Source organism: Protopterus annectens, chromosome 6.part0 (assembly GCF_019279795.1).
Source record: "Protopterus annectens isolate FY-2018-M chromosome 6.part0, PAN1.0, whole genome shotgun sequence".
NCBI classification, from domain to species: Eukaryota; Metazoa; Chordata; order Ceratodontiformes; family Protopteridae; genus Protopterus; species Protopterus annectens.
In genome coordinates this window covers 1,948,137,544-1,948,281,722 of record NC_056737.1, presented here as the reverse complement: position 1 = coordinate 1,948,281,722, position 144,179 = coordinate 1,948,137,544, and positions in this window count along the sequence as shown.

Sequence of the window (144,179 nt, the reverse complement as noted above, 5' to 3'; positions counted from 1 at the left end):
ACTGCTTGAGGTTGCTTCCCCTATTTTGATTAGGTGGATTCTATCACTGAGCCAGTTTGCTACCCATCTAGTTACATATGGATTGATGCCTAGTTGAGAGAGTTTATCTCTTATGCCCGAGTGGGGAATAGTATCAAAGGCTTTGGCCAGGTCAAGGTAGGTGGTGTGCACCATCTTCCCCTCGTCCATGACTTTGGTGACTGTCTCAAAGAAGTCAACAAGATTTAACAGACATGTCCTCCCCTTGATAAGATCAAACTGTGTGAGGTTGAGTATTTGGAGGCTGCCAATGTCCATGTTAATGAGGTCCACGATAATCCATTCCATGGCCTTGCATATCAGGCTAGTTAGGCTGATGGGTCTATAATTACCCAGATCGATGGACGCTCCACCTTTGTGTAAAGGGATGACAGTGGCTGTCCTCCACTCAGCTGAGACAAAGCCAGTACTCAGGCTTTGGTTGAATATGGTGCCTAATGGTGCTGCAAGTTTATGCCTGAGTTCATGTAGGATGCAGCCTGGGATGTTATTGGGTCCCATGGAGGCTGTATTTTTTGCCTTTGAGAGGGCAATGACGACCTGTTCCCTAGAGATAATGGGTGGGGGCAGGTACTGAGGATGTCCTGATTTACTAATGGGACAGAGGGGTGAAGTTTTCACTGAATCTGTTAGCCGGTAGATTGGCTATATCTACAGTATTTGTGTATGTGGTGTCCTTGACCACCATTTCTGAACAGATCTGGGTGCTTCCTTTGAGATTGAGGACATATGTGAAGAAGACCTTATGATTGTCTCTAGTAAATGTGGCCAATTTGTACCCGAAGTTGGCTTTAGAGGATTGTGCTCTTATTTGCTTGATCAGGCTAAGGAGAGATTGCTTCCAATTGGTTCCAATTGGGCAATTTCTTTCTGCTGTTATAAAATTTACTTATACAGTTATTCCACTACAGGGACTTGTTTTAAATTTCTCATTATATTTGGTGTGGATAGAGATTATCTTATCAATACAGCTATTTAAATACAGGTAGAAGTCGGAGGCAGAGGCAGCAGCTTTAGCAGTGGAACCCATCAGAGGAGGATTATAGCAGAATTTATTTAGGTCAGCAAGTAGTTAAAGAAGGTTTATTTTTGAGAAGCCCCTAAACACAGAAGTACCACCAGTTTTAAAGGAAAAAATCACTAATTTATGGTCTGATTTAACAAGGCATGGTGGTACATATGGAATTGTGCAAGAAGTGGCCATATTTTTGAGGACTAGATAAAGGATATCTGGACCCCTGGTATGATGGTTAACTATTTGTAAAAGAGAGTTAGCATTTATAATGTCAAGAGAGCTTTGGGTATGCTGACCACTGGCAGTGAAGGTCAGCCAGTTTATTGATGAAGAGCTGAAGTCCCCCAGTTGAAAGGTGTTGGGTTTAACAGTGGCTTCAACTAATGTGTTCAGATAGCTATCATGCTCAGAAGGAGACACAGACAGTGTACTATAACTAGTTATGAAGTGATAATTAGTTTTGTTTATGGTGAATTGGACATCTAGGAGTTCAAATGTGACCTTCAAAGGCATTTGTTGTGAGGAGATGAAAATATTTGACAAATATTGACACTACCCCTGAGTTGCCAGTGGGTCTGAAGATATGGTAGGTACTATACCCAGGGGGAGAGAGATAAAGTGCTTTTATTGCTCTGAAATCATATATCTGTAACCTCATATATATGAATATGTTCAACTTGCAGAAAAGCAGGTAAAGTTGGATCGTGCTGTACTGAAGTTTGATAATATGCTATTATTATTTGCGCTTGAGTCTAATGTAATGTCAGGTCCAGACAGAGAGAGAGAGAAAGTGTGAAGGAAAGTACTAAAGAAAAAAAGAGAGATGAAAATGTTTTTCTAATTCATCCAATACGCATATACTTTTTATTTCTTCAGCTTACAGTCATTTCCGTGACACATAAACTTTTTAAAAGCATGCTGTCCATCAGAATTTTGGTTCTTGCTTTCACATATTTCTGTATTCACATATTCAGGCTGCTTGCCTTCACCTGTTCTTCCAATGGTTGTCTGCTGCTCAGCAGACCGAGCAGGTTATTCCAGTGTTTAACTGTAATTAGACTTACTCTGCATTCTTGCAGCTGGACATCATAACTTTTCAGCTTTTTATTCACTTTGTACAACATTTAAACCACCAAAAGTTATGAAGTTACAAGCTTACCTCTATAAGCTGCTGGTGCTGTCAGTTTGCTTTTATGAGATTGTTATCAGAAAGTAGGCAATCACAGTGCATTTACCAGACCATTATATCTGAAAGTTGTCTGGATCCAGATATTCACTGCGACTGTGACTAAAGAGCAGGTGGTTAAGCTATTACTGAATGACTACTGTTCACCTTCTGACTCACCTTGTAGGTGGCAATGTTTTATTCAACTCACCTTCATTTACTGCTTTACATAATATATATATATATATATATATATATATATATATATTGGGAGAAGGAGACAATAAGTCAAATATTCTTTGCCCTTGAAGTACATTCAGCATTCTGTTGCCTCTCCTGTCCTACCTCCCCACCTCTTTCTTTTCTGTCCTCTGGCTTCTTTTTTGCCTTCTGTAGCTCATCTCCACTACCTTTTCTGGTAGTTTATTCTATGGGCCTATGACACTCACCATGACGAGCTGCTTGTGCATGTTTAAGGAGTAATTGACAAGCAACTGCCTGTTCCATCCTATGTACTTCCTGTTCAGGTTAACCCCTTCACATCTCCCTGACATAACCTTGTGCATCCATATCATGACACCCATCTCGAGTGTTCTTGAGTCAGAAGAACTTTAGTTCATATAGGTCTGATCCTATCTTTCCTCTCCATCGCATGCATTCTTCTGGTGGCTTTCCTCTGGACTTGGCTCAAAAGCCTGATAGCTCTGTGCTTATATGGCCTCCAGAACTGCACACATTACTGAATTTGTGGCCTGACAGGGCCCAGGATAGTGAAAGCATTATTTCTTTGCTTTTGCAATCTCATACTAAGGATACATCACAGCATTCTGTAGGTTACTGCCACTGTCATCTCAGTCTGCTCTTGATGTTCTGGTCCAGGAATGTTCAACATTCCCAGATCCTTTTCCTGCTCCCCTAACATCAGTTGCTTTTACCCCCAGCTGTTACCTCATAGAAAGGTTGTTGAGGCATAGATGCAGTATTTCACATTTGTCTGTATTAAACCTTACCTGCCACTTTCCAACCCACCAGCCATTCCTTTCTTAAACCCCCACTTCCTTGACTGTCACCCTTAACTTTGTGTCATCAGAGAAGAGGCTGATCTTGTTCTCTGTTCCCTTAGCTATGTCACAAATGAACACACCGATGATTAATGGACCCAGGATGCACTCCTGTGGTACTCCACTAGCCATTTTTCTTATTCATGATATCATCACTGTCACAACCCTTTGTGCCCTACTATTTAAACACACAGCAGTCCAGTTATTTAGTCCTGATCATACCCCGAAACTTTCAATGTTTCCTAGTAGCCTTTGTGTTACCAATTCCAGGTCTTACTGAAGTCCACATTGACCATAAGTGCCAGTTCACCTTGCCAAGTTCTCTTGTAACCCAGTCATAAAACTGGATCAGGCTTGTGTGGTATATCATTTTGGTCTGAACCCATGTCAATTTTTGTTCCTGAGATTGTTGTTCTCCAGGAAAACTACATACCTTTCCCTCAGGACTCTTTCCATCACTTTCTCTGCAATTGTTAGACCATGATCTCCGCTAGGCTTTTGCTCCACTCCCACATACAAAGACATTCCCCTGATATCATTTGCTGACTTGTAAGAGTTGCTGTCTCCCAGTTGCTGGCCAGAGATTTGTTGAAACCCTCAGGAAGGGGATCTACTAGCACATTAGATATATTCACAAAGACCCATAAATCCAGACCATCTTGTCCCTCTGCATTATTTGCCTTTGGGGAAGCCACTTCCATCTAAATCTCCTCCATCTCTGTTTTGGTGTCTGTCCACTGTTCTCCTAATCTGCCCCACCTTCCCTCTGCATGGCACCTCCCCTTTCTTTCTTTGCAAGGAGGAAGCAGAGGCATAGCTTGGGTGGGATGAAGGGAGAGGCTGCCCTGGCACAAGGTGCGGAGAGGGGGGGGGGTGCTATGTGCAGATGGGGAGCTGCACAGGCCTGGCATTAGATAACCTAAATACAGTTCTGGAAATAAGTGAATTGTTTATTCAGTACCTCAGCTTTTTCAAATCTTGCATTATTTGTTTCCCATCTCTGGTCATTCTTGCCTTGTCAGTCCCTCTCTTTCTTCTTGTTGCTTTGCACATAAAGAAATATTTGTTCTCACTCTCAATTCCTTCTGCCAGCTCCCTTTCAGCTTTTACCTTTGCTGCCCTTGTTTCACTGTGATGATGTGCTTCTGGTATATGAAAGGTTATAGCAAGGTCCCTCTTAGCATATGGTTTTAACCCTGTCTGTTAACTGCTAGTTGAGTGAACAGTTTGGCTTTATTATTGGCTAAATAAAATAGTGATGATCAGAGGGGATCTTGAAACATAGCAAGATTTGCTTCTGCTGTCATTTTTAAAACCACTGTAACTCAAAAACATAGAGTCTGAGAGAGAGAGACAGACAGACAGAAAGACAAGAATTGCTTTTAACAGCTAAAATAACCACTAACAAAAAGATAAGATTTCAAAGCTTGCACATGCTGAATATCTGGTTTTAGCCCTCCCTACAGTGTACTTTCCACAGAAGGTAGTCCCGGCAGTCAGCTGCAGTAGTTAAGTATTTTTTCATTATCTATTGTTGCTTAGCAGTTAACAGGGGCTGCAGGAGTACAGTATTTCATTCATTATCCGTTGTTGCTTTGAGAATCTCTCCAGCTTCTCAATTCTCTGGATGGTTTCTGGCTGCTTTTTCATTGAATATTAATCCATTCTCAAAGTCTTCCAGAAGGCCTTTTGGGATCTGGTCATATTTCATAATATAGTTCACATTACTGTGCATATTATATTTGCATTTATACTACAACAGTTTATCAGGGTAAAATTGCTTCCTTCTTTTTCATACTCAGTAAAGTATGCCCTCTTTTGTCTTGATATTTTCAAAAGACATTCCCCTGGTATCACTTGCCGGCTTGTAAGTTTTATTAACTATAACTTTCAGATGTGACAGAAGTACTTTGTTTAATCCTGTTTCTTACCATTTTATGCAATGCGTGTGAGAAGCTAATGCCACAAAATATATTACTTTCATGTGTGTAGCTGCATTTTAGCTAGCTAATGTATTTTTTTCCTCAGTTTTATAATATTAATTATGTGCTAGGGGCCCTCCATATATTTGCCTACACCCCACTGTATTTTTTTAAGTTACTGTAACCTTTTTCCTTGCCCTTTTTTAGACTAGAAGGTAATATTTCTAAGTGGAAATTACAAATAGACCAAGTAAGGAGGGTAGATAGTTTTTTTATTTAACCTTTTGTGCAAAGGAATGTGAAATCTATTGGAGTTATGCTAGATTTTTCCCTTCCGAGTGCAAGGAATCTTAGGCAATGGGCATCACTACTTTGACACCTGACCATATAGACTACCATCACCCTGATTTTATATTTGGGGACACAGACATTGTTCTATCAGCTAGGGCTGTGCTTTGTAATGCCAAGACAATAACAACAGGACTGCAGTGAAAAGGAGTATGGCCTTTTTTGTTATGTTGAGCAAGAGGTCCTTAGAGTGTTACCATGGAATACTTGCTTGCCTGAAATGTGGTCATTATGGTAGATGGCCCAGTATGAACAGAAGTAGAAGAGGTTATTGTCATTAGTCTGATTAAAATTATCAACACCACAATTCCTCCACAGGTTATGCATGTAAAAATGCAAGATGAGCACTCTACATGCTGTCCTGAGGGGCATCAGTCAGGACAGGAGAAAACTAAAAAAAGATCTCACTATAGTTTGCCTTCTGATTTTATCCAGGAATGTACACATGGAACTGTAAACCACTGTGTCACATACATTAGGCTGTTCTAAGAAAAAAAGGCTTCTATGTCTTGCCTCTTATCCATCCTGAATAGTGGGTGGTGCAGTGGTTAGTGTTGCCGCCTCACAGCAAAAGGTTCTCCGGTTCGATTCTCGGCTGGGGTGCCTTCTGTGCAGAGTCTACATGTCCTCCCTGTGGTCGCGTGGGTTTCCTCCAGGTGCTCCGGTTTCCTCCCACATCCCAAAGACATGCTGTAGGTGGATTGGACACTCTAAATTGGCCCTTGGTGTGAGTGTGTGCGTGTGTGTGCCTTCTGTGGAAGGTTGGGCGCCGGGCAGACAACTCGACACAGTAAAACTCCACTGCCAATCATGAGCGGACAGGTGATCTGCTGTGGTGACCCCTAACCGGGAAAAAGCCAGAAGAAGAAGAAGATTAAACTTTGCTATGTTAATGTCTTCTCTGTGACCTGCCTAGAATCCACGCATATAGTCAGACAACAGGTCTTGGAAGTTCTGTGTGGATGTGGACGTCTACCAAACTGACATTTACATAGGACAGGAAAGATATGTTCCAGTAGTTTATAATCAGAGATTTTAATTACACGTTACGTGTCACAAACATGATACATTTCTTGCAGCAAGGGAGAGCTATTAGCCATTCAACAGAATGTGAGTGTAACTGAGCAAGTAAAGAATTTGGGGATTCTTTGAGAAAACCTGTATAATAAGACAAAACTTCTTTGTTTAATTTTCAGTAATAGTTTGAGAACTCTGCCTTCAAGACAGGTCTAGTGAAGAAAGGGGTAAGTCCAAAAGCAGGGACACAACAGCCCAGCTAATTAGATGGAAGGCAGCACATTCAGATAATTAGAGAGACAGATAATGCATATCATTAATGCTACTGACCTTGTATAATTAAGAGAATGACATTGACATATCTGCAAAGCATGAAAAAGCTACACGGCTGTCTTGCTGTAGGGCATCTCATGAGATTTTCTCTAACCTTTTGAACTGTGCTGTCACAAAGTATCACTTACTGCTAAATAACCAAAACTGTGGATTGAGAAAACACAGTTTTACTGAAGCGTTAGTACCAGATTTCAGTCTTACTGCAATAACAACACAATAAGTGCCCAGTATATTTAGACAGATCAAGACAATAATATATGCATGCTTTTGCGAACACTCCTCTCAACTAAAAGCTGCTTCTAAATGTGAAAAGAGAAAAGGCATATCTGCTACTGATAGCACCATACTGACCAATCCTACAGTGGTTCACCCTCCTAACATACAACAGTTTTACTGAAACATTAGTCTAAATATACTGGGCACTTATTGTGTTGTTATTGCAGTAAGACTGAAATCTGGTACTAATGTTTCAGTAAAAAAAAAAAACTCCAACTATTCTCTGTCTTATATCACCTACTTAGTGACGATCTCTGCTTGACTTACAAAATCATGTCTGACCTATCTCTGTTAGAAATGCTACATCTAAAGAATTCCCAATCCCTCCACACCACACACTCCAGAGACCTCAACCTCATTACCACAATCAACAGAACACACTGGAGGAACAGGTTCATAACAGAGACTGCCCATGTTATGGAATAGACTTCTCATACATTTCAAGCAGAGCACCTCAAGAGAAATCTTGATGAGTGGACAGGAAATAGAAAATTCACCCCGGGGATAACTTCAGTGGCTCTACTCGACAGATGCACTGGGAACTAAGGTCACGTGGCGTGATGCCAGGGTAATTCTATGGCTAGTTTTGGAAAGGCCCCTGGGCCATTAGTCTAGTACACACCTATGAACCTATGAACATAAATGTTAGTGGCACAGCCCTTCCTCAGTAGTAACCCTTGAAATAAGTATAAAGCCTGATATCCTAGCAAACTACAGAACCTTCAAGAACTTTTGCAAGGCTAACTGCCTGTGATTAAGAGATTGCATAGCTAAATTCTAAGCCCTGTAAACTCAGAGAACATTGTGACCTATGCAGAAGTGCTTATGGAAGCCCTCTACAAGCATGTAAATAACTGCATAGAAACTGCAGTGCCAAACCAAATAAACTTAGGACAAAATCCAAAAACAATCTCTTTTGGTTGATCCCCTGTACAAGCACGTTGTACAACACACAAAAGAAAATATTGTCCAAAAAATAGGAAGGGTTATGCCCTATGCCCAAAAGACAAAAAAATCCTAATCAGTCTCAACAAGCAACTCATGGACTAATCAAATCCACAAAAGCCAACTTTGAGGCAAAAATAGCCTCTCAGGCCGAGGATAACTATAAGACATTTTTCAGTTTTGTGCACAACCTGAAAGAAACATCCAGCAGTGTGCTGAACTAATAGTAAATGGAGCTCTGTATACTATACAGGATGATATAGAAAATCTGCCAGTCAATAAATTTAGCTCTAATTTCATCCACCTATTGCCCCTAGTTACCCCACAAGAAATGTCCTCTACCATTTCTCCCCAACTGTCACTAAAGAATTGTTCCTCACTGCACTCTTCAGCACTAAAACACTATATTGATGGGTCCTGATAATATCCTAGGATGCCTCCTAAATAGTTTGAAACATGACCTGTCAGGGCCACTAGAATCTATGTTCAACCACAACTAACAGACAGGTTTCATGCCTAGGGAATGGGGGGCTGCAGTGGTCATCCCTCTACACAAAAGGGTGCCATTAACAGACCCAGGGAAGTACAGACCCATAATTTTGGATAGTCTTATATGGAAGGTCATAGAAACAATTATTGTGGACCTGATAAACACAGACATAAGATATCTTCAAACTCTGTACCAAATTCCACTTCAGTTTTTTCAAGGGCGGGTCATGACTACTAATCCTGGTGGACTTCTTTGAGAAGGTCACTTGAGCCATTGATGAAGACAAAATGGTATATACTGCCTTCCTCAGCCTGGCAAAGTATTTAATACAGTACCTCACTCACATATTGCAGACAATCATACAAATTTAGTCATAAATCTCTGTATCACCCAATGTATAGCCCAATGGCTCACAGATAGGATACATAAAGTAAGTGTGGGAAAATCCACCTCCGCCAAGATGCCTGTTACTAGTGGTGTCCTACAGGCTCAGTACTGAGACTTCTCCTATTCGGAATATACTTTTCTGATGTCAAGGCAAATGTAGACCAAATTTGCTGATAAGTGCAGGTTGGGTGCAATCACTGAATACCCAAAGATGTAGATATCTTGCATGGGGGGGGGGGTCTGACCCAGACAAATAACTGGTGCCAAAGCCATGGCCTAATACTCAATGCAAAAAATGCATAATTGTACCATTTGGGAACACCACCACCTCTGAAAATTGCAACATTGATAACGCTCCTCTAAGAGAAGACCCAGTGGTAAGGGATTTGGAAAATCTGGATGACAGTTACCTGAACTTTGCTCACCATGTATCCATGGTGGTGACAAAATACTTGTACATGGCAACATTTATAAGTAAGGCCATGGCATCCAGATCTAAGGAGATTATAGTCCCACTATTCACAGCTCTCATTAAACAAATAATTGAATGCAATAAATCCTTCAACATGTACCTGACCAAGCATTTGAAGCAGTTGGAGTGGCCACAGAGGTTGCTCACTAAAATAATGTAGGGTGTAAATAACATGCCCTATGTGGACTGCCTCAAAGTCCTGTCCCTGCATTCACTCTCCTACATTCCACTGAGGGGTGATCTATACCTAACATACAAGGCATTCTTGGTTAAGCCCCGATGGATCTGCAACACATTTGCAAAACAAACTCCCCTAGAATTACCCAATCTAAGTCTCTAACCCTTGTCTGTGACATAAACAAAATATGTTGGAGGGACAGGTATGTGACTCAGAGAATACCCCTTCTATGGGACAGACTCCCCATTCATGTGAAGTAGAGCTCTTTCCTAAGCCTGTTCAAATGCAGTTTGGAGCAATGGATGGGGAAATTCACAAATTCACCGGTTTCCCTTATGAGCAGGGGCAGTTTGTAGATTCTCTATGACACAGGCATATACCAAAGTCATTCTAGATCTTGGGCATTGATAACTGGATAAATTGGTGGCTGAATGGATAGGCTTAAAAAGATTCTAGGGCCATTAGCCTTGTAACCCACTAAGAGTCTATGATCCTATGAATCTTGATGCTACCTCGCCACAGCAAACAGTTAACACATGAGGGAGGGACAATTCTACATCCAAATCTCAAATCTCTCAGCCTGGTAGCTTGGAGGAAGTCTGGTTGATCAATTTTACTAAGTCACCTACATTTTGGTAGAATGCAAAGATTCACAGTTTCTTAGCTTTGTGATCCAATGTTGAGGCCATTTGGCCATCAAGGAGCACTGTCTCTTACAGAATAAGCTACTTTGCTCCAGAGACATGAAATAATTTAATAATACAGCAATTACCTGTATGTGTTTTATTCATGTTCATTATGACAGCAATGTTACTAGACCTGTGTTTTAGAATTAGCATACATTTGAAGGTCAAAACCAGTCATCAATGCCTTATCATTATAAATCTTTTATGCTAATGTAAACTTTCCTCAAATATATCTGTATTGCATAGCTAATAGATTAAGCTTTTTGAATCTCTTATGGTATTTTAGATGTTTAGTGCTGGGAAAAGTTTAGTAATTCACCTCTGATTTATCTCCAATTACTAATTTAAGCATGAGAGTTATGGTGCAGCGGTTAGCGTTATCACCTCACTGAAAGAGGTTCTCTGGTTCAAATTTTGGCTGTGGTGCCTTCTGTGTGGAGTCTGCATATCCTTCCTTTGGTCACGTGGGTTAACTCCAGGTGCTCCAGTTTCTTCCCACATTCCAGAGACATGCAGTAAGTGGTTTGCACATTCTAAACTGGCTGTAGGCATGAGTGTGTGTGCGAGCGAGTGGTACGGATGAACTACCATGGCAGGGCTAGCCACCCAGTGGTGTAAACCTTGGCTCGAGATGATTGTCACTGTTGAAGTGACACCCTAATCCCATGTGTAAAAATGGGAAATGGGGTTGAGGATGGATGGATGGTGTTATGTACAGAAATCAGAACTGTATTTGAGAATCAATCTAATAACCTAATATGAATCTTGCATAATTCTTCCAACATTATGTGTGGCAGTCATTTTAAATAACAGGCCTCTTTACCTCATTGTTTTACTTTTAAGTTCTATAATATGATCACTAAATGAAAATGTGGAAGTGACTGAAGTTCCTACAATAGCTCCCTATTGAAATGTCAGCATTTGAAATACCAAGTACCAAACACCCAAAAAAAAGACCAAAATCTCAGAGAAGAGTGAATCTCGAAAATCGCTCTATAAGCCAACTCAGAGATTGCCATACCTCAGAGAAAAGGGAATATTCCCAGAAATATTATATATATGTAAGTCTGACTTTCAGCCAATCAGCCTCCATGTTTTGGGACTCACTCTACAGAGTTCAACATTTCAAATGGTTACCTTCTAAAATTTTATATTGTGTAAATTAATCTAAGAACATTATTCAGCATACCCTGTCTTGAAAATAACTGTCTACCAAAAAAAAAAAATAGTTGCCATTTACTTGCACTGAAATTCAAAGTTAATTTAGTTGCCCAAGAAGGAACATCATGTAAATAGTTCAAAGTAGTGAAATCTGCATGTAACCTTAGGACAATGCCTATTTTGTTATAATCTGTGTACTTACTAACCCAGCATGTACCATGTTGTGCAAATAATGCAAAAAGTACAGTTGTGTAAATAAACGTGCCATAAAAGTAGATGTTCAAATGACCACTGCTACAGTAACCTTTGTTATACAGGTTACAACCTGCCAAGGAGGTAAGAGCCGACCAGCTTCCAAAGCTTTAGGGTACCTTCTACATGCTCAAACTGTCAGGCAGCTCAGATATAATGAAAAGCAATGTTTGGACGCCAAGCACTTCAGAGTTTTCCTGCCAACAGACAAAGGAAGGCTGAACCCTGAAAAAAACAATGCTAGGAAGAATAAAAAATAAACAACCATACCCTGGCATAAACAACACACCAGAAATTAAGGGGGGTGGAGGAGGGAGTAGCTACTGCAGCAGTGACCATTTGAATATCTACTGTTATGATAAGTTTACTTTCACAACTGTGTTATGCTCATCATATTGATCACTGCTGGAGCAGCCTTAGCTAAATGGGCAGATTATCCTAGCTTACTACATTTGCAATGGGTCTCTGATCAGCCATTGAATGGGCTACCCATCAATTGGCTGAACATCTAAAAATAAGCATTGAAAGTTCATTCACCAAACTTTCATTTCATCGACAGGGTAAGTAACTACTTGTTCAACACTTCCCCGTCTAACACACAGAAGTGTTTCAAGCCCCCCCACCCCCCTTACTATATATATATATATATATATATATATATATATATATATATATATATATATATATATATATACCAACTCGAGACCACACTACAGTAGAGAGAAGGGGTTTGAAGCACTTCCATGTGTGAGACGGGGAAATGTTGGACAAGTACTTACTTACCCTGTCGATGAAATGAAAGTTTTCTGAGTGAACTTTTGATGCTTATTGTTTGATGTTAAGCCATTCTATGGTTAGCCCATTCGATGGCCAACATAAACCCATTTGGGATATGGAAGGAGAAGAGTCCAGGAGTCTCTGGAGAATGGTCCTTGCATTGCAAGAATTAGACCTAGAGAAGGACTCAAGCTTATATTGCTTTGTAAGTGTGTGCAGAGGACCAAGTTGTAGATTCTAGAATTCTTCTAGAATCCAACCACTTCCAAAAAGCCATAAATGAAGCTAAGGCCCTAGTACAGTGGACCTTGAACTTGCCTGGAAAAAAATAGTTGTGATGTATATAAAACAAGGTAATATAACCTTAGACAGCCATGAAGAAACAGTCTGTATTGACACAGATTGTCCCTTCTTACCTTCACAAGAAAAAAACAGCAGAACAGCAGATCCAAAGATCTGAAAGATTTAATTCTGTCAAGATAGTACCTAAGTTGCCACTGTACATCTTAGGTATGGAGTGGCCTGTCTCTACCATTTTTAAGATCAGTAAAGAAAATAAGTGAATGGATAGTTTGGCTTAAAGTAAATTGGATACTACTTTAAGCATAAAAGACAGATTAGTTCTCAAAGATACTCTGTCTTTGTGGAAAATGAGATAGCGTTGCCTCACTGTAAGAGCTTGCAACTCAGAAACCCTTCTTTCGGAGGTATGAGCAATAAGCAAAACTCTTTTCCATGTTAAAAACCTCAGGTCAGTCTAATTAGATGGTTTAAATGGAGCAAATATTAGCTAACACAAAATTAAGATCCCAGGTAGAGCCCACTGGTTTTCTTGGCGGCCTTTTAAGTAAAATCTATTTCAAAACATTTAGGCATGGGACTGTATTGAAAGAGGAGGTTCCATGGGCAGACTTGCTAAAATGGCCAATAAATGAACCTTGACAGAGGAGAAAGAAAGGCCATAGGAATGTAACTTACACAAATATTGCAAAACCAGAGAACAATCAGCCCTGAATGGGTGCTGGAATGTTGTTGTTGGCACCAACTAGAAAATCTTTTCCATTTGCTAATATATGATTTTCTAGTAGCAGGCTTTTTTGCCTCCATTACTACCTGCTGCACATTCTCAGTAAACAAGTTCCTAAAAGAAAATAAGACCTTATCATCCAGGCAATCAGTGGAAGTTGATTGGGGTTGGGGTGTATCAAACACCCCTAATCATGTGTGAGCAGATCCATTCTGTGAGCTGGCCATTTCATGAAGAAGGAAGAGCCACCCTTGCCTGGGCCAGAAAGAGAGTCACCACAATGATCTTGTGATATTCCTTCTGAATCTTCAGAAGATCACTATGTGACAATCCACCACTGGACCAGTAATCAAGGAACCTCAATCCTCACCACTAGCACCAGTGGGAAACATACACTGGGAGGATAACAGATACACACAGTATTTCCAGATGCAGCTCTCTGCAAAAAGTGCAATTTCCCTTAAGAGCACACAGAGACCACAGTCAGTCCAGGGCTGGTTTCTCCCTCTTTCTCCAGATCCCCAATAAGACTCCCTACTGGCACAGCTATAAAGTTGAATTCTCAGCTGAGTGACCAAGCCAAGACCTACCAGCACCCTCTCTGTCCAACCAGTGCTTTGTGTCCCTGCCCAAGTAGCTGACACACACATTCTTTTTGGTTTGATTTACACACAAACACACACACACACACACACACACACACACACACACACACACACACACACACACACACACACACACACACACACACACACACAAACACACACCTGGGAGAGGATGACATAGTTTTACTAGCTATGTCTCCTTCTGCCCAGACTACAAGGTAGCTACCACTGCCACCATTCAGCTCCTTATCAACTACTTTAAGACCTTTAACAAAGGGTGGACAATCTTACTGTGTAATACTAATATTAATACAAATGGTTGTGGACTATTAGGAGTGGCCCACACAGTGTCACCAAATAAATAGGTAAGTACTCTCAAAACCTAAATAGCTATACACAAATCAGCCACGATGAAAGGTTTAAATGTATTTAATAATAAATAATAAAAGAACAAGAAAATAGTATATATTCACAGTGACATCAGAGTTCAAAACCACAGGGGATATTTAAAATAGCTTTGCAGGACAGTCTTGAATAGATAAAGAAAAATATCTAAATTAAGCTTCACTATATTCCTGACTGTATCTAAGAGAGTTACTATACACTAGAAACTTTCTTATACAGCAAGGCAGATGTCATGGTGAATGGATCTTCTAACTGTTGTCAGGTCCAAGACAGAATACCAAATGTATTACTGCTGGGATAGCTTGCAGAATGACATCATGTCTTGTCATCTGACTCTAGTTCTCAGATGACACCCCCACTGCTAGAAGTTAGCAGTCTTTAGCATCTACCTGTAAAAATACATAGACCTCACATCTTTGGCAGATGCTGGAAGTCATAAAACAATTTCATTCCTCCACATTTCAAGACTAGTAATTATTTCACCCTAAAGACAATACAGAGAGCTCCGTAGTACAGACATTGTGTCTCCTGTTCCATTAAAACTGAAAGATACCATAGTTTATGGCCTAGCCATAAAGTAATATAATTTCAGCTGTTTTTCTGAAGTTAACTTCCTATATTCCAGTTTCTACTGTTAAAATATATACATTTAAACAGTTATAATTGTGCATGTACATTTCTGTTCTCTTCCAGTAGGGTCCACTGTGGTTACATTTTAAGCAAAAGCACTTTATAAAATACCTTTTTAACACATAGGTCTGTACAAAGCAGTTTGACATAAACATGACATACAGTTGTAACACAAGCATCTTCTATAAATCATGTTGATATTCACAAGTGACATAATTATTTACAAAATTCCAGATAACTGTGCCAGCAGTATCTTCCTTTGTCGCACATTGGATATCAGTGGAAACATGACTGTGGTATTGTCTGAAACAAATTGAAGAGTTCCTGAGAAACAAAGATGATTCAGACAGTTGAGTGCCTTGATCAGGGCAAGCATCTGTTAAATATTTATGTGCTTGCATATGTACTAGGTGTCACACAGAGTTTCCACTATTATCTCTCTTGAAACTGCTCCCCAAGCAAAGTCTGAGAAGTATCTGATGACTGACAGATTTGGAAGAGGGAAGGATAAGGGAAGACTAAATTTAAGGATATATTCTATCTCCACAAATTAATTTTTCTATTGAAAAACCACAGCTCTGGGATTTGAAAAGACAAGATATGTTGATGCTGGGAACAAAGAGAATTTAGATACCATTGTATGTTTCGCATGTGGAGCCTTGACAAAGTTATCATGAGAATCATAAATACCAGGAGACCCCAAATCCTGAGGCATTCCCTCACAGTGATTGAAGTCTGAATGAAAAATCTTGGAACTAGATCTAGATATAGATCTATTTTTCCTAGGAAGAAAAGCTCTTTGAAATGAGGGATCCAGCTGACACCTCAGGAACACAATCCTGTGTGAAGGAGTCAAAAAGGACTTTTGAATGTTCTCTTGGATTCTCTGATTGTGTAAGAAATCTCTCCCCCAAGACATAGATTCCTGACACTTTGAAAAAACTCTGCAAATATTATCAAGTCATCTAAATATGGATAAAAAGAAAATAGATACCCTGTAGCCTGCAACAAGCTATATCTGGAGCTAGCCAGTTAGTGAACACTGTTGGTGCAGCGGATAATCAAAAGGGTAAAGCAGAGAACTAGTAAAGTGATCCAGACATGCAAACCTTAACAAAGGCCTGAAGTCTGGATGAAAAGGAATGACTCAATAAGCATCTTTTAAATGTAGAGTAACCAGGAAACTTGAATGAGAAAGAAGAGTTAAAAGATCGTGAAGTGATATCATTTTGAAGTTCGGCATTATCACAAACAGGCCTAAGAAGAAAGAACCAGAACTGGTCTCCACACATCTTCTTTCTTTGGCACAAAAAACATCCATCAGCAAAAACCTTTCTCAACTTGGGAAAGAGGAACTGGTTCTATCACTCACAAAAACAGCATGTAATGAAGGACAGGTGGAAATAAAAGAGTTTGGTCTGTTGGATGACAAATAACATCCTGGCAATGAGGGATAGCCTCTCACTGCCAGCTATAACCTTGACGAATGAATTTCAAAACATATTTGTCTGAAACTATCTGTTGCCAAGAGAAAGATGGAGATTCTGACTTTCTGGAATGGAAAAGGGACTTCTGAGGGGGGACACAAACTCCCTTAAATAGTCAAACTGACCAGTTGGACTGTCCTAGCCTTTGGGGATTCCTGATTTTTTTTTTTTTTTTTTTTTGGAAAACCCTTGGTATTATGCCAAAATTGGATGAAGGGTTATAAAATCCCTTAGAAAAGCAGGTCAGAAAATCTTAGTGGTTCGCTGATTTTACTTGCCACTTTTCTCACACTTTTTGATCACCTCTGCAGCAAAAGAAGCACAAAAAAGTGAATCTATATCCAAAAGAAAAAAAATAAAATCTCATTATTCGTAACCTCTTGGGAGGTTCTGACAATGCAGCCAGGCAAACCTTTTCAAAACAGTACCAGAGGCTGTAGCCCTGGGTGAATTATCAACTAAGTCATACACTCACACTCTATAAACAAAGAGCAGTGAATAGTAAAATAGGAGAAACTAAATAATTTAAAGCAAATGTTTCCTCACATGAAGGAACTGTAGACCAAACATTCATCATACTTCATAATTACTCAAAATAAACATTAACATGTGAGACTAACAATTCAAAATTCTGAAAATCAAATTTACAGGAGTATACACTATTTTCCCTTACCCATCAATAATCTTCCCATCCCTATCAGAAAGAGTAGGATAGGAATTAACTAACTGCTTAGCAGAAGTAGAAATAACTAAAGCCATAGCTGTTTGGGAAGAGTGTATAAAAACTTAAAAAGGTTGAAGAACTTTATATGTTCATTCTGCCTTTTAGGGGCAGCAGGCTGGCTATCAGGAAAAATACAGACAGAGACACACACACACTGTCCAAAGCTAACAGAACTGAAGGATATTGTCAAAGTTCAGGAAATTCTTTCTGTAACAGCTCATAATTTTTTTTTCGGGACTATGAAACCTCAGTGAATTTCCACTGAAAATACTTGCGCGTTCTGGAAATAGTCTCAAAGAGAGGAAACCCAAACAGAGGATCAGAAACTGAGGTCTCCTCTGACTCTGAAACAGACAACAGAGGGAAAATAATGTATCTGTCCCTTCATCTTCCTGACCAGATTCATAATGTTGAATCTCTTTGGGAAAGCAGGTATCCTTTCTTTTACCAGAAAGCAATAAAGAAGAAGGATCAAAAGCCTGAATAAAACCCTGAGCCATACCTAATAAACTACTATTGCCTAATGAAATTTGAGAAGGAATAAATATATGTTTAGTTTTCTGTTTCTTTCTGACAGAAGAAAATGGGGCCAACAGTGTTATAAATGACAGCAGTAGTTTTCCCAGGGATGGACACAACATTCTGACAAAAAAGGGAAGCCTTCCCTCTTCTCCCTCCCAGGACCAACAGGAGTGGCTCTCCATTGCCCACTGAGGAGACCTCAACAGATGAGTTGGTCTGAGGTACAACAAATGGCCAGAGCAGATTCACTCACTTATGGCTGAGGCAAATTGCTAGCCTGCTGTGGTGACATAGGCTGTTTGTGTAACTTTTTCTTTTAGTGGCTGGAAGAAGGACCATCCTCCTTGGAACCAACTGTTTGCTACATTGTCAAGCTGAAAATGGTGTATCTTTCCCAGAGAAAAGAAGCAGCAAAAGCCAGTAAATATGTAAAGCCTAAAAGTCACTTTTTCACATGAAAGTAAAAAGCCCTTTAAAATAATTGATGGCCTGAAAAAGTAAAATAAACACAATTTTTCCACAGAAATATGTTTTTAAATATTTTAAACAACTTTTAAACTGAAAGGAAGAAAGAGCACTTTCATTTAAAAGTACAACATATTCTTGTGACGGTCTGTTAAAACACAAACTCCTAGCTTTAAAATAACTTTCCTAAAGAGGAAAGTATTAATAATCAACACAGATAATTGACTGGAAGTTTTTTCCCCAAAGTGTGCTTATCTCCCCAGCAAAGGAACAGCACAAGCCGACTGTTGATCTTTAAAAGCCTCAGAGGAGTATACTATTCAGTGGCAGTAAAGCTCTGAAGGCCTTTGCACTCAAACTTGTCTTTTAGTCAGCTAAGCTCAAGCTGCCTGACAGTTTGGGGGCATGGAAGGTGCCCTGAAGCTTTGAAAGTTGGGCAGCTGTAATATCTTGGCAGGATATAACCCATATAGCAGTGGTTACTGCAGCAGTGATGAACATATCAAAGGCTAACTCATCTATGGAATAAATTACCCATCTTCATAAAACAAAGCATGCCCCTCATTATCTTCAAAAAAATTTGGATAGATGGATGGGGAACCATAATTTCACTTACAAAGTAGTGCCTATGTCCCTTATGCACAGAGGCAGTCTGTAAAATGACACAGGGCTCCAACACGCAAAGACCCACTATCCTGACACTACCCCATCCCATATATATGGGGTATTAAGATATAATATTGTCATATCCTGGGTATTACTAACTAGGCTTGTAAAGGCTCTTGTGCTATTAGCCTAGTAGTCACCTATGAACTTATAAATTAAGCAATACTGGTTCCAGAATAGAATCCTGCATACTCCAGCATAAACAGGTTTTTCTTTTTCTATCTAGTTATTAACGCACCTTATAAGAAATGGTTTTACATTATTATATTGAAGACTTGATAAATGTTAATGGAGGTAAGAGTATCAAATACCTTTGCCAGATCAAGACACATTACCCCAAAGTCAAACCCATATCATTAGCAGCCATAACTGGGTCATAAAAGTCAATTAAATGGTTAATGTTTGATGAGATTGAAAGCTGTCAGTCACAGCTGGATAAGCTGTATTGTGTCAATTGCAGCTTCTCATTAAAAATCATTGCTGATATTGGTCCTATTGCTACACTGTCACCAGTTCAGATTTTTTTTGTATTTGTCACTTTTTTCATGGTTTTGTGACCATGAAATTAACATATAGAAGTAGGGGGTGATGAATTCCCCTTCATGGAGGGAGCTGGGGGGCTTTCCCCTGTAAAACTATTTTTAAGTATATTTTAAGGCCAGACAACGCTATGACCAGTTGAACTCATTTAGTTGTCTCATTGTCTGAATGTAACCTCACTATCCGTAGTGGAATCCCTCATAGTCTTCTCTACTCTGCTGAGGTCTCTCTGTTTTGAAAGAACTAAAAATCCTAAGACCGGGCAGTCATAACTCTACAAATGGACTGGACTTTCTCATTGCTATAATAAAAAAGTTGCTGGTCCAGCTACCAGCTCATTAGCTTAGAAGTCACGATAATTTACAACATTCTTTAATGACATCTAATCTGCTCTTCTGTTAAGGAGCAGCTCACAGCCATTTCTGCTTGCTTGTCTTCTAACCCTTGTGTAGCATCTCATAAAGCTAGTCTTTAAAAAGGGATTTTGCATTTGAAGGGTCCTAGACATCCTGTGCCTCTTGCATGGAACTTACATTTTAATACTGAAACATTGAATTAGCTTAATTTTGAGCTCAGCAGACCTCAAGTTTCTTTTATTGTGGAAACCATTTTTCACACGGTGACAGTCACCTCAGATTGAAGTATGTCTGAACTGTAAGCCTTACTATGTATACAATGCAGTGGCCTTGAGAAACAAAATCCCACCACTGTACACAAACTGGTCTCTGAACTTGCTTTAAAGCAATCAGTACAATCTCCAGCACTGTTTTCTGTCCAGCAGAACAAGAACAAACACATTTTGCATATATAGCTCATATATATTGAAAGTACTAAGTTATTAAGACATTCAGAGCAGTTTTCTGTGCTACTTATGAAGGGTAAACGGGATTGTCCAGTCCAGTGAATATACTTTTTCCAAATGATTCACTAACTGCATTTCCCTCAGTTAAGTATAATAAAACTGACTGAGGGGCATATTTTCTGCAAAAGTCATCTTCACATTGCACTTACACACACACACTCACACACACACACACACACACACACACACACACACACACACACACACACACACACACACACACACACGCACGCATACATGCACATTATCAAACAATGAAGCCCAAAATTCTGCTTCAAACTGCTGGCTAGCACTGCCTACTTGAAGTCCCCCATCATAGCCAGTTATCTAACTGTTATGGCTCACTATCACTTATTCAAAGGCAGTAACATTGACTCCATCAATGCTTAAGTCACTAGACTGAAACTCAAAATCCTGTATACCTGCGATTCTCAGCTAGAGCGTCTTCTGCGTGGAGACATGCATGAATGGGCGTACCCTCATTGAAGGTTGTGCATCAGGGCTGGTAACTCGGCACGTAAAAATCAACTACCAATCATTAGCGGACCGGAGTTGCGCTGTGGCGACCCCTAACCAGGAAAAAGCCGAAAGAAACAACAACCAAATTCTGCAATTCCCTACAACTGCAGACCCTGGAACAAGCACTAACATGGGTCCTGCTATGGGGGGAGGGGTGGGTAGGTACATGTCTGGGATTTCAATATTGTGAATCATGATTTTGTTCAATATTCAGTCTAATGAGATTGCTAGATTCAATTCTGTGGTCCTCAACTAAGTGATTGTCAGCTGACTGTCACTGTGGATGAGGATTTGTGAACAACACTGAACACATATGTTTATTCATGCAAAACACTTTCCCCTGTTGTTGGACTGTCATTTACATATGAAACAACAGAAAGGGCAGTAAAAGTTCTAATTCGCCTGATATTGTAAAAGGAAGCAGAAAAAGGAAGGAGTTTTCCTGCCTCCACACAAACGTCATGCTGAGCTATAGCAAAAAGAATTACCTGGAAAGGCATAGACACATTCACAGTCTTCAAATGGAAGGCAAGTAAAATAGTTTTTGGGTTGTATTAAAAAACATAAAGAAATTCCAAAACATGTTTACTCAAGTCTAAAAATGAAGAGGAATGAAATACCTTTCAAAAACATGTGCACATATGAAGCAGAACATTTATATTTCAGGATGTATATAATTATCCTTAGGCAGCCATGCATTTGACTTTTTGGAAGTGAAAACAAGAGGAGGGTTTCAGCTATGAATGGCAGAAAGAAGTACGGCGGAATGATGTAGACATGGAAAGTTATAAGAAAGTACAGCACTCCTAAAATGAAAACATAGGCAGTAAAAACCTAGCAGGTCATTTGGCCTTGTTTGCTATTAGATGATGGATTTCTGTGAAACTATTATAATCTTTGCATATGAGTACATATCATTTCAACCCACACCCCCTCCCCTAAAATGTCCCTTTTGTCTCTTTCCAGATGAGAGCTTTAGGAAGGGTTAGAGTTGTTTCAACTCTGCAGGACTAGGGTGCATGACCTCTCCCCCCCAGTTCCTTAACTACAGACAAACATATAGTTGTCCGCAGCTCAGGCTGTCTATCAATTCCATGCATGCATGCTTGCACATTGTTTAAGAAGCTTGTTGTTTCCATGTCTGCTAGACCCTAGAGCAGTGCCAGCAGTTTCCACAGGGGCTGAATTTCACTGACATCTGTGAAGTCTTCTGTCTCCCACCACCATACTGAAGGAGGTAAGAAAGCTAAAATATTTTTTTCATCCCCTCCCTGAATAGTCATTCTGAATGCAGGTTCCTGTGACAGTGGAATTGCACAAATTCTGGATTAGCATTCACTTTGGTATCCATTGCTGTCTGAATGAGAGAATAGCTTAATCAAAAATAATGCAGAGACAATCTATAATAACTGGAAGAAGAAATTGTCTTGGCCATTTGTTTTTGTTTTGCCAGTGAATTCCTAGATGTCAGATATATTAAATGTCAATGCCAACTAATAATATGTGGTTGCTAAGATTTCAGGCTTTTGTTTAGATGATACAAATCGCAGGTCATGCAGCTGCAAAGCATCAGCAAGTCCATGTCTTCTTATATCATTCATTTTTTTTTAATTATTTCTTTCTCTCAGACTTCTTCTACCTTAAGCTGCTTTTCCATGACCAAACAGATTTATTTGGCCTTTTGTACTGTTAAAAAAGAAATATTAATGCTCAGGTCTGATTCCATACATAGGAAAAGGATGTCTGTAGAAGTCTAACAGCTGTTTAAAACATTTGTTCAGCTTGTTAGTCATCATCACATTAGGGTTACATTTAAATAAATAAGCCATGTTCATAAACAACCAAACATATAACTGAGATACCACAATGAATCTTAAATGACAGTTTAGGGCATATTGTACTTATCAAAAGTATGTGGAGTTGAAGCCAGCTAATGCAGACTCTGAAACTTAGGAAAGCTGTACACACTTTTGGTTAACAAATATACTGAAAAAGCTTCCATTGCAGGTTTAACAAACATAAGTGGTAAAGAAAGAGTTCCAGAAATCATCGTTTTCACAACAAATGTATAACTCAGTCCATCAGATAAACACATTAACGAATAAACAATACATTATCAAATGGACTTGCAGTAAGCTAGTGTATCAGAGAATTCTTGGACTAGAGTTTTATATACACTTGAAAGAGCAATAACAGCATATAAACACATAATTCTGTCAGGCGATAATGACTGTTGGCTCTACCTAATTTCCTCATATCATAGCTAGGAGATAAGCCACAGCTCCCTGTTAATCAATACCCTTCTTGCTCCTTTACCGTGACAATTGCTACTTGTCTTTCCCATGCACTATTACTTTGCTATTACAATCAGAAGATGAAAAAAATAAACATTTTTCTCTTTATCTTAATGGTCTACAGTGTTTACTACTATTTTTTAATTTTTATTTCCTTTAATCCAAATGGTTAGAGGGGTTAGGACATAATGACATGATTTTCTTGGCTCAGTTTTCCTTTTCCCACAATGCATTGTGTTTTTGTAAAATAGCACTCAAGTTTATGTTTAAGTGCCTACCACCAATTGATGTATGCAAAATGAAGCATTAACTCGATATGCATACATGTTAGCATAAATTAGTCCAGGTGTGGTATAATCACATGGCAAAAATGGTAAGAATAAGTTAAAATAATAACCATAGTAAGAATGACATAGAAACTGAAAAGTTGTTCAAACAGAAAGGTCTTTATGGGCTTTTTGAAACCATAAAGTGTGAAGACATTTTGAAAACTTTAGCAGTAGTGTTGTTGCCTCACAGCAAGAGGTTCTCCCGTTCGATTCTCAGCTGGAGTGCAGGGAGTGCCTTCTGTTTGGAGTCTGCCAATCATTAGCGGACAGGAGTTCTGCTGTGGCGACCCCTAACCGGTAAAAGCTGAAAGACAACAATAACAACTAGTCTGCGAAATCCTTAAGCCATCCGGGTAATAGTTTCCAAAGATACTGAGCTAGGTACACAAAATAAACCCTTAAAAATTCAACCCATGCCATTGGAACTACAAGTGAATACAAGCTGACACAGCAATGAGTGTAGACTAGGTTTATAGCAGCAGTTGATGTTTCTGATGGATGAGCATGAGATAAGGCTAAATAAACCAGGACTGGAATATTACACATAATACAAAATCAGATGGGCTCCAAAATACTGATATAATAATAATAATAATAAGGTGCCATATGATGACATGATTCAGAGATTCACAGATATTCAAAGACTGCTGAGTCTTATGACCATTAATACCTTGCCAGTACCCTCCTTCAGGCAGAACTTCTTTTCTCCAGAAGGACCACAACAGTCAATCATGGAGTAAGTTAGTGAAAACTCATCAATCATCTAGGTTACATTTAAAGAAGCATAGCAAGTCACACTGCTTAACTGTGTAAGGCCCTTAGCAGAACTCTCTCTATGGTTTGCCTAGCCACTACAAAGAAACACTAATCTCGTGGACATCCTCCCTTTATTTGGCCATCGACCCTGCTGCTATCCTTAAGCTCCAAAAGGATCACTTAACCCTTAGCAGAACCCTCTCTATGGTTCACCTAGGCCCCTACAAAGGAACACTAATCTTGTGGACATCCTCCCTTTATTTGGTCATCAACCCTGCTGCTATCCTTAAGCTCCAAAAGGACCACTTAAGTATGTGTTCCAGCGAATGACTTATTGCAAAGGAAACCATAACTATTTGTAAAGTCCATTACTTTGCCTAATTGTAACTGTACTAGCTAGAAACCTGATGTGAATAAACTGCATTACCTATTTGTTCCTGACAACAAGACACTAGCAGCTCCAACCTCCCTATATTCTCTCTTGTTTTCTTTTTCCTCACTCCTCACCCTTTTACTCCTTGTTCTTGATCCCCCCCCTTGCCTTGCACATTCCTCTGACTTTCTCTCATTTCCAAACTAGACTCCCTCATATAGCCTTTGCCTTCCTGCGATTCTACCCTCTGCATTACCTGTGCCTCCCTCTAAAGCCTCACTGTTTGGGCTCTTACACTCCATTGCTAGAGACTTTCTCTCTTTGCACTTTTTCACTACCTGTTAACCACAGACCTTTGGGCTCTCTCCTGTTTCCCTAAAGCCTCCTGCCTTTATCTCTCTCTCTGCTAACTCTAAGCTTTGCTTTCCAGTATCCCTTCCATCCTCCTCTTCCCAGCCAGTAGCAATATCTCTCTTACTGATTGTTTTCTTGGTCTTTCTGGTCTCAGTGTTAGCCCCGCTCCATTCACCCTCTCTACACTCAGGCTCTCTTCACTCCTCTACCCTACCCCCATTCCCACACACCCCATTACAATTTCCTTTATACCATCCTGTCCCTCCCTTTCCCCCTAACCATCCAATAGCTGTTAACTTCCTGTCTTACCTCTAACAACTGTGTACCCACTCTACCTGCCTTTCCCCTGTAACCTGATACAACCTTTTCAATACATCACTCCTTACTCTAAACTATTTCTGTAATTAAGAACTCTATCATATTATTCCTTCCCAATATAAAAATGAATCATCTTATTATTTCTATCCCATTCCTATTTCTCCTCTCAACTCAAACCTCTTATGACTTCCATCACCAATATTTAATACTACAGTCCACAACCACCTACAACTCTGCAAACCTCACAACATCCTCCCTCTGCTTCATTTCTCCTGCCTTATTTAACCTCCCTGTCACATGTACACACAAACTACCCCAATTGCACACAATTCTGCCTAACACTAAATCTTAAACCAAACTCTACAAACTGCATTAACACTTCCCTCTACTCTCACTACCCACTACTAGCACACTGTTATCAGGAGATATATACCCTAACCCTGGCCCAAACTCCCCCCCCCTCCCAGCCACCCACATTGCTCATCCTCAAACCTCCCTCCTTTACCAAACAATTTTCAACCTTCCCTGCCCACTACAACTGGATCATCCCCCTCCAAACACCTTGCCATATACTCTCTAAATATTCAAAGCCTAGTCAATAAAATCACTGACTTCCATGCCTGGATAACCCATACAACCCCTCACATCCTCACACTATCTGAAACCTGGCTTAAACCACATATCTCTGAAAATGAAATTCTCCCACCAGGCTATAACATATATCGCTCAGACAGATATCCAAAAAAAGGTGGTGGAGTCGCCATCCTCCATTCTAACAACCTCAGTCTATCACCACTTCCCATAACAGTCCCCAACTTCCACCCAGCAGAACTTATAATACTCAACTGCCACCTCAACCCTCACAAGAAAATAGCTATTGCTTCCATCTATATCCCTCCTGGAAACAATCTAAACACTCTTGAAAACATACTGTCCTGGTTTTCCCATAACATAGCTTATGAAACCCTCATCTTGGGAGATGTCAACTTAGACTGGTCCAAACTGAAAACTGACTCTCCCCAAAATAGTATTAACTCACACGGCTTCCATCAACTCATATCATCCCCCACCCAACTCCATAGAAATACATCTTCTAGCTCCATAATAGACTGGATACTTACCAACTGCCCCCACCATTACCACAACCCTATTACTCTACCAGGCCAACTTAGTGATCACCTCCCCACCTCTGTCCTCAGATTCAACACCCAACCCCCCCAAACCTCATCTATATTGGGACTGCCATACACTCACCAATTTTAATCTAACACAATTCAACAAAAATCTATCTTCCATTGACTGGTCCTTCCTAAAAAATATCCCACTAGATGATGCAGTCAACAGCTTTAATAACATCTTCCTGAATACCCTTAACTCCCTTGCTCCTTCTAGAAAAATTCGAATAAAATCCAATCACGCCCCATGGCTCTCCAAACAAATTAAGTCCCTCATGCTCAACAGAGATAAAGCCTGGAAAGCCTGGACCAAAACCAAGGAATTATCCCACCTTCACCACTATAAGCACCTCAGAAACCTTACTAAGAAACAAGCCAATGCAGATAAAAAGTCCTTCTACAACTCTGGCCAACTTACTTACAAATCAAACCCTCAGAAATTCTGGACTACAATAAACAGAATCCTGGCCCCAGGCCATCCATCAACACCCAGCCCCTTCCCCAACACAAACCCTGTAGAGACAGCTACCCTTCTTAACAATCACTTTATCAATACTATTCAGTCACTCATCCCATCAAACTGTAAGACTACTCCCCTGCCTACCCCACCCAGCCTACCTGACAATCCTCCATTCTCACTACATCCTGTCTCCACCTCCTATATAAGATCTCTTCTTTATAAACTCAAACCCTGTTCTTCCTCCACAGATAATCTACCACCAACCTTCTTCAAACTAGCTGCAGACACCATAGCCTACCCAGTGTCCATATTAATTAACAGATCTATACAAGAATCCACTGTCCCCACTCTCTGGAAATCCTTTTTCACCATTCCTCTGCACAAAGGTGGCAATTCTACTGACCCTTCTAATTACCAACCCATAGCCATCCTATCCCCCCTCTCTAAGATTTTTGAAAAATGTGTCCACTCCCAACTATTCAACTACCTGCTCCAACATAATCTCCTCACCCCCACCCAACATGGTTTTCGTCCTCACCACAGCACAACTACTGCCCTACTATCCTTTACCCATACCATTGCTGATGCCCTGGACAAAAATAAACTTCTATTCTGTCTCTTCCTTGACCTCTCAAAAGCCTTTGATACAGTCTCACATCCCCTACTGCTATCCAAACTTGATAATCTTAACCTATCTACCTCCACCCTTACCTGGTTCTCTAGCTACTTAACTCACAGGAAACAATCAGTAAGATGGCTCGCTTCCACTTCTCCTTCTATACCTGTTCCAACAGGAGTTCCCCAGGGCTCCATCTTGGGACCTCTCCTCTTTAACATCTTTACTAATGACCTCCACACATCTTGTAAACAATCTTCCGTCATCCAATATGCTGACGATTCTACCCTCATCTGTATCTCTGACAGCATATCCGAACTTCATACTCTTACCCAACAGACCTTCCTCACTACTGAACAGTGGCTAACCAATAACCTACTGATCCTCAACCCCAAAAAGACCAAACTGTTACTTTTTCTTCCCCACTCTCTCTCTTACCACAAATCCACCTTTACTATCACTTCTTCAAATAACACTACTATCAAACCTGAAACCCAAACTAAACTTCTAGGAGTCATTATCGATGATGAACTGAAGTTTAATTCACACTTACTACACAGTATAAAGAAGACTCACCAGAAACTAGGTCTTCTATATCGTAACAAAAGATACCTAACATCCAATGCTAGACTATCCCTTGCTCAAGCTTTTCTCCTTCCCTCCCTTCTTTATACTGCCTCTATATTCACCCATATCCAAACTACTACCTTAAACAAACTTCACCAAACATACCATAAGATAGTTAGATTTGTTACAAACTCACCATATAATGCACACCGCTGCCTATCCCTTAACTCCCTACACTGGCTCGAATTTCCCCACTTATTGCAGCTATCTTAACTTCAAATGATACACTCCCTTCTCTATAAACCTTCATTCTGCCCTACCCTCTCTTCTCTCATCTCAATCTCTTCTCCTCCCCATACTCTTCGTACCTCTAACCAACTACTACTACAAACCTACCAACCCAAAAAAACTATTGGCAAATACCTCTACAAATCCTCCATTGCCCAAACCTGGAACAAACTTCCCAGTGACATCTGTTCCATCATTCACTCATCCCATTTTAAAGAAAAACTCAAGGCTCACCTACTAAAATCTAAAATCTGTCCATGCCAAGCTCCAACTTGATAACTTTCCCCATAACCTATGTCATTCCCCCCCTTTTTTTCTTAAACTGTTTTTGACCAAATCAAGCCTGTTTTTTTCTCCCCAAATCTCTGATACCTGCACTAACAAAACAAGCCAGTAATGTAAATATGTAAATATGAAACTACACTGCTACCCTGTAATATAATACAGGTATAATGCCTTTAATTTTCTTCTTTGATTTGTCTAACATATATACTGTGAAACCAATTTGTTTATATTCAACACTGTATAACTTTTTTCTCTTTTTTTAAGTATTATCATCTATTTGTGTAAACTGTGCTTGTAAAAAACCTACTTAGTGTTTGTATAACCTCTATTGTAAACTGCTGCATTTCTTGGAGCTTTTCTCCTCGGGTCTCCACTGAAAATGGGTCCCAAGCCCAGTTGGACTAACCCGGTTAACAAATGTCAATAAATAAATAAATAAATGCATTTCTATGCAAGGGAAGTTTATTCCAAATTTTTGGAAGGTGCTGTGTTATAAACTGGTCCCTCTACCATGTTTTATCTGTTGGCAAAGATTTAGGTCCCCAATTCTAGTATGGGGGAAATACTGAATTTGCAGAGATACAGGAGGTCAAGAACAATCTGGCCTTTAATGGTGCAGTAAACAAGGCAGACATAGTCCATTAAATGTCCATAAGACACTAAATTAAAGAATAGTGCTTCCAGCTTCTTTTGGTAGCTCAGGTCTGTGATCTTTTTGGTTAGGGACCTTTGAGTTATTTCTAATTGTTTGGTATGTTTTGTGAGTTACATCCCAAAGACAGTATTGCATTCAATAACTGTCCTGATCATTTCTAAGAATAAGGAAGTGATTACCGCTTTAACCCTTAATTATATTTCTTTGTCTAATAGTTGGGCTGAATAAAAGGATACTGATGAAGTCTTTCTTAAAACAAAACTAAAACTATTATCCTGTTTGAGATTTTATTAAAGTGATTTAAATGTATACAGTGGTATGATTCTTGTAAAGGCATATCAGTGTTTGTGCAAGATTATTGATTTTATTCACACTGGCAGACAATTGTGGTTATAAATAAATAATTTCCCAGTAATCATTGTCACGTGATGATCAAAAGAGAGAGCGCTATCAATCCAAGATCCTAGGACTTTGACTACATTTTCATTTTGGAGTGCTATGTTGTCTATACAGGATGATGAGTTATCTACCAAAAGTGATGATACTATACTTTTTAGCATTTAGTTTGAGCCTGTTTTAGTACACCAAGAGTTTACTAGGGAGAGTTTGTTCTCAAGGGCTTAAGTGTCATAAGGTGACTGAACAATAACCCTCATTTTGTAGTCATCTGCAAACCTTGTTAACCAAAGGTCTTAGCTCTCTGCTTGGAGATCTGAGAAGTAAATACCAAAAAGAAGAGGTCCTACCACCAAACTGTGAGGGATACTACTGATCACTTTGATACTCTTTGATGTGGTACCTTCAATTCAAACTTTGTGGTTATTTCTTTCAACCAGTTTTCTATCCACCTTACCACATATGGGTTTATTTTTTAAAGCATTTAGCTTTTGTATGATGCCAACATGGGGAACGGAATTGTATTCCAGTTTCCACTGTTAAATCATATATATTTAAACAGTTACAGTCGTGCATGTACATTTCTGTTCTCTTCCAGTAGGGTCCACTGTGGTTACATTTTAAGCACAAGCACTTTATAAAATACCTTTTTAACACATAGGTCTGTACAAAGCAGTTTGATATACGCATGACATACAGTTCTAATACAGTTGTAACACAAACATCTTCTATAAATCATGTTGATATTCACAAGTGACATATAATTATTTACAATATTCCAGATAACTGTGTCAGCAGCATCTCCCTTTGTCACACATTGGATATCAGTGGAAACATGACTGTGGTATTGTTTGAGACAAACTGAAGAGCTCTTGAGATACAAAGATGATTCAGACAGTTAAGTGCCTTGATCAGGGCAAGCATCTGTTGAATATTTATGTGCTTGCATATGTACTGGGTGTCACACACACCTTCCACTATTATCTCTCTTGAAATTGCTCCCCAAGCAAAGTCCGAGAAGTATCTGATGACTGACTGATTTGGAAGAGGGAAGGATAAGGGAAGACCCAAATTTAGGGACATTTTCTGTCTCCACCAAGTAATTTTTCTATTGAAAAACCATAGTTCTGGGATTTGAAAAGACAAGGGATGTTGATGCTGGGAACAACGAGAATTTAGATACCACTGTATCTTTCTCATGTGGAGTCTTGTCAACGTTATCATGAGAATTATAAATACCAGGAGACCCCAAATCCTGAGGCATTCCCTCACAGTGATTGAAGTCTGAATGAAAAATCTTAGAACTAGATCTAGATATAGATCTATTTTTCCTAGGAAGAAAAGCTCTTTGAAATGAGGGATCCAGCTGACACCTCAGGAGCACAATCCTGTGTCAAGGAGTCAAAAAGGACTTTTGAATGTTCTCTTGGATTCCCAGATTGTGTAAGAGATCTCTCACCCAAGACATAGATTCCTGACACTTTGAAAAAACTCTGCAAATATTATCAAGTCATCTAAATATGGATAAAAAGAAAATAGATACCCTGTAGCCTGCAACAAGCTATATCTGGAGCTAGCCAGTTAGTGAACACTGTTGGTGCAGTGGATAATCAAAAGGGTAAATAAGAGAACTAGTAAAGTGATCCAGACATGCAAACCTTAAGAAAGGCCTGAAGTCTAGATAAAAAGGAATGACTCAATAAGCATCTTTTAAATGTAGAGTAACCAGGAAACTTGAATGAGAAAGAAGAGTTAAAAGATCGTGAAGTGATATCATTTTGAAGTTCGGCATTATCACAAACAGGCCTAAGAAGAAAGAATCAGAACTGGTCTCCACACATCTTATTTCTTTGGCACTAAAAACATCCGTGAGCAAAAACCTTTCTTAACTTGGGAAAGAGGAACTGGTTCTATCCCTCACAAAAACAGCATGCAATGAAGGACAGGTGGAAATAAAAGAGTTTGGTCTGTTGGATGACAAATAACATCCTGGCAATGAGGGATAGCCTCTCACTGCCAGCTATAACCTTGACGAATGAATTTCAAAACATATTTGTCTGAAATTATCTGTTGCCAAGAGAAAGATGGAGATTCTGACTTTCTGGAATGGAAAAGGGACTTCGGGGGGGGGGGGGGCAAATTCCCTTAAATAATCAAACTGACCAGTTGAACTGTCCTAGCCTTTGGGGATTCCTGATTATTTTTTTTTTGGAAAACCCTTGATATTATGCCAAAATTGGATGAAGGGCTATAAAATCCCTTAGAAAAGCAGGTCAGAAAATCTTAGTGGTTCGCTGATTGAACTTGCCACTTTTGTCACACTTTTTGATCACCTCTGCAGCAAAAGAAGCAAAAAAAGTGAATCTATATCCAAAAGAAAAAATAAAATCTCATTATTCGTAACCTCTTGGTTCTGACAATGCAGCCAGACAAACCTTTTCAAAACAGTACCAGAGGCTGTAGCCCTGGGTGAATTATAAACTAAGTCATACACTCACACTCTATAAACAGTGAGCAGTGAATAGCAAAATAGGAGAAACTAAATAATTTAAAGCAAATGTTTCCTCACATGAAGAAACTGTAGACCAAACATTCCTCATACTTCATAATTACTCAAAATTAACATTAACATGTGAGACTAACAATTCAAAATTCTGAAAATCAAAGTTACGAGAGTATACACTATTTTCCCTTACCAATCAATAATCTTCCCATCCCTATCAGAAAGAGTAGGATAAGAATTAACTAACTGATTAGCAGAAGTAGAAATAACTAAAGCCATAGCTGTTTGGGAAGAGTGTATAAAAACTTAAAAAGATTGAAGAACTTTATACGTTCATTCTGCCTTTTAGGGGCAGCAGGCTGGCCATCAGGAAAAATACAGACAGAGACACACACATTGTCCAAAGTTGACAGACCTGGAGGATATTGTCAAAGTTCAGGAAATTCTTTCTGCAACAGCTCATAAAATTTTTTTCAGGACTATGAAATCTCAGTGAATTTCCACTGAAAATACTAGCACATTTTAGAAATAGTCTCAAAGAGAGGAAACCCAAACAGAGGATCAGAAACTGAGGTCTCCAATGACTCTGAAACAGACAACAGAGGGAAAAGAATGTATCTGTTCCTTCATCTTCCTGACCAGATTCATAATGTTGAATCTCTTTAGGAAAGCAGGTATCCTTTCTTTTACCAGAAAGCAATAAATAAGAAGGATCAAAAGCCTGAATAAAACCCTGAGCCATACCCAATAGACTATTACTGCCTAATGAAATTTGAGGAGGAATAAATATATGTTTCGTTTTTGTTTCTTTCTGACAGAAGAAAAGGGGTCCAACAGTGTTATAAATGACAGCAGTAGTTTTCCCAGGGATGGACACAACATTCTGACAAAAAAGGGAAGCCTTTCCTCTTCTCTCTCCCAGGACCAACAGGAGTGGCTCTCCATTGCCCGCTGAGGGGACCTCAACAGATGAGTTGGTCTGAGGTACAACAAATGGCCACAGCAGATTCACTCACTTATGGCTGAGGCAAATTGTTATGTAAACATTGCAGTGGCCTTGAGAAACAAAATCCCACCACTGTGCACAAAGTGGACTCTGAACTTGCTTTAAAGCAATCAGTACAGTCTCCAGCATTGTTTTCTGTCCAGCAGAACAAGAACAAACACATTTTACATATATAGCTCAGATATATTGAAAGTACTAAGTTATTAAGACATTCTGAGCAGTTTTCTGTGCTACTTATGAAGGGTAAACAAGATTGTCCAGTCCAGTGAATATACTTTTTCCAAATGATTCACTAACTGCATTTCCCTCAGTTAAGTATAATAAAACTGACTGATGGACGTTTTTCTGCAAAAGTCATCTCCACATTGCACTTACACACACACACACACACACACACACACACACACACACACACACACACACACACATGCACACTATCAACCAATGAAGCCCATGATTCTGCTTCAGACTGTTGGCTAGCACTGCCTACTTCCCCCACCATAGCCAGTTATCTAACTGTTATGGCTTACTATCCCTTATTCAAAGACAGTAACATTGACTCCATCAATGTTTGTCACTAGACTGAAACTCAAAATCCTGTATACCTACAAATATGAAAAATACCAAATTCTGCAATTCCCTACAACTGCAGACCCTGGAACAAGCACTAACATGGGTCCTGCTATGGGGGGAGGGTGGGTAGGTACATGTCTGAGATTTCAATAATGTGAATCTTGGTTTTGTTCAATATTCAGTCTAATGAGATTGCTAGATTCAATCCTGTGGTCCTCAACTAAGTGATTGTCAGCTGACTGTCACTCTGTGGATGAGGATTTGTGAACAACACTGAACACATATGTTTATTCATGCAAAACACCTTCCCCTGTTGTTGGACTAGTCACTTACATATCAAATAACAGAAAGGACAGTAAAAGTTCTAATTCCCCTGTTATTGTAAAAGGAAGCAGAAAAAAGGAAGGAGTTTTCCTGCCTCCACACAAACGTCATGCTGAGCTATAGCAAAAATAATTACCTGGAAAGGCATAGACATATTCACAGTCTTCAAATGGAAGGCAAGTAAAATAGTTTTTGGGTTGGATTAAAAAAACGTAAAGAAATTCCAAAACATGTGTTTACTCAAGTCTAAAAATGAAGAGGAATGAAATACCTTTCAAAAACATGTGCACATATGAAGCAGAACATTTATATTTCAGGATGTATATAATTATCCTTAGGCAGCCATGCATTTGACTTTTTGGAAGTGAAAAAAAGAGGAGGGTTTCAGCTATGAATGGCAGAAAGAAGTACAGCAGAATGATATAGACATGGAAAGTTATAAGAAAGTACAGCACTCCTAGAATGAAAACATAGACAGTAAAAACCTAGCAGGTCATCTGGCCTTGTTTGCTATTAGATGATGGATTTCTGTGAAACTATTATAATCTTTGCATATGAGTACATATCATTTCAACCCACACCCCCTCTCCTAAAATGTCCCTTTTGTCTCTTTCCAGATGAGAGCTTTAGGAAGAGTTGGAGTTGTTTCAACTCTGCAGGACTGGGGTGCATGACCTCTCCCCCCAGTTCCTTAACTACAGGCAAACATATAGTTGTCCGCAGCTCAGGCTGTCTATAAATTCCATGCATACATGCTTGCACATTGTTTAAAAAGCTTGTTCTTTCCATGTCTGCTAGACCCTAGAGCAGTGGCAACAGTTTCCACAGGGGCTGCATTTCATTGACATCTGGGAAGTCTTCTGTCTCCCACCACCATACTGAAGGAGGTAAGAAAGCTAAAATATTTTTTTTCATCCCCTCCCTGAATAGTCATCCTGAATGCAGGTTCCTGCAACAATGGAATTGCACAAATTCTGGATTAGCATTCACTTTGGTATCCATTGCTGTCTGAATGAGAGAATAGCTTAATCAAAAATAATGCTGAGACAATCTATAATAACTGGAAGAAGAAATTGTCTTGGCCATTTGTTTTTGCTTTGCAAGTGAATTCCTAGATGTCAGATATATTAAATGTCAATGCCAACTAATAATATGTGGTTGCTAAGATTTCAGGCTTTTGTTTAGATGATACAAATCGGAGGTCATGCAGCTGCGAAGCATCAACAAATCATTGTCCTAGGAAGACTGTGTCCATGTCTTATATCATTATTTTTTTTATTATTTCTTTCTCTCAGACTTCTTCTACCTTAAGCTGCTTTTCCATGACCAAACAGATTTATTTGGCCTATTGTACTGTTAAAAAAACAAATATTAATGCTCAGGTCTGATTCCATACATAGGAAAAGGATGTCTGTAGAAGTCTAACAGCTGTTTAAAACATTTGTTCAGCTTGTTAGTCATCATCACATTAGGGTTACATTTAAATAAATAAGCCATGTTCATAAACAACCAAACATATAACTGAGATACCACAATGAATCTTAAATGACAGTTTAGGGCATATTGTACTTATCAAAAGTATGTGGATTTGAAGCCAGCTAATGCAGACTCTGAAACTTAGAAAAGCTGTACACACTTTTGGTTAACAAATATACTGAAAAAGCTTCCATTGCAGGTTTAACAAGCATAAGTGGTAAAGAAAGAGTTCCAGAAATCATCGTTTTCACAACAAATGTATACCTCAGTCCATCAGATAAACACATTAACGAATAAACAATACATTATCAAATGGACTTGCAGTAAGCTAGTGTATCAGAGAATTCTTGGACTAGAGTTTTATATACACTTGAAAGAGCAATAACAGCATATAAACACATAATTCTGTCAGGTGATAATGACTGTTGGCTCTACCTAATTTCCTCATATCATAGCTAGGAGATAAGCCACAGCTCCCTGTTAATCAATACCCTTCTTGCTCCTTTACCGTGACAATTGCTACTTGTATTTCCCATGCACTATTACTTTGCTATTATAATCAGAAGATGAAAAAAGAAACATTTTTCCCTTTATCTTAATGGTCTACAGTGTTTACTACTAATTTTTAATTTTTATTTCCTTTAATCCAAATGGTTAGAGGGATTAGGACATAATGACATGATTTTCTTGGCTCAGTTTTCCTTTTCCCACAATGCATTGTGCTTTTGTAAAATAGCACTCAAGTTTATGCTTAAGTGCTTACCACCAATTGTTGTATGCAAAATGAAGCATTAATTAGATATGCATACATGTTAGCATAAATTAGTCCAGGTGTGGTATAATCACATGGCAAAAATACTAAAAATAAGTTAAAATAATAACCATAGTAAGAATGACATAGAAACTGAAAAGTTGTTCATATAGAAAGGTCTTTATGGGCTTTTTGAAACCATAAAGTGTGAAGACATTTTGAAAACTTTACTAGTCTGGGAAATCCTTAAGCCATCCAGGTAGTAGTTTCCAAAGATAGTGAGCCAGGTACACAAAATAACAAACCCTTAAAAATGCAATCCATGCCATTGGAACTACAAGTGAATACAAGCTGACACAGCAATGAGTGTAGACTAGGTTTATAGCAGCAGTTGATGTTTCTGATGAATGAGCATGAGATAAGGCTAAATAAACCAGGACTGGAATATTACAGATAATACAAAATCAGATGGGCTCCAAAATACTGATATAATAATAATAATAATAATAATAATAATAATAATAATAATAATAAGGTGCCATATGATGACATGATTCAAAAATTCACAGATATTTCAAGACTGCTGAGTCTTATGACCATTAAAACCTTGCCAGCTCCCTCCTTCAGGCAGAACTTCTTTTCTCCAGAAAGACCATAACAGTCAATCATGGAGTAAGTTAGTGAAAACCCATCAATCATCTAGGTTACATTTAAAGAAGCATAGCAAGTCACACTGCTTTATATGCAAGGGAAGTTTATTCCAAATTTTTGGAAGGTGCTGGGTTATAAACTGGTCCCTCTACCATGTTTTATGTATCTGTTGGCAAAGATTTAGGTCCCCGATTCTAGTATGGGGGAAATACTGGATTTGCAGAGATTCAGGAGGTCAAGAACAATCTGGCCTTTAATGGTGCAGTAAACAAGGCAGACATAGTCCATTAAATGTCCATATGACACTGAATTAAAGAATAGTTCTTCCAGCTTCTTTTGGTAGCTCAGGTCTGTGATCATTTTGGTTAGGGACTTTGAGTTCTTTCTAATTGTTTGGTACTTTTAGTGAGATACATCCCAAAGACAGTATTGCATTCAATAACTGTCCTGATCATTTCTAAGAATAAAGAAGTGATTACCGCCTTAACCCTTAATGATATTTCTTTGTCTAATAGTTGGGCTGAATAAAAGGATACTGATAAAGTCTTTCTTAAAACAAAACTAAAACAATTATCCTGTTTGAGATTTTATTAAAGTGGTTTAAATGATTACAGTGGTGTGATTCTTGTAAAGGCATACCAGTGTTTGTGCAAGATTATTGATTTTATTCACACTAGCAGACAATTGTGGTTATAAATAATAAATCTCCCAGTAATCATTGTCAAGTGATGATCAAAAGAGAGAGCGCTATCAATCTAAGATCCTAGGACTTTGACTACATTTTCATTTTGGAGTGCTGTGTTATCTATACAGGATGATGAGTTGTCTACCAAAAGTGATGATACTATACGTTTTAGCATTTAGTTTGAGTCCGTTTTAGTACCCCAAGAGTTTACTAGGGAGAGTTTGTTCTCAAGGGCTTGAGTGTCATAAGGTGACTGTACAATAACCTCCATTTTGTAGACATCTGCAAACTTTGTTAGCCAAAGGTCTTAACTCTCTGCTTGGAGATCTGACAAGTAAATACCAAAAAGAAGAGGTCCTACCACCAAACCCTGAGGTTTACTACTGGTCACTGTTATACTCTTTGATGTGGTACCTTCAATTCACACTTTGTGGTACTTTCTTTCAGCCAGTTTGCTATCCACCTTAAAACATATGGGTTTATTTTTTAAGCATTTAGATTTTGTATGATGCCAACATGGGGAACGGTATCGAAGAACTTGGCCAGGTGAAGATATGCCACATGCACTGCATGGTCACCATATACAGCTTCTGTAACCTTTTTAAACAAGTTACCAAACAGACAGTATCTATCCATCAGAAATCCAAATTGTTAGGGGTCAAGTCTAAGATTCATGATATTACAGTTTATAGGGTCAGCTACAATCCATTCCACAGCTTTGCAGATGAGGCGTGTAAGGCTGATAGGTCGTTCATTACCCATGTCAGTTGTAAGGGTGCCCTAATGGAGAAGCATCACTACTTCAGGTGTGCCACTCATCAGGGGCAAAACCAGTAGTTAAACGTAGTTAAAAATTTTTAAGGAGTGTGTCTACAGGGGCATATTTAACACTATTAATTAAACAACCAGGTATATTGTCAGGTGCCTTTGAAGATTTTTTTTATCCTGGTTAGCTCTTTCAGTAAATGATATTTAGGGATAACTATCAGGGTAAGTGAGTTAAATATGTTGAGCTTTGAATAGAAGTCTTGGTGATGAAGCTGGCACTAAATTTGTTTGCAAGGATATTAGCAATCCCAATTGTGTCAGAATAGGAGTGGTCACTATGAATAACTTCAGAACAATGTAGGGTGTTGTTTCTTTCTTTACTAGCATAGCTACAGAAGGATTTTTAGTAGGCTGGCTTGTGATGCCAAAGGTTAAGTTCATGGGCTTCTTTATTGGAAAAGTTAGTGTTCTTCATTTTTTATGCTTTTGATATCCTTGAGAAGAGGGGTCTTGTATCTATTAAACTAATTTAAGGATTTTTTGTTTGTATAGTTTATTTATAGTGGGCTTGTTTTTGAATTTCCCATGATACTTGGTTCTGATAGGAATGAGGTACACTATTTAGTAGCGGGGCAGCCGATTTCTGCACTAGCTGCAAGCAATCCATTTTTGTGTCCAGAAGTCTCAGATACAGGGATTTCAACAATCTAGGATAAGACAAATATTTGAAACCTAGAGCTAAAATCCCAATGGTGTTAATTGTAACTTTGTCCGTCTCGATGATCTATTAAGTCTGGTATATAAAATTAAACAAAAATATAAATTGGAGATAACATGGATAAATCCAAAAATCATCCAGGCTTAAAACATCCAGGCTTAAAATGAATGAATAGAGGATGTGAAAGTAGTAAGGCAGATGAGCGCTTTATTGAGAATAATAAAGAGAAAGACAATTACATTTTTATATATAACATTGTTTTCTTTCAAACTGTAAACTGGAATAAACTGGTGCATGACTTGTTTATGTGACATCATAGCTTTCGTCTGTAAGTTGCAAATCATTGGTGCAGGAAACATCTTTTTATATATATATATATATATATATATATTACACTTTTATATATAATTTGGTAGTTGGTCCGCGATGAGGTTATTACCAACGTGTTCATTTTAATAACAATACCTTGAATATTACCCTGTAGAAAGTCCTTAGCATGTGAAACCATTTGATCGTTCAAACAAATTTTTTATGGTAAAGATATTACAAGTAAAATAAAATATAATAAAATAGGATATTATGCTTTTAAGTAAAGACCCAAGGTAAGGATCGAACTTGTGGGGACGAGCAGGGATGGTGGGGTGAGGGAAGGAACCTGATTGGTGGGGTGTAACCATAGAACATATCTGGTTTGTTGAGAGGGTCAGGACCTGTGAGATGAATGGTGAGTGCTTGTGTGTGAAGATGGGCCAATGGTAGGACTTCCGTGATGTGAACATAGAGTTATGGTTGGATAGCAGTGGAAAAGTGTATCTACCAATCTGTAAAACTATATACTAAAAGTGGTCCAGTAGGAAAGTTGCCAAACAGTTGGGGTTACCTGATAAGTTAACCATGGTCGCAATGAGATTGGCAGAGGAATTCCCACCGTATTACTGGGGGGCCAGTGAGAGTAGTAGGCCATCTAGGAAAAAACACCGCCTCTATCTCAAGGGAGATACGTGCGCATCTTTGATAGCCCAAAAAGAGAGGCTCTGGGATAGGTGGACAGACATCCCACCATATCCAGATTGGAGCCAATAGCACTACTGTGACATACATGTCTTACTAGGGCATCGCCTCCTTTGGTGTGGTACCTGGGGTTGGCCTAATTGGTGGAAGAAGTGCCCGCCGGCAGGAAAATGGGCCAATCGGAGGGGCTGATGATGCGGAACACACCCTTACTGATCATGAGCTTAAAGGCAATATGAAATCATTAGTGATAGGCTGCTGAAAGTAATGATGAAGGTGGGGGGTGGCGGGACGGGGGTGAGCCAGGGGTACGGGCATGCAGTTTGTTGATAATGGTAGCCCATGAGTCACCGGGCCATGAAACTATATGCATACTACATCCTTTTTGTGCCCTGTTTTCCACTACAATTTTAGACTACAATTTTAGAAAAAACGACATTGAGGACTTGTAACTCATGTAAAACATACCCAAGAGAATTAAAAGTAAAGAGGAAATAGTTTTTTTCTGTAAAAAAAACTATTTCTAACCTTAATAGTAATAGCCGTGGCTGTGGGATTATTCTTACCGTCTCAAGTTGGAGCTACGGACACAGTGGCCCATGTGTTATTAAAATAGAAATTATATCCAATAGAAAATATATAATACAATAAATTAAACAGACCACCATGAATCATTAATTATGGACAGAGAAGTCCAGAAGTTGTATAACTAAACACATACGAACCAGTAAATACCTCGGTCATTGCAAGACCATGTACCATTAAGAACAAATCTAAAAGATAGTGACAAAGTATCTCATTGTGGTTGCAATTCACATTTAGGGCTCATATATATGATGAATAAGTAAAATGCATTGGAGTAAAGTAAATTTGTGATAAAGTAAGATACATTAGATTAAAGTATAGCACAGTGCCTTCTTAGGACTGCAATGCGTAAATGAAAAGCAGAGACTAATCAGCCCAGTCAGACATTCACAATTCACTTAGATCTTAAAATATCAGGAATTAACACTAATGTAGTGCACTTGTTGTCTGAGCCTACCGCATAATTCCATTAAGCATGCATTGATTAAAAGATGTGAAAACAAATCTGTGATAAGCCATGGTGATATTATATCATCGTGTTAAAACATCATTGTGGTACAATACATTGTGATATTGAGGATGATCATGGAAAACTAAATCTGTTTTATAGATGCAGACCTTTGCATTAACCTCTTGTAGTTGTAGCCATTTTTTAGAAGCATACCCTTGTCCATTTCGGCATTGAAAGTCACCATGTTAAGGGTCGCCACGTGGCTTGGAATAGAGACTGGTTTACTGAACCTTTAGATAAATTTAAAATTAAAACTAAAAAATATAAAAATAAAGAGAATAAAAGTAATAAATATAATAAAACTAATACAAATGAAACTAATCAACATAATCAAAATAAAAAATAACAGTGATATTGTAAGTTCAGTGCAGGTATTGCTCAAACAGTTTACAATCTGTACCAAAATGGATGTTTAACCAGCTATATCTCAAATATCGTCAATACAGTAGGTAGTGGAATAGAGTGGGGAAACAACCAACTATTGTCACATAAATGTTATACACCAACTATTATATCAACATGTTAAAACACCATTGTAATACAAAACATTGTGATATTCAAGTTGATCATGGAAAATCAGATCTGTTTAATAGATGCAGTCCTTCGCATTGACCTCCTGTAGTTGTAGCTATTAAGCATACCCTACATCAACTTTATTACAAGCTGAAATAAGTACAAACTTGCAGTGTTATAAGATAGTACTGAACTTTATTTTTTCTGTTTATTGTTTCATTGAATATCATGTTAAAAATAGTACTGCATTTATCTGCTTGTTTACTGAAAATTGTGAGCTCTCTCTCTGTTCTCTTCCTGTCTGCAGTTAGTTTATTCTTCTCACTTCATTGTTATTTGGTGTAGAAGTCTTAGCCTAGAGGGATTCTCTGTGCCTTAAAGTCTTAGTCCCTTATCTCTGAAATTATTTCTGCTGAATAGTTGTATACTGGAGCTGTTTGGTTAGCTTTTGCATACCTTACATCAACTTTATTATAAGCTGAGATAAGTAAAAACTTGCAGTGTTATAAGATAGTACTGAATTTTGTTTATTGTTTCATTTAATATTGCGTTAAAAATAGTACTGCATTTATCTGCTTATTTATTTGTTTACTGAAAATTGTGAGCTCTCTCTCTGTTCTCTCCCTGTCTGCATTTAGTTTAATCTTGGTGGCTTTGGAATGGACCGCCCCTCCTGTAAATTTGTGTTTGAACACTCCTCCTGGGCCCATCTCATTTGCTCACTCAGCCAAGTACAGTGAGATCATATTTTGATTTCAGACACTCCTACCATTCCCATCTGTTCAGCCCTATCCCAGCTCTATCCTAGTCTAGTCTCATTATCTCATCCTGCCTTATACAGAGAGAACAATTGAGTAGGCATACCCACTTAGGCCCTGAACTTGTCTGATTAAAGACTGCTGGAACAGGGCTCAGTTCTAAGTTTTTTTTACCAGTTAATTGGGTAAATCAGTTTGCTTATTTTTTATTGTTATATAAAAAAAAAAAAAAAAAACTATTTTCACTTTATCTGTTTTTACTGTATTTGTGTTTCTTCCTACTTTATTACCTTATTTTGCTTTTTCCTCTTCTTAAAAGTACTCAATTGTGTTTATTCTGCTGCATTTATTACTGCTTGATAGTAGCCTGATTAAATTGTAAGTGTTATTCTAAGTCTTTTGGTTATTGCACTTGGGCTTCAGACGAGTTGTTTTACATTAAGGTTTGTGGTCTGCATTGTTGTGGCATCACAGGTAGCTTACATTCTTCTAAGTTGGGAAGTGCTGATTGAAGGCTCAGTGTCTATCCACCTATCCCAGAGCCTCCCTTTTTGGCCTATCAAAGATGCCCATGTATCTCCCTTGAGATAGAGGCAGTGTTTTTTCCTAGATGGCCTACTACTCTCATTGCCCCCCCCCCGACAATACGGCGGGAATTCCTCTACCAATCTCATTGTGGCCATGGTTAACTTATCAGGTAGTCTCAACTATTCGGCAACTTTCCTACTGGACCACTTTTATTATATAGTTTTGTGGATTGGTAGATACACTTTTCCACTGCTATCCAACCATAACTCTATGTTCACATCACGGAAGTCCTACCATTGGCCCATCTTTGCACACAAGCACTCACCATTCATCTCACGGGTCCTGACCCTCTCAACAAACCAGATACGTTCTATGGTTACACCCCACCAATCAGGTTCCTTCTCTCACCCAACCAACCCTGCTCGTCCCCACAAGTTCAATCCTTACCTTGGATCTTAACTTAAACGCATAATATCCTATTTTATTTTATTTTATTTTACTTGTATTATCTTTACCATAAAAAATTTGCTTGAATGATCAAATGGTTTCACATGCTAAGGACTTTCTACAAGGTAATATTCAAGGTGTTGTTATTAAAATGAACACGTTGGTAATAACCGCATTGCGGACCATCTTCCGAATTATATATAAAAGTGTATATATATAAAAAGATGCTTCCCGCACCAATGTTTTGTAACTTACAGGTGAAAGCTATGATGTCACATAAACAAGTCATGCACCAGTTCATTCCAGTTTACAGTTTGCAAGAAAACAATGATATATATAAAAATGTAATTGTCTTTCTCTTTATTCTTCTCAATAAAGCGCTCATCTGCCTTAATACTTTCACATCCTCTATTCATTCATTTTAAGCATGGATGATTTTCTTATTTATCCATGTTATCTCCAGTTTATATTTTCTGTTTAATTTTAACTAATTTTTGATATATCAGACTTAATAGATCATCGAGACGGACAAAGTTACAATTAACACCATTGGGATTTTAGCTCTAGGTTTCAAACATTTGTCTAAGTTCCGACGTGTACCCTAAGGGACACGGATTACCAAGGGTGCTCTACAGGGTACTAATCCGAGTGCATTATCGGCAGTGTACAATCCAGGATAAGAGGAAATTAGAGTGTAAACAACAACTAGGTCCACAAATGGAATAAGATGTTTTATTAGAAAAAAATTCCTTGTATATAAGTAAGAAGACTTAACAGCTGACACCTTATCCATAAATATAACTCTCTAAACAATGATTTCCTTGAGGATGATCACATTTAAAAATAAAAATTAGCCTATCATCCACATAGATAAGATAAAGGACTGAGGCAAGAAGATGTGAGTTCCCCATTTGTGACGTGTACAGTCATGGCAGCTTCCTTAGTTTTGTTGAGTTTAAGCTTGTTAATAATGTGACACTGATGGCTACATTCCAGATCATCCACCTAGGAATTCACAACTGATACAGTACCATGAGTGAGGGGAAGTTAGAGATGGGCAGCATCATCATGTGGCTGGTATGAAAAGCCTTTTCTTCAAGTAAATTCTTCTGGAGGTAGCATATGCACACTAAAAGGTGGACTTGCTTGGTTTGCTGGTCGCTCCTTTGTTGACACTTAAATCACCCTTGTCATGTGATCTCAGTTCCATTTTTGTTGAATCCACTGCAATAGCTTCTCTGCAGTCATCTGACTTGGAAAAAGGAAGATTTTTTTTAAGTTTCACGTTTCTTTGAGGTTGTCTTAACTTAGAGATAGTGCATTTAGTGATGGGGGGGGTTGAGGGCAGAACCCTCATGTTAGAGATGCCAGTGGATGCCTCTCTGCAAACTGATGTTTTTGCATCGAGTGTTATGTTATTTGTTGTGAATTGCTATAATCATGTTATTGAAGGAGTTAGATGTTTTCTTTCCAATGTTTTTATTGAGCAAGCTGTCCTGTCATTGATTAATCATTGTGTGTCCAAGAAAAATATGGAGTATAATGTGGACCCCTGCAGAGCTCCTCATTCCAGAGGGTAAGAAGAAGAGCTAGTTCTTAATTCTACACTATGTGAACATCCAGAGGTAAGAGGCAAATTGCTCCAATACAACTCCTGTGATATCACAGTACATTGTTAATTCTTCAAATAATATTACATGAGCAATTGTCTCAAAGCTCAGATAGTGATCAAGAAGGATCTTAAAATAATTTACTCAGTACTATGCTGGGCCTGGAATCACAGAATAAACCTTATATGTTATATTTCTTAAAGGAAAACTCAATCCCATGCAGTTAGCCTTATCCCAAAGTTATTTTTCTCCATATAATTTCATGTAGCTGTTCCTTAGTGCTCAGTACCCCTTAAGTAGATTTCATTTTTTTCATTTTCATTTGTTTTCCTGCCAAAGATCAAGAAAGTTCTAAATTTTTTTCCTATTCACATTTAATTTTGTTTAACTAAGGAATTTGTCAACCTGTATGGTGCAGGATAGATGGCAGATGTTCTATAGTTTTCTCTGTTGCCACCACATACAATTTAACAGCATGAGACTGTCCCCAGGATTTAATAAAATCCATGCAAGCTCCATGTAGAGCCTACATGGAATGTACCCATGTACACATCCACGGTTCCCCTTCGGCAGCACGCCATGCATATTAATCATGATGCCCCGCCGAAGGAGAGCATAGTAGCAGGGATATTGAATCCATGTAGGCAAAAGTACAGAGGCTGGTCAGATGTTATATACATGGTGAGGCTCCATGTAATGTTCCATGGTACTGTTGAAATGTGCTGTGTATTAATAGTTTGCGTTTTAAATTTATAAATTATGTTTATTATTTTTTTTTAATGTCTTTGTGGCACAGCATGGAACTGACACCTGCCAGACATCTAGAAATAGAAACCTGATGTAATTAATTATCATATCTGGGGTATTTTATGTTTTTTTTTTTAAAGTCCATTTGCACAGCATGGCGTGGAATGCAGCAATGCCAAAGCTGCACTTACACATAGACAGTTGACACCTGCCAGACATCTAAATATAGAAACCGGATGTAATTAATTATGTATGTCTGCTTATGTTTAAGCCCATTTAAGCCCATTTGCGCACTGTGTCATGGTTGCTTAGTAGTGTATGTGAAGGTATACTACGTTATTTACTATCCAAGTGGTTAAATGAGTAGAGTGACAGTCTAAAGCTGTGTAGGTCCTGGGTTTGAGTCCCTTGCACTCATATCAATTGTTGAATACAATGTCAAATGTCTTTTAAATTAAAATAAATATTTTTACATGTGGAAGAGCCATGTGGTGCTAAGCACTGCATAAATGTGGGTAACTGCTAATAACTGTTTGCTCATTGCTAAGCTTCCCTAAAACCACGGTTGTGCAAGTTTTCACAATACTCAGCTTGGCTTAGCTGTTTTGCACGATTCTAAGCACTGCTGTACTTTTTTAAATGTTGCTAAATGATGCGTAAGGGTGGGAAAAACAGCCTATATTAAGGCCAATAGACAGGAATTATGCACCATTTGTTGGAGTCTGCTTATCTGCTGATATGCCAGGTGGTGTTGGAGAGTGTGCACATTTTTGGGTGCAGAGACAGGGTGTGCAGGAGTCAAGGGTTTTTGTTGGGCTCCCTATATGCAATTATGAACCTAGGATGTTGCAGGGCAGTTACCAGGGCTCAGAATGTAAGGCTGAGGCCTGGGATCAGTTGGCCAGGGAGCTTACCAGTGCTACTGGTATCCCCTGCACTGGTGAGTAGTGTCATCACCACTATGATGACTTGAAGTGGAGAAAGAAGGGAACATTGGACACATGGGTCCAAGAGGCTAGGGTTGGGCAAGCCCCACAAATATGTAAATATTTTTTTCCACTGTTTTACCAAACTGCAAGCTGAATGTGTGCAAAACTGGTATGCATAATGGTGTGCTTCTCTCCCAACAGCTACACCTGAGATAACTTGCAATATTCAGTCCCATGCCAGGCGCCTGGTCAGGTTGCACTGTGAGTGTGCTAAGTATGGCTACATCATGCTGACTGTAGTGCAATAAACAATAAAGAATAAAAAATGTACTGCAATAAAGAATAAACAATTAAAACTATAGTGCAATAAGTGGGCAATTAGAACTGTAGTGCAATAAATGAGCAAAAAGAACTGTAGTGCAATAAATGAACAATAACAACTATATTGCAACAAACAGTAAACAATACCAATAACAGTAAGCAAAAAGGTGTAAAGCAGGATTGTGGTGTCATAACATAATTGCACTCGAGCTGTATGCATTGCATGTGTATGGTAAGGTTGTTGCAGTCAAGTGCACAACTGTAATAGCTATAGAATGCAAAACTAATGGCTTGAAAATGTATTGATCAATTCATAGTATTGTTCAAGGCTGTCTCCAGGCCAGTTTCAGTCATATAATGCTTTCATTTTCTTCCAGTCCAGGAACAAATTGTATATGGGTGAGGTAGCCCACTTTGGGAGGAGATTGTGTGTGTAGATTTCACAGAGTTATCAGCAATGCCAATAAAGTGTTAAGCAGCATTGTGGATTCCTAAATAAATCTGTCTTAGTATCTTCAGTGCTGCTATATTCATTGCATGTGTGTTCTACTGTCACTGCAGTCAAGTGTAAAACTGTAATAGCGCTATAATTCAAAAGGAATGTCCTGTGAAATGTATTGCTCAACTCATAGTATAGTTCAAGGTTGTCTCCAGGCCAGTTTCAGTCACATAATGCTCTTATTTTCTTCCACTTCAGGAACAAAAGGCATATGGCTGAGGTAGCCCACTTTATGAGCAGATACTGTATGCAGATTTCACAAGAGAATTATCAGCAATACCAATAAAGTGTTAAGCAGCATTGTGGTTTCCTAAATAAATCTGTCTTAATATTTGAATAGGGCTGTAGTAATTACATGTCTCTTCTAAGTTGCTGCATTCAATTGTTACATTATTTGCAGATGTCACCTACAGTCACAGCTATTGGGTTCTACTCCCATGCCTGCCAACTAAGGCATGATGGCTGTCTAGTTTACTTAATGCACACAAACATGCCTCTCAAGTGTCACAATTTTTGTAATGTAATTAGAAATGCCTAATCTTTCTGTCACATGATTACCAGATAAATGATTACCTGGAATGCAATTTATTACCAAATGCATTTACAGAACACCTTGGTAGTTATATAAGTCCACATTATGTGAAACTGTTCTGTATAACTGTGTACCTGCATTTGTTAGTGCTTGGCCCATACCATCCCATGCTAACAGCTTGAGATGTATGTACGTGCTACATCAGCTATAGAAGAATTGTGTTCACTGTACTCATAACTGACACTACACACCTGTAGAACTATGTATTACCAGTGTGTATTACCAGTGTTTTCAGGGATATTATCTGCAGTATCACTAATGGTATGTTTTTCTCCCTCTCCCCACCCCTTATCTTCTTTAATTTATTATTGCTATTTGTTATTATGATATAATATTAATATATTTTGTGAAATGAACTATAGTATGTTAAAATTTTATTAATGTTATTCATTATTATGATTTCATATTAATATACTTTAACTATATTTTGTTAAAATTTTATTTATTATTGTTATTTATTATTATGATTCAATATTAACATATTTTGTTAAACTAACTGTTTTGATGGCTATATAGTTTAATTCATACTTGGTTGCTGTTAACATACTGACTGTTATGTTACTTATTGTTGTGTGACACATAATATACTTTAATATGTATTTTGATTAATAAATATTATGTTGCATTCTGTTAATACTAACATTGGTTTGGTTATTACTAACCTTAACTTATTGTTCTAACTACTTTACTACAGTGCATCAAGGTCAGCTAGTTCCTCATGATTCACTTACCTTGCCTCCTCCGGCCATGGCACTGGGTCCCAGCATGTCTGGAACCCAACATGGTGGTGCCCCTCTGCTGCCCCTGCACTACCTATGTTGTCAGGTAGTACCTCCCCATGGGATGGGGCCCAATCCCCCTCTGAGAGCGGTAGGGGAGGGGGAGTTGTCACCCATGACGAACTGCCAGATTTGGTGAGCAGGATCATCATGTGTGGGCTTGGATGATGCCTGCATCAGATGGAGAACATGCTGGCCACCCTGGTCGGGAAGACTCCCCCCAGAGTCCAGTCTCTACCACTGCTACTCTTAGGGTAGTGACGGAGCAGTATTGTCAGTCCCACAGGTGGGGATGTGAGTCATGCTGCTACCTTGTGGAGGCACATTGGACTGAAATTTCACAACACCCTCCTCATCTAAGGTATTCACCACCCCCTCTTGTGTCATACATCACCCCATCTGCTGTCTTGTCTGTCTGCAAAAGCTTCCTCACCTACCCAACTTACCTCCCCCACACATACCTATGTCCCTTCCCCAACATTCCACTCCCACCTTTAAAAAAAAATGAAACTAGAGATGCTGAGTACACCACCACAGTTAAAATATTTGAACTTTAATGCATGAAATTAAAAGCTCACTAAAACTGTGCAAAGGATAAAAGCAGATGAAGCATTAAACAATAAGCGCTTTCGGCAGGTTTGTCTTCTTCAGATCATAACATCCTGTGCTTCATTCCTAATACATAAACAAGTGTTCACCAATCGGTGGATTTCCTTGGATGTACACCTTTAATAATAATTGGCCAATCTCTTTCATGAGAAATAGACAAGCCTCCAATTTTAACCAATAGAGAGACGTTTTTGCTTCAGAATAGGTTTCAATGGAACCATTACATTTAAGCCTGGAGGGCGATTAGCTCTTAAGTTGTTAATCCACCCAATTTCACAGATCTCAGTATTATTTTGAATGTCCCCTGTCCTATGTCCCATAGAAAGGCATTCTATAACTTTAAAACTGAATGTATGAGTTGGGTTGGATATAATATGAGAAGCTAGTGTGTTTTTTTGTGCCCTTTTGATGAATATCTCGAAGGTGATGTAAAACCCCGTCTTTCAGTCATTGATCAGTTTTACCTATATAGAAACAGGAGCAAAAGTGGCAACATGCTATATAAACTAGATGTTCACTTTTACAAGCTGCTTTGACATTATTATATCTAACCCAACCCATATATTCAGTTTTAAAGTTATAGAATGCCTTTCTATGGGACATAGGGCAGGGAACATCCAAATAATACTGAGATCTGTGAAACTGGGTGGATTAACAACTTAAGAGCTAACCACCCTCCAGGCTTAAATGTAATGGTTCCATTGAAACCTATTCTGAAGCAAAAACATCTTTCTATTGGTTAGAACTGGAGGCTCGTCTATTTCTCATGAAAGAGATTGGACGATTATTATTAAAAGCGTACAACCAAGGAAATCCACTGATTGGTAAACACTTGTTTAAGTATTAGGAATGAAGCACAGGATGTTACGATCTGAAGAAGGCTAACCTGCCAAAAGCACTTATCATTTGATGTTTCATCTGCTTTTATCCTTTGCACAGTTTTAGTGAGCTTTTAATTTTATGTATTAAAGTTCAAATATTTTAACTTTGGTGGTGTGCTCAGCATCTCTAGCTTCATTTGTACCTTTTTCTAATTCATCTTTAGTAGTGGGAACTTATCCATTGCTATTTTATGTATTCATTTTGTTCTCACTACACATGGCTAAAAGCAACTTGCTGATGGAAAATAACAGAAATGGAAAGGAACAAATGAAAACTTTTTCTAAGTTTTTAGGTGAGCAGTCTAATCCACTCATTAAATTGAACTTAGAGAATGAGAATGCTGAAACTATAGATTTAACTGCTAGCACAAAGAACTTTGATAAAGTTTTTATAGAGGTAGAAAACACTGCTTACCGTTTGAAAAGGTTGCAGTGGCAGCATTTCCACCTGGAAACATGTATTCACCATCAGTGGTTCCAAGAGGGATGAGGGTGAAGCATTTACATAATTATGGCAACACTTACTCAGATTTGTTAGCCAAATGGCTGTCAATCAACCTTGAAACAAGCTTTAGCTATCTACGATTACTTATTGAGTACTTTAAACTGGAAGAGTCAACAACAGCGGAGCTAATCAAACTTAAACAGATGGAATTAGAAAAAATGGATTTGACTGATGGTTGTATTCAAAAACTGGAGACATTGCAATATAATTTGAATATTTATGACAGTAAATTAAAGTGTCAGAAGATCAAGAAACTGGCACAAGATTTTCAAGATTTCAGGAAAGGGAATATCTTTGACTGGCCAAGGGAGGAAAGAGTGATCCAAAGACAAGGCAGACCATTTTCAAAAAATAATCCTAGTATGGTAGATATAGGCTGCATTATACAATCCAGAAATGTGCCGCAAAATAAGACTGATGCTACAACTTGTATAGCCGACAAGGCGCAAGCTAGCACCTCTACATCCATTATTTCTACAAATGGCTTATCTCAGGTTAACACAGGGTTAGCCTCTGTTTTTTCAGCAAATACTCGACCTAAAGAAGGAGTTATATTTCCCCCTTTTTCTTATTAACTTCCAGTTTTCATAAAGGAGAACCAAAATAAAAATGTGAGATCGGAGATCCAGGACAAGAAAAGGGAAAAATTCAACTACCAAAAGGTTTAGAACAGAGTCTAGTGGTGAACATATCAAATAAATCATTAAGTCACCAAGCCATTCAGGTTTTGGAGAAAGGTTTAATGTTCATGCCCTCACTAAGATCTGACTTAAATGAGTTTGTCACAGATATCAAACTTTTTGCTAGGAATGTCACCCTAAAGACTATTCTTGGCAATGCAATCAAGCCATCTGTGCCTTTATTGAAAAAAAAACAAGTACTTTCGTACCTGTCAACCACCCTGCTCTGGATTTATTTATCCATTTGTGTGAAAATGAGGTAGATAAAACTGAGGGGAGAAAGCAAAAATGGTGATCATTTTCACAACTTGACAAATGATGACAGAGAAGCTTTATTTGAATTAAAGTCAACTGATGATTTAGTCATCAAACCTGCTGAGAAAGGAGGAATCGTAGTAATGGAGATGGCTTGGTACAGGAATAAGATGTATGAATTATTGAAAGATATGGGAACCTACAAAGTCATCACTAGAAATACAGTAGACAGGATGGCTAGGAATGTGCAGAATACATTGAATGACTTGCTTTTGGAAAGACGCATTACTAAAGAACTGTTCAATTTTTTTGAGTTAATCCATACTACTATTCCAGCCATAAGCGGCTTGCTAAAAATATATAAAAGCCTTGAAAAGCCTGCTCTACATCCCATAGTTGCAGGGAGATGCTGGGTGACTGAGCTCCTGTCTATATATATATATATATATATATATATATATATATATATATATATATATATATGTATATATATATATATATATATATATATATATACGTCGAGAATGAGTTAAAGAAGCTTATACCAGAAGCTAAAACAGTGTTGAAAGATTCAGGGAGTTTCCTAAAGGATTTCTCTAAGAGAATGAAGGAAATGGATAGTATGGCTAACTTGATACTAGTGACTATGGATGTAAACAATTTATTTACAGTAATACCTCCTACCTACAGCATTGAAGCAGTTGAAACTTCACATCATCGTTGGGAATGAACCCCAACTTAATATGTTCTTTACTGGAATTAGTCTTGGAGAACAATGTATTGTCTTATGGTAGTACTTATTACTGGGAAGTATGGGGCATGGCCATGGGTACCCCATGTGCTAACAGCTATTCAAAGATAGTATTGGCAGAATGGGAATCAGTACATGTCCTGTGTGACACCAACCCTTTGATGACAAATATCATATACTATGGACATTTTGTGTATGATATTTTCATTCTATGGAGTGGGAATAAAGATCAGCTTAAGTGCTTCTCTGAGTATCTTGAAACCACCACAGAACTCTTGAAATTCAGGGTTCATCACTCAAGGAATGAGATAGATTTCCTTGGTATATGTTTGCAGCTAGATCAGACTAATGGAATAAGCATGAATGTCCATAGGAAGAGCACTTAGAAAACACATTTCTTGCATAGAAGCAGTATGCATCTTGGATTTGTCCATAGGAACATTTATGAGAACCAGCTCACACAGATATCCAGGCTGTGTATGGATAAACACACATTTCAGAAAGAATGTAGGCAACTAGAAGAACATTTGTCTGACAGAGGCTATAATGGAAATGACCTGATAGCTAGAACACATCTTGAGATTTTGAGATGGACCAAAGGACGCTCCTATTTCTCCAGACAATGTGACATCAGACACACCTCAAGATGTAAGGAATGTTGAAAGAACCAACTTGTATTGTGTCCTTACTTTCAATACAGACAAGAAGGTATGTGATGTTATCAGAAGGTTTTGGCCTATCCTAACTGAAGACAAAAAATAAAAAATATTGTAATATCGTAGGAGAACAACCAAGGTTCATATTTAAAAACAAGAAGAATATTAAGAGACTCTTTTGCAATAACGATGGCTTTTCCAAGAAAAATACTAGTATCTTGAGACAAGGAAACCATAAATGTGGCAGATGTAAAGCCTGACATTTTATTGATAATAGTAATACCTTTATCCATAAAACAAGCAAGAGATACATGTTTAATCTCAAAGCAACTTGTAATAGTGAACATCTGGTTTATATAGCATGTTGCCACCTTTGCTCCTGTTTCTATATAGGTAAAACTGATCAACAAATGAAAGAAAGGGTTTCATGTCATCTTTGAGATATTCATCAAAAGGACACGAAAAATGCACTAGCTTCTCATATTATATCCAACCCAACTCATACATTCAGTTTTAAAGTTAGAGAATGCCTTTCTATAGGAAATAGGGCAGGGGACATTCAAAATAATACTGAGATCTGTGAAACTGGGTGGATTAATAACTTAAGAGCTAACCGCCTTCCAGGCTTAAATTTAATGGTTCCATTGAAACCTATTCTGAAGCAAAAACATCTCTCTATTGGTTAAAACTGGAGGCTCTTCTATTTCTCATGAAAGAGATAGGACGATTATTATTAAAGGCATACAACCAAGGAAATCCACTGATTGGTGAACACTTGTTTAAGTATTAGGAATGAAGCACTGGATGTTAAGATCTGAAGAAGGCTAACCTGCCAAAAACACTTATTGATTGATGCTTCATCTACTTTTATCCTTTGCACAGTTTTAGTGAGCTTTTAATTTTGTGTATTAAAGTTTAAATATTTTAACTTGGCGGTGTACTCAGCATCTCTAGCTTCATTTGTACCTTTTTTGAGACACATTTAATAGTGGGAACTTATCCAATGGTATTTTACCTTTAAAAAAATGGTCACCTGTCCCAAAAAAATATCATCTCATACATAGCTCTCCATTTTCCATATGTGTCCACTGGACACACATAATTTGGTCCAATTGGCTTAACAACATAATTATGTTGTCGTCACCACTCTCTCAGGGGGTGATAGTCCAATGACATCTACAAAATCTGTCAAAGTGCGCAGTTGTTACTGTACAAGAAATGGATAGCAATGGTTCCTTCCTACACCGTTCCTGCACATACCTGCCTGCCTTTCACTATGTTTTTGCACCTGCTTGCACCCCATTTCACCACTTTCCTAGCTCCCCATTTTTTTCTTTAAATACTTTTAGTGCAAAGCTGTGAGACACACAGCATCACACAGCTTCATTAAGCTCAGCTAAGTGGCGCTATATTGATATATGTGTTTTTAAATCTTAATAAGGACATACAAAATAAACACCTGTCCCCTATATTGAACCCAAGACCATTGCACCTGCAGGCCACCACATTAACCTGCCATGCCACAAAGCTGTTAATTAAAACAAGTGGTTTATGCAAAACATAGTAATTGCAAGTTACACTCTAAGCGTGTTTAAGCAGAGCTGCGCATCGCACAGCATTGCACAAACTTGAGTAAAGATAAATGGAAAAATTGGGAGTGCACCTTGGAGTCTGGTGCAAGACTACACCACTAGAAAGCCAAACACATAATAATGGATGTAAGTGAAGTCTGTAATAGCAGGTAAATGTGTCCTTTCATCAGCAACATTTAGAAATACACCTGCTAAGGCATTAATGACAAAATACACGTTCAACTGAGAACCTGGTGCAAAAATACATACATATAAAGCCATGCACATAATGTTGAATGTAAAAAAGTATGTCACAGCCTATATGTGTGCACTTATATCTTGGCAATACACCTGTTGAAGTGTTGACTCCATAGCTCAGTATGTTAAATGCCTTGTAAACAGTACATGTTTCCACACACAGTCCTGGATTCAAATCCAGTGGTGTGTATAAGTTAAATTACATCATTGTGAAGCCAGCAATTAATGATTGAGTCATGCACTCTTCATCCACATAATGCATTTCTAATGAAATGTCTGCTTTTCAATGATGGAAGTCACAGGCCTGCAGACAGGAACATACTTCACATATTCCTGTGGCAAAGCTATAAGTGCATAAAGTGTCACATCATGCATTAATATGCATTTACAGAGGATTTCAACTCAGGTAATGCAAATGAGGGTCACTAATATCAGAGTGCACCACACAATCCTTCCAAAGTCACAGTGCAGATTAGCACAGCTGCATAACTAACATACACATTTGAAGTCCCTGCTTGTAACAAGGACTGCCAGCATACATGTTCTAAATGAGTGCCAGACTGTAACACATGGCCTGAAAGTTGCCCAAATGGTGGTCATATTCTTATATTTATCCCCTATGTTGCTCAAGGACACAACAAACATGTTGCCTAGTACTCTGTTAGTGATACCTTTGCCTAGCATACTTACCTTAAACACATGCCTTATTTGGAGTGGAATGGGTACCCTCACTCTGGTGCTGCCTTTACAACAAGGCTGACATAGCTCCAACTGTTATCCCTACAGCTTGTGTTCCTCCAAAGTGTTCACACTCTCTGCCTATGCTTATTAACTGTAGCAGTAGCTGCAGCCTGCAGCACACACATTTCTATGTAATAGTTGATGCTACAGACCTACCTTGTGCGATGGTGTAGTCTCCTCATCCCAGGAATGTCCAGCACAACTTATCAGAAAGGGCTTCTAATCTACATGGAGGCCTTATATCTTGTACAGTGGTTACATGTCATTGGCTGATGATAGTGCAAATCTGCTGTGTTGGCAGCAGTTAGCATTTCAGTGCCACAGATTGGTTAAAAGGCAATCACCTTCTACTGAGAAGGGTAATGCTGCTCAATGCCAGAAGTCTAAATCTCAAAATGCACGCACTCGAGGCCCTTCTCAGTATGGAGAACATCGATGTCTGTGCTGTGACAGAAACCTGGTTCAAGGCTCCTGAGAGCACCCCAGCGCTATCAGGTTTTACCTCATATCATCGTTCGCTCCGCCCCAAAATCCGGACAATACCAAGAAAGGAGGGGTATCCATATTCATCAAGGACACCCACACCTCAAGACTGGTGGCAACGCGACGATGCATCGGAGACCATCCAGGTGCAATTAACCATAGGCAAGACTGCTCTGCAAATTGTAGCATGTTACAGGCCACCCTCACAAAGTCAGGAACCTCACATGGCCTTCCTGAAAACACTAGGGGATAAATGTATCACCAAACACCATCATACTAGGTGACTTCAATTACCCTAATATAGACTGGGAACACTACTCAAGCCCAAACACCCTAGCCCAAAAGTTCCTGGAATTCATAAACTCAAATGCCATGGAACAACTAGTCACCATCCCCACAAGAGGAGATAACATACTTGATCTCATCATCACGAACATGGGAGCACAATGTTCAACACCGGTGGTGTACCCCTCACTGGTGAGATCAGACCACCAACTAATCTCGCTGGAGGTCCTCATCCCACCCCCACCTGAAATAAAAAAGACCACAGTAAAGAACTTCTCAAAAGCCGACTTCACACTTCTAAAGACTAGTGTAGTCTCCTTTAAGGCCCCTGAGCCGGCGGAAAAGAGTACTCAAGCCGCTGAATCACTTACAAATGCCTTCTACCAGCACCTGCAGGACTGCATGGATAAGGCAATCCCAAGCAAAACAAAGACTCTTTGTACCAAAGGCAAGCGTCCAGTCTGGTGGACCCCAGCCATAAACAAACTCTACAACAAAAGGAGGAAGCTACTACAAGATAGAGCAAAATCCTTAAAAGGTAAGACACCCTTGATCACTATAAGTAAAAAACGAAGAGCTCTCATAAAATCATCCAAAGCAAATTTCGAGTGAAAAATAGCTAAAGACTCAAAAGACAATCATAAGGCCTTCTTTAGCTATATTTAGAAACCTGGGAGGAAACTCCCAGATATGCTCAGAGCTAGTTCAAAATGATGTGAAGATTACTGATCCTACAGACATTGCCAACATACTGGCTGACAGGTTCAGTGCAAACTTCCCCCGGCTCAAAAGGAGAGATATCTATACCAAATGATAGCAGCCCCCAAACATCTCCAGCGCCCAAGTGAGAACTGCTCTCTCCAAAGCAAAAACACAGCATCCATGGGACCTGATGGTGTCCCCGGCTGTGTGCTCCATGAACTCAATGAGGAATTAAACCCACAGCTAGGACAGCTGTTTAATCAAAGTCTTACCTCTGGATACACTCCAGGAGTGGCGACTGCAACTGTGGTACCACTTCACAAAGGCGGTGCCTCCACCGACCCTGGAAATTACCGCCCATTAGCTTGACAAGCCTTATCTGCAAAGCCATGGAGAGGATCATAATGGACCTCATAAATAAAGACATAGGGAATTTGCAGACTTTGGATCCAACCCAGTTTGGCTTTGTCAAAGGCAGATCATGCCTTTTAAACTTGGTTGACTTTTGAAACAGTCACCAAAGCCATTGATGAGGGAAAGGCAGTCCATACAGCCTACCTCGATCTGGCTAAGGCCTTCGATACAATACCCCACTGGTATCATTGAAAAACTCATCAGCTTAAATGTCAACCCATACATCACAAGATGGGTTGCAAACTGGCTGAGTGACAGAACCCACAGGGTCAGAGTTGCTGGCGCCATGTCAGACTCAAAGCCTGTCACAAGTGGTGTCCCACAGTCAGTCCTGGGCCCACTCTTGTTTGGCATCTACTTTTCCAAGTACAAGCAAACACAGGAGGGTTATGGCTGACAAAGTTTGCAGATGACTGCAAACTGGGCCATAGTAGAAAACACATCTGACACAGATATCCTTCAGAAGGGTCTCACAGAAACGGATAACTGGTGCCAGAGCCACGGCCTAAAGTTAAATGCCAAAAATGCATAGTCATACCCTTCGAAAAACAAGGTTACCCCTAGCTACCAAATAGGTGGCAATCCACTGAGCACAGAAGAAGTTATCAGGGACCTGGGGACCCAGGTTGATAGTAGTCTGTCATTCGACACCCATGTAGCTAAAGTAGTTAGGAAGACCTTCTACATTGCCCACCTTATCATGAAGGGATTCTCATCTAGATCAAGGGAGGTCATAGTCTCCCATTACTCATCACTCATCAGACCAATGATTGAGTACAATGCCCCATTCGAATGTATCTGACCCGACACTTGCAGCAGCTGGAGAGGCCACAAAGTTCCTCACCAAAAGGATAAAGGGTCTCAAAATCTGTCCTATGCTGCCCGACTGAAAGAACTCCAGCTCTATTCAGTCGCCACGCTGCTCAGAGGTGACCTTTGCCTAACATACAAGGCCATGTCAAACCCAGATTTGATGAATATGCTTCACCTCAAAAATCTAGATCCATCAGAGCCACAAGGGCGGAGACTTAAACCTTGACACGGCTATTAATAGGACGTGCTGGAGGGATAGATTCATCACCCAAAGACTCCTATGCTGTGGAACAAAATCCCGGTACATGTGAGGCAGAGCACCTCGCTGGCCTTGTTCAAGAGAAATCTTGACCAATGGATGGGAGATCAGAGATATACCCAGGGATTACCTCAGTGTCACTGCTCGACAGAGGCACAGCAAAATAATGGGTATAGTTCCCCATACTAAAGGGGTGGCGTAAGCCACAAAACGATGGGCTAGGCTTGTAAATGCCCTCGGGCAGATAGCCTAGTATGAACCTATGAACCTATGAACCTATGTTAAAAGGCAAAGAGCTGGCTATGGGGAGCTATTTTGTATGAGACTTCCCTCACACAGAACACATGTTTGCTAAAACTTAAATACCACATATCAACAGAGGAGTCTTGCACTCCATTAGGTATGTAACCATTTTGTTTACAACATGATGCAGATGTGTGAATATACTTACAGGGAATAGGGATTACAACAGTAAGCCTTTCTTAGAACTGTAATAATGACATGTCAATGATCTTCAGATTTGTTACACATACAGAGGATGTGCAATACATCAAAGGTAGAATATCTACTGTCAATGTGGCACACTTGTCTTGTGGGACTGTCCCATTATAGTGGTTGTAATAGCACACTGGTATTTGTTTGGCACAGTAGTTTTGACATATTATCATGGGTGTATGGGGGTTGCCCCTAGGGGACACACTAAAATAGACACCAGTGTTGGCTGTATGATCATACACACATGTGAATATCTGACTATTGCTAGTATCTTAGTTGTATCCACATGCTTAGTATGTTTGCACACTGTGGAATATGACATGTCTGATCAAGCAGTGGATACTGCCAGCCATTCTGCACTTGCTGTATCTCTACATAGTGTACTTCCATGTATGTAAACCTGACATGTGTTTCCATGTTGTTGTCTTTCAGTAAACATGTATGCACAAAGCCATGCAGCTTTCACAGATCCAGATAATGGGTTGATCCTGGAAGGTCTCTATCAGCACCATGACGTCCTACTATTCAGGGAGAGGCACAACAGGCAACAGTGGGAGGCACTGTGGGCTGACCTCATCTGTGATGTGAATGCCTAGATTTGCTAGGAATTTCTCAGTCACTGCGAGTGGTTGTTCCACTGCACACAGAAGAGCAGCAGATATAGCCAGAGATTGTGGCATCACTGATGGAGGGCCTGCAGCAGAACAACCACTCTCAGCAACTGAGGAATTCCTAGCAAATCTAGGCACATATGAGCTCCCAGGCATCCATCACACTGTACATCATGGATGTGGGTGCCACAGTTTCCATGCCAGATGAGGTGCAGGTAAGCTTAGTTTTATCAGCATTGCAATATTGTAGGATTCAGTGTGTCAGAGTTTTCATACTCTTACTTGGGTGTCAGGTCTTTGTTGTTTTGGGGGGGGTTAACTGCTGTTTGCCTGTCATGTACAGATTTTGGCCAACATAATTAACACAGTAGATACTGTATATGTGAGATATATGGATGTTTCACCTTGTTATGGTGCAACATACGGTGGGACTGACATTACCTCTCCCTCAACTTTTCAGAGGTCTGTCAGGTATCGCACAAGGCCGTTGTCCTGCTCCTGGTAAGCACAACACTGGATTGTTACAGATGTAGGTTTACAGCAATGTAATCTCTAAAGTGTCACCCCAGGCCTGTTGCGTGGATTGCTGTACTGTCAGCTTGATTGCCAACTGCACACATATTGTCTGACTGTGCCCATGTTAGACTCATACCTATGCCTTGTAGGTTTGACCACACTGATAGATGTGACAGTATTGTCAGGACATTACAGATTGTTGTATGTGCCAACTGTGCAGAGTTTTCAAAATTGTCAACAGTGCACCTCATGGCTGCTAATAAGATTGCTGTGTAAAGAGCTTTTACTTACAAGTAACTAGAGCTGTTAGTAAGAAAAGTAATGTCCTCTTGTCCTAGTATATGAGGTTGGGTTTTCAACAGGTCTGTAATAGTGACAACAATATATAGAGCTTTACATATATTGGAACACAGCACTGCAGAGCATGATGGTGCAGATATTAATGTACTGCATGCTGTTTACTTTCTTATCACAGGTGACAAGGGGAGTTGGTGTCTATCCCCTACACAACCTGATGTCAGTGTCTCTTCAGACTCTGATGATGATGGTAGCCACAGTGAGGCACAGGTGGAGGTTTTGGGGGCTGACTCTTTCCCAGAGGCTGACATCCCTCTTCTGTCCTCATTGTCACTGCACACAGTCAGTATGCCCACACATACCCAGTCCCTGGAGGCAACTGATATTGGACAGTCAGAGGGTGGGGACATTGAACAGGAAAGTGTGGCAACTATGGCTTCAGTGAGTGCACACATTGGCCATAGCCAGAGAGCTGGCGACATTCAATATAGGTGGATTGATAGGGGTGCTTGTAGGAGGCCTGCTGTCTGTCCACCACCTGTTGCCGGTGTCACATCACCAGTCACTCGGCGCATGTTTTGGGCTGTCATGGAGGCACAGGCACATTCTGAATGGAGCTCCAGTCATTTGCTTAGGGTTATGGATGCAGCACAGTCTGACATCCATGACTGCCTCAACCATATTGCTGACACCATGGATCATCACTGATGCAGTGGATAGAAGGTGGGCTGAGACAATGTCTGTCTTGGAATGCACAGGGTCTGTGCTGGAATGTCTGGTTGGAGTTCAGCGTCAGACTCATGGATGTAGGTCAGAAACTCCATCTGCTAGGAGTCCATGTGGCCATGCACAATCACGCTCCTGTCGTGGCAGTATATCCAGTGCTACAGAAGGGAGTGTGCTATCTACACCAAAACATGACAGGCCATGAGCTCATGGTCCTGGGCATTACCATGAAGGACATGGTCTCAGAAGATAGCAGTCTGCATATGACCTTGGGTATGGAGGTGTGAGTGCAACTCCTGGCAGAGCCAGTTCCCATGTTCAGGGCCAGAGATGGTGAACTGTCAAGCTCTACCATGCACAGTTCATAACTGTCCAACATACACACATGCAGGGCTAGCACTGAGCTTGTCTGTGTATACACACACACACGCACACACACACACACACACACACACACACACACACACACACACACACACACAAAACACTGTCAAATGCAGGTCACCTACAGACACACATGGCATGTTTCCATGGTCCATCTAACCTGCTTCCCTTTCTGACTCACACACATCCTGTCAACCTTTTGGATCAGCCTAGGCCTTCTGCACCCCCACAAAACACCCTGTGCAAGTGATGATACCTGTGCCACATTCCTGTCATCCTTGCCATTGATGAAAGGAAATGAAGCTATGTGTCTGATGCACAGGGTGACTATATAAATTAACAAGTACTTATGTAATGCATTGTTGTTTTGCCATGCCACTTGTAGTGGTTACTGACAGATACTGTATGCTGACATTTGTAATGAGTAAGCCACATAATGTTGTGTACCTTATGTTGTATGATGTTGTAATGGCTGTATACTTACACAGTGAAAGGTGTGTCATGGACCTGTTTATGTTTCTGTCTCAGGATTCTGTTGGGGACACCTATGGATACACAGAGACAATAAGCCCATAGACATCACAGCACAGGATGGAATGTTAGCACAGAAGAAATGTCTTCAGCAAGGTACAGCCCTATTGGTGCATGGCTCCATAGGTTCATATGTGTATAACAGGATAAGAAGGACAATGTCATCATTCAGCATACTCACGCTTCCCTAACCCATGAAAAGATCTGATACCCTTGATAAGTGTCACCAGGGTTTTAGGAGCTAACACATCTACAAGTTGTGGAGATGGAGATGACCCATCTACAAGTTTTGTGTGTCCAGTACAGACATTTGTCCAGCACCAGTTATGATTATCTTGTTCTGCATCCCATTGTGTAACCTGAACATGATGTGTGTCACAGCAGAGGTGTGCTTCACATGCATGGGGTGCCTGTTTCATATAGGGTCTACTGTCTGTGTTACAAACCTGTCTCTCCAGCATGTAATATTTATATCACAGTGACATTGTAGGTGAGTAGAATAGGTTTGACATGTGTTAGTCCTGTCATGGATACATATGAGGTGCAAAGTGGGATCTGACACCTCCCTGTATGGCAGCCATACACATCCCCTCCAAAGTATTTAGGAAACAGACTACACATATACGGTCTTGACACAGACTCCATAGGACATGTTATCTGCAATGTGTGTTGCTGTATCATGGAACCTGTGTGGCTGCTACAGCTGTAAGATATAACTGTGCAGTGACATAGCAAGCGTGCCATTGCACACAATGATAGGTCTGATGAGTGTCACATTCACAGTATAGCAATGACAGTCTGGGATTTACATCCCATACATTTCTGTATAGGTTGTACAAAATTGAATGCATCCCCACATCCTACCAACCAGTGACAGCCAAAGGCTACATTACTCTCAGTGTCCATAACTCCATGAGTAATGGCTCAACTGTGTGTGTGTGGTGTGTGGACACTACAATGTTTTCCAGGCATGGATGACTTCCCAAAGGATAGTATTATACAGTTATTGGCATTTAGTATTTGTCAATGGCTCAAACAACATGTCAATGTTTGTCTCAAGCCATCCTGGATAACTGTTGGTTCTGTGTGGGATTCAGTGACAGCTCCTAATATGCAATCACCTGCTAATGTAGCCAGTCAGAGGTCACTGACAGTGGCTGTGACTGCAGAGAAGGAATGGCTAGAAAGGGTACATCATTAATGATGACTGTGGAAATCCAGTGGTGAGTGGCGTCCTTGCAGTTTAGGTCTCCCAGTGCTATCTTCCCAAATTATGACTGTCATACACTTTCCTATCCACCAGCTGGCATAACACTCTGTAGATAATTGACACAGTTTCCAGCAAGGCCTATGGGCTTAATATTGTCAAACACCTTGTCAGGCCATGGTAGGTGGAGTGAGTCATATTTCCATCATCCATTGCATAGTGTAACACTCAATGGGGTCCACCAGTTAGAGTCCATAACCACAATTTGGCTTTGAGCAAAATAAATAGTGTTTGGTCCAGTGTCAGTAGGTGTACAACAGTGGTACTGCTCATATCCATGCTAAGTGCTTTCATGGCATTTCATGTTACATGACACAGAGATCTGGGGACACTGCTTGGCACTACTTGCTAGTTGTCCTTCATGAAAATAAGTATTGCAGTTACTTCCAGCATGTTGCAAGAAGTGAGTCATCCAAGGTGTCTGTACAGAGCACAGGCAACCACATTAGGGAAGAGTACTATGTATACCCTGTGAAGGTAAGGTGTGGGGTTTACACAGGTATTCTGAAGTTGTACACTACACAGATGGTGTGTACTGGCAGGACACAATTACCTTGTAAGGATTGTGTTAAGCATTGTAGTCCACTGAATTGCTGGTGCCTGGCAACTACTACAGCTGGTCTCACTGACACTACTCTCACACAGGATACCATGCTCCAATACATTTTCTGTCATCACACACAAAATGTTATTATGAAGCCCATGATGATAAGCAGGACACAGTCTGTTTGTTCATCCCCATAGCTGTCCCACATCATGAAAGGCTCTGTAGGCTTCACATGCCCTTTTCCAGGTAGATGCCTTGATTAGCAACCCGGGCACTCAGTTGGCTTTTGCATGTCTTATGCATTCTGTTCCAGGGTTGGTGGTATGTCACTAGAGAAGTGACAAGAGAGGGATTAGGAGCACTGCTGTAGTGCCACTGCAATGTCCAGTGATATAGATGTCAAGTGTTGCTAAAACAATCGACACACTGAAGGGGAGCCATTGTATGTGACAATTTCATAGCTAGTCTTGCATCCTGCCCTTCGATAGATTAGTGGTGGACATCTGCATGACATGGCTGTGAGGGCTATTGCAGCGGACTGGCCACCTTTGCCACATGTCCTAGGCATATCATACGGTATAGTTATATACCTAAAGCACATGTCTATGTTCCCAAATCATGTCACAGAACAACCAGTGTGCTGTCTGGTTGCTTGTCAGGCATCATACATTTGCAAGGCCAACGTAATGTCAGCAAAGTTGAACAAGTCCTCTATGCATGCACAGGCATCCACATCTTCACAGCAAGGTGTGTCTACAAACAGTGTATATCAGGCTGTCAACCCCATCTTTGCAGGGCCTGTTGCTGCAATGTTGAGAGTGTCCTCACCCCCTCTACTCCTATGACACACAAACACAAACCTTGCTGCTATGGTGTCTCCAACAGCAGTCATTACATCTGGCAATGAGCATTACGCCATCATGTGCAGCTTGCATCCTGCACTACCTACACCCACATTATGCACACCTGCATGTGTGCAGTTCCTTATCAGACATATTGCCAAACAACAGACACCTCAGAAAATCCTGCCTCTGGAGAGCACAGTCACATAATACTGCATGCACCACTCTCTCTCACCAGTCAAACACCTGAAGCAAAACACAACATCACACCTCTTACTCAGAGATGATTACATCATGAGACACATTGATGTCTGTGTGAAGTGGCTATATATGGGAAATATGGCAGTTTGCTGTCTGTGGGTTGACACAATAGGCCTTACCACACATTGCAGAAAATCACGAAATATCAGTTAACATAATGTTGACATCATAGTTCCTGAAGGTGTGTATGACTAGGGACATACATCACTGGCCTGTATGCAGACACATGACTGAGCTTAGCCAGTCTGTGTCTCTCAGAAGTATGTGTATAGCTTTCAGCTCTAGTTGACCTCACCTAGGATGATGGCTGTGTATACATGAACATTGATGGACATCAATAATTGCCTTAGAGTGTGGAGTCATTGTATGGGGATCTACTACATGTCTGCCTGGGATGCCTCACTCAACAGACATCAATGCATCACCAGTGATGGTCTTCAATCTCACACCCTGAGTTTTGGTATACTGGCCAAGGCTGCTGACACCCTCACAATGCATCTTAGATGCACTGTTGGGGGTAAAGTTGGCAATGAGAACACCATCTTTATATAACATGATGGTTATGGTGCTACAAGCAAGGGTATGGCAATACTGAACCCCACTCTGTTGAGTGTATCCCCACCCTGAATTATGCAGACATGTGTGCAGTCAAGGACATCTGGTTCATGGCTGTGGACAGCGCCACAGCCATACCAGACTACATTATCATCCACATCTTCAGACCTCAAAATGACAATGTTTTAGGTAATGTAGCTCGTCTATGCATACTCATTAAAAATAGATACACATTTGTGAAACACTGTGATTTCCTGGAGACACCGCAGGTTCCATTCATTACTGGATGGGCACATAATCAAGCAATAGCTGGCTACAGGAGCAGCTGCATGAGTCCAGACACCCATTGTGCATACTTGTATGTAAGTGTTTGTTTTAAGATATATCATTACACCATGGTTTGTGGTGGCATTAAGTGACCACCAACTGTGTTGCTTCATTATGCTGCAGCTCACTTGCCCAAAGGTTAGTCCAGGTCCTTTACTACAATGCCCTGGAGCAGTGGTGGGACATCTCCACACAGGGAACCAACATATTGCATCATGTGTTTACCAGTATGGGTGACCACTGCAACCCCCCCATTGTGAGGTCCTCCCTGGTGGGATCTGGCCACAGATCAGTCGCATTAGAACTACCAGTGCTAACACCCCTGTTGTAAACTAGATAGATATACCTTATATTTCAACAATGCCATTTATTACCTCTTGTGGGTGGTTGACATAGCTTGACTGAACCTCCCCCCTCAGATGGGATAGGCATGTATGCAGAGCTGTACAACCGTGCATTATGTCAGCGGCATTACAACTGCATGGACTCAGCTGTTACTGACAGGAGGGATGCAGGTTCCTCATGGCACAGCAAACCTGACTGGTGGAAAACTTCTATTACAGGCTGTATTATAAGAGGTGAACATTGCTGTATGACAGTTGGGGTGAGGGTGCCCCCTCTAACATGAAGGTACAACCTCCTCAGCTAAAAGAAGCACATAGTGTTGCTTTGATGTTGTGTAGATACAGTAAGTGACATAATTAGCCACCCACACAAAGCAGAACCACAAAGCACAGTGTAGTTACATGTTTAACCTTAAATGTAAGTCTCAGATTGCCAGTGAGCTCATACATAATTATGTCACATAAAATGGGTCTGTACTCATAGCTAACCTGTAGTGCCACATGTTCTGTGTCAGTGTCAATCCCCTGTCCCCACCACATGTGACACGACATTCCTACAACCTGTCCCATAACCTCCATATCTACAGAGTAGGTCATAACTGGCCTCTCAATGGAGGTTACACATTATCTATTGGACATGGTAACATCCCAGGCTGCATCCTACATGGGATCTGACAAGGAATACTAACATCATTGGAAACATCTTACAATCATACTGAAATGTGGGATGTTGGCATAATGGTTCAGGTGATTACCTTACAAACACAAGGTGCAGGGTTTGATTCTCATATGGGGTAACTGGCTAGGCTGAAAATGGCCCACAAGGGCAGTTAGCCTAGTACTAATCTACGAAACTATGAATCTATGAATCTATGAATTAATGGCTGCACCCCAGCTGAGTGGACAAAGGCAACCATTATATCCTTGCACAGACGTGTTGCATTCAGTGACTAACATAATTATAGACTTCTTTGTGTGAGTATCCATATCTGTATGCCCATAGGGGCAATCATCATGGAGTGGATCAGCATACATATATGTGATCTACACACAGTTGACTGTACACAGTTTCGATGTGTGACAGGGGGCTCATGACTGTTACACATGGTGGACATTTCCAAAGCAGTCACCAAGGACCTGGATGAGGGGACATCAGGGCATAGAACCCCCTGGACTGAGCCAAGCCATCTGACTATATCCTCTACTCAGGCATCATTTACAAAGCACCCACTTAGGCATCCACGGTACTGTCATTGTAGGGGTGACTAAGTTGCCCATTGATGGTGCATATACTGAACACAGGGACATCCACCTCCAGTAGCTAATCTGTAAGCAGCAGTGTTCAACAGGGCTCAATCGTGGGTCCTGTACTGCTAGGAATTCATTTACCCATAACACAAGCGAGTACTGCATGTCAGTGGCTAACAATGTTGGCTGATTCCTGCAAATTATGAGCACTCAGAGTCTGTGGGTTATGTCAATATCCTTCAAGAGGGTACTGATGAATGCCTGTTGACATGCTAATGTCCATAAACTCCATTCAAATATATATGTAGTATCATTTCCATCAGTAACACCTATATACCTGGTAAGCAGCACATCAGTCGCAACATGTGATGTACATACTCAGGGGTGAAAGAACTGAGCACACAGACCTGGCCACACAGGTTTATACCTAATGTGCCTGAGATCACCATGTCTCCACAGTGGTATGGCAGGAATCATATGTCATAGCTGAGGGGACAGTCACCCATAAGTGACATACTCATAGCCTCCATGTACTCTTCCCTCAGCATGCCAATATCTGAGTGCAATGGCCATTTGGTAATGTACCTTTCCAAGCAGTACTGGCAATTGCACACAACAGTAGGGTCCCTCACATGGGAACTTCAAATCATCAGTATGTGTTCAATGGGTATCAGCTGAAATAAGTCCATTACAGCGTGTGGCATGTAGAGTACTCATAGGTCATCTCTGCCTTGCATACGGGCCAATGTGTGACCCTGCTTGAGTGTAAATGCTGCATATCTTTAGGTGGCATAGTAGATGGATTAATCTCTCTGAGGTCATTAACCTACTATGTGACATTAGTAATACATGCTGGTGGGAGAGATTTGTCTAGCAGACTTTAACATACCTTTGAAACAGAACCCTGGCTAATGGCGCAGAGAGCACCTCAGTGCACCCCAGAACTTGCCATCTGTATGATTGCCTGTGCAACCATCATTTCACCATAGGGCTTCTAACTGTGGCCCTCTTGGACTGGGGCAATATGTGCTGATCATGTCAATAAGGGCATAAACTTGTCTAGGATTGTAAGGGCTGTATGGCCATTATGCTAGTTAAGTCCAAACATCCTATGGTTCTGTAAGCTACTGTAAAATGCACTAACAGCCACACATACAAACATAGCTACATTGAGAATAGCACCACTTTCAATTACTGCTTGCAGGACATGGCACAGCACACACATAGTGCAAGTTGGCTGCATGTAGATTAGAACACACTACATGTCACAGTGCATGACACGCAACACACCTCATGTCTGCTAGTACTGTCGGTTTAGGACATATTATGCTTGATAACATCAGCAGGCCTTGTTGTGGTCAGGCATTTGGAGTGCCACATCACCTTCTACAAATAAATACTGCAAAATCTTACCTCTGTCTATGTTACTGAGGTGATTATGTATATAAAGTCCAAAGCAAGTACCCACTGTAAAACTGGAAACAAAAAGCAGCAACAGGATACACCAACATTGAGAAAAAACTTTTAATGCAAAAAACAGCAAAGCTTTCGGGTCTACACCCTTCCTCAATGCTAAATACAAATTCAAAGTCACAACAATCAGATTTAAATAGGAGCCAAAAGAGGTCACATGATCGCAGCCAGCCGATCAGATGACAAAAGCAACATATAAAATAAAAAAGTCATAAAATGAATAAACAATATATATAAAGCCATGTACAAAAACGTGAAAAATAAAAAGTAAAAAATTAATCAAAATTTACTCTGCTGTAACTTCACTAAAATAGACTTTAAAGTGACAGCAGTGTTAAGATCAAGTGGATGATTAGCAACTAACCTCAAAATCCACTCATATTCTTTAACTTCTAAAAGATTATTAATGTCACCACCTCTCAAGGACATATGGATCGTGTTTATAACCCTAAACATAAACTTATGAGCACTACCACAAAGCAAAATGTGTTTATAAAGTGCATTCTCATCATTGTTCCTCCTTATCTCAGACTTGTGTTCAATGATGCGATCTTTTAATCTTCTCGTGGTCTTCCACACATAAAATGATGCACATTGAAGACAAGTAGCCAGATAAACCACATTAGTGCTAGTGCAATTAGTAAATAGCTTAAAGTTAAAGACACGTCCAGTGACAGAGTGAATATAAATGTCACTACCTTTACCTATAATATCAACACAACAAGTGCAGTCCATACAACAAAATGTGCCCACCCTTGTACTTAATTGGGGGGTATGTTTACTACTAAAATCTTTGTAACATAATTTATTTCTCAGATTTCTCATATTCCTATAGGAAAAATGGGGTTTAGAATCTAGCACATTCCTAACATCAGGCGATGCCATCAAAATTACCCAATTCTTCTCAATAATATGCTTAACCGCCTGGGTATTGTCACATACCTAACTCTAGTTGAGCTCCCCATGTCAGTCTCCGTATGCACGTGTATCAGATTAATTTACCATACTAAAAATTGGTTTAAGTGACACAACCCTGTCTTTTACAGTTTTATCCACTAAGTCACAAAGTAGTGTTGAATCATAACCACTGTGCAAAAAGTCCGTCTTCATGTCCTCAAGCTGTTTTAAAAAGACACCATCATCTGTATTGAGCCAACTGGCTCTACTAAATTGTGCAGTTACTATCCCTTTAAAAATATGGGGAGCATGCATGCAGTTCTTATGAAGATATCCACCAGCATGTACTTCTTTCTTGTATATACTAGTACATATCAAGCCTTCCTTCAACTCTATACATAAATCCAAAAAAGTTATGTTAGTTTCAGAATATATCATTTTAAACTTCAAAAAAGTAGTTGTACCATTCAAATAATCTAAATAGGTACATAAATCACTAAATGATCCCTTCCAAACAAGGAAGCAATCATCAACAAAACGCTGATAAAAACAAATGTTGTTTAACAAATTAGCATCACTACATACGTATTTGGTTTCCCACTGATTAAGAACCAAATTGGCATAAGTATTAGCTACAGATGTACCCATTGCTACACCAGTGAGTTGCAAGAAATACTTATCATCAAACAAAAAAACATTTGCAGTGAGGACCAAGTCTAATAAAGAACAAATATTCTCTATTTGTCTGGCAGGCATACTAGCCATGCCAGTCAGAAATTATCTAATAGCCTCACTTCCAAAATCGTTAGGAATAACTGTGAACAAAGATGAAGTGTCAAGAGTGACAAATAAATATTCACCCTGAGGTAACGCAGTAACACACAGACTATCATACCACTTCCTAAATTTCAATATAAAATCTGTCGTATCTTTTAACACATTCTCACAGTCTAACAAAAAAGGATGTAATTGCTTCTGTAAGTAGATGGAAATTGGTTCTGTCAACCAACCATTGCCAGATACGATTGGTCTCATAGGGGGATTGTGCAAGGACTTGTGTATCTTAGGCAGCCCATATAGTTGTGGAACAACTGGGCAAGGTACAGTAAATAAGTGAAAAAGATCAAGATCAATGTCTCCATTGACCTGAAGGTCATGTATAAACATATTAACCTTACTAATACACTTCTTGATGTCTAAAAAAGAGATGCACTTAAAAGCGTTCCCATCATCAAGCAGTAGATACATAGCTTTCAGATATTCCTCACGATTCATTAGAACCACAGAGCCCCCTTTATTGGCCTGCTTTATAACAATGGAGGTATCCATCTCTAAAGATTTAAGAGCTAGGAACTCATCGTAACTAAGATTATAGCATTTCCTTTTTTTAACATTAGAATATAAATTTCTAAGTTCAACCTCACAGAGGTCATAGAAAGCCATGAGAACAGGCAATTGATGGGTATGAAAGTACTTTTCCTCTTACAGTAAATAGATTGATGTGAAGTAGAATCTTTAAATAATATTTTTAAGTTAACACTTCTGATAAACTGCTTCAAATCTGTAAGAGCAGTTACAATGTCATCAGCAGCTGTAGGAATAAAACTAAGTCCTTTCTGTAATAAGGACAAGTGAGAAGATTCAAGACGAAATGTGGATAAATTAACAGTACCTTGGGCTATCGCTGGATCAATTTTCCTTGCCCCATAGGGCTCTCGTTCTTCCGTTTGGTTCCACTGAAGTTCTGTCTCTGCGTGGATCGGCCCCTCGACACACTTCTTTCTTTCACCTTTTCTGGCCGGTCCAGCTGAAAACGTTTCTGAGATACGTTTAAAATTAGTTGTTGACTCCTACTATTCACATTGTCATCACCATGTTCCTTCTCCATTGACTCAACAACAACATGCGCACTGACATGCGCACTGGTACCAGTCTCTGGGATGGAGTGTCAGAATTTATGGGCATGTCCTTGGACAAATGATGTTATCCAAAGACGATATTAATACCCAGGCGGTTAAGCATACTATTGAGAGCTATGTGACACTTTGGTTGCAACTGGTGTTTGTTTGCGTCTCAGCTTCAGAGGTCCTTGTTGCTTGGACTTTTGCATTCCACCACCAGCTTTCCTTATGTACCTTATTTCCATACCTGGCTCGGCCACGTATCTTTTCTGTAGTCCTAACACATGCTGTTTTTAGGCACTGCCATTCTTCTTCAACTCCACCTATTTCCTCCTATTCTTGGGGTGCTAGAGCCCCAAGTAATTCCTTGAACTGTTGTTCTTTCTCTCCAGTCAACTTCTAGATCTTCAGCCTGGTCTCTGTTAACCTTAGAGCCTTCTCTGACCACTGCTTGCAGCTGATTGTGTCAACTAGTGGTTTATGCTGTGGGCCAACTGTTTCACTGGGGATGACTTTGCAATCATGAATTCTGCCCCAGTGCCTTTTCCTTACTAGGAGGAAGTCTACCTGAGTTGCATGCTGACTACTCTTGCATGTGATCTTGTGACTGTCTCTCTTTCTGAACCATGTGTTGGCTACTATCAAGCCATTTGCCAGACAGAAGTCTAGAATGGTTTCTCCTTCTTTATTCCTGTTGCCCCACCCATGTGGACCCAGGCAGTCCTCATATCCTGTTCTGTCTGTCCCGATATGTGCATTCAAGTCACCCATTATCAACACCAATTCATGTCACCCTGCTTTATCTAGTAGGTCCTGCAACTACTGTCTGAATGCACTCTTTTCCTCACTATCACAACCCTGCTGTGGGGCATAAGCTGAGATTATGAATACTGCCCTATCATTACACTGGAGTCTGACTGCCATGAGTCTGTCATTAATTCTGATGATATCCTTTACTGCCTTCTGAAGCCTCTCTCACCACAATTCCTACACCATTTCTAGCCTGCCCTCCACCTGAGTAGTAGACTCTGGATCCCAAGCCAAGTGGCTTTGCTGCACTGCCCTTCCATCTCATCTCCTGGATACATAGGATGTCCAGCCTCCTCCGTATCATCATGTCATCCACTTCCAAGCTGTGTCCTGTCAGTGAACCTGCATTAAGCGTAGCAATTCTCAGTTCATGTTTGGCAGGTTGGTTGGTTTTACGTCCAGCTTTTCATTCAACAGAGCTATCCCAGGTAACCCAGGCTGGGCAACTAGACACCGGCCAGCCAGTAGCTTATTGACCCATGGCTACTGGGCTTTATGGTGGGCACACACTGGCCAATAGGGGCACATATACCCCTCCCACCATTAGCATGGGTCCCTGGCATGGGTCAGAGTAGGCCGGGTCCTCAACCCACTTATCACTGGTAACTACCCATGCCCATTTTTGGTGACATTAGTCAACATGATCAAATCACCTAGAGCCATGTTTTACACTGTCGAGTGGCTAGCCCTGCCACGGCGCTCAGTCTGTGATCCATGTTCTCCTATCTTGAGGATACTGTGCACCACAGCAGATGCCCAAAGCGGTTGGTCTGTACAACTCTTCCCCCTATAGGACACCATGTAGATTCTGTGCTGCTGCCCACAGCTCCATTCATTGGTGAATGTGTGATGGAAACATTCGACATGTTTATCTGACATGGGAGAAACCCCATGGAGACACAGGGAGAACATGCAAACTCAAAACAGGTGAACCTTGTATCTTGTGCATGGGAGGCGAAGACCTTAACCACTAAGCCATCTGGCCTCTAAAGTACTGTACTTCATTCAAAATGTCCATGGCATTCTCCAGCTGTCTGATGTAATTAATATGTGATAGAGAATAGTAATGTTACACCACATACAGACTGACAGTCTGTGAAAACACTAACATAATACTACCTCATATGCAAAAGAAGTGGATACTTCCAGATCTGAACCATCAACACTATCACCCATGCTAACTTCCCTAGTCCACTGAGCCACACAAGCTGCCAGGCAGAGAGGAGTCATTCATCACATGATCAACAATATACATATGTACATTGGTATTCCTGAGTTCCATGAGACATACAATGTATGATCAATGCCTGTATTCCTGCCCTGAGATTGCCTGGCCTGCTGATATACCATTGATGACTTTTAATCTTAAAGCAGTTATATGTGAAAACTGCTGTGTTGGATGTGGGGAAATGGCACCGCATGTTCTGCTGTGATGGATAGTGGTCCGACTATCATGTAACCCCACTGTTTAACATCTAACTTAACTGATGTAGTGCATATTCCAACCATGAGGCCTAGTGAATATTAAGGAACACATACTAGTGGACTGGGCATCTGTAGTCCCATGTGGATGTTACTTCTGTCCAAATAGCCCACTATATTTCCTTGCATACATGCAGTAAATCCATACATACAATACCATAATATAGTAATCCTTACAAAGTAGTGTGTAGGTTAGAAACTTACCTTGTGAATGCAGCAGTTGCAAGAACTGTAGTTCAGGGCTGACTCTGATGATGCAAGCAGTGCACAGCCAGTACATGGATAGGTACAGGTTGTGTGGGTTGCCTAGCATCACTGCTAATATATATATATATATGAGTAGGAGTAAGGTATCAGTCCTTAGGTCCCTAGTTTGTCAGTGCCTAGATTATAAAAAAAAAAAAAAAAATGAACTTATTTCCTTTAATTTTTCCTGACATACATGATGTTAGTTTCGCTCATATGTGAGATGGCATTTCTGTCCAAATATCTACATTTTTACAACCCCTTTTGTCTGTCTACACTCCTTTATTCAGAATTCTTTCATGCACACTACAGACACTGACACAGGGTCTGAAGAGATGCCTATCTGCTTGCTGGATTGCTCTACCTGCCTCATTTACATGACATTCACCTGCTTAGGAGGTGATTTGCATGCCACGGAAGTTTCTGTGTTGGCGCATGCATGACCACCACACAACAGTGCTTACTGAATCTAAAAATGTTCATGGCCAAGTAAGCAGCATGACGTGATGCCTTCATGGAAAAAAAATGTGTAGGCTTTATTAAATTCCCCCTGTCTTGCTGGTTTCAATAAAGTACTATAAACAGCAGAAACTAAGCTATTTTCCAAATATTTAGTTGGATAGCTCTTTCTATGAAAACAGGGATGAGTTATACTGCGATATTACTCAAGCACAGTGGTAATTCATTTTTGACCAGAGAACTATATTTTTATCCATATAACTGCAAAAATATGGATATTATCAGGAACCATAGACAACTGTACCCAGCCTGACTAGCTTTTTAAAGTGACAACTTTCAGTTACTTGTAACTCAGCAGATCTGAAAAAAAACTTTGCATTGGAAAAGGGAACAATAGAGGAAAGTTCTGGTATATTTTTTTAAAAGACTACAGCCTTGAATACTTAGCAAACCCTTGTTTTCACCTTTTCTGAATAAAATGTACATGGATCATGCAAGTTATTTAAAATCTTAAATTAAGCAAGTAAGCACAGATCATTACAAAATCAACACCAGTACAAACTTATAAGGAATCTAACTACCTTCAACCCTCTCATGTTTTCTAATATACTAAAACAATTAATTGGCACATACTAAATACTGTCCCCTTAGATAATGCTGCTGACTATTTCAACTCTACAATCCTAGACACACTAAACAGTCTTGCACCTCTTTGCAGGAAAAGAATCAAAACTAACTCTGCCCCGTGGCTGTCCAAATCTACTAAAGCTCAGATGCTTCCCAGAGATAAATCATGGAAACATTGTCAAACTAACAAAAACCAAGCCTCCCTGGTACACTTCAAACAGCTTTGCAATCAGGTAAAAAAAGTAGTACATAAAGACAAAAAACTACAGTCCAACCACAAACAAAACCCTAAAAAAAATCTGGAATTCCATCTCATCTCTCCTAAACCCTGGCACACAAAATAATCCCTGTCCACAGCCCGACAATGCCTCAAATGAAATAGCATCTTTCTGTCAACTCCTTTTTTATAGACTGTATAATCGACATTACTGCTAACTTTCCTAAGAACAATGACAACACAAATAACATTGCTCCTTCTAAAACATCCCCAACTTTTCCTACCTCTACAAGCTCCTCTTTCTCCCCTAAACCCAACACCCCTCCTGCCCCTAATTTTGCCACTAACTCTATCTCCACCATAATTATCAAGAGGCTACTTCTTAAGCTCAAACCCTGCTCTAACGCATCTGACAACTTACCCCCCCACTTTTCTAAAGATCGCTGCCAAAGCCATAGCCTTTTCCATTAGCATCCTAATTAACAGATCCATCCAAGAATCTTACTGTCCCAAAATATGGAAGAAAGCCTACATTCTCCCTCTTCACAAAGGCAGCAAAAACAATGATATCTGCAACTTTTGTCCAATCGCCATTCTCTCTCCAGTCTCTAAGATTCTGGAAATGTGCATCCACATTCAGCTGGTGCTCTATCCCCTCCAGAACAACCTCCTGTCCCCTACTCAGCATGGCTTTAGACCTGGACACAGCACTACAACAGTCCTTATATCTTTTCTAGACACTATTAATAGAGCTTGTGATTCAGGGAAATTAGTAGCTATCATATTCTTAGATCTATCAAAGGCCTTCAATACTCTTTTCCACCCTTTACTTCTGTCACAACTCACAAATTTTGGATTTCCCCCAGAACTCTAAACTGGTTCTCTAGTTATCTAACAGACAGTCAACAGGCTGTCAAATGGTAAAACTCAATCTCTTCCTATCTCAACACCCCAACTGGAGTTCCTCAAGGCTCCATACTTGGTCGTCTCTTGTTCAATGTCTTCATTAATAACTTTCACAAATCTATCCCCAGCAGTACCTTCATACAGTATGCAGATCATTCAACCATTGTCTGTTCAGCTGACTCGCTTTCAGAACTAGAACTCAAAACTCAAACAGCCTTTTCCACCATTGAATCCTGAATGTTTAATAATCATATGGCCCTGAACCCAACCAAATCTAAAATCATGCTCTTCACCTCCGACAAATCAACCCAATTGGACAAATTCATGTTCAACATTTATTCCCAAAATAAAACACAAATAGAAATTGTCATCCACACGAAACTTCTAGGAGTATCTATAGATGAACGTCTAAAATTTAATATCCACCTGCAACAAAACATTAAAAAAACTCATCAGAAACTTGGTATGCTCTATAGGCACCACCAATACCTCAGCATCTCTGCCAGACAAACCCTTACCTCCACCTACCTACTGTACTCCCTTCTCTAATGTATGGCACCCCCATAATTACCAATCTTCAAGCCACCCTAAAAGGCAAGCTTGAAACTTGCTATAATAATTGCAAAATTTGCAACAAATTCCAAAAACTGCACCTATTACTGTACCTTTCTTCACTCCCTAAAATGGCTAAAACTTCCTGTACTTACTTATTGTCACAACCAGATTTTTGTGGTAATGCTGGTTGCTTCTCGTTGTGTCAAGTAGTACCAATAAAGTATTAAAATGCTCAGAAACATGTTTTCTTTAATATGTTGTGTTTTTAGGAAGATTTATCAGTTAAACGGCTGAAGAAATAACGTTTGAAAATAGGTTTCCCCTTTACTGCCAGCAACTCATATCAGTTAAGCAAGTCCCATTCTACTTCAAATGCATTAAGCAATCCACATCTTCTGAGCTTCCTACATAGAAAAACAGTACAACAGTGACTGAGCAATCTATATCTTCTGAGCTTTCTACACAGAAAAACATTACAACAGGGACTTAGCAATCCACATCTGTTGAGCTGTAACACAGGAAAATCAATGACATTCAATCAGCCTTTGCCCTGAGAATAGAAGCACCACAACATAAAAGCAAACCAGTAGTGTCTACTTCTTACAAACATTTGCAAACCTGTTTGCAAACCTTTTCTTATTTTTCCAGACAAGCTTCTATTCTAAAGTTTCTTCGGAACAGTTTGTAAAGCTATAAGAAATAAAGAGTTTACCTTTCTTCTTTTCACCAATACATCCAAACAGAACAGGGTAAAGCTGAAAAACAATCCTTTCCACACAAGAACACCACTAAAAGTAATTCTTTCCACAGTATGAAAGCAGCTAATCCGTTTGAACTATGCATGTGTATAACACTGCACGCTAACTTCCACAGTCCTTTCAGGCTAGCATACGTATACATGCAACCACTGTGATCGCTGAATTCAATGCTTGACATCTTTAAAGCAAGCTACTCACAAATCCTAAAATTTTAACCTTTAATTGTTTTACAAACCCACCACCAATATCCTAGCAGACTTTTTAACAGTTTACCTTTCCCGATTACACTTATTTGTTGTTGTTTTAGTAAAAGACAAGAAAGCATATCATGTCGCAAAATCTGGTTGCGATAATACATAAGTACCAAACTTCCAAACTACCTCATCTACCTACAAATTGCTACTGCTCACAAACTTATCATCAAATCCTCCAATTGCCTCGCCCTAAGTTCTATCTTCTCCTGCTACCTCCCCAGCCAGTCCCTTAGATCTGAGAACCAGCAACTACTTGTAGTACACAAGACAAACAGGCCTTCAGGCCAGCTTCTCTTCTCTTACTCCATAGCCAAAACTTGGAATGCTCTCCCACTAGCTTTCAGAACTACACTAAATCCTGTCAACTTCACATTCTCTCTTCACATATACCTTCCCTTGCTCTGGAACTGCTCTTGCAATCAACCTCACTCTAATGTTACATCCTCTCCTTACCATGCTCCCTAACATTCCTCCAGGTGATAAGTATGTCTAAATAGTCTGGAATTCTGTCACTGCCATTGATCTGACTACTGAATTAGTAACTTTGTTTCTAATTTATTGTCTTATTGTGTCTATTAGTGGTATTGTATTATGGAAATCTGCCTCTGTAATTTATCTGACTGCTATGTTGCTACTGTGTTGTTACTATGTTTCACGATTGTAATCAAATTTGTCTGATTTTGTTGTTGACTGCACTGTGGAGCTTTTCTCCCTGGGCCTCCACTGAAAATGGGCTCAGTAAGGCCCGCTGGACTTCCCCGGTTAAAAAACTACAAATACATAAATAAATAAAATATATTTTTTTAAAAAGAAGTGCTAACCTACATTATTTATGTTGTCTGAGGGTGAGTCATATTATATAAGGACCCAAACTCCATTCTGGAAGAAGAACAAAGAGAATGAAAACCAAAATCTTGTATATTTGACAGTCCTTGTGGCGGCCACTTTGGCCTGTAAGTACTCAGAATATAACAGGAAACACTTCAGACAAAGATTATAATATATTAATAATGCATAAATATCAAGATATGATTAGACTGCTAAACTGTCCATATTTTGGATGAGCATTCCTATTTCAGGCTTCATTTGGGATGTCCCTATTTTTGGAAGTATGTCCCTATTTTTCAGTCTTGATTTAACCCTTCACGCAATTGTCTAAATCCCCCTCATCATGTGATTTTTATAGTTGTCAAGTGCACAGAAAACTGCATTACATGACCAACATGTTAGTGGTAACAATAATTTAAAGGACAGGGATACACATCTGATAGCTCATATTTTCCAAAGAAAAATAAATTACCTTGTGTGGTAGAATTTTGTGATAACAGTTCATTAAAGTCTACAGATTTTGCATTGTCTCTTTGATAATGTTCTAATATTTTCCCATCATTTTTGTCACTCGCCCCCAGATTTAATAAACCCTGTGTAGGAATAGTGTAAGTCCAACATGGAGTGTAATGTGGCCATGTCTGCAGCTCCCCCTCAGCTGTGCACCTTACATATTAATGAAGGCGCACTACTGAGAGAGAGCCATATAACACAGCTACAGAATCAGTGTAGGGGGTGTGTTACTCATATGAGTAACACACCCCCTGCACTGCTAAAGTGCCAGATGGCACTTAAATAATAAAGTGAAACATGTTTAAATATTTTTTTATTTTTACATGGCGCAGCGCTTAGCAATAGACATGTGCCAGACATCTAAAAATAGAAACTGCTAGACGAAAGTGTAATGAAACAAAATCCACAAAAAACGAATGTCAGGCTAAATAAATGCTCGACAAAAGTTTAATGAAACAAATCCACAACCAGCGAATGTAAGGCAATATAAATATTTTATATTGCCTTACACTGGTGAGCAGATGTGTCACCACTACAATGAACTGAAGCATAGGAAGGGGGAACTCTTGGCCCAGTGGGTCGAAGATGCTCGGGACAACAATGCCCAACAAGTTTGTAAGCATAGGAAGCATTGATTTACCAAAGTCTAGTATGAATATCTGATAGACAGATACATGTAATGGCATGTTTCTCTCCTCACAGCTGCAGAGGAGAGAGCTTGCAACCTGAAGGCCCATGAAGGGTGCATGGCCAGGTTGCACCAAGAGTGTGGTGAGTACAGATATAACCTGCAATATATACTAATATAATTAAGAAAGAATACAGTAGTAACTGCCAATAGGTATATTCTGTTTTGAGTGTACTGCAATGAATGTGTTCATACACCTGGACCGATATAAGTGATGCCAGGTACAGTTCAATATACATGAAAGCATGAAACCTGATAATGTTAAGGAAAGCAATTTACTAATCCATTAATAATGTTAAGGAATAACAAGTGTATATTCTATTAACAATAATGTTCTGGTAATGAAGTACAAATGGATTCATAATGTGAAGGGAATAAATCATGCGCAATCATAAGTTTCAGGAAATAAAGTACACCTGCAGTCAGAATTGTTAAGGAAATAAAGTTACTAATGCATACAGTGTGTAATCATAACTGTCTTTCAATGCCTGCACTAAGTAAAGTTTTCAAGAATAAAAAGACTGTTAACTGTTTCATATCACTCTCAATAAAGGTTTCTTGTGCCAAATGTGTGTATTTTGGGATATCGGTCAAGAAATTGTGTATTACAAGTGCTGTGAAGTAAGTATAATACCATGAAGTGACTGAAGGTTGGCCAATAAACAACCGTTTTGCTAAAGTGTAGATGTCGGGCTGTACTACAAGATATACTGGATTATATTTGTTCTGCACTGTAAGAGCTTAACCTTGAATAGTAATGAGTAAGGTAGTATAGTGTGTTTCTCTCGGGGATGTCTTGTGTTAACCTTTGCATTTCAGCTATATGCACTCCTGAATGTAGTTATGCTGATGCAGGCAAGTATGAAACTGTAATAGCTGTAAACTGCAAATATATCATATGCAACTCTATATTGGTCAGGTAGCCAACCCAGCATCCCAATATGGTCTGTACACATCATACATATTCCCATCCCCTAGGGGGTTAAATGTGTACACCTGCATTCCAAGTAGTAATACACAGTTCACCTACTATCTCTGTCATGCATGCATCCCATGCATGTGTGCTCAAGTGTTACTGCAGTCTTGTGTGACACTCTACCTACACTATCAGGTAAATATTTGTTACCAGGTGAGCTCTAAGCACATATCAGTCATTCAACACAAAGCAGTGACTCAGTAGCTCAGTTTGCTAAATGATATGTATGTTGTTCATTTTTCCACACACAGACTGGGGTTCAAATCAGGGACAAGTACTAATATATATTTATAGAAACAGACAAGTACTATTGAATATGTATGGAAACAGTTATGTACTGATAACAGATGTTCTCCCCACAGGAAATACAGGTAAATAAATTGTCTGTCCTAGCTGTTCCAATGGTATAGTAATTCATGTCTCCAGCTGTACTAGTGTGCAAACAGCATTGTTCAGCAAGGTGATAAGACTGCATTAAATTAAACATCCACAAGTACACTACTATTCCAAGTTAATAAGACAAATAAAACTGTTTATTGTTGTTACAGCTGTATGCCTGCTACATCTATGAATGTCTGCTGATAATCTAACCCCATGCCTGCCAAGGATGACAGGATACATGTAAATGCTCTATACTATGCATGATACATGTCTTTCAAGTGTCACACTGTCACGGATAGTGATCACTGTTGCTAAAACCCTTGGACACAGATTTCACATCCAGTCGAAGTATGTCAGTAGCAGACTCACACAACATCAGTGCACAGTACACCTTGGTGTTCATATATATCCCCATGACATGTATAAGTCCCCTCTAGTAGTGTAACTGTAGGTGTTACAGCTTATCGCATACTGTCCCATGCAGATAGCTTGAGAGGTATGTACATGCTACAGAAGATAGAGGGCACTTGTAAACATAAAAGTGAGTTCAGACCTGTAGAGTATAGAACAGCACTGTTGCAATAAATATAAGCCTCTACTGTTGTTAATGGAATGTCTCCCCCCCCCCCCGCACCCCTTATCTACATCACAAATATTATTATTGTTATACTACAGGTATGGTTTCCATTTCACATATGTTGTTCTCAAAACCTTATGTTGGGCCTTGTGTTTAATTATTGTTACATATTACAATGGTCGCATGCTAACATACCTTGTTGAAATACCAATGTTGTTGGCCTTTTGCCGTAACTGTTACTGGCATGCTGTTATAATACTAACTGTTATCCCATTTATTGTTGTGTTCTGTATACTATGCAATTTTATTGTTCTGGGTTAATTGGAACACCCATGCATGCTGTTATAACTAACATTTAAATGTTCTGTGCATGACTAACCTATACACTTTGAATTAATCTTCAACACCATAGCATGAGTGGGTAGGCTGGTACCTGTGGACTTACATATTCCACTTCATCTGGCCATGGCACTAGGTCCCAGCACATTTGGGACCCAACCTGGAGCCGCTCTCTCTGCTGGTCCTGCACCACCCCTGGGTGGAATAGCCTCAGTGGATGGGGCCTGTCCCCCTTGGGTGGGGGCACTGAGAGAGAGTGGTCACCCAGCAACAGCTTACAGGGATGGTGCTCAGGATTGTCCAGCATGATATAGACATTCAACTGCTCCAGATCGAGGGCATACTGGTGCACCTGGAGGGGCAAGCTGGCCCAGGTGCCCAGCACCCAGCACAGCCACCTTAGGGGCCATGAAGAAGCAGTGGTGACTGCCCAAGAGTGAGAAGCTCAGTCCCACTGCTGCCATCTGGGGGCACTTGGTCCTGCAATTCCACATCACCCTCCCTGTCCAAGGTGTTTACCCTCCTCATGTGTCATACACCATCCCTGTCTGCTGTCTTGTCTGTCTTGTCTGTTTGCAAATGCTACCTCTCCTACCCAACTTACCTCCCCACATGTACCTATATCCCTTCCCCAGCATCCCACTCTCTCCTAAAAAAAAATGGCATCTGTCCCACAAAAAAAAAAAATCGCCCCCATACATAGCTCTCCATTTAACCTGCACTGTCATCAATCATCATAGCAATTAATCAAGAAGTTATGTCACCCACACCCCTTCCTCTGGGATGTGAGGCTCCAAATTCCAAATTGTCCACAGCATGCACAGCTGTTGCTGTACAAGAAATGGAGAGCTATGGTCCTTTCCTACACCCATCCTGCACACCCCCTACCTGCCTTTCATATTGTTTTCCCCCTACATGCTCCCATTTCACCACTTTCCTATCACCCCTTTTTTCTTTTCTTTTTTGGAACTAGCATGGGTTTAAGCGGGACTAAGCACCGCTTGGCATCACGGCACATCATGCAAACCTGCTTAAAACTGCTTTACTCACCTTCTCACTGTTCTGCACATCAGCAAAATTATCACCCTAGCAAGTCTCGAACCCAGGACCCTGAAAGCTATGGTATAGTGCATTAGCCCACTAGGCCACTCAGCTTGAAGACTAACAGGTGTTTCCATAAATTTTTCCTGTTTATCAGTGATGCACAGCAGAAAAATATTTAGCCCCTGGCATGTTTCAAACCCAAGACCCTGTCACAGTGCATTAGCCCACTAGGCCACCCAGCTCTGAAGAATTACAGTTGCTTCCATAAACATTTCCTTATTGCCAGTGATATACTGCTTGTACATATAATGGGACAAATGATAATGTACTTGGGACTGTGATACAGACACCAAACTAGTGCACAGACAAATAAATGTTGATGGATGGCTGTGAGGCCTAGGATATTAGGTAGAGATGACAACTGCAGACTGTTTCAGAATGTCTACATTTGTGCCACCTACATTTGACACACTTGTCACACAACCTATGCTGTGTGCTGACATACTGGCAAGTCAGTACACATTCAGATTATGAAACATAACAAGACAGTTCCATGTCACACATCATATCACACATGTTCATGCAAATCCTGTATAACAGACTGTATGCATGCACATATGTCTTGAAAATGCACCTGCTATAGTATTGACTCCATAGCACAATCTGTTACATTCCTAGCATGCTTAATGTTTGTCCACCCATACTGCTGGCTTCCATTCCAGTGTGTTGCATGTCAAGTATATGATTGTCGGAACAATTAAATGATTGAACCATGCAACTTTAAGCAGAACTTTTTCTGCTACTGCAGTCACTGCCACTCATATTAGCACCTCAAAGGCCTGTAGGTTGGGACACACTTCACAAATATGTATAGGTGTCCTAAATATCGCCTACCACTCTCTGGATGGTACTATTACATAACATATGTACCAGAGTACCCTCACCCTGGTTATGATGTGACAATAGATCTGACACTGCTCCCTCGCTCACATATACAGCTTGCTGTCCCACAATGTGTTCACAATCCCCAGTATGGCTCCTGGGCAAAATGCAGCAGCTGCAGCCTGCAACATATGCATCAGTATGTTCAGCTACCTGCTAGAAACCTACCATATCCTCAAACACCAAGAACAGGGAATCCACACAACACCCATACATAAAAGCTTAGGTGGAATGGTCAAGTGATAGGGAAATCTGTCAAAGTCCTCATAATCAGAAAGTCTGTTCACAATGGCCAAACATAGCATGCAAAACTGTGGACATAACACATAAATATAAACTGTGGACAATATTTCAACCTACCCTCTGTGATGCTGTAGTCCTCACACCTCGATATCTTTCTCACAGACCAGGAAAAGGGTCAAGGCCTACATGAAGGCCTCAAATACAGCACTGTGTTGCCATGACTTTGGCTAATTAAAATGAAACACAGCTATTCTGAATGCAATTAGAAAGTCTAAGCTACAGACTGGTGCACAGACAATCAGCTGTTCATGAGCATTACCTACAAAAGGCAAGCTGTTGTCTATGGTACACAGGCCTGTGACTTTCTCTGTGATGACAGAGTGTGCTATTCTAGCATTCTACCACAGGATTTCAGCACATAAAGGAGTACAGCACTATACTAGGTATGTAATAGTATTCCCCATGTAATGGGGTGCAGTTGGGGGATGCAGGCAAGGGAAATAGGGATTACCACAATAGAGGTCTATGGTAAATATCTTGGAATTACATGTCACTGTTAGTCAGCTGTCCAAATGCTACAGGCTTGCCTCTTGGCTCTGTCTGCTGTGATATAGATCACAGCTCTGGCCCCCAAGTCCCTCCAGCAATGGTCAGCTCATTTATGGATGTGACTGGATTGTGTATTAGACAATAGTGACAGTCAGTAGTGGTGGATACAGCTGCCCTATCACATGATGTACTGTCAGTTTGCTCCTCTCATGCTGTGAATGTCACACAGGCATAGTTCAGACATTGTCCAGGTGTCCCTGACTGTTCCTGACATACTCTGGCTAGGTCACTGTGTACTCAACACCTGTATATCATCACCTGAGAGCTATGGCTAGCATACCTGTTGACCCTCTACAGTAGGACAGCAGGTTATAGCTAGTAGTAGTGGGGGGACATAGGTACACCCTCAGCAATGAGTGCACATATTGAGCATGCACCATGAGGGAATGAATACAGTACCATTATATTAAAGTACCATAACTGTTTTCTGAGGTCTGGCCTGTGACAGCCAAATTCACCACAGTCTGTAAACAACCATTACATATTGTCCAACTGATTTCCAGACATCCACATTTGTCTGGCAGAAGGTCCACATATATTAGGCACATGTACACATTCTGCAAACATCTGTGTACTGCAGATGTTGAATACCCACAATGAGGATACCCTACAACACATTTGCAGTGCTGTTTGTAACTGTGTCACACAGATGTTGCTGGACTGTCCCCATACATCTGTGGTACCACTCACTTATTTGTCAGATGGTGGATGTATGACATGGTACTGCTATATCACCCATAGGGGACACACCACAGTAGATGACAGTGATGGGAGTGGAAACAACAACACAGTCCATCACAGCACTCGGGGCCATAACAGGTATGCCTAGGATCACACAAGGTTAGTAGGCTATTGACCCTGAAGCCCTTACAAGCCTAGCCATTAGTTTATCCCCAACAGAATCAATCAGCACCTGTTGCCTCTGTCATTGAGGAACAAAGGTGGAACCCCTGGGATAGATTTGTGATATCCCATCCACTCATCATGGTTACACTTGATGATGGTCTGCATGGTACTCTGACATGTCTAGGAAGTACATTCCTGAGACAGGGCAGCCTCTGGGAGACAAACCTGTCTGTCCATCAGGTTTTATTGATGTCACCTATCAGATTCTGGCCTGTTGTGCTGGTAATGCATGGGGAAGCAGATTCACATATATGGGGCAGCTGTTGAAGGACAGGGTCCAACACTGGATTGTACATGTGCCACAGCCCACCTCTTGGCAACTTGTCTGATACCAAGTGGGTCACTACTGATTAGAGGCTGTCTGCATGGGATAGGTGTTAGAGGGCATGGATTACCTTTGTGGGTATTACCATGGCCTTTCCAGTTGCTGCAGATGTCTGGATAGGTACATATCAAATGGGCCATTGTACTAAAGTATTGTTGTACTGGCTGAAGACTATACAGAGGTAATTTCCACCTTTTTTCTGGATGCACTCCCTTTACCTATGATTTTCACCATGTACAAGGCCTTTCTGACCACTGCTACTACATGATGGTTGAATGCGACATTGTTATCAAATGGAGTATCCAGATCTGTCAACACAGGTTGAGTATTTATGGGCTTGCCAATGATGCGGCAAACAGTGGGGCCATGTCCTAGCTGTATGGTATGATGGTACTGTTTTTTGCATTTAGCTTGAGGCCAGGACCTTGGCACCAGTCTGTACCTGATGTAAGACCCTGTTGTAGTATGTTAACATCATTTGGCGGGTCAATGACAGACAGCACACAGCTTACAGTCTCCACAGCTTTAGTCAGTACCTCCATATGCGGGTGGTGGCGGTTAGCATTCATACCTAGATACATGTGGGTTATGTAGTGGCACCGGCTACCCACAGGGCATTGACATGTATACATATTAGACACACATAGGCAACACAGAATAGAGTTGCCACCTTAATGAATGTCCAGTGTTGGACACTTCTTGTAGTATAGTGGCAGTTGGCAGGACAAACCATACCCATGGCAAGTGCAAAGGACAGGACTTCTCTTGGTCGGCCAATAAGACATCTTATTTTTGAAGTATTTCCCTAGGTTATGCTATGTCTCAGAACATTCAGGTGTTTCTCATGTAAAATGACTGGTTTATGCAACTATTACACACATGTAGAAAATGTTTGTTGTCCTACACTCTTGGGACCTATGTATTCTTTTAGTTATTTTCACAGGACACTCCTGGCCAAACATGGACTGCAACCTGCACAGTGGTACAGGTGTTGGGGCTAACACAGTCACACTGCTGCAAGGGGATATACGTGCACATACACACTCATGAACTGCCCTTGTTAAGAGTAGAACATCTACCTGTCTAGTTGTACATAATATAGCGCTACATACACATTGCATGCGCCATGGTGCTTATATGTTTTTGTAGTGTTGGACAGTACTATTCAAGCGGATGACATCTGCAGGTGCTGTTAAGTTTGCCACTGGGGGGTTAACAGGTTTACACAGCCCTTAAAAAGGTATCACAGTTGCACACAAACACAGGGAAGACAGCCACACTGCTGCAAGCGGATATGCATAGACATGCACATACACTCACACAGTTGCCAGTTTTGAGATTAGAACCCCTACCTATCTAGTATGTACTATAGTGCTACATATTTGTCCCATGCACCATGGAGCTTATGCACCTGGAGAGTGTCTAACTGTGCATCTAAGGTGGATGACACCAGCAGGCCCTGTAAAGTAATCCTCCCTCTCCCTCTCCTTCTCTCTCCCCCCATCTGCCTCTCTACGTATGGTAGATATATATATATATATATATATATATATATATATATATATATATATATATGTTGTTCTTCTTTCGGCTTTTCCCGGTTAGCGGTCACCACAACGGAACTCTGGTCTGCTAATGATTGGGAGTACATTTTTACGGTGCCGAGGTGCCAGCTCGATGCTCAACCTTCAACGAAGGCATGCCCATTCATGCATGTCTTTTGAATGCCACTCGACTGTGGAGAGGACATGCAGACTCCACACAGAAGGTGCTCCAGCTGAGAATCGAACAGGAGAACCTCTTGCTGTGAGGCGACAATGCTACCACTGCACCACCGCGGCTTACACACACACACACACACACACACACACATATATATATATATATATATATATATATATATATATATATATATATATATATATATATTAAACTCAACAGATCCAGATATATCTTATATGTGCCACATATGAAGAGATAAGGGTCATCATGTCTGATGGGGATAGGGAGAGACAGGTAAGGTATACCTAGCTATCTGTATGCACAGAGATATATGAGCATCACAGTTCTATAGTCAGATGTGGGTTCAGACATGGGATGAAATTAGCTAAGTGTGGGAGCATGCCCAGTATGATCATCAATATTTACAACGGGACTCCAGGCCAGACCTACTTGTCCAGTCCATGATTTTGTGTGCTGAACCTGCCAATTGTCTGCTGAACCTGATGAAACAGTCCAGCACCTCCCTGATATAATGCCTGAGGAATTTCCGGGCTGTGTACTGTCCATACTATCTGACCCATATCTAGGGTGTGTGCAGAGTGTATTGGGCTGAGCAGAGTTTTACATAATATGTCTGGTACATTTTACATAGCACTGTGATTTCTTGGTGCATCAGTAGCCGATCATTATAGATTGATGTGAGGAACTGCTGACAGACATTTTGGTTACTGACTCCATACACTGCATATACTGTTCTATTCTGCACTTTCTACATTTGACTTGGCAGGAGTTCCTCCTTCCCCTTATATGTGGGCCTTTTTCCTGCCCTGCTCCAGTTTCTGGCTTTGTCCACAGTTGCTGCTCTATGTAGTTGCAGGTATGCTGTGACTGGGGTAAGAGATGTAACACCACACACAGGGTTATGGACTTCACACCTCTGACTGTCCCTGTTTTGCAGGTTGTCCAGAATTGTGTACCATACATCTGCTCTGGTCCTCAGATGATTTGTGTTGTACTGTTATTATAAGGCTACATGTTGCCCATACCTCTCAAAGTCTTACAGCCAAACATCTGGAAAGAGCCATATATAAATGTGGGATACAGGCCCAAACATGGGGACATGATTTTAATATTGCTCTTACAAATGTAGACAATTAGTAGAATGATTTTGTATTAGCATGCATTTTCTGATGGGCATGAAGTCTGCATCTGAACTGCTTGTCATTAGTTTTTCACAGCAACCTTTACTGATTTATCAATAATTTGCCAGACAACTGCAATGTTATGACAAACAGTAACAGATATATGAGGCATAAATGTGGACATTCTGCGAAAACCTGTACATTTGTGGGGTATGGATGGTGCCCACTGACTTGTAATAACTAACACAGTTACATACAGCCTTTATATCCTGCTGCTACACTGACTTGTTACAACCTGCTATTCTACTAGCCAACATCTAGGTTACTCAAGGTTACTCAGAGCTGTGTACTGTCCATATCTGTGGCCCCCTGTCTCTCCATTGTCTGTGGCTTTGTCTAGCTTTCTTACAGTAACAAATACTGACATATGGGCATTCTGCAGCACTCCTACCATAGGTGTGGCTCACATGCAATAGAGTAGGTGCAGCCAGTCTCGAACCATGTACCCTATCAACCATGGTCCACAAAAGAGTTGTATAGGAAGTAAAACTGCCACAATCTCAGTCCAAAAACGTTACCATGAATGAATATGAATGAGTTCAAGTCCAGCACTAAATTTATTAACGCTCTTTTATTAACAAACTGCGTTTTCGTCCCAACACATTAGGACTTCATCCGATACCTATCCAGCTAATAGAATCCAATTAAACCAAACAACCAAAGGATAAATCCACCAGAACAGAAGGACTCTGAGATAGCCAGGTTCTCCAAGGTAAAACGTTTAATTGGATGCACAAGCACTTTCACAGACCAAGCTGCTTCATCAGACGCTTACCAACTATCAACCATGGTAATATACTTAGCCCACTAAACAACAAGAGCCACCAGACAGTGCAGTTTACTTCCTGATGCTATCAAACACAGACATACATAGCGCATTGACCCCTGCATATTGGGGAATGGGTACATGTCACCAGGTTGATTGAGACAGCCCAGGGATTGTGTGGTCTGCTGGTATTACCTTGAATACATACTGTTACTGCAGTCATATAGGAACAAGGGTGTGTTGGGGATAGGGGACTCAAGCATTGACAATCAAGCATCACTCCTGTGACCCCAGTTTTTGTAATTCCCTCGCATAGTGCAGGGGGAGTTTTGATGCCTTGGGCCTACTGCATATTATGGGGTGGCCATTATTGGGCAGAGGGTTCCTATTGTCCCACATAGTTGTCAGTTGTCTGTGGCTATCTCGGTATCCCACTCCATTTGCTTGCATACATGCAGCAGGCCCATACATATGCTACCACAGTTTACTACCCCATTCATTTGTTGTAAAGAAGAGTGACTTATTTTGTGCCTGCAGCAGTTTAAAGAACCATTGTGGGATGCACACACTACACAGCCTAGACATGGTAAGGTACAGGTTGTGTGGTGTGACTGGCATCCTTTTCACTATGTATGTGAGTCAGAGTGAGGTATCAGTCTATAGGTCCCTAGGTTGTCAGTACATGTGCTATGCATTGCCTCTTTGCCAAGGCCAGGGCATAATAGGCATTCCTACATCTGCCTACAGGGAGAGGCTCAGGTGGGGTTCCTCCTCTGAGTACCCCTGTGGCTGTGGGGACCTTGGCAGTGGTGGGGGACTGTGTGTCCCTTCTCTGTGATGTTCCTGCCACAGCTGTTTCCACAGGATCATATTGTGTAGCATGGCACATACTGTGAACACGTGTGCACATGTGGCTGGAGGGAACTGCAAGGCTCCACCAGATATATCAAGATATCGGAACCATGACTTGAGCAGCCGAAACACATGCTCTATGATGTTCCTATTTTGTGCATGTACCTCATTAAGGCATTGTTCAGTAGGGGGGTGTCATTTCTAATGGGTGTCATCATCCACAGTTCCAGTGCATAGCCAGAATCCACCAGTAGAGAGCCGTATGGGATATCCCCCCTGGAAAACATCTGGTTCAACTGTGTGGCATGCCAGATGTGGGAGTTGTGATAGCTGGCAGGGCTGCCAGCACACACATTCATGATAATGCCCTAGGCATTGCACACAACCTGGCTGTTGATGGAGTGATATCCCTTGCTGTTGATGTAGACCCTACCCTCTTCACCTGATGGTGCTTTTATGTGCACATGAGTGCAGTCTATGGCACCCAGTACCTCAGGGTAGTGTGCCACATGGTGGAAGAGATGAATATTGCTGATCCTCTCCTCAGGGGTGTGGGGTAAATAAATGTGCTCACTGGCATGTGCTTGCATGACATCCAGAAACTGGTGGAGTACCCTGGATGTAGATGCCTGTGAGATCTCCATTATGCCTCTAAGATGGCCTTTGAAAACTACATGTAAGAAATATTCTAAAGGCTATACATACCTTTGTTTCCACTGGGATGGGTTCCCCGCTGTTGGCTCTGGGTCTGAGTTGAAGGCGGCAGAACTCAGTGAGTTCTTGTAGTATGTCCCTGTCCACCCTGTAGCGCCAGCTCATGTAGCTCGTGGAAGGTCACCCTGGCCCTGAACACTCTTCTCCTTCTCAGTCTGGGCCTATTGTCAGCATCATCATCTTCACTGACTTCAGCTTCAAGCACATACAGATGTAGCAGAGCAGCAGCAGCCCCTAGCATTTGGTCAGTTAAAATTCCCAAGTGTGTACTGCAATGGTGCACAGTATGTAGGAAAATCAAATTGTAGGGTGTATGCATACTTCATAGTGGTGTGCTGCAGTTGCAGCCTGTGTGATTGGCTCATTATGCTGCATTCCCGCCTGCCAGGTTTATCATTGGGGGTTTGAATGGGCCAATGTCTGTTGAACAGGGCTTATCAGTCATTTCTACCTGATTGGCTTTCCCAGGCTATTTTTTTCCTTATTTCTTTCACTGCTAAGCAGTGTGGCTTACCATGGTACTAGTGTAAAAAATGTTCAGCATTTTTGACACTCCCCCAACCATGGGCACACTCAGCTTTTCTTAACCTAACTAAAACACACTCAGCAGCAGCAGACACACACCCTTGCTTAGCTGAGCATAAACAGGCACTGCTGAGCTCCAATCCACTTAAACATACTGTGACACATCCCCTTGTTATGTCAGCTACCATGTTCTACCATTACCTACATGGTTCTAGCCCTACCACGGGTTATATCTGCAGACACGGTAGCCCTTTTTGCTATTCAGTAACCTCAGCTCATTTACATACAGCTAATTAAGTATACCCTGGATACTTCACTGCTGCAGGGACTGCCTCCATAGCAACCACTGATGCTTGCTATTGTAATACTCTGCATGCTGAGCACTATTATGTAATATATTTGCAAATGTCTACTTTACACTTTTTTACACTTTTAATTTTTTTTCCATAATGTCATGTTTGTGCATCACTGCGTGCCACACAAACATAATATATGTATTAAAAAATATTTTTTAATGATTTGCATTGCATTCTGGACACACTGGCCAAGGTTTTGGCCATTTGCATGCCTAAGGTACCATATCCACCCTTTTATTTAGGCTTTTACAGCCCCTGTTTAAAATTTATAGACCAGTACATGGTTTCTATCTGCATCCATTCCCTACACCAACACGGCACCTACACAGATGCCTTTCTGCTTGTTGAATCATAAATCAACCTCATTTGCATGGTTTTCACGAGCTTATGAGGTGATTTGCATTCCACGGACACCACTTTGTCTGCACGTTTGTGCACGCCCCTCCGCCCTGTTTCCTGGATCACTTGGCGGCCATGTTCCATGTTCAGGCCATAACACTATGCCTACATGGAGAATCGCTCCATGTAGGCTTTATTAAATTCCACCCTATGTTTTTTTTTAAACATGCGCTTCTGAGTAGTATCTTGAATTCCTACTGGAAGTGGGATAGTGGCTGGTATTCAAATTTTAATACTAATTAGATGTCCAGATTTTTAGTTGGATGGCACTTTAAAAAGTTAGTTTTCTGCTTAATTTAACTGTTAGGCTAACACACTCAAGTGCGCTAGCCGATTTAAAGCATTTAGTGTTTGTTACTGTATCTTTTGAAACAAAAAAAAACAAAAAAATATCCTTGTTTTCCCACCTTTACTGAACTAGAATAGTCCAGTCTTCAGATTTCTGATCTCTGGGCTGTGTCATAGTTCCTGTGTTGTCCATATCCTTATTTGGATAGGAGGAAGCTTCTTTGTTCACCAGTGGGAGTGGGGAGCACTGAGCAGCCTATTTGTCCCTAAAGGAGTGGTTCCAGCCCAGCAACTTGTAGTTTATTGGCCGTTTTGGGCCATTTCCTAGCTCTTTTCAACCCCCTGCTATAAAGCCCACTTTAGCACGCTTTTGCGCGAAGTTGCTGATAGATCCATAGAGCAGCATCGGGCAGCACCGGTTAATCAAGTTTAAAGTATTTCTGGCTCCGCAAAGTCTGCTCTTCAATTTTTCCCTTAGAACTGCTCTACTTGCAATCTAAACAGTCTATTCTCTATCTGAAAAGCCCAGCACTTGCTCCTAAAGCATTTTTATACAGATAAAGCACTCTAAAACAAAAAGGAAGTACTTCATTCACCTAAATCCCCTTGAGTACCCATTTCCCTATAGGTCCTTTCTGACTCAGTTACACAGCAATCCTATACACTATTCTAGCATGTCGAAGGGTCAGTTGCTGGCATCCTCTCCTGTTCAGCTGGTGAATCTGGGAATCTTGAGGCAATGTTACAACTGCCTCATGTACACAGACAACCCTCTCCTCCTCCCAACAAATACAAATATATGTGAGAGATGCAACTATATAGCCAAACTGGAGGCTGAGCTCTCTCAACTCAGTACTGGCAAAACCAGTCAGGAGGAGAAGGTAACCACACACCCCACAATCCCAGTCTTACATAGACCTATCACAACTGCAAACCAAACACATAAACACACAAAAACATACTCGGAGGCTCTAATTAAAAATCTACCAAAACAACAGAGGCCTCCAAAGCAGACACCCAAGCAACCACTACCTCAAGACATAGCACATGCAACACATAGTTCACAAAGTCAGTGTGCTAAACAGTCACAGCCCTTAAGGCTAAACAACATGCCAGATACACTTGTAATAGGTGACTCCATAGTAAGACACACTGACGTCCCGCTCACCAGACTGAACAAGGAAAAGGTTACAGTAAGCTGCCTGTCAGGCGCTAGAATCTGCCACATAACACAAGCACTCAGGTCACTCCAAAGCAAGTACAAATATGACTCAGTCATTGTCCATGCCGGTGTGAATGACCTGAGACGTACCTCCCTGGACTACATGAAAAGAGACATAGAGGAGCTCTCTGATTATGTAGCCCAGGCCGGTATGACCCTGACCCTGAGCAGCATCTTACCCTCACCAAGAATGATGCCACAGTACAGAGACAAAATGATCAGCTTTAATAATTGGCTTAATTACTGGTGTCATTCTAAGGGGATCCAATATCTGTCCGCTTGGGATGACATGCTTGACAAGCCACGCTGCTTCACAAGGGACGGCTTGCACCTGTCACCCCTGGGCTGCCGGATATTGGCCAAGGCTCTTGCCTCCCCCATAGTGCCTTTTTTAGTCAAGGCTCAAAAGACAAACCCACCTCCCTAGAAAACACAAGTGAAAAAAAACTAAGGGTAATGCTGCTCAATGCCAGAAGTCTAAACCTCAAGATGCATGCTCTCGAAGCCCTCCTCAGTATGGAGAACATCGATGTCTGTGCAGTGACTGAAACCTGGTTCAAGGCTCCTGAGAGCACCCCAGCACTACCAGGTTATACCTCATATCATGCTTTCCGGCCCCAAAACCTGGACCGAACCACAAAAGGAGGGGGAGTATCCATATTCATCAAAGACACCCACACCTCCAGGTTAGTGGCAACGCACGAAGCATCGGAGACCATCCAGGTGCAACTAACCATAGGCAAAACTGCCCTACAGTTTGTAGCATGCTACAGACCACCCTCTCAAACTCAGGAACCCCACTCAGCCTTCCTGAAGACACTGGAGAGTATAAATGTCTCTCCAAATACCATCATATTGGGAGACTTCAACTACCCAAACATAGACTGGGAACATTACTCAAGCCCCAAGACCCTAGTCCAAAGGTTCCTAGAATTCATAAACTCAAATGCGATGGAACAACTCGTCACCACTCCCACAACAGGAGATAATATACTAGACCTGATCATCACAAACATGGGGACAAAATGCTCCACACTGGAAGTATACCCCTCATTGGTGAGATCAGACCATAAATTAATCTCACTGGAAATCTACATCCCACCCCCACCCCCTGCACAGAAGACCACAGTGAAAAATTTCTCAAAAGCCGACTTCACACTTCTTAAGACTGAAGTGATATCTTTCAAGGCCCCTGGGCCAGTGGAAACCACAACCCACACCGCTGAATCCTTTATAAATGCCTTTTATGGACACCTTCAAGAATGCATGGATCATGCAATCCCTAATAAAACCAAGACCCATTCCCACAAAGGCAGGCGTCCTGTCTGGTGGACCCCAGCCATTAACAAACTTTACAACAGGAGGAGGAAGCTACTACATGACAGAGCAAAATCCCCAAAGGGGAAGGCATCTCTGATCAGTACTAGCAAAAAACTTCGATCACTCATAAAATCATCCAAGGCCAACTTTGAGAGAAAAATCGCAAAAGACACAAAAGACAATCACAAGACCTTTTTTAGCTATGTTAGAAACCTGGGTGGAAACTCCCAGATATGCTCAGAGTTAGTCCAAAATGACACAAAATACACTGAACCCACAGATATTGCCAACATTCTGGCAGACAGGTTCAGTGCAAATTTCTCTGCCCCCTTCCCCCAAAAGGAGAAATATCTATCCCAACAGAGTGTAGCCTCCCTAACATCTCAGATGCCCAGGTGAGAGCCACCCTCTCCAAAGCTAAAAACACAGCATCAATGGGACCGGACGGTGTCCTGGGCTGCGTGCTACATGAACTCCAAGAGGAACTAAACCCGCACATAAGGCTGCTGTTTAATCTTAGCCTTACTACAGGATACGTACCCAAAGAGTGGCATACAGCAACAGTGGTCCCACGCCACAAAGGAGGTGCTTCTACGGACCCTGGAAATTACCGCCCCATAAGCTTGACGAGCCTGGTCTGCAAAGCTATGGAAAGGATCATTATGGAACTCATAAACAAAGACACTGGGGACCTACAGACATTGGATCCTACCCAATTCGGCTTTGTCAAAGGCAGATCCTGCCTTTTGAACCTAGTCGACTTTTTTGAAACAGTCACTAAGGCCATTGATGAGGGTAAGGCAGTTCACACAGCCTACCTTGACCTTGCAAAAGCTTTCGACACAATACCCGACTTGGGCATCATTGACAAACTCACCAGCTTAAATGTAAACCCATATGTCACAAGATGGGTTGCAAACTGGCTCAAGGACAGAACTCACAAGGTCAGAATTACTGGAGCCATGTCAGACTCTAAGGCAGTCACAAGCAGTGTACCACAGGGCTCAGTCCTGGGACCCCTCTTGTGCGGCATTTATTTTTCCGAGGTGCAAGTAAACATAGGAGGATTGTGGCTGACAAAGTTCGCAGATGACTGCAAACTGGGTGCCATAATTGATACTCCAGCGGACACAAGCATCCTTCAGAAAGGCCTCATAGAAATGGATAATTGGTGCCAGAGCCATGGCCTTAAACTGAACGCCAAAAAATGTATAGTCATACCCTTTGGGAAAAACAAGGTACCCACAAATTACCACATAGGTGGTAATCCATTAAGTACGGAAGAGGTAATCAGGGACCTAGGGACCCAAATCGACAGTAACCTCTCATGTGACACTCACATTGCCAAGGTGGTTAGGAAGACCTTTTATATTGCCCACCTTATCATGAAGGGATTCACATCTAGATCAAGAGAGGTCATTGTGCCCCTGTACTCTTCTCTTATCAGGCCCATGATTGAGTACAATGCCCCATTTGGGATGTATCTTACCCGACACCTGCAGCAGTTAGAAAGACCCCAAAAGTTCCTCACCAAGAGGATAAAGGGTCTCAAACATATGTCATATGCTGCCCGGCTGAAGAAACTCCAGCTCTATTCAGTCGCATACCGCCTACTCAGAGGTGATCTATGCCTGACGACAAGGCCATGTCCAATCCGGAATTAATGGACATGCTCCACCTCAGAAAATCCAAATCCATCAGAGCCACGAGAGCAAGAGATTTGAACCTCAACACAGAAATAAATAGGACGTGCTGGAGGGACAGATTCATAACCGAGAGGCTCCCTACACTCTGGAACAGAATCCCAGTCCATGTTAGGCAGAGCCCCTCACTAACTCTCTTCAAGAGAAATCTTGACGAGTGGATGGGAGATCGTAGGTTTACCCCGGGGGTCATCTCTGTGTCACTACTAGACAGAGGCACAGTAAACTAAACCCTAAATGGGTGTAGTATTCTCATCCCAAGGGGTGGCGAAAGCCACACACACTCTGGCTAGGCTTATAAATGCCCTAGGGCAGATAGCCTAGTATGAACCTATGAACCTATGTTTCTGCTATTCAAGAGCCTTTGTTTCTAATTTCCATGTTTGCAGATTGAGAGGACTTGTATGCACTGAAAAATCTAGTTAACAGAAGAACACCCTTTTCAAGAACCATACTAAAAAGAAAGGTTTGAGAACTAATGGCCTCTCTGCTTCTTCTAAATCATCTTTCCATTGACTTACAAAAGCAACACTCAAATATTAAATCATAGAATGCCTGGTCACAGTGTCAGTAACCATTTCCACTGACTCACAGGCTTGTGTTTGCAGCCTTCTTTTACAGACATTGTAATAATGCCATTCTTTCAACTGCAGAAATGAATTGTATTCGGCTGCCCTTCATAAGAAGAAGAATGTGGTAGGTGCAGGTATTTTTTCCACAGTCATTTCCTCTGTTAATCAGAGGTATTGACTTTCATTCCATTCTACTCACAGCTGCTCACTTAACTATCACTAGCAATACAGGCATGCCAGACTGGTGTTACAGGAAAACTGATTCCTCACAGCAGCGTTACTTTTGTAACACATGTTCTACAAGAAACCAAGACTGGAAGTTTGTATTTCCCAGTAATAACATAAAAAAAAAACACTAGGATTAGAAGTTGAAAAAAATATATGGTCTTATCATATTTTAATGTTCATGTAATATTAATGTCCTTAAATCACACATAGTGGTTAGGATTGTTTTATAATTTTTTTCTTTCCCACAATGCTCATTTACAGCTGACACACTTGTTTTTATTATATCATAGAAATATTATTTCACCCATAACACACACTGTCTCTATCCCCAAGGGATTACTGTTTTGCCCTTTTGTTGGCATCAAGATTTTTCTGTCCACTCACTTTGAATACTATTTGCTATGTTTTAAATGGACTTACATTAGCCCTTTTTGTTTCAGTTGTAATACATCATTAAAAGAGTCATTTTTAAAGATTAGTGATTTATTTATCTAAACAATCATCCTTCACTCATTTTTTTTTTTCAGAAAGAAATGAAAGGTCTCTGAGTCAGGGTGATACAACTGACTTTTCTTTTCACAGTAAGACTGTAACTCAACTCACTTAGAAAGTTTGCTGCTTCAGTTTATGGTTCTACTTAAAAAACTAAGTAGTGGGCAAATGCCAAACAACTTTCCTGCTTTCTTCCAGGGTATGTCAGCTTAGTTCCTTTAGACTTTTTCTTTAAACAATTTTCTGGTATCAGTTATGTATCCTCTGAGTTGCTTTCTTTGCAGAAGCCTTTATTCTGCCAGTATAATTTCCAATGTAGGGATCTCCAGCAATTAATTTCTCAAGGTATGATCTCATTTTTTTCTTCTGGTAATACCATTCACTGGTTATCATTGAATCTTCCTCCAGCTTTCTTTACTGTTTCTTCCCATCCAGAATCCATTTTAATGTAATAATACTATAGTCCCTTCATTTTTTTTTAATTTGTGTTATATCTCACTTCATATTATATAGCATGTGGTAGATGGCAGTTTTTTATCCAGCTGCGGCATCTTGTACTTCTTTGCAATTACTCTATTTTGTCAATCATTACATTGTTTTTCTGTCTTTGCCAAGTCCCGTTTCAACCTGTATGCCCTTCTCTTCTCAGTTATCCCTGTTGTATATTATTATTATTTATTATGTCATCTGCAAAGAAGCATGCATTTCCCGCTAGTCTCTCTGCGGTGTTATATATATTTATATAAACATTTTAAGAAGACTGGTCCAAAAATGAACCCTAAAGTGCACTACTTACAGATTCCATTTTTCACTGTTGATTCCATTTGCTAGTATTTGTTAGTCCTGTTGAACAGATAGTTTTCAACCAAGAACATCAACACGTGATCTACACAACAATTAGCTATCATGCATAATAATATTTTCAGGATCTACTTTGACTGTATCTGAAGTTTATTTGCATGAAATCACACTTCAGTTGGTTAGATATGTACTTGCTTAATATTCTAGCTACTGTTTTTTTGCTGGGGAGCACCACTACACCAGCTATGTGGGATGATTTACCACCATTAACCCCACCCCACTAATAACTCAGGGACTGCAACACTTTAAAGAAAAGGGAATAACTAATTTGTCTCTGACTCTTGTCATTCATTTTTCACTGACTCTCTGTGATCTAATTGTTATAGAGGGTGTAGGATGAAACCACTCAGATAAGGGGAAGTAGACGAGTTTCCCCCTGCAAAAAACACCATTTTATATCTGTGCTACATTACGATAGTGTTCATATTAATGTTATTTTGTATATAGTAATATTCATTGAGTCAGTTCAAACTTCCGTTTAGTGTGACTTCATACAAATGTAACTATCAGCAAATCAGTTTCAAAGTACTTCTTCCTTCAGAGTCCTACAAGAATAGTAGTGATATAGCAGAGATCCGCTCTATACTTATTTCTAGATATGAGCTTTCTGATTGCTGTTAATTTTCTACAAGCTAATACTCATCAGTAACTAACTGAACTTTCTATATCTTTCAGTGATAAGCCTGTATTAGTTTCAGCATAAGTCCTTCAAATGTTACACTTCCCCATCTGAACTTCTATGCATGTCAAAAAATCACATGCTTAATATTTAGCCAGTTATTTTTATATCACCATTCCACACTTAAAGGTTACTCAGAGAAATCTGAATAACTGTAAACCAACAAAGATTTGGCCATTATGCTGCTGATGTCTGATCTCTTTCCTCGTTCATGCACACCTTATTTACCACTACCCTAATGAGGTGCACTATATGCTAACTGCCCTAAACAGTTGCTCACAGTTATTTTGGTGATATGGATGACCAGACCACTGAAGGTTGCATTTTCCCACAGTCATTACTAATTAGCTAATTCCCTTTCATTTTTACCATTTTGCAGTTCAGGTTTTTTTTCTCTTTGCATTTGCATATGTGTTTGCCTGTTGTTATATCAAATTAATGTAAAGAAAGTTCTAGCTATTGTCTGGACCACAGCTTTTCAAGTTTTTGATACATGTCATATTAGATGAAATGTAGTTAAACTCTTTATTACCTGAGTCCACAGGTTAACTTAGCAAATATATATTTTTCTAACAAAACAAGAAACATTATATTTTAAGCAGCAGCACAATTATCAGCCTGTCCTAAACAGCACAGTTTTCTAGAATGCTAAAATATAGGAACTAGAGTTAAAAATGAGTCAGTAGCCAAGCAAGAAGTACATCATACCAGCAAACAAAGAGGTAAACAGAAACAAATCCACAGGACAAACCAGGTAAAAAAACTAAAACCAGAGATAAGTCCTGCATCCAGGAGCCAGCAGGGCAAGGCTACCCACAGTAGTATAGTCAAAGGCACAGTCCAATGTTCAATCACTAAAAAAGTTGCCGAGCCCGATTAATCACCAGAAACACTTTATTGAAAAATAACCACAAGCGCTTTCATCTCTGTCAGTTCACAGACTTTATCAAGATAAGAGACAGAACAGGAAGCACACAATATATAAACTCAACCCCAATTAACACCTCTTGCAAGACTGTTAGATCAATCAGCCCTGCAGAAGCATTATACATCACCATCTAAAACGTTTATTTAAAAGGATTTTTCTCAGAACCATCCCTACAAGATATAAAAAGTGGATAAATCCATCAGTCAACCCTCCTAATAAAGGCAAGTCTGATGATGTATGACAATAAACTCACACAAAGAATATATATAATTAAAACTAGCACAACATAATAAGATCAGATGCTAAAAAAGTAATAAAATACATTTAATACATCCAAATCAAAAAAATAAAAATCACGAAAAATCAAAGAAGGCAGTCATCTTTCCAGTGCCCTTAACTTTAGAAAACAGGCTAGAGAAAGCATGTCATTCAAGTCTGGCCAGCAAGTTGCATTCAGTCTTAACTGTCATAATGCCACCATTTTTCCAGTTGCAGGGGCCATGTTCCCCCCTCGGATCCCTCCTTAACATATCAATAATAACAAACCTGAATGAATGACCATCATGGTAAGTGCAGTGCCTAACTAGGGCATCTGTTTTATTTTTCAGTCTAATGTCCCTCACATGTTCGCAGATTCTATTGCTGAGTTTCCTCTCAGTTTTTCCTACATAGAAGCAGGGACATTGTATGCAGACGGCACAGTACATCACCCTCTCAGACTGACATGTAAACTTACCCTTAAGTCTAAGAAGCTGGCCATTAATGGTCACCATTGAGCCATCCAAAATATATCCGCACTGATTACAGGCCCCACATTTTCTAATAGTACCTTTTACTGGTTCATCTTTGTAATTTTCAAGTAAGTTTTTCAAACATCTGCCCTTCCTATACACAATAACTGGGGCACTACTAATACATTTCCTCATCTCATCACAGGAGGAAAAGATGACCCAGTTTTTAAATAAAATATCCGCGATTCGCTGACTGTCAGAGCTGAAAGTTGTGACAAAGGCTGACCTAAAATTTCTGTTGGTCCCTGCATTCAGTCTTCAATCACCAACAGTACAAGAAATTACCCCCAGAGGTTCAGTGCCTGAACCCATTGGTTCAAAACGGTCACAAGTTTCCTCATCGCTGGATAGAATAGCTCTGAAATTACCCCTTTCCCTCTTGTTGACAACCTCCATCATGACCTCCTGGATTAAAGTGGGGGGATACCCTCTCCTCAAAAACATAGCCTTCAGGATATCACATTCATTCAAAAATGACTCAAAAAGTCACCATGTAAATATCTTGGAATGAATGTCATCACATGTTAGTTTACACAATAATTAACCCTCATATCATTGATTAAATCCAATTAACTACCTCACTGATCAAACAGACACTGCATGCCATCACTTCTGATATCAAAGCACACTTAGTAGGTTTTATTTTGTGTTTGCTAAAATACATCTATTACTGACACTGCAACACTCTGTGTTGTGACTGCTGAATCTAGCTTATTCTGACTTACGCCTATTTCTGCACGAAGGACAGCCCCAGCCACAGTGCAAGTACCTTCTACTGCACATTCCTTTTCTACCACAGTGTACCTCACAATAGTCTTGTTCAGTGTGTAGTTTGGCCATTGACATTTCAAATCCTGTAAACATGCATAAATATTAACCACACTAGTTTGGCACAAGAACTTCACAATTTATTTATGTGGAAGCTCCATCTCAGTGCACCCACTCCCGTTTACTTATACATTTACACCATGGCTGCACAACCGTGAGCGAAGCAGAATGCCACATGTTGTGTTAATTCAATGGCTTATATGTCACCTGAAGCAGTAATCAGTAAACTAGACAGTTGATGGGTAGTGATAACTCCCTTTTTCATTAACATGTGTAGTCAAATACCTTGCATCCCTTGAAATTTATCCAGGCACTGCTATCTCCAAATTAAATGTATTTGAAATTATATCACAATTATGTTATTTTCTCCACATATTCTAAAATAAAAAGATCTATATGTGTCACTAACAGGGAGGGTAACTAATTATAGCATGCTTTATACAATAATCTGTTTTTGACATGTCATTCCAGTCCTCAAGCTGATCTGTGGATATGGATGATACACTGCTTATTTATTTCTCCAGCTAGCAAATGACAACAGATTCAAAGGCACAATCTGGGGCCTGAAAAACTACATGTCATCTTTCAGCTGCCTAATCTTGTAAAACAGGCTGCAAGGGAGCAACTTCCCCAAAGCCAAATTTGAGGTTAAGTTTGGCCACCCAGGCCAAGGACAACCAAAAAGCATTCTTTAGCTATGTGTGCAGCTTCAAAGGTAATACACAATTGTGTGTAGAGCTCATTGTAAATGGAGCCACATATACTGAGCCAGAAGATATATCAAACCTCCTGGCTGATAAATTCATCTCCAACTTTACTCCTCTCTTCCCCTCAACCCTTCCCTCAGGAAATATCATCAAATATAACTCCCACTACTATCACTAGGGAACAGGTCTTTAATGCTCTCTCTAAGACCAAGAACAGTGCATCAATGGGCCCAGACAATATCCCACAATGCACTCTAAATAGCATGAAATATGACCTATCAGGGCTTCTGGAATTACTATTTAACTGTAGCCTCCAAACAGGCTTCATGCCTCATGAATGGAGAAAGGCAACAGTCATCCCTCTGCACAAAGGTGGGCCATTTACAGACTCTGGAAACTACAGACCCATACGTCTCACTAGTCTTATATGTAAATACCTGGAAAGAATTATCATGGAGATGATCAATAGAGATATAGTAAACCTCCAGACATGGGACCCAACCCAGTTTGGCTTCATCAAGGGCAGATCATGTCTACTCAACCTGGTGGACTTCTTTGAGAAGGTCGCCAAAGCAATGGATGAGGGCAAAATCATTCACACTGCCTAGCTTGACCTGGCCAAGGCATTTGACACAATACCCCACTCAGGCATTGTTGACAAATTCAAGAGGTTAGGTACAAACCTGTATATCACCCGGTGGATGGCCAACTGGCTCACAGACAGGACCCAGGAAGTTAGAACTGGGGAGTCCACCTCTACAAAGAGGGCAGTCACAAGTAGAGTTCCCTCAGGGATCAGTCCTTGGACCACTCCTTTTTGGCATTTACTTCTCAGAAGTCAAAGCCAATGTCAGTGGTCTCTGGCTGACTAAATTTGCAGATGATTACAAATTAGGAGCTGTCATTGAATTGCATACTGACACAAATGTTCTCTAGGAGGGGCTGAGAGAGATCAACAACTGGTATCAGAGCCATGGGCTAAAACTAAATGCCAAGAAATGCATAATAATATCCTTTGGGAAGCCATCCATCCCTGGTATCTATCATATTGACAACATGCTCCTTTGAGTTGACCCAGTAGTCAGGGACTGAGGGACAAACATAAATAGTAATCTAGCCTTTGATCATCACATGTCTACAGTGGTAGGAAATAATTCTATGTTGCGCAACTTATAAACAAAGGCATGGCATCTAAGTCCAAGGAAGTCATTGTTCCACTGTATCCGGCATTCATCAGACCTATCATTGAGTACAATGCCCCATTTGGCATGTACCTAACCAGGCATATCCAACAACTGGAACGTCCACAGAGGTTCCTCAATAAAAGAATATAGGGTGTAAGTAATATCTCCTATGCTGACTGCCTCAAGGCCCTATCCCTGTATTCTGTCTCCTACAGGCTTTTGAGGGGAGATCTATGCCTGGCATACAGGGCATTGTTAGATCTGATGGACCTCCTGCATATCCACAAAACAAACAGTACCAGAATTAACCATTCTAAACACTTAAACTTTGCCTGTGATATAAATAGGACCTGCTAGAGAGACAGGTATGGATCCCAGAGACTACCCCATCTATGGAACAGGCTCCCTATCCATGTGAAGCAGAGTTCCTCCCTAACCCAATTCAAGTGCAACTTGGACAATTGGATGGGAAACCAGAAATTCATCTCTGGTTTGGCACCTATGTCTCTAATGCAAACAGGTAACCTGTAAATGGCTCATCTCCCAGGCCCATACTTACACTTATCAAGGGTGTCAGAACTTGTCAGAGATTCAGGATGCAAGGCTAGGCTTAAAAAGGCCCTTGTGGTCATTAGCCTAATAGACACCTATGAACCTATGACTGTCTGCAGTTAGTGGGTCATCAATTTACCAGCTTCTCACCACTGAGTTTAGCATTCCGTAATAAAAAAGGTTCCCAGATCACATGAGTTAGCACTGCCCTTATGTCATTCACACCAACAGAGCCATTTGATGGAAATCCACTTGACATCTACAGCTGCTTCTGATGTGATGCCGCAGTCTGGAGTTGGTTTCTTTAATCAAGAAACTTACCAAGTAATAGCATACAATCTATGCCTGGGCTACACAGTGGTGCAGCGGATAGCATTGTCACCCCACAGCAAGAGATTTCCTGGTTCAATTCTCAGCTGGGGGTGCCTTCTGTGTGGAGTCGGCATATCCGCCCTGTGTTCACATGGGCTTTTTCCACATGATCCAGTTTCCTCCCGCATTCCGAAGACATGTAGTAGGTGGAACTGGACACTCTAAACTGGCCACAGGTGTGAGTATGTGTACGAGTGTGTGGTGTGGAAGAACTACAGTGACAGGGCTAGCCACCCAGTGGTGTAAACCTTAGCTCTAGATGATTGTCACTGGTGATGTAACACTATGACCCCATGGACAAAAATGGGAAAAAAAGGGTTGTAGATGGATGGAATATACAACATGTGAAAGCATAGACTGAGCCAAACCAAATGACACAGAGTGTTTCTCTAGGATGCCCTGCAGTGAAGATATCAATCATTGTTTTTCACCTACCACAGATATTCAGCAACAAAAAGTGCATTGCATTAAGACAAAATACTTAAGTGAGTGGTAACACACATGGAGTGGTTGATTCAGAGATACACATAACATAACCTTGTCAGCCGGAAAATAAAGTTGCATTGCATTGCATACAGATGACTGTATAATGCCATATAAATGTATGTCAATATGCCAATAAGAAACCTCACATACAAAAATGATGAAATCAAACATGATGATGTGATTCAGGAATGTATACAATTAGCATGAATAGCAGCAACAATCAGCTTATATGAAAATCATTATTTTTCAGTGAACAGGTGCATCACTCAAGCAAAGATACTAAAAGCAGCTTTTATTTTAGCTAGTCAGTCCTGTTAGTGGTCACCTTGTAAGCCAGGTCCATAATGTTGCATGTTGCCACTTTACACATTGCAGAAGAGTCCATCAGAGGCTGAAATATCATCACGTCCATAACCTGGACATAGTTGGCCTCTACTGTTTGGACAGAGACATCATATGGGAGCTAGGAGACGTGCTCTTCTCACATGGAACGGATGGATGCATGGCTGTCAATCCTAATTCAAATAATGATTTATGTAACATTAACCACCCTTGCTATGGGGAATTTTGAGCATCCAACAAGGGACACGTGATGAGTTTTGCAGGCATCAACTGAGTACCCTATACTGTGAGTTTAAACAAAAAACTACACACCCTTCAAGCCCTACTCACTCTGGAGAATGTAGACATCTGTGCCGTGACCAAGACTTGGTTTAAATCCATAGAAAGTACTCTAGAAGTGCAAGGCTACAGTACCTTCCATGCATTTAGACCAACAATAGCACAGACTGAGGCCAAAAGTGGAGGCATTTTGATCTGTGTTGTAATAAAAATGCCTCCAGGTTGATTAAACAGGATCATACAATGGAGTTTCATCATATGCTAGTCACTACAGGTAAGGTCCCTCACCATATCATAGCTAACTAAACATCACCATCTATTCTCTTAGAGTCTCACAGATCTTACCTAAACCTACTAGAGGGCCTCACCATTCAACCAAACACCATATTCATAGATAACTTTAATTATCACTCTATAGACTGGTAAATGTAAACAGCCTCAGACTCACAGGCACAATAATGCTTCCTGGACTTTATTAACACAAATACCCTTGAACAGATCAGAGGATCAAACATACTGGAGCTGGTACTCTCCAACATGGGAGAGCATTGCCCCTGCATGCGCAAGCGCGCGCGCGCACACACACACACACACACACACACACACACACACACACACACACACACACACACACACACACACACACATACACACACACACGCATGTCACATGCTTACTAGTGAGACTGGATCATAATGCTCTCTCATTTGAAGTAAAAATTAACCCAGAAAATCCAGCTAAACCAGTAACAGTTAGGAATTATTCAAAGGCAAACTACATCCTATTAAGTGATAGTTTGTTAAAATTCAAGGATCCCCAAAACCCCAAGACCACAGCTACATATGCAGAATTATTCACAGAGTCACTATACAAACATAGAGGCTGCCTTACCGAGCAAAAATAAACCAAAAGAAACACTAAAAACAAACCTCACTGGTGGAATCTTCACCTAAACAGGTTATATAATAAAAGAAGAAAATTTATGCCCAAAATCAGGAAAAGCAACTCCCTTAAAGACAATTGCTCTCTTATACAACTAAACAAGAAACCAAGAGGTCCAATTAAGTCCAACAAGGCCAACTATGAGTTCAGGATAGGCTCACAGGCTTAGGAATCAAAATGCCTTCTTCAGCTACAGCTGGAACCTTAGAGGTAACACACAACAGTGTGCTGAAGTGGTGGTGAATGGTACCACCTACACTGATCAGGATAGCATAGCATATCTACTGGCTGATAAATTCAGTTAAAACTTCACAACCCACTACCCCCCCCAGGTTCATCAGGTGAAATCTTCTCCAACATACTTCCCACAGCTATCAGCAGGGACCAGGTGCCGGCAGCACTTACTAAAGCCAAGAACACCACCACCATGAGTTCAGACAACATCTCCGGTTGCCTCATGAACAGTCCAAAACATGGCCTATCATGGCCACTTAAGGCACTCTTCAACTACAACCTTGAAACAGGCTGCATTCCAAGCAAATGGAGGACCACAACAGTTATTCCTTTACGCAAGGGTGGACCATCAACCAACCCAGGGATTTACAGACCCATCAGGCTAACAAGCCTAATATGCAAAGCCATAGAATGAATTATCATGGAAACAAGGACATTGGCAACCTACAGACAATGGACCCATCCCAATTAAGGGAAGGTCATGCTTACTTAACCTAGTAAACTTCCTTGAGAGGGTCACCGAGGTAATGGATGAGGGTTAAACAACACATACAGAGTATCTTGACCTGGCTAAGGCAATTGATACAGTACCCCATTCAGACATTATTGACAAGCTCTCTGAGCTAGGCATAAACCCTTACATAACTCTTTGGATTGCCGGTTGGTTTACAGACAGTACCCAAGAAGTCAGGATCGGTAAGATCACCCCCACCAAGAGACTAACCACCAGTGGAGTACTGAGAGCTTTGTGTTGGGCACCTACTTCTCAGAAGTCAAGGCTTACATTAAAGGCCTCTGGTTTACCAAGTTCTCAGATGACTATAAATTGGGAGCTATTACAGATTCCCTCAACACATAAACATCTTGCATATGAGTTTAACACAAACAAATGACTGGTGCCAAAGCCATGGCCTAAAACTCAATGCCAAAAAATGCATTATAATGCTTTTTGGGAAACTGTCAATGCAGGTTAATTACTCCATCAATAACACGCCCCTAAGAGTTGATCTGGAAACATATGTAGACAGCAATCTGGCCTTTTACCAACATGTAGTTAAGAAGATAATAAGAAAATCATTCTGTGTTTCCCAACATTAAGTTAAGGGTATGGCATCCAGGTCCAAGGAAGTTATAGTTGCACTGCACTCATCCCTTATCAGACCTTTCATTAAATACAGTTCCCCCTTTGGCATGTATCTAACTAGATACTTGCAACAGTTGAAATGCCCACAAAGGTTTCTCACCAGGAGAATTTAGGGCATGAAAACCCTGTCCTAGACTGATTGCCTCTAAATTCAGTCTCATATAGGCTGCTGAGAGGGGATCTTTGCCTGGCTTATTGAGCTTCCTCAGACCCAGTCCTAATGGATCTGTTGCACATGCGCAAAACAAACAGAACCAGGAACACTACATCCAGGGATCTGAACTTTGATTGTAACATAAACAGAACATGCTGGAGAGACAGATATGAGTCTCAAAGGTTCCCTGCATTATGGAACATGCCCTCTATTCATGTAAAACAGAGTTCATCTCAGATCCTATTCAAACAAAACCTTGACAAATGGATGGGAAGTTATAAATTTACCCCTGGTCTAACCTCCATGTCCCTTATGGATAGGGACAGAGGCCATCAGTAAGAAAAGTATTATCCTAACTCACACTCCCCTACAAATCCTTAGCTACCTGCCTGCTAACATGCCCCTCCATATGATACCTGGGCCCAAATGGTTTGAGTTGTGTGGATGGGCTTGCAAGGGCCCTAGTGACATTAACAACATAGATATGAACATGATTTTGTATGGATATTACAAGAACAAGAAAAAAGAATATGTGAGAAGAGTAGATAAAAATTTATTTTAGGTAATGTGGGTTATTTGTAATGAAAGACTGAATGAAATTTTGTTTCATGGGAATTGGATTTTGGCAGTTATATTGTGAAAAATCAGATTATGGTTGTGGAAGAAGGAGTGGGGAGGTCAATTTTGAAAGAATAACAATGAGGATGTTATAAATAAAATGATAAATAGTAAAAAATAAAAATGTGTATGTAATGTGCCTGTAAATGTGGACATTTTGTAAATATATAAATAATGATTGTTTATGTTATATTCAAATAAAGGAACCCTACTCTTTTCAATAGGTGCTGTGGGATCTTTTACATCTACCTGAGCTATTACCAACTCAAGGAGATGGAACCTCAGTTTAACATCTCAAATGAAGGACAACACACATGAGCTTACAGCACCCTTCTTATGCCACACTGCAGTGTCTGTAACACATCCACCTGATATGGGAATAGAACCTACAGTCTTCTACACCAAATACAAGTGAGTTACCTTTTGCACCACTAACTTTGCTAACTGCTAATCCTTGGAAAGGGGGAAATGCAAGCAGAATAATGAACAGAAGATCAATAGGAATGAAGAATGGTGCACTGTTAGGGAATAAGAATATGTATTTTTTGTGGGATAGGTGCCTATTTTATTGTTTAAAGAAAGTTGAAGGTGAAAGTAGCATGAGATGTGTGGGTAAGAAAGACAGTATGGGGGTGAACACAAGAGAAGACAAACAAATGTATTGCAGACAAAGACAGACAGGGAGGTACGGACATGGAAGAGGACAACAATGGAGAGATGCAGACTGACAGATGTTGGACAACTGGTGATGAGGAAAATGGATAGCAAACGGGATGGTGGGGACTGGACTGCAAACAGGACATGGGGAGTGACATACAAGGAAAAGGAACACTATGATAAGAGACAGGGTGAGGAAAGAAGGTCTGCCAAGTAAGCCCAGGGTTGAACTTACCCAGAAGGTAAGCACCTCTGTGACTGACATTGTGGTTGGGCTCAACCTCTTGTGACCTGATGGTCAGGGCTGCCAGGGTGTGCAACTCTACAAGCAACATGAGGAGGCATTCCAGGGTGCCAGTGTTGACATTAATCTGCAGGTCCACTTTGGTCTACACCAGTCACTGAACCTCAAAATCAGTGACTCAGGAAGGCCTAGCATCACAGTATTTTGCACAGGTTGGCCTTTCCATGTCACCCCCACCCTTAATATAGAGAAAACATCACCAGAGGCAGCATCAGAGGACCATACTTTGTCTAAGGTGCACATCATATTCAGGAGTATGGTATGTAGGTGCTTGTCACTGTTGTGATTCCAGAACATTTTTTGACCTGAGTGTTACCCTTGGCATTGATCTTCAGTTATGCAGGTCTGTGGTCTAGGCATAGACAGTAGTTAAACTATGTCAGAGAAGATGAGTGTGCTGTGGGGCCTGCATGAAGACCTACAATCATTTCAGGGACTGTGGAATATTTTGTAACAAATGTAGAATTACATGGCATAGACAGACCTGGACCACACATTCACATTGAGGGCAGAGGCTACTAGCTTGGCATCCATGCCACAGAATGAAAGTGGTTGCTGTGGCTGTGCTATGAGAAGGTTTCACACTGTAATACTGCATGCCACGCTAACACAGATGACATACACTATTCCAGAGATAACTGAACTAGCTACACTGTCCATGGCTGACTCCACCTCTGGCTATGGATGCTCTTATAGATGTGATAGATGGCCTTTGAGTTTCACCATGACCTCTAACCCAGGTCATGGACACTCCATTGGATGTGGCTGATGATTTTCCTACTCCAGTGTGAGCACACTCTACCAGGCAAGCCACTCAGGGTTTTGTTCAGTGCCAGTCCACACCCCCAAAGCCTTATATCAAGTAGCACTTACCCTTGTACAGGCATAGTGTGGTGGAACCTTACATTATGATGGGATGGCACAACTCCACAGTGGGGGCCAATGCAACATGTCTGCACATGTACCCAATATGCTCTGCTGTTCCCCATACAAACTGCTTCCAATTTTGAAACTGCCAGGACACATGCTGCACTGAGACAATATTAAATCCATTGAAGCTCCACCCCATCACCAGAGGTAGTGATCCTTTTCACTCCATAACTTCTTATCCATGTGTGTAGCTACTGCAGACACCATCCATAGTCCCTCAACCTATGCTAGCATTGCGGTCCCTCCCCATTTTGCAAATGATGATGACTGCACCCTGCCTGCCCCTCTGGCCTCAGTGCATAGCCGGCCTTAGGCATAGGCCAACTAGGAGGCTGCTTAGGGTACCACTCTAGCAGGGGTGCTTTTCCATTATTTATTTGGTGCATGGAGCCCTTTTGCCTAGGGCACCAATTGACCTAAGGCCACTCCTGCCTCAGTGAGTATGGTAATGTCTAATGCACAGCATGCGCAGTCATTGCACTGTCATGCACAGCCTGATTGTCATAATGAATGCATCCGTTGTAATCTGTGTTTCTCTTGCTATGGCTGAGAGCTGTAAATCAGATGCTACCTCTTTGCTAGTGCCAAGCTGTATGAGAGCCTGCCGCAAACAGATTTTCTGATAACTCATCAGCCATCTCTTCCTCGACTGTTATTACAGGTATATCAGCCAGAGCTACAGGTGACCATTGCTGTAACAGTCTGCATAATGCCACATTCTGTAGCATGGTGCAGACCACAGATATGTTGCTGCAGGTGTCTGTGACATAATGAAACACACCATCAGATATATGCAGACAGCTGGTCTGAACACACATGCTAAATGATGTTATACGTCTGCAACAGTGTACAGTGTTGTACACCATCTATGCCAAAGTTTGGGGGCTGTGGACAGGGGCCATCAGCCAAGTCTCCAAAGCATATCCAGTATCACCTTCAACACACAAGAGCAGACACCATTATGACTAGTCTAATACCTACATTCGTGAGACTAGACTTTCGCCCGACACATATTGCCTATCAATTTCACTATAGCATCTCTTCTATAACTCCTAACATGTTGCTTCTCTAACTGATGTAAGTATTGTACATAGTGGTTTCTGTTGACTGCCTTCTTAAATAATTATTTTCTATTGTACACTAACTATTCCTTTGTTTTTAGTGTGTGCTTTTATTGTATAAATTATTTTTATTTTTTCCACTTGATGTGTGTATACATTCTGGGCTAAGACTGAAATTCATCCAATGGGATCACTGCTCTATCCCATTTAACAAATTGTATAAATAAATAAATAAATGACCTCTGTGGGTGCCACTCTGCAAGACCCTGAGAAAAGTCATCACAGTAAAATGCTGGTAGGTCGTCCATGTGTTAGATGTGTGAATCATGGGAACTGTTTGGATGATGCATGACACATTGTATATAATACTTTGTAAACTGCACAGTGCCTGGCAACTGATGAATTATAAGCAGTTCTGGTTGATGTACCAGACTCCATGTGGAGCTGGTGAGGCCTTTATAGCTATGTTCATACAACCAGTAGACCCCCAGGACCCCAGGGAAATGGGCTATGTCATTGAATGTCCGATTGCTCACTTAGCAGTAGTTCTGTTATCTACTGCCTATAGAAATCAAATATGCTCCTCCACACATTGCAACATCATGTCAATAAACACACTCTCCAGTTTTCTTTTTATATGGTATATTCCCCTTTACTGGTAAGTTATTTATTACCAGTCCTCACAAGAAGTCCTGACACTACTATTTTGGTACACCGCTTTTCCCTCACTTTAATGGTTTTATCACTTCTTCTGGCACATTTTCCTATGGGTTTACAAAATAATATTGTTGCATCACATTATTATACCACATCCATCTATCTTTCTCTATATCATCATTTTTTTATTTCCATGTTAGTATTTTTCTTGATAAATTTTAGTTTCCTCATTCACATATTATTTTCCCTCTTTCTTATTTGCATGATTTCCCAGAATTTTTCATACTAACATTCTCACTATTAAATTTTCATTTTCTTCCTTTACCCACTTTAATACTCCATACAAGTTTAAAGCAGCAAAATAAATTACTGGATTTAATAACCCCAACCCCCCACCCTTCATTTTCACCCATATATAGCATGCCTCTTTTCAATGGTTTTAATGTTGAACCCCATATGAGAGAGAACAGCAATTGCACAATTTCCTTTTCATATTTTATTAGGATCATATAAACATTTGACATATAAGCCATTTTTCTCTCTTATACTGAATTCATCAAATAAACCTTTTTCCTGGATGCTAATCACTACATCCTCCACAGAAGCCATATTTTTCACTTCTTTTATCAAACGTTCCTGTTGTGTCATACAACTACACAATTTTCCCAAATGTTATTCTTAGCAAGGACACTTCATTCAGTGAAAAATGCACACACACAGTTTTTATCACAGTACCAAACCTTTAATTTTACCATTATTCAAGGTCATTCCCATTTTCTTTTAAAATCCATTTAGACAAACCATCCCTTCCCTCACTCATATTTTGTTCTTTGTAACTACAACTATATTGTCAGCATCTGTCAAAACTACAGGTATAACCACCTCCTTTTGCATTACATATTTAGCATCTTTCATTTTAGAAGCTACTTCACTCACTATTGCATTTGTCACCAATGCAAAGAATATACCAATAATGGGACGTCCTTCTCTTATATCATACTTCATGCATATTTCTTTACTCAGCCACCAACTCACTAACACTCTTGGTCTATTACTCTGATATGCTGAAATACACACTCTCATAATTGTTTTACCCATTACATACTTATCCATAACATCCCACAAAGCATCATGTCCTTCAGTATCAAATGCCTTGCTAATATCATGTGCCATAAGTTTCAAACCCTCCCTTTTACTTAGGATATCTGTGATGATGTGAGTTATTGCCAGCTATGCCAGTAGAATTAGGGCAGTGGATGTGTAACATATGGCAGCACAGCTAGCTGGAATTTTGCAAAGAATTATATGCCATTTGTATATCAAACTGATTTGTACAGATGCTTGTGTTGAAAAATATATTTGCAAAGCTTCTTGTATTAAAAATGTACCAACAGTGGGTCCTGACTGTACTGTAACTGATTAAATGTATATGTTTTAACAGAGGATACTGGAAGAGAAGATGTTAATCTCAGCCCAGCTAACTTTGAAAAATAGTACAAAATTAAATTACTTAATTTAGACCATAAAGATTGCATCTTACAGTTCTTACTGGAGCCAGAGATGAAATGTCTGTGCCAGAGAATGTTTAATTAGCTCCTGTAGGAAGAGTGGAAGTGTTTTATTGTTTTATGACTTCCAGAAGCTGCAACAGATCTTAACAAATCTCTATGTCTGTTTATTATTTACACATATGTGTTAAATCCTGGTGGCTTCTAGCCAAGGGGGTAGTATGGGAACCAGAAGCCATATGACCAGATGTGTGTGATGTCATTCTGAAAGCCAGCTCTGTAATGCTATTTTAATTCTAGATGAGAGTGAAGTCTCAAAGCACTCTGTCTTTGGAACCTGACAAAAAAGTACCCCTCACCTTCTTCATCTTGCCTTGGTCTAATAACTGACCAAGGAATAGCAATTCTTTAGATCAGTCAGGAAAATATAGTGAGATTAGTTAAGTGCTGGTTTTCTGTATCTGTATGAATCTATTCATCTTTGTTATTTTAATATTTCCTGTGATTGAAACTCTTGTGTTTATTGTAAATAGATATTTAGTCTTTGCATGTTCTATTATTATTTAAGCCTTTCATTGTAGCTGGTCCTTTAGAGAATATTCTAACCTTTGAGAATACTCATATCTGTTTGGTGACTATGTCGCCACTCCCGAAAGCCTTACTGCACTGGTCAAAACATTACCATTTGTACTAATATTAATTTCACTCAGTATAATTGGGTATCCTTGCAAGAGCTTAGAGTAGCTGGCTTTGGAGTGTCTGGTGGCAGTAACTACCTACACAAAGCACTGGTTTCACTAAGAGGGTGCTGGAGGACTTGACCTGGACAGTCAGCTGAGGACTCAACTCTATAGCTGTGCCAGTGGGAGGCCTTATTGAGGACCTGGAGAGAGACAGAGAGAGAAATCCAGACCCCAGACTGAGTGTGTTCCCTGTGTGCTCATAAGGGAAATTGTGCTTGATGCAGACTGCTGCATCTGGAAATACTGTATGTATCCATTTTGTTCCAAGTGAATGTCCCTCTCCAGTGTCAGTGGTGAGGATTCAGGTTCCTTGATTACTGGCACAGAGAGGGGATGTCACAACATTTCTTACAATTTCTCTCAAAATCAATAACAATTCTTGGCATCCCTTCACTTTTATACTATATATACTTTCTACCATGCTATCCCAAATGCTTACTTCCATTCTCCTCTGTATTATTTCCATAAAAAAAAAAATAATCTGTATTATTTAGTGTGATGACTTCCAATTTTTTACTTCATTCTTCTCATCTTTCTTCCATATACATTTTAAATTCCCGCTATGTAACTGTATAAACTCAACTTTCCTTCAATCATTCATTCAATACATTTATAAAATACCTTCTTGGCCAGTCCATTAATTTATTGTACATTCCATACAAGTTTATACAATCTGGGGCTAATACTGAATTAACATTTGCTCTCTTAACTATTTCATTCAGTTCATTAGTACTAATTTTTCAAAATTTTCCTCAACTCATTCTTGACATTTATTTATTTTTTATTCTCTCTTATTTTCCATCCTCATACTATTATACATTTCCATATGCAGAACTGCAATACTCATAATTTGACATTGTCTTCTTTTTACCTCTCCTTTTAAATGTTTTTCAGTTCTCTCATTACACCAATATCCTCCATTACTGTTTTATGCAAATATGCAGATACCTTTTCCCTTCTCCCTTGTAAATAATAACTCTGCCTAAACAGTAATGCCTTAATTCTTTCTCAATTTTGTTTATCATTTAAAAAATATAAAATCCAACTATGATTATGGCAGTGAAACAAACATGGACCAGTTAGTAGTTGGATTTTATATTTTTGTCATTTTGGGCAGTGAGGCATTTACTCTGCAGCGGTATCAACAGGTGTTTTTCATTTTCTTTTATAATTTCTTTTTCCATATCATAATACTTTCTTGCATTATTATGTACATTATCTAATACATTTCTATAAAGTTTTCCATATTTCACTTTCTGTTCCTTTCTTACATCATCCTGCCACTGAACAAAATTTGGTACTTATGTATTATTGCAACCACAGTGTGTCTGCATTCACAATAATCTCTGCAATCTTAGATTATGTAAACGAGAGTCTCTCTGTTTCATACTGTTATCATCTCGGTTTCCCGTAGTGTTTCAATCAACTCTTCTTCTTCTTCTTAGGGTGTAAGAAGCTATTGTCAATCACATTGAACGCTTAAGCAGAGGAACTGCATGGATTTTTTTTAAAGTAGTATTGCAACCACACTTAATAATAACACATTACTGGTTGGCTGTTATGCATCCACACTTTACTATGCTTTCACAGTTGATTACGAATGGTTACATTATTTAAGAGAAAAAAATTTTGCTCCGTTTAGGAAAGGTATTTTCGATACAGAACTATGGCATTAAAAGAAAAACGGCACAAGTTTAAACATTTGTAAAATCCTTTTAACATTCTCTGTCCCTGTCCTTTTAATATATGTCCCTTTTTTTACATAACATTTCCCTTCACTCTCATTACAGTTTACCATACCCCCAGTAAACAAACTACCATTTCTACATTGCTTGCCTTCCTAGTGAGACACAAGCCAAGCCATTTGTACAGGAGTGACAGACATGTCACCACTCATTCACAAAGAACATTTTCAGGCTTCTGTAACATCTGACAAACAAAAAGTTAGGATGTCTTATACAGCTAACTGTACCTTAGAGCAAAGTGCAAAGCTATAACTTGGACTCCACAAGCAATAGTGAGTGTTTTTTTTTTTTTTTATCGTACATTCTTTCTTTCTAAATGTTGACAAGCTATAATTGATCACTGCTCCGTATTGCAACCACACATTCTCACACACTTGCATTCACAGCATTCTCAGCAGCACGATGTTTTCAGTTAAGAATGGAATGTTGCTGCAAATGCTGTCAATAATAGACACACTGTGGTTGCGATAATATGTAAGTACCAAAAATGTTATACTTCTTTTTTAAATTCAGTCCACCATTCTGACCTGTTCTATTGAAGTCCTTTAGACTTTTATGATTGTTCCACAAATGCAATACTTCCCACTCTCCAGTTTCACCCCATAATTTCTCATTTATTCTTTTTATTCCCTTTCCAGTTTTAATGTACTCCTTTTCTTCCATCACCCCCATCTATATTGTTAAATGGTCTGAAAAAACTGTCACAACTGTATCACTATCTGCACCCCCCCCAAGTTTTCTGATAATACAAAATATCAGTTTCAAATCCAAGTGCCCCTCCTTCTGTAAGTCCATTGACTTTTATTCCACACAGCTAAATTTACAACAGTGCATCACTTCCTGTATTTTTACATCTTTCCACTTTTTTACGTCCTTAAATCACAGTCCCCTGCAATTATAATGTTTACTTTAACCATCGCATTGTCTAATATTTGATAAAACAGATTCTCTCCTTTCCTTCCTTGCTAATTATATATGCATATACTGCTATAATTCTGTGAATATGTTCTCAGTACCTCACACCCACAAGAGTTAACATTCTCATCCTCACCAACATGTTCATTGTTTTTTACACACCACAGCCAATCCAGAACAACTTTGAATTTCTAAGTTCCATATTATATTTCCACCCACAATCTGTTTGTAGCATTTCATCACTTGTCAGGACTCTTATATCCTCTAACATAATAGAATGCACATTTAAAACACTATTCCAGTAGCCTTATTCTTCTTACAGTGTTAATAACATTGTTCACATTTACTGAAAGTACTCTAAAATTGTTGCTTTTCTTTCGATTTAAGTTCAGCGTAAATATTTTTAAACTTTCATTTTCATTGATTATTTTTCTTGGGTTTGTGTACAAATAATCATTGATCCTCGGAATCAGATTTTTCACTGACTAGAACTTATTATTAGTGTCAATCACTTCTTCTGACCTCTCTTCCTGCATGCAATCTCCCTCCTCCATTTCCCCTCCATATTTTTTCTTCTTCTACAGTTTCTTCCTCACCTAGGTAACCTCTCCCTTTGCTTCATGTTGCCCTTTCTCATGTTTGTTTCTTCTTTTTCATTATTTGCTGACTGCTCTTGACAGTTCATTTAAAGTACCCCTTCTTGTTACACAACCTGCATTTGGCCATACACCTTTTTGCTGTATGTCCTTTCTTCCCACTCTGGTTACATTGCATTTTGTCACAATCATTAATTTAATAAGAAAAGTCTCCAGAAAATAACCTAGATTTAGGCTGGCCAGCATATAATAATGTCGCACTATGACCATCCACAAAAATAACAATTGGAAAATGTTTCACCATGTTTTTCTTTTTCTCACATTTCTAAACAGCGTTGAACCTTTAGTTTCCACTCCATATGTTTCTCTCATCTCTCACTTTCAGTGTTTCACACAAACCCTGCATGCATTTTTAACATCTTCTTCTTCCAGTTCATCAGTTCTAAACTGCAAAGTAACATTTTTTAACATTTGCGTTTCTGCCAGAAAATGAATATTTGTTCCACAGATGAATGTCCTTCTTTTTGTTACACAGTTCCAGAAGTGTCATGATTGTACACTCAGTTACAAATGTTAAGTCACAAAAAGTCTCTATCCCTGTATGTATAAAAGACAATTTCTTGAATTTAAATCCCAGAAAAGTTGCTAAATTGTCCCGTACATAATACCTATCTATTACAGTGTAATTTTTTGATCTATTTCTCAAAGTTGGTCTTATCTTCTTTTTAAAATCAGTTTTACTTACAGTTTGTTGCTGCTCTCCTTTCTTGCTTGTTGTCATTGCTGCATATGTTTTAGTTACTGCATTATCTGCTGGCATAGCAGCAGACTCCTTAGTTTGTTGCTGCTTTCCTATTTTACTTTCTGCCACTATTGCATAAGTTTTAATTGCTGCATTCTCTGCTGCCACGTCACCTGGTCTCTTCTTCAAATTACCATTTTCAACACATCCGAAAAGTTATCTGCCATCTCACCCCATGAAACAATAAAACTGTCTCCTGGATCTCCCTGTTTAATTATTTCCAACAACGCATCACCTGTAAGCCCTCCTATGCCAGTTCTGTTATCTGCATCACTTCAATGGACTCACTTACTTTATTTTCCATTGAGACAGCTAAAACCTGCTCATTTGTATCATCCATCACACAGCTATCTTCATCTACAGTCTGATACTCCATATCAAACAAAATTTTCTCCAAATTCTCACTTTCCATTGCCAAACTCCCCATAGATTTTCTTTCCTCCTCTATGCTGCTGCTTCCTTAGGCCTATTCCTTACCACTGTAGTAATCCTCCAGCACTATATAGCAGCTCCCAAGAGTCTCCACTGAAAAGAGGCCACTAAACTGGCCAACAATGTATAATCATATTTCAACTTCCATCCATACACACTTATTCCCATTTGTGTGCCTTACTACTCCCATCTCCTCTACACCTCTCTCAACTACCTATTACTAATATCCCCTTACATCACCCTTCTCTTCCTCACCCCTCTATTACTCTTAGATTCCTCCCTCCTGAGCACTAACATACCCTCTACTAGTGTTCTTTCAACGATCACTACTATCATCTTTTTTTCCTTGAATAAATATTAACTTTTCAGCTCAATTAACTTTTCCTCCCTAAGAAATTTTACTAGCACTCATTTTCTATTTCCTAACTATCCTTATAAAATAGCTCTTCCATATGTAACCCAATGTATGTCCTATTCTATCATTTACTTTTACAGCCTATACATTTCAATACAATGGACTATCTCTGTTTATTTTTAATACATTGTAAACAGTAAAAATCTTTTTTGTACTATTATGGCTTTATAATTTGTTTGACTGTTTCAGTATTAAGACTTTTTATTGTATTACTATTTCTGTGCACTGTCTATGTCTCTGGAGCTTTTCTCCACAGTCCTCTGCTGAAAATGGGTACACCAGACCCAGCTGGACTTTTCCAGTAAACAAATGCCAATAAATAATAAAAGTGGCTGACATTTTGCTATAGAGCCCTTTTATGGGCACTTTTCTATTCCTTTGTTGTACCTAGGGGATGTTTCAAAGTGCATGCGAACCCAAATAGGATTAGGCATACTATATGTATGCCAATATCCCCAGATCACATGATCACTCCTAGCACAGTTACTATTTTCCCGATGGTGAGGCTTCATTATTCAGCACCATCCCTAGCACTACTGTGTTTTGTTTAAACTGAAGCATACTTAATTCCTGTTGGGCCACATTATGTTCTGTTCACTATGCTATTTACCACAGTGCGGTCACATTAAGCATCTTTCAGAATATCACTAATTTAATTTGTTAATATTTTCATATTTCCATTTATAGTTTTCATAACTATATGAGTTACATATTATTATTTTTGGCACTTATGTATTATCGCAACCAGATTTTCGCAGTTGCGATAATATGCTTGCTGGCTTGAAAACAGCTGGGGGAAACACCGTAAGTTGTCACTCTTTGTGTTTACTGTTGAAAAACTACATCTGATCTTGTTAATCTTTGTTCATTCCTTACTGATCGGTTATCAGTTCTGTCCTCATAACCGAGCCGGCCAATATCAAGCTTGCGTCAGCCAAAAACTCTTTAGCCAAGGTCCTACCCAGAATGCTCTGCTTCCTGTTACCTCAGATTTCATTTGCTGCATTGCTGAACAGCAGTGTCAAGCCACTCTATCAGCTAAGTGTCTAATTTTTTTACTCTAAAATTTTCTCAAAAGTTTATTCTAATATTTTCCTACCCTATCGCACACTTTAGATTCTCTCCCTTTAGTCTTTTCCCTTTATTACCCTCTTTTCTTACCTTGTGGTAATTCTCCATTACCATCATTGGTAATCCTTCTTTTTCTCCTTTTACCCTTTTCTTGGGTAGTCATTATTATTCCTTTTGCTACTGTGCTTCTCCACAACAGCTATGCCAGATAAGAAAAGTTTAGTTGGTTTCAAGCAGTGTAAGTATTGTGGCAGTAAGTTATCGCTTTCTGATGGCCATGACTTATGTGTCTACTGTCTTAATGTCTCCCCACTTGACTGTAGATCCTTAGTGTGGGATCTGTAAAAACGTCTCTACCAGGACACACAATGAGAGGAAGAATAAGTTAATTTTGAAAGGTCTCCTCAAGTCTCCTTTCTCTGAGGCTATTTCTGGGTAGGAGGGCTCACCTCCTCCTGTTAAACCCTGCAAGAGGCATTTTTCCTCATCTTCATCGAAGTCACTCCCTTCTTCTCCCTCTGGAGATTGTAGGGAGTCGACTCACAAGAAGGTGAAATTCATTACTACTCCAGCGCTGCCACCTGTGACCCTGTCAGCTCCAGGTTCGGCACCACCCCAAATTATCCTGACTACAGCCATGTCTCCTTTACTGATATTGGCACCGGAGTTCCTGGTGCAGATAACTATGGTTCCAACAGTTCTGTTGCAACCCCTAACAGTACCGTCAGTACAGGTTCAGTCCCCTTCGGCACCGTTGGTACAGTCGCCTTCGGCTCCAAGTATGACTCTTCTGTACTCCGCAGCACAGACCTTTTCAGCACCATGTACTTTGGTGCAGCCCTTCTCGGCACCATCCTTATTGCTGGTGCAGACATTTTCCACTACAGCACCATACCAGTCAGGGCAGACCTTTGCCTTTAAGGTGCAGACACCTTCAACTACCATGGTGCTGACATCTTCGGCGCAGACTTTCCACACCATTTTCTTCGGTGCAGACTTCCTCGGCTCCAATTTCTGCACTTATTGAATTAGCAAGAACCAAATATTCCCCTTCACTGGATCCTTTTGCAAGCAGTCAGTATAGTCCTTTCCTGAAAAGGCCAGAATCACCATCAGCCTTCTCCATGAGGTCAACCAAGAGTCTTTCTGAGCAGGATGTGCTGCAGCTTGTTGATCAGTTGCATGTGGCCAGAGGTCTCTCTCAACTGTCGAAGTCCATGTTCCCTCATTCAGGTGAGCGTATTTTGCCTCAAACCCCAATGTATACTCCTTCTTCAACTTCCACTCAAGTCTCGAAGCCTATTACTCTGACAGCAGCTTCCCTCCCTCCAACTCCAATAGTGGATCTCACTTTGGAACCAGAGTCATCCTTGTGGCCTTTGGTGCACTGGGCATCAGGCTCTTCTCAGGACAGTGGATGTGCCATTAGGCAGGGCATTCCTGGCTCCACACTGATTTTTTCTGTGGCACCTTCCAGGGATGCTCTCTTTCTTACGGTTCATGGTCCTCTTGAGACTCCTGGTCTGGGGGTGGGCTCATCAGGGTGGTTTGTGATCCTGGTTCTGAGGTTGTTATGCTTGGTTCAGGGCTCCCATCCCTCCTTCCAGGCCATGGAGAGGGTGCTTGCCTCCGCTGGCAAAGTTCATTTGTCAGAGTCATCTCCCTCCTCTATGCCGAAACTGCCACAAGCTTCAACTTCTGGACACCGGGCACAAGAGCCTCAGGTCTCTCCTCCTCAGGAGACTCGCTCCTTGCAGTCTTCTTCAGAACCTCCCACTGAATGAGCACCCCACAAAGGATCATGTAAGAGGAAAAACATGGACTCCACTGAGGAGTCATTGACTGAAGATATGGATTTTGATGATGGGGAAGGCTCCCCATGGTCACCCTCTGATGAGGTGTCCTTTGGTGACATCCTCAAGATCTTTAGGCAGAGGGATGACTGGAAGCCCACTAATCCTTCCTCTGAGGAATCTGTATTCCTGCAGGCTTTTCATGCCTGGCCTCCCTACCGCCTGGGTTACCCCATCTGCTGATGAGCTCATCCAGATCATTGTGCAGTGCGCATGGAAGGCTCCTGATGCCATGGAAGTGATATCTAAGAGGCCAGATAAAATATTATCGCCCCCTGCCAAACACCCCCACTGGTCACATGGTCTCCCAGTAGATCCTATAGTGGTGGCAGCTGCTACTAAGAAGGATTTGGCAGAAGAAATCCAAACTGTCCATTCACCCAATAAGGAGTCCCGGGTGACTGACAGATTAGGGAAGCATGTGTTTGCTTCATCAACCTTCGCCGTAAGATCTTTGAATTATTTGGCACATTTTACAAGGCTTCAGAGATATCTTATCAACCAGCTCTCTGAAACCTTGGCAGTAGCTGTTTCTGATGAAGTCTGTGATAATGTGGCTTCTCAGATAGCCACCCTAGAGTCCATTTCCAACTCTTCCATGCATCTTATTTCTCATGGAATGGAAGGGGCAGCTAGAGTGGCAGGAGCAGGTATTGTCTCCAGAAAACATGTTTGGATGCTTGTGACTTTGCGGACTCCTTTAATGGCTTCCTTCTTGAATGCCTCTATAGAGGTCACTTCTTTGTTTGGCCCTAAAGTCAAGGATACGCTGGCATGGTGCAAACAAGATGCCAAGACCTTGTCTGCCATTGGTGTCAGACACTCCACCCCTCAGCGATTCTACTCTAGAAATCGGAGGAGTGGAAAGATCTGGCACAAGAAATCACAGGGTTCTTTCCAGGATGCACGTGTCGAGTTTTACCCTACAGGCAGAGGGGGAAACTCCAATGGAAGACACCCCTTTTGGGGCAGAGGAAGTCCACAAAACTGGGGTTCCAGAGGTTCTTTCTCTGGCCATCGCTATCATCGCTCCTGAAGAGTTGCCCAACTGCTCACATCTGGAAGCGGTTGGGGGTCGTTTCTCCTTGTACTCTGCTGCCTGACAAAATATAACAACCGACTCTTGGGTACAATGGATTCTATACAGAGGCTATCACATCCCCTTCCATCTTTGCCCAGTCTCATCAAGAGTGTTACCTGGTATCCCACCTAGTCAAAGGGAAACAGCAGCACACAAAATCAAAAAGCTGCTACAAAAAAAGAGTCATTCAGACAGTCACCCCAGACCAGATAGGATCCGGATTTTACTCAAGGTTCTTTTTGGTGCCAAAAAAGACAGGGGACTGGAGACCAATTCTGGATCTCAGTACACTAAACAAATTTGTGAAAACAGAGAAATTCCAGATGGTCACAGTTCAATCTATCCTTCCTCTTCTGGAAGAAGGCAATTAGATGTGCTCTGTAGATCTTCAAGATGCGTATTACCACATAAAAATGGACAAATGCTCAAGAAGATACCTCCACTTTCATATAGGAGCCAGTCACTACCAGTTTTGAGCCCTGCCCTTTGGCCTCTCTACAGCCCCCAGAATGTTCACAAAATGCATGGCAGTGGTTATTGCTCACTTGCGACTTCAAGGATTCCAGGCATTTCCATATCTAGATGACTGGCTCTTTACCGCCCCCACCAAGCATCTACTGGAAGAAGCCCTGCAGTATACTCTCTTAACAGCTCGAAGCCTGGGAATCACTATAAACTGGGAGAAATCCAACACACCCCCAAATCAGTCTTTGGAATTTTTAGGTGTACTGTTGGACACGAGAAATTGCACAGCATCCCTTCCAGAACACAGACTTCAGAGAATAAGACAAGTTCAACCACTGCTCTGTCACCACAATTCCCCAGCTCGATCTGTACTTCAGCTATTGGGGTCAATGGCAGCTTGATTACCATTGTTCCCCTAGCCAGATTTCACATGAGACTTCTTCAATGGCTACTTCTCACTCAGTGGTACCCTCTACAACACCCTTTGTCCTTTCAAATAAGTGTGACCCAGATATTCAAGCAAGATTTACTCTGGTGGATGTCTCTAAATCCCCAACAATGGTTTTGCCCTTTCACCCTCCCATCAACCGATAGCCACGGTAACCACAGATGCCTCCCTGATGGGGTGGGGGGCTATGTCAGGGAACTTTGGTCCAAGGCACCTGGTCAGAGACAGAGGCCCTTTTGCATATCAATGTCCTGGAACTGAGGGCAGTGCTTCTAGCGTTGCAAGCATTTCACTCCATCCTTCCATCAGGGACTATTTTGATCCAATCAGACATGTCAGTGGTCTGGTACATCAACAAATAAGGGGGCACCAGATCTTACCCGTTATGCTGAGAGGCCTTGAGAATATGACAATGGGCGATAGCTCACAACCGCTTTCTGATTGCAACACACATTCCCGGAAGCACCAATGGGATAGCGGACAAATTGAGCAGGTGCATGCTACCGCCTCACTAGTGGTCCCTCAATCCTCTTATAGAGGCAAAAACCTTCCACCGCTGGGGCCAGCCTTGCTGCAACCTATTTGCCCTCCCCAACCAACTACAAGTGCAGCAACTACTTTGCCCTGATCCCCCCTCAGGGGCAGTCACCAAGGGATGCTCTACTCCACGCTTGGCCCTTGGGTCTTCTTTACACCTATCCTCCTCTTCCCCTCATCTCCTGATTTCTTAAGAAAGCACAACAGTTGAAGAGCAAAGTGATCCTCATTGCTCCATATTGGCCTCGGCAGGTCTGGTTTCCCTTCCTCTGGCCTTACCTGCTAAGTCAACCATGGATCCTCAATCCATCCCCAACGTTGATCTCCCATCCGCAGGGTCTGATTCACCCCAATTTAACAACAGCTTGGTTTCTCCACTTCCTATGATTGCCAGGCATGAAAACCTTTCGTCTCCTGTTCGCAATATTCTTATTGCATCTCATAAATCGTCCACCAGGCTAATTTATTTTAACAAATGGAAGAGGTTCTCTATATGGGAAGCCAATAAGCAAATAGACCCCTTGTCAGCCCCGGTCTCGGTGGTATTGGATTACTTATCACATCTGTTCCACTCTGGGATGTCTGCCTCTACTATCTGTGTACATTTGGCTGCCATCTCAAATTTTCATATTGGTTTTCAAGATTCTTCACTTATGTCACACAGACTCTGTAAGACTTTTTGAAAGGGATTATCCACCTAAAACCTCACTATAGAGAACCCAAACAACCTTGGGATTTGGCTTTGGTTCTGCAAGCTTTAATAGCTCCACCCTTTGAACCTGCATCCTCTTGTGATGTAAGATACCTCTCTTGGAAAACTTTGTTTCTGAGTGCAATCACATTGGCCAGACAATTGTCAGAACTTCAGGCTTTATACAGCAAACCTCCCTATCTCATCTTACAAAAGGAGAGGGTATCACTGAGAACCAACTCTACCTTTTTACCAAAAGTGGTGTCAGAGTGAGCTATCAACCAGTCTATTGATCTCCCAGTGTTCTTTCCTAACCATTCTAACAAAGGAAAGAACTGCCTGCACACCTTGGATGTTCATAGACAATTACAATTTTATGTGGACAGAACAAAATCTACCCATAAATCAGACCAACTCTTTCTGGCTACTTCTGGACCTAGACAGGGTCATCCTGTATCAAAAGTTCCATTGGCTTCCTGGTTGAGAAATTGTATCACCTTTATCTACAATAAAAACAATCTCACATTGCCTCATAGAGTAAAAGCACATTCTACAAGATCTATGGCAACTTCCGCAGCTTTCCAGGATAAGGCTTCCCTCAATGATATTTGCTCAGCTGCTACTTGAGCCAAACCTCATACCTTTGTTCTTCATTACAAATTGGACTGGGCCTCCAGAGGTAGAACTTCCTTTGGTTCCATGGTGCTCAGGAATGTCCTTCCATGAGGGCCACCCAGGAATACAGGTAGCTGGGGACTTTGTCACATCATTAAGACAAAGATTAACAACATCAGATAAAGAAGTTATGTCTTACCATAACGTTCCATATGTGTTGTTGATCTTCGTTCATTCATTACTTCCCACCCTCCGTCCCCCATCCGGAGGTTCTTGGTTGATCTTATGTACTCCTTTCTGGTAGGTCTGTTATGACCAGAGGTAGCCTCTACTTTTATCTATCAACTCACAAACTCGATCTGAGGTAACAGGGAGCCGAGCATTCTGGGTAGGACCTTGGCTCGATAGTTTTTGGCTGACATGAGCTTGATATTCGCCGGCTCGGTTCCAAGGATGGAACCGATAACCCATCAGTAATGAATGAACAAAGATCAACAACACAGGTGGAACATTATGGTAAGACATTGCTTCGCTTCCTCAATGTCAGCAAAAAAAGAAGTTATCATGGAAATCATTTTCCTGTTTTGCTTGCATAATGGACGCATGCTTCAATTGGCAGACCTGGTCTGTTACTGACGAAAGGAGTACTTTTACTGTGAAGAAGCAATGCTGACAAAAAAACACAGACTGCTTGGAAATGCTTTCTGCTGAACTCTCTTCATTTATTAAATGGTAAACTATTTATGTATCAGAAAACTTGCAAAACATAAAGCTTTGTCGAACTGATGGTGGATGATGTTAACAGGTGTTTGGGAATGGAATGGTTGATGGCAGTGTTTTGGTCTGGGGTTCTGAAGAACATGTATTAAACAACCTTCAATGCGAACGAAAACACAGTAATTGACACAGCAACATTACTTTCTTCATTTTCACTGATAACTCTGCCTAAAACAACAAGTAATGTGAACCAAAATACACTAACTCACATTATCGAAGCACTTGTGCTTCTATTTTAACATCAGGAAGTGCACTGTATTACAAGAAAGATAGTACACTGCCCGCAAACAGCATATGTAAACAGAAACATGATTTTCTACATTTTCAATTATATCCCTGCCTAAAACAACTTTCAATGTGAAGGAAAACACACTAATTGACATTATCACAGCATTACATTTTATATTTACACATCGGGCAGCAACCGGTATTACCGTGAAAATCTGGTTGCAATAATACGTAAGTACCTTATTTTTTAATAATATTTTTGCCACTATAGAGCAGATCATTAACTGCCAGAGGTACCACTCCTTGATCTTGGATGCTGGGAATCACTAATGATCTCCCCAGACCTGATTCAAAACTATCCCCTTTGCCCAAGAGGAGACTGAGGCATCCCAATGCGGTGTCTTACTTACAGCCATGCAGGTTTTCTTGTTTATATCCCCTACTTATTTCTCACCTCCCACACACCCAACATGTAATAACATAAGGCCGTAACATACAACACACAAGGACATCTATCAGTGCATGCCCTGATATTTTGTAAGCTGGAGTGTATACCCTGGTTTTTACAACCAGAGCTGCTATTCCTGCTTCTGATCCCTTTCCCACCCCCATTTCTGCTTTAGTCAAGCTGATAAAATAACATTACCTTTCCTATCATCTCCATGCAATCAGCTCCTTAGGTGCCTGGCACACTAGTCAAACCTAAGCCACCAGGATTACAGTCAGGGTTCTTCTGCATTACAGTGCCAACATTAATAAGATGCATAATATTGAGAGCCATAGTATGAAATAACATAGTGGAAGACAGAAAAATATGCTTCCACTGTCAATGCATCATGCACTACACTGGTGATATTGTTATTCACTTGTCAAGCATTTGAAAAGGTGTAATACATCTGTATCATTATTAATACTGCCATAGCAAAATGATTTACAAATTATTGCTTAGAATTAGCTGAAATCTTAGATGAAGCAAAAAAAAATGGTCATTGACCCGTGCACTGTAAGCTGCTCAGCTTGAGAGATAGTAGATGTTCTTTATAGTGTTATTTTTGGGTATAACCATTATATTCATATTTCTGTAAATATCATTAAAAGCAAGACCAGAAAATAATTGATTGGCAACATATGAAAGCTAACCAGTCACCAGTAAATGCGCACTCGACACAAGATACCAGGAACCAAAGTGGAAACGGTTACTATAAAGGCTGTCTCCCGAGATCACCACACCTCCAATAACTCCACCAAATGCAGCAGGGCTCAAACAATTAACATTCCACCGATGATAGTGCGAAAAAACTTTTATTAACAAATACACATAAAGAATCGATAAAAAAACACTAAATTGCTGGATGTAATACAAAACAATAAAAAATAATAAACAGGATTTAGCGCTTTCATCTCCCACCGGAGACCTCATCAGAATCCGGTGGGAGACGAAAGTGCTAAATCCTTTTTATTATTTTTTATTGTTTTGTATAACATCCAGCAATTTAGTGGTTTTATCGATTCTTTATGTGTATTTGTTAATAAAAGTTTTTTCGCACTATCATCGGTGGAATGTTAATTGATTGAGCCCTGCTGCATTTGGTAGAGTTATTGGAGGTGTGGTGATCTTGGAAGACAGCCTTTATAGTAACCGTTTCCACTTTGGTTCCTGGTAACATATGAAAGCTTAAATCTGTCTGAGCACAATGCTGTTAATACTATGGATCTTTTGTGCATGGTTTCCATGATATGAACAGTGGTTTATGAAAATCTAGATAGAAATATAACTTTGCATACTGTATTGATGTACTTTGAATGTACTGATTTTTACCACTGTAAAGAACACTTTTTAGTGAACATTTGCGTTAGTACATTTTAAATAGCTTTTTGCTGCTCACAAGATAATTAATATTTGTTTGGCTTTTTTGAACTTGATTTAAAAATGGCTGGTGAGTGTAAGGACATAAGTAAACTGCTACAAGTGTGAAATTCCACAGCTCTTATATTTGAATGAGCTAATATAATTTATTACTCCTGATATAAAATAAAGCTTTCTAAATCCACTCCTATAAATTCCTTGAGAGAATAGATAACGGTTTAGCACAATCCTGACTCAAACATAGAAAGTAAGACATTTTATGAGGAAACAGTGTTGAATGTGAATAGTTTATTTTAAATATATTCTAATGGAAAATTACCTAGATAAACTAATTCAAAGAAGTGAATGTGGAATTTGACATCTGTAAATACAACTTATGAATCTGTTTCCAATTAAGGGCTGCTCTTTCTAGCTGGTAGGTTTAGATCATTAAATAAACATGGACCCTGACCAATATAATTAGATTACTCCTTACTGTTAAAAATACCAAGAAGTAATGTATTTATTTACATATACATTTGATGATGATTTAAAGCTCGGTTTGATAAAATGGCAACTGCTTATATCTTATAAATGTTCTTTGGTAATACAATACTTAACATATATGTTCATATTTTAATAAGTTAGGGAGATCCCCCAAAGACTTTCAGTTGCAATTCTGCATTCTAGAACAAGCAAATGTGCCCAACATGATTCAATAACTGAAATCTTTGCTGCAGTTCCAATAATAGTATTGTTAAAATGCAATCCCCTTTCTGACTTGTGCATCCTAGAAGCTGAAGACCCTGTTTGCAATCAGTTAGCAAAATTCCAGAAAGGTTTACTGTTATGATGCTGCTGTTTGCTTAAGCTTGTCAACTCAAGCTTTTGGTCATATGCACAAGCACCTTGCTGAATAAATCCACACAAACGTTATTTTAAGATCTGTAACTATCCAAATCTCAAAAAGAATTTTCCTCTGTGGGCGGAGCATCTAAGATGGACTCCCTATCCCTGCAGTAAATAAGGTGAGCTGCAAGCTTCAGTGGCACACCAATAGTGGCTAATACCACAAAACGTTCTAACTAGCAAGATACAGTCTGCTTTAATTGAATATGTTGACACTTTTGACAAGAAAATAAAGTGCCATTGTCTGTTTAAGAATCGATGTGTCAGTATTAGCTGTAACGTGCACTGATTTCTCAGCCTTGCATATCAGTTTGGCATTATGGTTCACTTTTTCATCTTTCTGTCATTTATCTTTTTTTCGCATTGTTGATTTTTTTCCCTATAAAATTGTCCATTTAAAAATAGTGCTGCAGTGTCCACAGTAATGCTGATGAAACCATAAATTTAACTGATATGGGGAAACAGTCTGACTATATTTTCCAGATGAAGAGAAACAGGGTGCAGTCACTGAAAGATGCCATATGTATTGTTGCTTTAAATGTCTTTGGATTTTTACATAAAACTGAACTAGGATGTTTTTGCTTGTTATCTGGTTATGTTTTACTGGATTATGTCAGATTGGATCTGTAATTATTGTTATAGGGTGGAGAGATTTTTGCTGAAGTTGACGTACAGATGACACTTATGTCACGAGCACAGCTAATGTTGAAAACACCAACTAATTACATAATTTCAGTGGTAATGTGTTTACAGTGGAGAATAATTACCAGTGCAGTAACTCTGGGTGGTGGTTATGCATGCAGACATCTGTGAGTGCTATTCTATGACCAGAGTGGAAGCAGCTATACCCAAATAGTACATTGCAAAGTCTGTATTTTAATAAAGTCAAGTAACATATTTTACCAGGCATTATATTTATTAACTAAAGATGCATTTACTTCTTCCAGCATGATGCCTACGCAGAGGATGTAATTTTTGGTAATAGCTAAAGAAACTACAAAAAAATCAATCATAGACACACAGTGAATGCTGCTTTTACATACACAAGAGCTGAGCTATGTAGTAAACTGTCTTGTTATGAATATAGTCATTCAGACTGAAGCATTACACTCTGTCTAAAAGAAGTTTCATAATTCTCCACCGAGCTTGCTGATTTTCAGTATACAATGTTTAATTACCATATGGAAAAAGCAGATCTAATACAGAGTGGCTGCAATCAATTCATAGGATCATTGGAAGTTACTAGGCTATTGGCCCTGAGGCCCTTACAAGCCTAGCCAAGAATTTAGCCCATGTTCCAACAAGTCAGCACCCTATGCCACTGTCCAGCATGGACATAGGAGGAATCCCAGGGGTGTATTTTCTGTTCCCCATCCATTTATCCAGGTTGCACTTAAAAAGGTTTAATGAGGTACTCTGCTTTACGTGAAGAAAGAGTCTATTTCACAAAAGGGGGAGTCTCTGGGACACAAATCTGTCCCGCCAACAAGTTCTATTGATGTCACAGATCAGGCTGAGGTCTCACATGCGGGTTACTTGAGTGGCGCTTGACTTGCGGATATGCAGCAGTCCCATCAGAGCGGGGTCTGAGATTGCTTTGTATGCCAGACAGAGTTCACTTCTGAGGAGTCTGTAGGAGACTCTGTAGAAGGACAGGGCTTTTAAGACCTCATTCCCTTTAATACTCGCTCCTTAGTTCTGACTTGTGAATTTGAGACAAACTATGTATTACCCTTCCATTTTGTTTATTGGACAAGCTATCTCTCAGTTTTCTCTGTTAAGATCAGTTATGAGGGTATATATGATGGAAAAACCTCAAAGGGCCAACAAGTCTACCCATGTGTTGTAACTACTTCATACCCATCTGCCACCTGTCCTTTTCCAGTGCTCCTATGCTGCCTTGAGCACCACCATTTCTTCAGGTACTTCCATTCCACACAACTTTCTCCAGTTCAAGATCAGCACCTCCGTTTACATTTCACTTGAAACTCTATCCCTTGAGTTGCCACCTTTTAACATTGTTTGTCTTTTTTTCTCCTGCTCTGCTAGTTGTCCTTCAGATATGCACTGTATCCATGCCATAGCTCACCAGTCCCTTCATTCATAGAGGGGAATACAACCAATGTCCTCAGTAGTAATTCCTTTTTTCATCCATCCATCACAAACTGTACTCTGCCATTATCTGGTTCGCCATGCATGGAACCTTATTCTGTATACCTTTGAGCAGTCAGTTGGCCTTTTCTCTGAATGTCCATTAGAACTGCACAGAATGTTTCAAATCAGTTCTTGGCAATGCTTGATACAATAGAAAAATGACCCTCTGGTTCACTGACATCACCTGCTTTTTGCCACATAATCCAGCATCCTGTTTGTATTAGAAACAGTACTCTCACATTGCCTTGTATGGTTGAATATGGGGATGATAATTATACCTGGGTCCCTCTATTCCACTATTTTCTCAGAATCAAGGCCTCTACCAACATCGATTTAGCCTTTAGATCACTTTCCTTAAAATACAACATTTTGTATTTTTCTACATTAAGTACTAACTATTCCACATCTATCTGCTGTAGTAATCTTGCTATGTCATAATTAAAGTTAATTTCTCAGTCACAGACTGCTTCTTGAATTGTGGTGTCATTAGCAAACTAGTCTATTTTGTTCTGCGGGCTTGTGCTCCATGCCAAGCTGTGTGCCCTGTAGTACTTTGTTTATTACTGTGTATTCACAGGATAAAAACATCCTGAATATTTGCTTCTTGTCTACAAAGCAGTTCCCTTACTAAGTAATTCATTCAGCATGCCCACGGTGTTCCCCACACCCTCTTTTGTTGTTACCCAGTCACTGAAGTGCATTAGTATGGGCTGGCACAATAACTGTTTTGAGAAATTATGCTGTCTGTCAACTGTCAGCATAATAGTGCAAAAAAAACCCCATCAAATCTCTTGGATAGCATTTTACTGCAATTTATTGCTGAGAGTTAACTGTTGTCTAGTGAGTTTCTTTGTTTTGTGGAACAGAGACAAATGCTGCAGAAACCATGGAACCCATAGAGCCCCACATCTTTGTTTCATTTGTGCTTCATTTACCTTTGGCAAACTTCAAGCTTTAGCTCAATACAGCCAAGTGCCTCCAAGCATTTCTGCAGTTACCTCCTACTGTGCCTCTAGGTGTCAAAGGTTACTTGTTCATATTTGCATTAATAATTCCAACACCATGCTACATACAAGCTATCAGAATATTTTATCTAGAAGCATGCATGATGGCAAACACAATTGTATTGATATTTGACCTCTGTCGATGAGTATTTGGTAGAACTGTATGATAACTTCATTTTTCAAAGGCTGAAGCCACACCCACTGGGAGTTAAAGGTACACACTAAAAAGAGTTGTACTGGAGGGAGGGAAGGAGTTAAGGAATCTGTGTAGTTCACCTTTAAGTAGCTTGGTAGCTTTATAAGGTGCAGCTAAGATGATTATTGGATTAGACCAGGGTTGCCTTTTAAGTGCTACTTCTTTTACTTATAAAGAGACTTTAAGTTGGGAATGGTGTGGTGACAGACTAGTACACTGGTAGGACAGGAAGACAGACAGCAAGGAAAAAAAGTACTTAAGCTGAATGATTTCTTTATTTATAGTGGTCCTAATTTTTCATTCCATGAAACATTATTAGGAAAACATAACTTAATGTGGAGTGATGGTGGTATAGAGTACCCTTAACTTTTTTTCACACACACAAAAATACTAAAATTTAAGTCTAATTTTTTTGTATTGATTTCCATCCCCTTGCTGGTAGTGAGGGTGCAGTGATTTTGCAAGTAAGAATAGGAGCACTCTTGTTTAAATGCTACATTTTTACCAACAACATTTTTTTAATTATCTTGAAATCCAAGACATAAGAGCTGAGTTGTGCAATGTTTTGCCTTCCCTTTCACAGATGTCTGCATTTTGTCATTACTGCTGTTAAAAATCATGTGCAAAGTTATTGTTTTTTATTTTATTAACTTCCCTTTTGCTATAGTTATACTGTCATTATATAAAGTGGGTTTTCTGATTTAGGTTCATAGGTAGGTACTAGGCTATCGGCCCAAGGGCCTACGTAAGCCTAGCTGGCAAGGTACCATAGCTTACGCCACCCAAGAAAGTTATTTCTGAAATAAACAAATCTTACTTTAGTTATGTGGGACTGTGCTTATTAAGTATAGTAAACTTGTGTTTTGTATTTATTGCTGGTTGAGGAGCTGTCCTATTTCTTCCTGATTCCATGTCGTGAGACTTATAATTCTAATGAGGTAGTTTGGTGCAATCAGTTTGCAGTGTTTATTTTCAGTAGTTAGCAGGGGATTTCAACAGACAAATGCAGTACAGTCACTCAAACAATAAGTAAATAAATGCTGTTCCATTCAAGTAGCAGTAGACCACTATTAGTGTTATATCTATGTTGCTATACTGTATGCCAATCATTATAAATTCTGCAAGGAATCCTATTCTGTTCTAATTTGCTTTTAGCTTGAATATAACTGCATTTATTTGTTGAATTTACTGTCTGATTGTACAGCATTTGTAATCTGCAATACACTCGGGGAAAACACCCACCCACTGCAGACTGTTTATACTGAGTTATATCACTGGAGTTCTGGGTCACATGACATGGAATCAGGACAAAATTGGACAGCTGCTCAGCCTACAGTCAGCGCAGTAGTTTATTATGCTTAATGAAAATAGTTCCACTAAAGTAAAAACTATTTCATGATGAGAAACCCACTTTACATAATGACAGCATAACTGTAGCAAAAACAAATAACAACAATCTTTGCACGTGATCTTTAAGCTCACCCTCTTCTGATTGTCTCCCACCAATGTAGTGCAGCCATATTTTTTAAACCCTCTCATTTTTCCATGTGCATATTTAATTCCTGTGACTTTTGATAGCTGTTGCAAGGCTGATTCCACACTTTGTCATTTGCTAGCTAGCAGTCTTTGTCTTGGTTGTCTTAACCATTTACCCCATTCTTTAAGTTCTAACCACGAGGATTTCTTAAGTTTTTTTTTTCTGATCTGAATGTGTGCAAATCCACCTTATTTTTGGAGTATATTTGTGTTTTTTTTTCCTGTATCTCTCTATACCGTATTAGGGTACATTTAAGACAATGGAGCACCATAACTTTGTTCAGTGGGGGGAGATTTACCGTTTTGTCCTCCCCTAAGGATTTTCCTAACACATTGTCTATGATTTGAACAGCATGAGTTTTAATGGTCTTCTGGATACGGTCACCCACAGTGTTAGGGCAGTGTGCAGCTGAGAAGCTTCATTTGTGATCAGTGAATGTTTTCCTTCCTTAAGTGTTGAATGAGCTAATTTTCTGATAACTACTTTATTTTATCTGCATGGTTATATGGGAGTCTGAGACTATCCTGACAGGATCTGGGTAAAAGTCATGGAAATAACGCTGGATGAAGTTCCGGTCCATTATAAGTTGCAGACATTCAAGGCTACATGCACATTGCATGCATAGCTTTTAGGTAGGACCACCAGTTCAGTGGCATGTTTTTGGTGTATGTGGGAAACCAGACCCTCTGCTGAAAATCCAGGTGGACAAAGAGAGAACATGCAGACTTAAAAGGCATCCCAGCTAGAAACTGTAGTAGAGAATCAAGCAGCTTGAGACAGCAATGCTAACCTCTGCACTACAGTGTCACCCCAGTAAAATGTTAAAGCAGTAAAAATACAAGTAATTTGACCATCGTCTCTTAACAGGGTTAAGAATTTGTGCTAACTGGAAAATGCTTGACTTTTGCACGCTAATGTTAATTAAAATTTGGCATGCATTTTCAAAGTAACTTTTTTTAAAAGCAATTCTGTACAGTAATTGCAACATTATTTAAATTGTCCTTAGTGCCTGTGAAATAATTAGTCATGGCCATAGTTTATTTTATTTATTTATTTTATTTTTACATTTGTTAACCGTGAAATTTGGCATGCATTTTCAAAATAACTTTTTTAAAAAGCAGCTCTGTACATGTACAGTAATTGCAACATTATTTGAATTCTCCTTAGTACCTGTGAAATAATTTATCATCACCATAGTTTATTTTATTTATTTATTTATTTATTTTATTTTTACATTTGTTAACCAGGTTAGTCCGACTGGTCCCAGAGAGCCCTTTTCAGCGGAGACCCGAGGAGAAAAGCTCCAGGAAAGTAACCTAACAATTCAAGTTGTAAGATTCTTAATAGTACAAAAACAGAGAGAAATATACAATATGTATATATATATATATATATATATATATATATATATATATATACAAGCAAAAGTACAGTATTTTGAGAATACAGTAACAATATCTTTGAGAAATTTGGTTGGCATTAAGTTATTTACAAGGAATGTAGTAATGCATAAAATAAAAAAACAAATTCAGTGTAACATCGTGGCATAGTACAACAAAGATGCACTTAATAGCATAGGTACTAACTGCAAAGAGAGTAATATATGTAGACAGTTTAGGTAGGTACCAGGTAGATATGTTAATTGAGAGTTAGTTTTGCTACCTTGCATACCTATCTGTGATTTACATAACCACTCAAACTGCATGTGCTGCTTTTTTTTATTCTGGCATTGCTTAAAAATCAGTTTATATACTTGTTCCATATGTAAAGCAGTGCTATATGCCAAAATAGTTGGTATTTTTTGAACACTAAACTGCCCAATTCAGTGGGTCAATGCAACAGTTACTGTTTTATTTGGGGTCTGACTACTTTCCTGTGTCCTATTTCTTTTTCACAGTTTCTTCAAAGTAACTATGTGTATCATGTGAGGAATTGATAACAGTGTAGCATTCAGCGTAAGCGCTGATGCCAGCAGATTGAGGCCATGTTGTATGTTTCAGTTCTTCCACAGCGTTCTGTTCTTTGAGTTGTGTTTGGTCCCTTGTTCATTCTAGAATTTTGTTTTACCAAGTAGCAGCTTATTTTCCTACTTCATTGGGTTTTATGCCTTCTCTTCTTGTGGGTGGACATGCACAGTACAAGTCATAGAAATGGACACACGCACACGAGCAATTTGTGGTGCTGCACTAATGTGTGGTTCCTATTCTGGCACATTCACAGTAGTACTTCCACAAATCAAACCTAGAGTTGCATGGTTGTGCAAAGTATTGGGTGGAGTAATTCATAACCACTCAGCTGTGCACCTACCTCCCTGCAGAAGCAAACTGTGCAGGGTCTGTACAGACCACAGAGAAATATTCCCCTAATATCAACAGGCTTTACAACAAAAGGAAGAAACTGTTGTCCAAGGATAAAAATGAACAAATTCCAAATTGGAAAAACTCCCTCCTTAGCCTCAACGAGCAAATTAGATCACTTGTGAAAACCTCCAAAGCCAATTATGAATTGAAACTTGCCTCCATAACAAAGGAAAACCATAAAGTCATCTTCAGTTATATCAGGAATCTCCGTGGCAAAGCCCAGGTGTGTTCCGAATTAATACTTAACAGTATCACGTACACTGATCTTGTTGACTTAGCCAACCTGATAGCAGATAGGTACAGTGCAAACATCACCCCCTGTCCCCCCCAAAGGCCGTTCCAACATCCCTGATACTTATCCCACACCTTACATCTCTGTAGATCAAGTGTTACATGCCCTATCCAAGGCAAAGAACACAGCTTCCTCTCTATACTCCTCCCTCATTAAACCAATAATTGAGTATAACGCCCCATTAGGGATGTACCTCTCCAAACATCTGCACCAACTTAAAAGGCCACTGAAATACCTCACAAAGAGAATCCATGGCCTCCCTCCAACACCTGTCCTATGCAGACAGGCTCAAATCACTATCACTCTACTCGGTATTGTACAGATTGCTCAAGGATGATCTGTTTCTTGCCTACAAGGCAATCTCAGACCCTGCTCTACTAGAGAGGCTTGGTATCTGTAAGTCTAACTCCTCACACACTACCTGCTCAAAAGAACTGAACCTAATATGCGACATCAACAAAACCTGCTGGAGAGACAGGTTTGTCTCCCAGAGGCTGCCCCATCTCTGGAATAGACTTCCCATACATGTCAAACAGAGCACCTCACTGACCCTCTTCAAGCACAACCTTGATGAGTGGATGGGAAACCACAAATTTGTCCCAGGGGTTCCACCTGTGTCCCTCATTGACAGGGGTGACAGGTGCTGACTGAGGTTTCTTAAGGGCCCCAGGGCCATTAGCCTAGTAACCTCCGATGATCCTAAGAGGAAAAGTGCACAGGAGTGAGTGCATACATGCACACACGTGTGCGCGCGCACACACACACACACACACACACACACACACACACACACACAAACACACACACAAAAACACACACACACAAATACAGTCTGCAGCTGATATCTTGCTCTTGTCCTTTAGGGGAAGTTGAATCTAGCAGAGACCTGTAGTTTGCAGCTCTATTATCCTCTGGGACTTTGGGGGCCATAGTCACAGGAGCCCATGCACATCTAGAGTTAATACACTGTACTTTCAATCTATCCATCCATATCAGTGTCAGAGAGTAGTCATCCACTATACAGACACACGTGCAGACATGCACATTAAGAAGTTAAGCACATTCACTAATAACACTGACTCACACTAATAATAACCATTTCAGTAGGAAAGAATTTATAACTTAATCATTTGTCTCTGTCTCATTCACTCTGTCTCTCTATTTGAAATGTTTAAAGTGTCTCTTTTGGCATGTATTTATGTAAATATTTATCATTCTACATTAGGGACTTCAGAGGTTCAAGACTAAGAAGAACCATGGCTTCAAAAAACTTAGTTATTAGAGAAGACTAAAAGCTCTCTCCCTCCCTACTCCTCTACTTCTATTCCTTCACCTTCTCAGTGCAAATGGCTTCTCAAACACCAGATTAAAATAACTAAACCTTCATCAACAGGTAAATCATGCTGCAATGATAGATTTCTAATACAGTACATCCTGCACATCTGAAACAAACGTCCACTGCATGTCAAGCTAATTAATTTATCCCTTGACCATATAAACTCTGGGCATGGCAAGCGGCTTCCACATACACTGGTCCCTTTAATTCCATTGAAAAACTTGGTAAAACACTTTAAAAATACCACCAAATAAATCTAAATGGTTCAGCACTTTCATCTGTTAATTCAGCATCTTCAGAACCACTAGCTACTAACATAGTAAGCTTAAAATAGGTTTTCAAAAACACACACTCCTCAAAAATAACAAATCAAAACTAATATTCAGATAAGGATTCCCACTAGGCTAGTGGCCTCTTTCCAGGAGACCCGAGGTGGTATTTCTGCTTCTAGGGGAAATTTGGCCAGGGCATTTGCGAACTTCCCCCTACTCATTTCGGAGTGTACAGGGACACAATTTTGTGTTACACTTCCTATCTTCTGGTCTGGATGCAGAGGTGGCTCGTAGAAGTAGGAAATTTGCAAATGGAGGAGGAGAGTGCTTTTTGTGTGTGAGGTGAAAGAAGCTGTTAATTGAACAGTTGGTGTGTCAAATGTGATGGAGAAGGAGTCAAAAGTAAAGCAGAGGGAGGTGGATGGAGAGGACAGAGTGGTGTAGAAACAAGATGAGGCAAAAATGATAGAATTGAGGTAGATATGGCAGATTAGGAGGCAATTTTTCAGCAAAATTTGTTTGTATCAAAGTCTGCAACAATGGACTGTATTGTTACAACCCTCCATTCAGGAGGGTTGCAGGATGTCTACTTAAAAGAACTAATTCAATAGAGTTAACCAGAGAGTGAGAAGGTTGCATCATGGGGAGAGATTATAGATAGAATCCAAGAAGTACAGGAACTGAGGAAGGAAGAGAAGAAATCCTATGTGCAGACAGTGAGAGAAGGCGAAAGATGAGTAGAGAGGCAGAAGTAAGAAGAAAGTATCTGGTAAGAATAAGTAGTAAGAGGGAGAAGGAACTGGGCAGGTAGAACGTATGGGACAGCATCATTTCACCACTGGATGTAAGAGCATATATTTATATTAATAAAGACTCTTTTTGTGACATTTTCTTTGAGGAGGTGCAGTTTATGGAGAAATTCTTAGAACAGTATGAAAAAAGAAGGGATGAAAACCCTTGGAACATGCATGTTATGCAGGCTTTTAATAGAGAAGCCAAAAAGAGAATATACAATTTTGAACTGAAATTGAAAGACTATTTGAGAACTGTGCGTAGAGATGTTTTGGACATTTACAATAATCTATGATAACAGAGGTCTATGGACTGGTGGTTGAGAATGTGGTGTTGTACTGAAAATGCAAAATGGCAAAATAATGCATTTGTTGGGTATAATTAATGTGGAAGGGAATAAGGGATTAGTTAGAAACTGTGGACAACCGAAGACATTTTTTTTATGTGGCAAATTTGACCATTTAATTGTGATTAAAGGAAATGTTTAATTTTGTGGTAAAATAGGTCATGAAGAAAAAAACTAAATGTGAGCAAAGAATGTATAAAGTGTGAAAAAATAGGGCATTCATGGATGGAATGTAATAACATGGAAAAGGATACACCAGAAACAATAGCAGAATAAAATAGGATGTGTTAGATAATACTGAAGAAACACAACAAGAAAAAATGATCGAGACTGATATAGGAATGGCAGTAAATGAAAATATAAAGGAAATGAAAAGCAAAGACGGAGAGACTGAGGAAGAGGTAACTCAAGTGATGAAGGGGATGATAAATGGATAAAAGTCAAAAGTAAAAAAAGTAAAGGACAGAAAACACAAACTCTAAATATGGGTATAGGAGGAAATAAGAAAGGGAACGGATAAAAGCAACAAACAGTATTCTCACTAAGTGAGAATCCTATCCATTAATGTAAATCATTTTAAAGAATGTTCAACAGAGGCTAGGAATTTTGGAATGGTGTTTAAAAGCTGTAAAATATTTTTGTGGAAAAGCAAACATTAGACATACAGAAGGAGTAATGTAAGAATTGAAACTGTTTACTTTAGTACCAGAAAGCTTAAATATTACAATATTACATCAAGGAGTCAAAATTACATGTTTATGAGATCATGCAGCAATCTGGATAGAAATTCAAGAAAGAATAGGTTACATAAGAATATGCACAGATATAAAAAGAATTAATGAATCAGACCTAAGTTAGCAAGTGTAGAAAATAATACATCCGTTATGTGTGGATCATATAAACAGAGGATTTTATAAAGACTGGACAATCTGATGGATCAGTTTAAAAGAAAAAATATATAAAAAAGAAAGTTTGGAATGGCAAAGGACAAAAATAATATAAGATAGTGACAAATATAATGAAATTAGTAATCAAGTCTGTAGATGTATAGCAGACAAGAACGAAGACATTTTAGAAAAAGAATATTATATGAAATGAACCAAGAAAAAAATTTAAAAAATTAAACAAATATATTTTTACAGGGAAGAAAGGAAGAAGTAGCACCATGTCTAAGTAAAATGGTTAAAGAAAAATAAAAATAATAGAAAAATAAAAATAAGAGTTAAGGAAAGAGGAAAGGCATACAGTGAATACACAAAAATAAATTGTGCAGACAGTTAAAAGGCATATTCTTAAAATGTTTTCAATAGGTGACACTAAGAAAAAAGGATGGAACTTAAATGATGAGGATAATAAGAATATAAGAAAAGATTACAATGACAGAATTTACAGATGTATTGAAAAAAGTAAATGTAGATGCAGCCACAGATTTAGATGGACTTGAATGTTTAATGTACAAGGACACGCAAGAGTGGCAAAAGGGAGTATTTTTAAAGGTACCGAATGAATGGTATGAAAAGGGTGTAAATGATGAAAAAATATGTATAGGAGCAATGAAATCTATATGGAAAAAGGGAGGGGAAAAACAGATATAAAAAGTGGAGCCCCTTAGTAATAAATGTGGATTATAAAATATTTATGAACATAATAGAAAAATGAATAACAAGTAAGGTTAATAAATTACTGACTGAAACAATATTTGGAATAAAAGGAAAATTAAGTCAAGAACTATTAATGTTAATAAGAGAATTGGTTGATGATGCAATGAATAGGGAAACTGAACTGAAAATATTGGTAGGTGATGTAAGTAAAGAATTTGATAAGATCCAGCATGAAGCACTATGGGACATCTTGACAGAATATAACAATCAGTGTGTTGAAATCTGTTTATAGCAAGAGTAACGTCAAACTGGTGATTAGTTCTGTTTCACTTAACCATTTAAGGGTGGTATTAAGCAAGGGTGTCCAGCAACCAGTATACTGTTTGCATTAATTATGAATGTGGTAGCTTCTAATATAAATAAGACATTAGAGGAAGCTGAATATTATTTATCAGAAGGAATTCAGATTCCAGTGATGTTCTCATATGAGGATGATTTAGCACTAGTTCTGAAAAATGAAAAATAAAAAGTAGGTTGGTATAGCTATTCAGACACTTGACAAAGAACTAAAGGTGTTGGGGTTAAGTATTAATGAAAAAACAAAGTAAAGGACTTGGGTTCTCTGGAAAAATTAAAGGTATTCA